The 107,218-nt window shown below is 42.7% G+C and overlaps 3 protein-coding genes and 1 long non-coding RNA gene across 9 annotated transcripts; 2 read left to right on the top strand and 2 right to left on the bottom strand.

Moving 5' to 3' along the window:
* Positions 1–11,915: 11,915 nt before the first annotated feature.
* Positions 11,916–21,172, bottom strand: LOC115175822 (uncharacterized). Its single transcript, XR_003872107.1, has 2 exons — positions 20,774–21,172; positions 11,916–14,065 (listed from the first exon to the last, which is right to left on the bottom strand). It is a non-coding gene; the product is annotated as an uncharacterized LOC115175822 (long non-coding RNA).
* A 32,366-nt stretch (positions 21,173–53,538) lies between these two features.
* On the top strand, positions 53,539–88,935 carry LOC115175821 (myocyte-specific enhancer factor 2D homolog). Of its 5 annotated transcripts, XM_029735352.1 has the most exons (13): positions 53,539–53,725; positions 71,169–71,529; positions 75,051–75,254; positions 75,876–76,019; positions 76,284–76,497; positions 77,245–77,301; positions 79,561–79,742; positions 80,783–80,812; positions 81,709–81,835; positions 83,249–83,411; positions 84,103–84,171; positions 84,761–84,808; positions 85,374–88,935. In XM_029735352.1, exons 2-13 carry the CDS (start codon positions 71,476–71,478, stop codon positions 85,816–85,818), a joined length of 1,737 nt encoding a protein of 578 aa, XP_029591212.1. In that variant the 5' UTR covers positions 53,539–53,725; positions 71,169–71,475; the 3' UTR covers positions 85,819–88,935. The 5 variants fall into 5 exon arrangements, with proteins under 5 accessions (XP_029591212.1, XP_029591213.1, XP_029591214.1 ...); XM_029735353.1 differs by lacking the exon at positions 80,783–80,812; XM_029735354.1 differs by lacking the exon at positions 84,761–84,808.
* A 569-nt stretch (positions 88,936–89,504) lies between these two features.
* Positions 89,505–94,038, bottom strand: LOC115175820 (transmembrane protein 79). 2 transcript variants are annotated; one of them, XM_029735349.1, is made up of 5 exons: positions 93,624–94,036; positions 92,344–93,231; positions 91,643–91,828; positions 91,166–91,394; positions 89,505–90,382 (listed from the first exon to the last, which is right to left on the bottom strand). In XM_029735349.1, exons 2-5 carry the CDS (start codon positions 93,074–93,076, stop codon positions 90,193–90,195), a joined length of 1,338 nt encoding a protein of 445 aa, XP_029591209.1. In that variant the 5' UTR covers positions 93,077–93,231; positions 93,624–94,036; the 3' UTR covers positions 89,505–90,192. The 2 variants fall into 2 exon arrangements, with proteins under 2 accessions (XP_029591209.1, XP_029591210.1); XM_029735350.1 differs by having other exon boundaries at positions 90,297–90,382; positions 91,155–91,394; positions 93,624–94,038.
* Positions 94,039–94,876: 838 nt separating this feature from the next.
* Positions 94,877–102,887, top strand: msto1 (misato mitochondrial distribution and morphology regulator 1). The gene is made up of 14 exons (XM_029735348.1): positions 94,877–95,114; positions 95,917–96,046; positions 96,384–96,453; positions 96,546–96,621; positions 97,735–97,792; positions 97,990–98,140; positions 98,644–98,758; positions 98,988–99,122; positions 99,504–99,656; positions 99,926–100,057; positions 100,689–100,873; positions 101,149–101,253; positions 101,483–101,595; positions 102,198–102,887. The coding sequence occupies exons 1-14, from the start codon at positions 95,031–95,033 to the stop codon at positions 102,455–102,457; spliced, it is 1,767 nt and encodes a 588-aa protein (XP_029591208.1). The 5' UTR covers positions 94,877–95,030; the 3' UTR covers positions 102,458–102,887.
* Positions 102,888–107,218: the final 4,331 nt, after the last annotated feature.

The raw sequence follows: 107,218 nt of genomic DNA, 5'->3' as shown, positions 1-107,218 counted from the left end.
AATGAGAACACTGAATGTGTTCATTTACATTGCTAATGTGTACAATGTCTCTGTGTGTGTGTGTGTGTGTGTGTGTGTGTGTGTGTGTGTGTGTGTGTGTGTGTGTGTGTGTGTGTGTGTGTGTGTGTGTGTGTGTGTTTGTGCAGTCTGCACAATAATAAAGTGCATGTTAATTTGATGCCCCTTTCGTGCCTGATAATGATATGCAGCATTAATGAGAGGTTCATTCAAAGCTGAAGAAATGAATTAAGAAGTTTTCCAAATTCAGTGCTCTTTGAACCTGAAGCTTTTGATCAGGTGATCAGCATATTGCTACATAGTGAGAGCTTGTGCCGCAAATGCACGTTTGTGCACGTATCCCAGAGTCCCCACAAGTGGTTGTGCAGTTGTCTGGCTCACACGATTTGTGGTCACAAAAGACCCTCACTGTCTGGAGCTGGTCTCATCAACACTATCCCACTATCAATGCCATAACCTCACAAAGAGTAGGTCTAGTCAGAGACGATCATACATACCACACACCCTCAGTTCAACACATAAAACAAACTGCTTAAAGGCGCAATATATAGAAATCGCTCCGCCATTGACTGGTTGCTAAAATTCTAAAATGTTTGCCAAATGTCAGTTTATGTGACAAAACAAGCAATGTAGCATATATTCTCTATCACGTGGAATAAAGTAATATGACCAGCTTGTCCGCTTCATCAGAATTCTATAAAAGATATTCAAACTTAGTGTCCCTATTGAATAAACCTCAGGTAAACTACCAAATGTTCCACTTTGGGGAGCTGGTGACATGAGGCTAGCACCGATACCCCATGATGCACATACTCTATACTGCTATACTAGTGCCCCCCATATTTCCACTCAACACTCCCGGCGTGTTGGGATTCCCTGAAGTCATTAGCATGTGAAAGATCCCAGTTCATGTGAAATTATTTGCCCTCTGAACCCTCCCCTTTATGCCTGGCAGACAACAAATAGATGTGCTGATGTTGGAAGGTCCCGCCTCTTGGATTCTCACCCCGCCCCTCTGTCCGGCTGCAGACTACACACCCAGGACCCTGGAGAAAAGAGGAGACCTAGACAGACTTGTCTACCCTGGACTGTTCCCAGGCTACCCCCTCCTTTCTATTAGTTTGTGATACAGTATGTACAATATTTATAGTCCCTGCCCACTCAGAAACGCCAACACATTTTAATTAGTTAATTGGATTCATCCAAGAGTCGTTCATCGATAGCGCTGAACACACACGCACACGCACACACACACACACACACACACACACACACACACACACACACACACACACACACACACACACACACACACACACACACACACACACACACACACACACACACCACACAGAGTCAGTCAGACACACTCCCACAGTCTGACACAGACAGACTGAAGGGCCTTATCTGCTCCGTCTGACCCAGTCTTTACATATGTGTAATTAAGTGCTCAAAAACCCTCCAAAGTGCCATGACACATTCATGGGTGATATTCTTGCCATGTCTTATGTACAATACCAGTCAAAAGTTTGGGCACACCTACTCATTCAAGGGTTTTTCTTTATCTTTACTATTTTCTACATTGTAGAATAATAGTAAAGACATCAAAACTATGAAATAACACATATGGAATCATGTAGTAAACAAAAAAGTGTTAAACAAATCAGAAAAGCTGCCTTGATGACAGCTGTGCACACTCTTGGAATTCTCTCAACCAGCTTCACCTGGAATGCTTTTCCAATTGTCTTGAAGGAATTCTCACATATGCTGAGCACTAGTTGGCTGCTTTTCCTTCACTTTGCGGGCTAACTCATCCCAAACCATCTCAATTGGGTTGAGGTAGGGTGATTGTGGAGGCCAGGTCATCTGATGCAGCACTCCATCACTCTCCTTCTTGGTCAAATAGCCCTTACACATCCTGGAGGTGAGTTTTGGATCATTGTCCTGTTGAAAAACAAATGATAGTCCCACTAAGCGCAAACCAGGTGGGATGGCATATCACTGCACAATGTTGTGGTAACCATGCTGGTTAGGTGTGTTTTGAATTCTAAATAAATCACAGACAGTGTCACCAGCAAAGCACCGTCACACCTCTTCCTCCATGCTTCACGATAGGAACCACACATGCGGTGCTCATCCGTTCACCTACTCTGCATCTCACAAAGACACGGCAGTTGGAACCAAAAATCTAAAATTTGGACTCATCAGACCAAAGGACAGATTTCCGCCAGTCCAATGTCCATCGTTTCTTGGCCCAAACAAGTCTCTTATTATTATTGGTGTCCTTTAGTAGTTGTTTCTTTGCAGCAATCATCACCAGCTTACAATTGGCTCATTCATCCCCCTCCTCTCACCTGTAACTATTCCCCAGGTTGTTTCTGTAAATGAGAATGTGTTCTCAGTCAACTTACCTGGTAAAATAAGGGTTAAATAAAATTAAAAATTAAAAATGAAGGCCTGATTCATGCAGTCTCCTCTGAACAGTTGATGTTGAGATGTGTCTGTTACATGAACTCTGCGAAGCATTTATTTGGACTGCAATCTGAGGTGTCATAATACAACTGATTGGCTCAAACGCATTAAGAAGGAATGAAATTCGGCAAATTAACTTTTAACAAGGCAGACCTGTTAATTGAAATGCATTGCAGGTGACTACCTCATGAAGCTGGTTGAGAGAATGCCAAGACTGTCATCAAGGCAAAGGGTGGCTACTTTGAAGAATCTCAAATGTAAAATATATTTTGATTTGTTTAACACTTTTTTGGTTACGACATGATTCCATATGTGTTATTTCATAGTTTTGACGTCTTCACTAATATGCTACAATGTAGAAAATAGTACAAATAAAGAAAAATCCTTGAGTGAGTAGGTGTGTCCAAACTGTTGACTGGTACTATATATGTGTCTGTGTCTTGAACGGTTTTATACCCCCCAATCAATGTGAAGTTTTTTTCTCATCTCCTTAGACCCCCTATTATTTGTTTATTCAAGTGATACTTCACTTAAGAAAATGTCCACAGCCCTAGACTGAATTTGTGGGAAACAAGGAAGCAAGTGAATGTGTCTGATTTGTAGACAGAAGAAGATAGCCGACAATACTCTTTTCTCAGCCAGTTGCTGGATATGGATGGATGCTCAAATGTGCTTTCAAGTGCATAATGCATTCCGTTTCTTTCAAGGGAAGTCATTGTTAGGGTCCTTAGGCTTTGTCAAGGTCTGACTACAACACAGTGAGTGAACACACACACACACACACACACTCACACACACACCCACACACACACACACACAAACATTGCCTAGGCAACTTCGTAAACCCACCACCATGAATGACTTGCTATATCTCTCTGTGTGTGTGTGTGTGTGTGTGTGTGTGTGTGTGTGTGTGTGTGTGTGTGTGTGTGTGTGTGTGTGTGTGTGTGTGTGTGTGTGTGTGTGTGTGTGTGTGTGTGTGTGTGTGCATGCGCACGTGCCTGTGAGTGTGTGCTGAGTGCCACTGATAGCTAGGATGTCCCCAACTTCCTTTTCTCTGACTGTCCCTGAGGGACTCCACTCTGACCCCTAACCCCTGCTTGACCTCTGAGTCTGCTCCGGCACGTGGGAGGTCAAAAGGTCAACCTCATCACCAGCCTTCAGGATCACTTAGACCGGAGGTCAAGAACCACTTCCTTTGGCCTTAACCCTCTCTGTCACATTGCAATAAACTGGGGATTAGTAATTTCCTAAACATTAGTGTAAAGGTTTAGCTCTACTTCTTGTCCAGTCAGTAGTGATGGGGAAAAAAATCGATACAGTTACACATCATTATTCTTGACGATATATCGTATCATTTTGACAATATCACAATATTATTTTTGCGCTAGTTTGCTGTACCTGCACCAAAACTCCTGTATTTTTTCTTTATAGAGTGTTCCTCGTCTTCTTTTTAAATAAGGGGCCAATTTTTATTTCTGTGACTGATCAACACTTATTTTCTCATGGCTCTCTCTTGTCCCTCTGCAGCAGACATATGGTGAGCATGGAACATCGAATCGCAATAAAATCACAGTATCGAATCACAATTCCCCTCTCTGATTCAGAGGGGTTGGATTAAATGTGGAAGACACATTTCGGTTGAATGCATTCAGTTATGCAACTGACTAGGTAACCCCCTTACCCCTTCCCCAATACACATAGAAACATGAGAATCGCAATCCATGTCATCTCGTCAGCTAAGTATCGTGATAATATTGTATTGTGAAGTCTCTGGCAATTGCCAGCCCTACCAGTCAGTGTGACATTTCCTCATAAAAGCACACGCAGTGAGTTAAATAACCATAATATTTACATTAAATAGACAAGACTCAGGTCTTTTTCTGCCCAATTGTATCGCTTACTTGGAAATCTGTCCTCCTATTTTGTACGTACATAGGACATTTTCCTAATGTGAAAAAGCAGTGAGCATCGCAAATACAGTGTTGCTGGAAAGGAATGATTGCAGCATATTTCTGCAATTACTTTTTTTGAGCTCTTTCAATCAATACACCCCTTGCCAGTCTCTTTCCCCGCCCATTTGCCCATGGCACTTACCTTTAAGACGAGGAGGGTGTATCTGTTGCGCTAAGCACTGAATAGGGCTAAAGGAGAGCACCACAGGTGTCTTTGTTGGGACATCCCCAGAGGCCTATCAGAACACAGGCCAGTCATCAAAAGGGGGTCAAGGGTCACATAACTTGTGGATTTAACAAACTGTCTAAGAAGGATATGTTGGTCACACACACACACACACACACACACACACACACACACACACACACACACACACACACACACACACACACACACACACACACACACACACACACACACACACACACACACACACACACACACACACACACACACACACACACACACACACACACACCATTGGCCCTGCAGGGGTCATGGACTGGAGAGGAAGTAAGCATTGTGTTTCTGAGTCTGCACCCTGTCTAATTTCTCAGTCTCTGTGGTGACTTGCTTCCTATGCCTTGCATGTTGTGCTTTAGTTCCAGGATAAGCATATGCCTAATCTCTTTTTACTAGTACCAAACAAATTAAGGTTCATTAGATCAGCACACCACATGCGATTTATTTCAACAATTCATCTAAGCCCCAAGTCAGATCAAAGAAAAAAGAATAATACTCTTTTACAAGTAACTGATAATTGGTACTGTGATATTCCTACAGATTTACAAAGACAAATGTGTCTGTTTAGATCCAATGTGTATGGACCAATCTCATTATCGTTTTGTGATTTATTTTATATATTTTTTAAATTCAGTTTAGTTTCAGTTAGTTGTATGTATGTGTCGTAGGTCTATAACATGGGCACTCCAGTATTGCTTGAGATGGTCCAGGTTACACACATTTCCTAGGTGGCAAAATTCCCAATGGATATTGTCATTTATCGGCATAGTAACAAACCCCCACCTCACAACCCAATGCGACCCTGTTCAAACTGTTCCACCCTTCTTGGCAGAGAGAAAAATGTGCAGTTTTAAAGCAAATTTTCTGCAATTCTTCAAATTTGCCACGTCTTATTTGTGTTCATATAATACCAGGAGTCGAATCCTGACTGAATTCCAAAAATAACATAATAACTGCCTCACCTTGTCTTTATCCTAAAATTCTTTGTGGGTGCTGTTCAGATTAACTTTGAGGATGGTTGGGTTTTTCCTTTTTATCTCTGTTCCACACAGCCTGCCATCTTCTGACACTATAGTATCTTTGCCTTTGTCCTTTCGAGCAATGTACTCAAAATAATCCCATACAGGGCTTTGCGACCGACCACTGCCGGTGTTGGGTTTGCTGAGCCATTGTTCACACCTATGGTTCATGCTCATGCTCTGTGCATAATTTATGATGTATTTTATTTTGTTTAGTTAGTTTTGCAGTCAAAGAATCGTTTCAGTATAGTTTTAGTAATCCATTTTTTTTCTAAATGATTATATTAACTAAATTGTTTTTCTAATTTTCGTTTTTTATTTATTTTTAGTTTACTATAATCACCTTGGTACTATGGACCCCTTGACAGGGTTTTGGTCTCAGACAAGTTTTGGCCAACTATGTGGACCTTTCCCACCACAGGACTTTGGGAACTTGGCACAGGTCGATAAAATGTAGATTGGGACGTACCCTTGAACTTGAACCCTGTCTCGGTCCCCTAGAGATCCATGTTTTCCTTAGCCTACCCTCAAGCCCCCCCCAATACTCGGCCTCCTTTTGTGGAGCTGTCTGCTCACCATCTCCCGTCTGCCCTTCTCTACACCCCCTCCATCTTTCGACCCACCCCTTCTTCAGTCCTGGGGGACTCTTGTAGTAGACAACCCACAGAGACATGCGTTTTGGAATGCTAATCGGGCCCTTGGGCGGCATTCCCACGACTTGGCTCCCAGACACGTCCTTTTGTTTTTTACTCTTTTCAAATGAGAGGGTTCGCCTAACTTTCTGCTCTCTCGAGATAAGGCTAAGTCCCCAAGACTGACTTCAGACGTACCTGTCATGTTATTATTTGGGTTATGTTTTCTCCAAAAAATGGTCCAGATGAGAATGGAATAAATCTGCAAAAATACTAACTGTTTAACTTTCATGCTGTCCACCATTTACACTGAACAAAAATATAAACGCAACATGTAAAGTGTTGGCCCCATGTTTCATGAGCTGAAATAAAAGATCCCAGAGATGTTACATATGCACAAAAGCTTATTTCTGTCATTTTTTGCATCCCTGTTAGTGAGCATTTCTCCTTTGCAAAATAATCCATCCACCTGACAGGTGAGGTATGTCAAGAAGCTGATTAAACAGCATGACAATAAAAGTCCACTCTAAAATGTGCAGTTTTGTCACACAACACAATGCCACAGATCTCACAAGTTTTGGGTGGAGAGTGCAATTGGCATGTTGACTGCAGGAATATCCACCAGTGCTGTGGCCAGATAATTGAACATTCATTTCTCTACCAAAAGCTGCCTCCAACATCGTTTAGAGAATTTGGCAGTATGTCCAACCGGCTTCACAACCACAGACCACGTGTAACCACGTCAGTGCAGGACCTCCACATCCTTCTTCACCTGCGGGATCGTCTGAGACCAGCAACCCGGACAGCTGAGGAATATTTCTGTCTGTAATAAAGCCCTTTTGTTGGGAAAAACAAATTCTGATTGGCAGGGCCTGGCTCCCAAGTGGGTGGACTTAAGCCCTCAAAATCAAAAGTCTAATCAAATCAAATGTTATTGGTCACATACACGTGTTTAGCAATGTTATTGCGGGTGTAGCGCAATGCTTGTGTTTCTAGCTCCAATAGCGTAGTAATATCTAACAAGTAATATCTAACAATTTCGCAACAATACACACAAATCTAAGTAAAGGAATGGAATTAAGAATATATAAATATTTGTACGAACAATGTCAGAGCGGCATAGACTAAGATACAGTAGAATAGAATACAGTATATACATATGAGATGAGTAATGCAAAATATGTAAACATTATTCAAGTGACTAGTGTTCCATTATTAAAGTGGCCAGTGATTTCAAATCTGTGTCTATAGAGCAGCAGCCTCTGATGTGCTAGTGATGGCTATTTAACAGTCGGATGGTCTTGAGATAAAATATGTTTTTCAGTCTCTCGGTCCCAGTTTTGATGCACCTGTACTGACCTCACCTTCTGGATGATAGCGGGGTGAGCAGGCAGTGGCACCACACTCCCAGGGCCCTCACCTCCTCCCTGTAGTCTGTCTCGTCATTGTTGGTAATCAGGCCTACTACTGTTGTGTCGTCTGCAAACTTGATGATTGAGTTGGAGGCGTGCATGGCCACACAGTCATGGGTGAACAGGGAGTACAGGAGGGGGCTGAGCACGCACCCTTGTGGGGCCCCAGTGCTGAGGATCAGCGAAATGGAGTTATTGTTTCCTACCTTCACCACCTGGGGGCGGCCCGTCAGGAAGTCCAGGACCCAGTTGCACAGGGCGGAGTTCAGACCCAGGGCCTCAAGCTTAATGATGAACTTGGAGGGTACTATGGTGTTGAATGCTGAGCTATAGTCAATGAACAGCATTCTTACATAGGTATTCCTCTTGTCCAAATGGGATAGGGCAGTGTGCAGTGCACTGGCGATTGCATCATCTGTGGATCTATTGGGGCGGCAAGCAAATTGAAGTGGGTCTAGGGTGTCACGTAAGGTAGAGGTGATATGATCCTTGACTAGTCTCTCAAAGCACTTCATGATGACAGAAGTGAGTGCTAAGGGGTGGTAGTCATTTAGTTCAGATACCTTAGCTTTCTTGGGTACAGGAACAATGGTGGCTATCTTGAAGCATGTGGGGACAGCAGACTAGGATAGGGAGAGATTGAATATGTCCGTAAACACTTCAGCCAGCTGGTCTGCGCATGTTCTGAGGATGCAGCTGGGGATTCTGTCTGGGCCGGCAGCTTTGCGAGGGTTAACACGCTTAAATGTCTTACTCACATCTGCCACGGAGAAGGAGAGCCCACAGTCCTTGGTAGTGGGCCGCGTCGGTGGCACGGTGTTATCCTCAAAGCGGGCGAAGAAGGTGCTTAGCTTGTCCGGAAGTAAGACGTCAGTGTCTGTGTCGTGGCTGGTTTTCCCTTTGTAGTCTGTGATTGTCTGTAGACCCTGCCACATACGTCTCATGTCTGAGCTGTTGAATTGCGACTCTACTTTGTCTCTATACTGACGTTTTGCCTGTTTGATTGCCTTGTGGAGGGAATAACTACACTGTTTGTATTCGGCCATATTCCCAGTCACCTTGCCATGATTAAATGTGGTGGTTAGCGCTTTCAGTTTTGCGCAAATCCTGCCATCTATCCACAGTTTCTGGTTAGGGTAGGTTTTAATGGTCACAGTGGGTACAACATTTCCTACACACTTCCTGATGAACTCAGTCAATGTATCAGTGTATTCGTCTATGTTATTCTCGGAGGCTACCCGGAACATATCCCAGTCCGCGTGATCAAAACAATCTTGAAGCATGGCTCCGATTAATCAGACTAGCGTTGAATAGTCCTTAGCACGGGTACTTCTTGTTTGAGTTTCTGCCTACAGGAAGGGAGGAGCAAAATGGAGTCATGATCAGATTTGCCTGAAGGGAGGGCGGGGAAGGGCCTTATAGGCATCCCGGAAGTTGGAGTAGCAGTGGTCGAGTGTTTTAGCAGCGCTAGTAGTACAGTGGATGTGTTGATCGAACTTCGGTAGCGTTTTCCTGAAATTTGCTTTGTTAAAATCCCCAGCTACAATAAATGCATCCTCAGGATATGTGATTTCCAGTTTGAGGTATTCTAGGTCGGGTGAACAAAAGGACTTGAGTTCCTGTATGTTATCACAATCACACCATGAGTAGTTAATCATAAAACGAACACCTCGCCTTTCTTCTTCCCTTAGATATATTAATTCCTGTCTGCGCGATGAACTGAGAACCCATCTGGCTGTACGGACTCAGACAGTATATCCCGAGAGAGCCATGTTTCAGTGAAACATCCCTGATGTCTCTCTGGAAGGAAATCCTTGCCCTGAGCTCGTCAACTTTATTATCCAGAGACTGAACATTAGCGAGTAATATACTTGGAAGCAGTGGGTGGTGTGCGCGCCTCCTGAGTCGGACTAGAAGTTCACTCCGAATCCCTCTTCTCCACCGTCTGTGTTTTGGATCAGCATCTGGAATCAGTTCAATTGCCCTGGGGGGTACGAACAAAGGATCCAATTCGGGAAAGTCGTATTCCTGGTCGTAACGCTGGTAATGCTGGTGAGTTACCGGCGCTCTGATATCCAAAAGTTCTTCCCGGCTGTATGTAATAACACAAAAAAAAATTCTGGGCTAACAATGTAAGAAATAACAAACCAAAAAATGAAATACTGCAAAGTTGCGTAGGAGCTAGAAGCACGGCTGCCCACCTATGGCTGCGCCCCTGCCCAGTCATGTGAAATCCATAGATTAGGACCTACTGAATTTATTTAAATAGATGGATTTCCTCATATGAACTGTAACTCAGTTAAAAAAATGTTTTTGCATTTCTATGTTTGTGCGGTATAGTATGTCTTGGCATAAAAACATGAAGACACAGAAGTGCATAAAGTTACAAACTTTCAAAAATATTGTTGGTGCTATTGGCAACATGACTGTAACACTTTCTATGATTGTGTTAGTGATAGAGGGAACTTTTAAAGCACTTGTAATGTATTGTCTTAAAGTCAGAGGACAGCTGAATCTGGTTAGGATCAAAACGGCAACCCTGTGCTCCTCAGGCGAGCACACTAATCGCAGTCCGCATTGAGTCAAGTTTTTTGGAAGTGGACAGTGGGAGAATCTAATTTCCTTGATGCCTCATGTCCTCACTCATCATTTTCTCAAAACCCATTGGATGAGGTCAGATTCAAGGAAATGCAATTGTGATTCTCCAATAGTATTGCTACACTATTTCCACTTCCTCCTCCGGGAAGCTCATCTCTGTGCTTCAATTTGCAAGTACCTCTGCATCTTAGATGTATATGCCTGTCAATGGATCCCACTTCTGACGTCCGTGTACCAATCAGGGTAGTTGACTTTGCCTAGGATCAAACCAGCAACCCTGTGCTCCAAAGGCAGGTGCACAAGCTGTAGTCCAGAACGCCGCAGCCCGTCTGGTGTTCAACCTTCCCAAGTTCTCTCACGTCACCCCGCTCCTCCGCTCTCTCCACTGGCTTCCAGTTGAAGCTCGCATCCGCTACAAGTCCATGGTGCTTGCCTACGGAGCTGTGAGGGGAACGGCACCTCCGTACCTTCAGGCTCTGATCAGGCCCTACACCCAAACAAGGGCACTGCGTTCATCCACCTCTGGCCTGCTCGCCTCCCTACCTCTGAGGAAGCACAGTTCCCGCTCAGCCCAGTCAAAACTGTTCGCTGCTCTGGCACCCCAATGGTGGAACAAGCTCCCTCACGACGCCAGGACAGCGGAGTCAATCACCACCTTCCGGAGACACCTGAAACCCCACCTCTTTAAGGAATACCTGGGATAGGATAAAGTAATCCTTCTAACCCCCCACCCCCCCCAAAAGATTTAGATGCACTATTGTAAAGTGGTTGTTCCACTGGATATCATAAGGTGAATGCACCGATTTGTAAGTCGCTCTGGATAAGAGCGTCTGCTAAATGACTTAAATGTAAATGTAAATGTAGTGTCAGTATCGTTACTTGGAAGTGGTGGTATATGCATAACAAAGGCAGGATTGCTGCATAATATATAGCAACACATTCCACAAAATCACCTGGTAAGACTGTATAAAGCTGTTAAATTGGTAGCCAACTATTGACACAAAAGAGCTGCCTGTAAAATGGCACTGCTTTTCTCAGTTCTGATGATAACAAGCAGCTGTTCCACTGGCCCGTGCTTCCTTACGGGCGGCCATGTCGCGGTGTCCCAAATATTGCCCAGATGCGGCCTGTGGTTACTCTAAAATTGCGCAACCGTGTAAACATTGATCATTTGTGTGTGTGCTTATGTTCCCGTCTGAACACATGGCTCCTTGGTTGACACTAAAAACTGTCCCTCAATATGACAGCAACCGTAGGCCTGCTGAAGAAACAAGTGTACTCTACTGTAGAAACCTGATTACAATAAGATCTTCAGGGAATTCTTTTATTTGGCTCTAAAGTACTATTTATTTTATACAGTATACGCTCCAGGCCCTGGATCTTGGAATTCTGTCATTCCAGGTAACTTTCTTACTGCGGCAAAACTCATGATCCCTTTGGTATTTCACTTTTTTCTCCACATTTATGAATTCTCAACGCAAACTTACACTGAGCTCGAATTGATTCGAAGATATGGGTTCAATGAAAAACAGACTGAATAGATTGAAATTCCAGATAGACATGTGTGTTTTTACTTTTTTAAATGTAAACATTTATTGTGTTGACTTAATCGTACAGAGTCCATGGTACAAGAACGAGTCAGTCCCCTACAGTCAGGATTCACAGGTCATTTGCAAACATGCCTAACAGTCTATGATCTTGTGGGCCATAGTGCACTCATGCAAACATCTCTTTAAAATCCAACATTGTCATTGAAACATTGCACTCTCCCTCAGCGTAGTGCATGCCTCCACACACATTGCACACATTCCATCTATTGTACTCTTGCTTTCTACATGATGCATCATTCTACACACACTTCACGCTGACTGTTTACAGTTTAAACTCCTCATGTAGTGCACACATGCACTCTGATTGCACATTCCTCACAACAAATTGCCCATAACCAACTACATATAGTGCGGTCTTGATAACGTACAGTATATTTACAGGCTATTACATACTATGCTCAAAGAGTACACATTTGTTGTTCATGTAGAGTACACATTGTTGTAAAACCGTACAGTACATCACACTATCAAACATATTTACTATACAGCCATTGCATAGTTTCTCAAATGAAGTCTTAAACAGTGAAAAAAATACGAATTGCAGTTGCTCTGAATGATAGTCATATTATGTATTACAAAAAGTTACAAAGTATAAAAGTTGCATAGAGTAAAAATGTTCACATGAAATCCCAAAATAATTGTTTGGAAAACTGTATATGCAACTTTCTAGTCAATCCGTTAATTTAAGACTCAGACAGTTAAGCAAATTAAACATTCCAATGTTTATATTTTGATATTGATACACTTATAAAAAATATATAAAAATCCAAATCAGTTGAGAAAAACGCTGTAAAATCCCGACACATTTTGCTGTCTGGACCAGGGCTCAGAAACGTTCCTGTATTGCACTTTCATTTCTAATCTCTCACATCACCCTACAGTATACAACAGATTGTCTGGGGAAAAATCTAAACCCTCTGAGAAATTGAATGATCGTCATTAGCAAATTCTAAAATATCTACTTTGTGGATTAATTTGCATAGGTTTCAAAAGATGCATAGAAATAATATACACAACAACAGAAAATACACACATTTTCACATTTTGAAAATAATTTGAGAAATTCTAACTAGTATTCATATCCATTATGTAAACTAAATAACACAAATTATCGTCCTACTCTGATTTCTATACTACAATTGTTTAAATCACTCAATTAGCACATTTCTATGTTTCTATTTTAATTAATTGTACGTGTTCTATCTATACATAAATTATCTGAATACTATGTGGGCTGTCCAATATAAGATACTTATTTACCAGTTGTAACCTCCCCTTGATAATAAAATCAGTGCTGCAGTGCAATTCTACTACTAAACCATACAACCTCCTCCAGCTGCAAATATTATTTTTGCCAGGTAGCATAAGCACATGATAAATCCTATGTCCGTTAACCATAAGGAGGTTAAAAGACATTTACTATGATTTGTGATGTGCGTGCGTGTGTTGCTTACAATCCCAGAACAGAACTTGCTCTGAGTGAGGGTGACTCAAAGTGTATGCGCTTAGACAAACAAGCACATACACACAAACAAGCACAGCACACATGAACAGATCAGCATGCTGACCCGTGTCGAATGTATTGCAGATGTGACAGACACAGCTGTGTGTAGAGCCGTCTCAGAGAAGACAGTGTACCATCACAACACAGAACACACACATCTCACACCCTCCATTTCTGTCCATGCATCCAGTCAGTTAGTTGTCGGAGGATAGAGACACACTAGTTCACAGTGGTCCATTTCAACTTCTCCTCTGATTGGTGTATCCAAAGACGGTCTGGGGATGAAGCCCACAGAGGCAGCTGTGGTTGGGTATCCACTGGTATCCATGACCCAACAGTACATTACCCCATTTTCAGTTTGTCAGGCATGTCCAGGCATGTGCCTAAAGTTCACCCCGACCAAAAGGGGATCGTTCAACGTCCACAAAGGGCTTCAGGTTTAAATATTGGGGCAGAGAAAAATGGAAGAGGAGCCAATCCGGTTCCATTTAGGTCAGGTGGGCACCACCACGTTCGGAAATGGACCTCACCATTGGTGAGGTGGGGTGGCCGGCGGAAGGTGGTGGACTGGCTGTGACATAACTTCAATGTGATGGGTCACCTAGGGGGATTGAAGAAGGGCAGAGGTTAAAAAGGGCTCATTTTCATGGGTATAACAGGCAAGCTTGCAGTAGTAGGGCGAAGCAGAGGGGGATTTTGGTTAGAATGGGATTCAATTTGAGTCAATAATTTGCTCCTTTTCATGGACCGCCTGTGTGTGAGTGGATCTACACTACAAGGATTGCAATGCATACTTGCACACTCATCTTCTGCACATCTATCACTTCAGTGTTTAATTGCTATATTGTAATTATTTTGCCACCATGGCCTATTTATTGCCTTACCTCCCTTATCCTACCTCATTTGCACACACTGTATATAGACTTTTTCTATTGTGTTATTGACTGTATGTTTGTTTATTCCATGTGTAACTCTGTGCTGTTGTTTGTGTCGCACTGCTTTGCTTTATCTTGGCCAGGTCGCAGTTGTAAATGAGAGCTTGTTCTCAACTAGCCTCCCTGGTTAAATAAAGGTGAAATAAAAAATAGATATATGGTGCCAACTCCACCTAGCCATCTGGTATAGCTTAGGTGGAGCGTCCGTCCATATTACATCACTTACGTAGGCCTACATGAACCCAGTCCTTTCAGGTCTCCTAAGACTCGTCAAGGGCCTAGAGAAGGGAGGATTGGTATTGGATTGGAATGGGGCCAGGGCTAAAGTTCTACCAACCTTAGAAATGGGTCATGTGAAGAGACTCAAACACCAGGAGGATTTGGAGATGACAAAAAAAAACTAAAATACATTACTCATCCCAAGCCCTGTGGTAATATTACATATAGATAGCTATAGGATTCTCTGAAGTGGTATACATCTCTATGCATGTGTCTTAACATGAAATATGTCATGTAGTACAGCTGCCATTTATGTTGAGATACATTTAATATTCTGACTTGATACACTTGTCCTCAGCTGGACACCCATCCTCACACACACAGACCTAGCTAGACAGGTCTGCAATATGCCTTTACCCCCCCCCCCCATTGAGACACACATGTCTAGTAACTACAGTCCAGACACAAGCTGCACCACCCCACCCCACCCCATCCCAACAGACACACACCCAGTTACTTCCCCCCCTCCACCTCCCTCCCATCCTCATCCATTCCCAACACATTCTCAGTCTCCATCGCCACACCACTGTCATTGTCTGAGACCCTTAGTGTTTTCCCACGCTTTATTTGTCTATGTCCTGTTTGCGGCTGGCGGGGGGCCCTGATGAGGTCGCCATGGCAACCAACATTTGCATGCCCCTGATTGGAGTACGCGGCGAGCTAATTATTCAGTGCATACGCTTTAAATAAACAATAAAGTAGGACGTATGGAAATGTGGACCCCAGTATTAGACAGTCTGTGATTAACACTAAGCTGAAACGCCAACAAAACATTTGAGGGAATACTGTTTCAGTTGGACGACCTAATTCTCCTACTTCCTCATCACAATATTTAAAAAGGATTTATAATGTAACATTAACGTTGTAACATATTAATACAATAAAAAGATCATTCTTATTACAAGTCCAACTTTAATTGTATTTCTTTGATTCTATCTTGTTTGCATTCAAACAAATCAGAATGTTGATATTTAGCATTATGAAGGGATAATGTGTGTGTGTGTGTGTGTGTGTGTGTGTGTGTGTGTGTGTGTGTCTAGTCTACTTGAAAGCCAACTTGACAGCAAGGGAAAACTCTGTTCCTCAACTTCAGTTCTTCAACTCCAGTTCCTAAACTAGAGATTCATGTGACGAGGAGAGGGTGAAGAACTGGCTACACAAGAGCACCATGTTAATCTATGGCTTCTAAGCACTCCTATGGCAAACAAAGGTGGTGGGGGGGAGGGGGTCCAGAGGAGGGGGGGTTACCATGACAATGGGCGGCATTGTTTGCCAATCCTCCCCTTCCATTAATCAGGGCGAGCCGGGTCTAATTGGCGTTTTGGTTAAGCCGGTCTCCAGACCCCTATCCCTCCACTGGCCTAAATAATGGCGTTATGCCACAAGTGCCGCCGCACCAACGGAGGACAATGCTCTGCTTGTTGGCTAGGCTGAACCGCCCCACCCCCCTCTCCCAAAATAAACCTCACACGGAAACACAAAGAAAGCCACTCACTATTGAGACTTCACTGTCTCCCCTCTCTCCTCATCGGTCTCCCCTTCCTTCCTCTTTCCTTCACTCTTTCCCTCTCTCTCTCCCCTCTCTCATTCACTCTGCTCTCTTACGGAGCCCCCTCTTGCTCATTTCTCTTTCTGTGTGCTCCACCTCTCTCCTCCCAAGTTGGCCCCTTGAGTTTCCATGGACTTGGACAGAGTGATCATCACTACTAGAAGTGTTAATTGTCTTACCAGACGTTGGAAAACATCTCGTCAGTGTGTGTGACTTTATTTCCCGCTTCGACCGGTTTCCTCTAAACTCACATAGTAGTTATTCTCGGGATTAAACCAATTCTGTCACCTGACAACATGAAAAGGGGTGTTACTGTACTTTTCCCAAATTTTTTTTTTCAATAGCACATTGATTGAAGTTCAGTTGAAATAAGAACTGGCCATGCATCAACTGTCAGTGGATCAAATGTCCAATAACTCTGTGTACAAAATATAGTTTTATGTATATTTCTGAGTGTATTAAGGCATGTGCTCAAGATTTTGGAGTTAATATTCTGTGTGAGGGTATTGTAGACAGTGTGTGTGTGTGTGTGTGTGTGTGTGTGTGTGTGTGTGTGTGTGTGTGTGTGTGTGTGTGTGTGTGTGTGTGTGTGTGTGTGTCTCTAGTGTCTACGCATGTATACACAGTGGTTTGTGTTGATAAAATGCTGTGTATACGTGTGTATAGCAGGTTATCATTCACATGATCTAACCATCCTCATCTACATGCTCCATGAATATAGAACGCTTGCATGCCCCATATGCAAATAGACCCACCGTGTTAAGTCATTAATATGCACTCCTAATTAAAACACCCTCAATTGATTGAATTAATGTCGCCGAAATAAGTCAGGTAAAATAAATTCCTCTTCGCAAGCGGTTCTGAATTCACAAAATGGCTGAACGGCGCCATTTGCAGCCTCATCGCAAAGAAGGGCACAACGAACACTGCATGAGAATGAGGAAGACCACAGCTGCCCCTCAGAATGCCAGCTTAAAAGACATTAAAAAAATCGAGTGGCTTCGTGATTAACTCAAATCACATCCCCTCCTCCCATGTCCCTCGGTGCGATCTATGCAATTAACACACTGCCAGTAATTAACGCCATCTCGAGGCAGCCAATGGCGCGGGAAGGCGAGGGGGGGGCCAAAGCGCGATGGGTGGAAGGCTCAGGGTTAGGAATAGGACGCTAAAATAACACTACCTATGTTATTTTTACTTACTGCCATTTTGTGCCAGTCCTAGTCCTATTCTAAGATGGTGGCAGCAGGGCTGTGACTCGTTGTGCAGGAGAAGGGGGCAAACTAGGGAGGGAGGGAGAGGAGGGAGAGAGTGAAGGATGCTGGGATAGAGAAGTGAATCTCTTTCATTTAGTCAGTGCATTACAGAATGGTTACCAGGACAGGAAGATAGGGGGATGGGAGGGATAGAGGAAGGGAGATGATTGTCAGGTCTACTGGCCAATGAGTGGGACATGCCTGCATGTCTTTTTCAGGTTCACGCACATGCACTCACACACACAAACATCCATACACTGACACATATCACGCATGCTTAAATAATTACTACAGTATTAATATTTGGAGGAGATGTATATGTCAAAACGTGCACAAAAAACTAGATAAACATTTGATATACACACTATGGATGAACAACAAGATGACCTGACTATTTTTGCTATATATTCCACACACGCGCACACACACACACACACACACACAAGCAGCCAACATACCCGTCCTCATGGTATAGTCTGCCCCTGAGCATGCAAATTACATTCATTATGCAAATACATGCAAATCAGAACCAACCATCTGAGAATCCAGGCTGGGAAAAAACGAGGAGAATGAAATGAAATGAATGACAGAGAGAGAGTGAGAAAGAAATCAGAAACGTGGGATAAAAATCCTCTTTCACTGCAGGCGGCAGTGTGGAAGGAAAAAGTACGGTGGCCCATACTAGAGCAAAAAGACTGCCGCAGATCTTTTGTCGAATCAACAAACAATCGCTATGGCTGATTGCTATTTCCATGTTAGAATCTCCGTCTTAAACCTACAGCTAGCTGTTCAATTGGGATTACAGTACAGAACAGTGGCAAGTATTTCAAAAAGCTCACCAAACATCAAGTCTAATGAATAGGGAAGCTCAATCAGCTAACAAATTCAATCTTTAATTGACACCAATGTATACAAAAAGGGAACAGAGATGCGAGACGGCTACAAGTACTGCAAAGACTGAGTGTACTAACAGGTCCAGTGACAGTCACTTTTTCTACAGATCATTTACACAATACCCCCATCTATGTGGACAATTTATGCTACAATACTTAGCAGTGTCCAGCTACGGCTAGCACTATAAATAATCAAATAACTGCAAATCAGTTGTGTTTTATCTACAAACTAAATACTTTGAAGCTTGATTAGCACAGCGTACAGTTTATCTGAGCAGAGCAGAGGGACGTTGTGGGTTGGGCTCTTGAGCAATACGCATTTGCTTTGTGCCTCTGACTCGTTGGGGCCACTTCAGTTTCGTAAAAGCTGGCCACACTTATAACGCAATGGCATTAAAGTCAACAAAACTACTAATTTATAATACATCACCCTCAGATTTGACCAGAATTAAAACGATATATTCTAACACTTTGAAACACCAGAGAAACAACTAAATGGAACTAGCCTCACCACACAAAATAATCAGACCAGTGAAAATAGAATGAACCTATATCGACTAATCAGCTAATAAAACTAACAAAAAGAATCACCGAACAAATAGACGGACACATTTTTTCCCCGAGTGAACGGCAAGTAAATCAGCAAACACTGTACACTTTGTACAGGAGGAAAAACCACAGGGCTGGAGGAGAAAAGCTAAGCTGCCTCACTGCCTCTGCTTAGAGCAAAACCGTGAGATAAGTTCTGGATTTTTAGTCAAAGCATGTAAGATGGACGCCTCTTTGTGAACAAGAGTGTGGTAGGTGAGAGACAGGGAAAGAGGAGCAGGGTAGAGTATGTTTTTAGAGAGGGGGTGCCGCATGGGTACCTGAATGGCGCCACTAATTGCCACTTGAGGTGGTACCTGCCGTCTAAGGGCCCTCGGCCCAAGCTTGAAAAGTACAGTATGCAAAACAAGCAGCCGTTCTGGAGACCCTGACATTAGTGACGCAGGCCGATATGAAGATGCTTGGATTATATGTGTACGGTATGCTTTCTGTGTGAATACCACAGAATGGGGGGTGTGTTTGCGTGGAAGTATGTCCGTATGTCCGCAGAAATCCATCTACACATGTACTGTATGTCTACCCATTCTACTGGATCCACTTCTTGCTTCCTAAATCTTTAAGCGGTGAGGGTGGCATACAGAGACAGAGAGGGGGAGACAGAGAGAGAGAGAGAGGAGGAGGCAGAAAGAAAGAGGGGGAGGCAGAGAGAGTAGCGAGGGAGAAAGAGCGAGAGCCAGAATCAGAGAGAGAAGAAAAAAATGTCTGTCAGGAGGCCAAGCTCTGGCTAAATGATTGTGCTGCAGGAGTGTGTGTGTGTGTGTGTGTGTGTGTGTGTGTGTGTGTGTGTGTGTGTGTGTGTGTGTGTGTGTGTGTGTGTGTGTGTGTGTGTGTGTGTGTGTGTGTGTGTGTGTGTGTGTGTGTGTGTGTGTTGTGTGTGTGTGCGCGTGTGCTGTGCATGGTTGAGAGGAGTCATTGGTGTATGGCAAAAATGCTTGTATTTTTTTTTTTAACTTGAATCGCTAACTTACTGGCTAGCTCGGCCAGTGAACGATAAGACATTTGGACCCTCTTTTGCTTGTAGATGGAGGAGAAAAGTCTGAGGGAGGTCATTGTGCAGGAGTGATGTATTTTACTCTATCACTGCAGTAGAGAAACAGCTAAGTATCTCGCGCGCTTTCTCTCTGTCTCGCTCTCCTTGCTTTATTTGTCAGTGTTGACAATACTGATGGTCATCCAATTATCACCGTTACTCGTACAGCTACACCTTTCATGAAGTTGCGCCATGAACTGCTTACCTATGTTTCATGCTGTATATCATACCATAATGGCTTGCCTCTTCGGCCACCTCGAAGCCTCATTAACTTAAATCCACAAGAATACACACCGGCAAAGGATATCAATGAGCCTAAAACAATCATCCCTAAACTAGTTGTGAAAGCAATACACCTAAACGCACCATGTAGAAAATAGAAAATGCATCCTATGCACAGTCCCCTTATTTGGGCCATATGTTTTTCAACAAAAAACGTGTTTTTTTTTTTGAAAGGGGTGAGTCTGCTGCTAACAGCTTACAGTAGCTTCCTCCACTGTCCAACTGCCCCATACTGGGCTTGAACCAGTGATTCTCTGCTTCGCAACACACGCGACCGCCCTCTTTGACGACATGCGAACCGATTAAGCAGTACAAGAGATCCCTCTTGGATGGCTCCGTCAGCGACATTTCAAGCTTGCTGTGGAGTGAGTTTACGGTACGCTCTTAACTCCGATACACACATGTCCCCCAAAATGTACGACACATGCTCATGTGAGCTTACCTTAGTGACAATTGAGTCTGACATTATACTGTACCTTTAAGTCTTCTGATTGGTCGGCTGGGCACAAACGACAGTTACTTCCTCGCGAGCGTCGCCCATTTCGTTTTTTTTGTTGGTTGGCACAAGAGACCGGCCTCGCAGGAGCGTAATGGGATTCTTGTTACTTTCGGTTATCTAGCTTTATGAAGAATGTACACCACTCATACAGCTAGATAACCAAAGATAACAGCCAACCCCTCGGGCCGTCCCGGACCCACTCAGCGAAGAGTAGAAGCTGCTAGGCTGGGATACACACACACCTGCAGACGAAGTATAAACAAATGATGCACTCATATTATGGCAAAGTATTGAATGTGAAGAGTGAGTGGACAAACATACAGTAGGTTTTGTAATGGAGGACAAAAGCTTTCAATATAAAAAAATACAAAAATATCACAGAATTATTATCTTAATAAACAATGTTACCAAATACAGTGCCACACAACCTTACAACCAGTAGTCTACAGATGTCCAGTCTGCCTCAATATATGCAGGACAAGCTTTTCTCCCTAGTATTTGTCTACTAATTGACTAATCATGGTGTTAATGTTGAGACTAATCATGGTGTTAATGTTGAGACTAATCATGGTGTTAATGTTGAGACTAATCATGGTGTTAATGTTGAGACTAATCATGTTACCAAGTGTGGGAATTCTATTTAAAGCAACTATTGTCAAAGGGGACAACAAGCCTCCTCTTGTAATGTGGCCGGAAGTATCTACTGTAGTAGGCCTGTATTATAACAAAATCAATACAGCTATTTTTGAATGATGAGATCAATTGAACATTGTAAGACTTTCATTTACTGGTCCTAAATAAGCTTCCAACCTGACATCCAATCCGCTATCAGAATGCGAGGTGTTCAATGACTCACGTAGAAAATCACTATCAAATAGCAAATTCTTAGTAAATATCATGGCACTGGCATAGAGGCCTATCAGTATGGCCTGTTATTAATCAGTACAATAGAAACCTACAGCCACTTCGTTAGACTGTTATTCACAACTGCTGGAACAATGTGGCGTAGGTTTGTTTTTGCTCGTGCCCCTTTGTTGTTCAAATCAATGGAGATCAACAGAGAACACACACATACAGAGCACCTCTCTTTGCCATCATCAGACTCAACAAAGAACATCATTGTTGCTTCATGTTCTTCTTCAGTCAAAGAAATGATGAGTGTTTCATGAGCATAAGCGTGAGAGAGCGTGTGAGAGAGAGGGATGACTCCAGAGAGAGGGAGGAAGCCAGAGAGAGGGATGACTCCAGAGAGAGGGAGGAAGCCAGAGAGAGGGAGGAAGCCAGAGAGAGGGAGGAAGCCAGAGAGAGGGATGACTCCAGAGAGAGGGAGGAAGCCAGAGAGAGGGATGACTCCAGAGAGAGGGAGGAAGCCAGAGAGAGGGAGGAAGCCAGAGAGAGGGAGGAAGCCAGAGAGAGGGATGACTCCAGAGAGTGGGAGGAAGCCAGAGAGAGGGATGACTCCAGAGAGAGGGAGGAAGCCAGAGAGAGGGAGGAAGCCAGAGAGAGGGAGGAAGCCAGAGAGAACCCTTTCAATCTGCAGCAAGGTGGGGCATCTCATCAAGATGACAGCAGCCAACAGAGGAGCACACAGTATAATACACACACACACACACACACACACACTCTGCAATTTGAAGCCTTTCATGTAATGATTAGGGATTCATTTCCAATGTATTCTCAGAAGACATTTACCCCAAACAATAAACAAATAGAAAAAGCTCTTGATGAATATAATATCTATATAACTATGTATGTTAACATAATGAAATATCTTAGGGTTATCACATGCTGTGTTCACGTTAGTCACTTTTTCATTTTGAACATCTCTTCTCTGTTTCATGTCTGGAATTGGTTTCAACATCATTCCACCTTACTTTGCAGATGCCTCATCATTTTTGTTGTTGTTGCAGGGTGTCTAATGTCATTGTTTTGGGGGGCATGGTGTCTTGTGTAGGGCTAATATAATTTGTTAAGCACACTTACCTGATCTGAATCTTTGGGATTAATGATATATTCTGAGGTTGGTAAAACAAAGTCTACCTAAAAGCTGAGAATACGTTGACGGAAATGCATTTCATAGATAACCTTTAGATTATTTCTTAAGGGTTATTGGAAGCACTATTCAGATAAATGGGGCGGCAGGTAGCCTAGTGGTTAGAGCGTTGGACTAGTAACCCAAAGGTTGCAAGATCAAATCCCCGAGCTGACAAGGTAAAAATCTGTCATTCTGCCCCTGAACAAGGTAGTCAACCCTAGGCCCTCATTGAAAATAAGAATTTGTTCTTAACTGACTTGCCTAGTTAAAGAAAGGTAAAATAAATAAAAATTACATTTTAAAAATAGGGATTTTGAGACCATAAACTTAGAAACATATTTTCTTCACAATAAGTTAGGCAAAGTGAAGGTCCTTTGAAATGTGTTATTATTATTTTTCATTCTTATAATGATTATTTAGGATATTCAATGATCGTAATTACACATATATTTAATTAAATAATAATAATAATAATAATAAGTGTTGAATAATTACATAATTTTTGTTTCGTTGTATTATAATGCATCTGAGACGCAGGGATTCCTGTCTGTAAATGTCTGTAAATGTATCACTGTTGGATTCAATACAAACTTTATTAAATTGAACGATGTTAAGAACGTTTTTCCATTGGAATGTGTAATGCAAAATCGGTGCATTGGCCGCAACGGTGCCTAATTTAAATTACATACGCTTCCATATATGTATCAATAATATATGTATCTATATTAATATCCAATCGAATATTTGACCCCATCTAGTTACATAATTCCAATATGAAGAGGAATTGGTGAATGAATTCAACCGTTAATATTAAACTAAATCCTGAGAAATGATTTTCAAATAAAATAATGTATTTATGTTGCATATGTCTACACTAATAAATTGATTGCGGAAAAGCTTCATTTCGAAGCCTGTTGTCACGATATTAAAATTGGTTGTATATATGGATTTTCTTTACAGAAATGAACACTGCACCATCATTGGCAGAACAGGTGAAGTGACATCTTTCACAGAGAAGACGCACAACTAAAACGCAATTTCCGATAAGTTTATAGGGGTATTTTCTGTAATAACGCAATGAATATTTAGTCCATATTCTTGAGTATTCGTGTTAATCGGGTCAAATTAGTATGCATTGCATAACACATCTGATAGATGATTATTATACTTTAAAACACACACCTTAGTCAAATTAAGATTATTTAATTGAAGGCTGACTATTTGGACCAAATTCTGTAACCTATGACAACTCAAACAACACAAACATCTGCGATTCTTGAAACAGTATACAGGCCTCAACCTGTTTTTAAAATGTCAGAACACCTTTGGTTTTAGAAATACAAGAGCATTTTGAAAGTTTGCACATTTAAATATCGGTGAAGATGTCCAGAAAGTTTTTCGACTGTGATCCATACAATTGAAAGGGTGGATTGGTGTTGCTGCTCAAGCGGATGGTTTTATTTATTTTGCGTTATCGACTATAAGAACAAATATCAACGAGGAAGCCAAAAAACCCTTGACGTCTGACTTTAAATTACTTTCCCGTTTGAATTATGATATTCGTAGGTCTACATATTAAACGTATAGGCCTATAATAATAAACTTGTACATGTTTTTATTATGGTGATACCTTGATATACACGTTGAGTGAAACACACACACACACATACAAATATATATGTGTGTGCGTATATATATATATATATATATATATGTTTGTGTGTGTGTGTGTGTGCGCGCGCGCGCGAGGAAGAGAGAGAGAAAGGCACGGACAGGAGACATACAAATCAAGTCTCAGTTTGCACTATGAAAATGTATCTGAAGAGCCCACACACTGAACACGTTGCATGCAGAACTATGGTCTCATGTAGATTTCTAATGATGCGCACAGCCCCATCTGAATTGTCCCCAAAGAGAAACAAATGTGATTTCGCTAGTTACACACCCTATTGCCCATGAGTCATGTGATGGCTGCTACACAGGTAGGCCTATCAAACGAATTATAAATTCTCGGAGGCGCATTTGGAATATCCTCTGTCTTTATAGCTTATTCCAGTGATTTTAAGAGGCCAAGGTGTACAAATTAATGATTCATTCAAGTTCATTTTTGGCTAACATGGGACAAATTGACTGGTTGTTCAAATCGCTTTTTATGGCATGATGGTCTAGGCCAACCCTATATCAACGGTCCTTATAACAATATGTTTACCTGTGCAACATCGTATGGTACTCCCTCATATATCGTGGGACGAAGTGCTGAAATGGAAGGAATAAGACGTTAGTGGGCGAAAATTGAACATAACAATAAGCAAGCTCATAATTCAGACGCAGCGATTAAATAACGCCATAAAATATATATTTATAGGACTGCTGATAACTATCGCTGTCCATTGGAAACGGAAAGGCATCGGAATAAACACAACTGCAGTAAGACGCACATGCTTCTGCGTGAGCCAAGTCCGTGTGTGTGTGTGTGCGTGCGTGTGTGAAAATACCTGACTCACGTGTCAGGTTCAATTCAAACAGTCTAAAGCATGGTCAATGACAATCCCGCAAATAACCAATACAAAACAAGTACTTTACACCTAAAGCAGCCTACAGGCAAGTGCTTCTAATCACGAATATACTTTTCTTATCCCACCCCCCATTGTTGACCATAATAGGCCACTATAAAGCAATAGTTCTTTATACCTTGCATCAGTCATGTCTCTGTCGTCCATGCGTTGTGTAACATCATCAATAACTAACTACCCTTATATTTTGGTTGAAACGGCATAATACAGGGCATGGCGACAATGCTACCATGTTAGTTAGTAACATGTACATTGTCAACATCAAATCATCTTCAGCTTAGCATAAACACAATGTCATGCAGAACAGAATAACACAGTAAGAAAAACAACAAGCCTAATAATAAGAATAATAACTAATAACTGGTAACGAATAACTAATAATAATAACGGACATATAATAGTTAATGGTAATGTTATTAACAGTTATGCATTTAATATTTCAATATAGATCAAAACTATATAGACTTTTTTATTTTATTTACATGTTTTATTTTAGTAAATTTCAGAGCGCAATACAATAACACAAAAACATAAGACATCATAGGACATGTTTTTTTTAAACTATATAGGCCTATGTCTTGCTCAGGCCATAAAACTACGTCACGTTAAAATACTAGGCTTACACCCAATACACAATCCCAAAGGCTTTTAATCAACCTCTTTCCAAATCAGAATTAAGGGAGTTAGTCCCAAAATACCACAATCCTAGTAATCATACATTTCACAAGGAAGTGGGGGGTGACGCGAGAAAATAATCGCCCGAGCACCACTTCACAGCTCACAAGCAGACATTTCAATTGACAAATGCGCAATTTATTTCCAATTACATGCCGGTTGTGAAAGCGAAGCAAAAATTGGACTAATAGCCATGAGAAAATGCTGACGCTTTGTTTGGGAAGTAAACCATTCATATAACAAGGTCGTCTGTTTCAGAAAACAGAAAGTGCACATTAGATGTTTGAAATCACCCTTTTTTCGTCCCCAAAAAGGTTAAGCACGATTTACGTAACAGGCCCCATAAAGGCTTTGCTCTATAATCCCCATGCTGCTCGAGCCAATGTGTCGTGTCCGTGCGCAGCTGGTTTCATGTAATCATGTAATCATCTCTGATTTTTACATGCTTTTTACTCTTGGCCATTTTATGCACTAACCTTCTAAAAGTCCATAGCAAATATATACAAATATTATTTTGGGATTGTCTGGGTAGCCTTGCTCAATTCTCCATAGCCACACGCGAAGACATAGGCCTATAGATTAAACAAGAATTCAGAAAAATAGTTGCATGATAGCCTATAGTGTGTTGAAGAAGTTGTCTTAGATTGAATTGATCCCTAGGCAGACAAGGCAAGTTTGAATGCAGGCCTATATCTGGTAGTCTAGGCCTATACAGTGATAGCTTATTCCGTCATATTGGGAGTATATGGAGTGTGTAATCATGGTATAGCCTAAGGCCTATACTATCGGTTTTCGTTTTGCCATTAGATCACCATATGGCGCAAACACTGCACAGACCACACAATAAGAAGGCATTTGTGAGAGGAACTCATGGTCGTTTATAGATTTCCCCACAAAGCCTCAAATAAGTCTGCAAATACCAGACACGAAAAGCATGCGAGTATAAATAAGTACTTCTCGTCATCTCCCAAATGAAGTGAGCCTATGTAGGCTATACCAGCCATACATTCGCAGAACACACCAGCAAAACGTCCAACTCCGTACCCAAGGCAAACTTACCCTGAATAGCATCATCCAACATTGCCCAATGAATCATGCGCGCTCGCTCACATAGGCTACTCTCATCATATCTGCATCTCCATGATAACAATAGGCTACAGAAGGCTTACATGTGCTGGGATACTTATTGTGTTGGTCACATTCTACCTTCCCATGAGAAAAGAGCCCATCTGTTTTGTGAATATTACAAAATGTACAAGTGTTATTTAACTATCGATTTAATCCACAAATCGTTGTTTCCCTTTCAATTATATAGTTCCCTATTGACTGCGACTATCCCTCTTGCCAAGCACCGAACCTACAATGCATTACTCATACACAGAATGTAGAACAAACAGTTACCATATGCATAAAGCCATTGCGCTGGCAACATCGGTCACAAATAGGCCTGTATGTTGTTATTTCATCCATAACGTTCGACTCTTACCCTCAGAAGACAAGGGTGGATCTAGTGGGGTTGTCACGTGCCTCTCACAACTGCCGACTTGTCTGCATGAGCAGAGCGATGTAAACGAAATGAGCACCTACAGAATAATATCAGCAGATTCTTGAGCTTCGAGGCGACGGTTGATGGTGACGTCGCCTGGGACCATCCATTCGTTTTAAATCAACCGGGTCCCACTGTTTCTTCACAGCTATCGTAGTAGCAATATTTCCCCACACAGGCAGCCCTGTCCTCCCCCTTGTAAAAGGCAGAGTTGGGGCTGTCCGTTTTCCTAGCCTTCCAACCTGACAATACGACCGTTTCCAAACTGGTTATGGTCTGGATCTCGTACGTCAGAAATCATATACCATTGCCAAGGCCCACCCCTTTGTGACAATGCGGTAACATCGTTGTCCCCACCCTCTGAAATTAACCAGACAAATCCGTGGAGTGACAATGTGGACCTGTCGCAACATTCCAACCCCCTCCCCACTCCCGCATCACATACATACACACACACACACACGCATTCTCTCTCTCTCTCACACACACACACACACACACACACACACACACACACACACACACACACACACACACACACGCACACACACACACACACACGCACACGTTTGGCCCTGGCCAATACACATCAATCATCACAAACAAACAAACGTGTAATAGTTTATAGGACTACATACTGAGGTCTATATTGGACCAAAAGTAACCAAAATAGCTTAGAACTACATTCATGTGAACGTTGTGAATTATAACTAAGATATAGGCTTGGATAAATAAAATTATTGATGGAGAAAAACACCAAAGGGAAATATATTGTTATGCATGAATGAATATATTGCATAATGGTCCACCAGAAACAATTCACGCATAGCAAACTAGAGCGTCCGTTCGGTCGTAGGGGTTGGACAGTGCGTTTAAACTGTCAGCCAAGTTCAGACTTCCAAGAATGCGAGTTTGTGGGAGGCAGTCTGGGCTGGCTGCATGATTATCATGATAATCACACATGGGGTTGGGGCTAAGAAACCCCTTTGAATAGCCTATTTGTTCAATAAGGGGCGAATCCACCAAACAGTCATTGTAGCTACTGGCTCACCCCTTATTGTTGATTTGAATAAATGAAAAAAAGATGTCCTTGTCTTCTCAATTTTTGGGTGTTTTCCTGGAAACCACCTTATAAATACAGCCACTGTTTCATGTTTTGCCTAAACCGCTCTCGACCACGGGGCTCCTTTTAAAAGTGCGGCTAATGGGCTATGGATAATACACAATGGCCCCGTTTTTCTCCCAGCAATGCATGGGAACCCGGATCCATCGCAGTTGACAAGAGACTTTCAGAATCGTGATGAGATGACTCAAGTTCATTATCAAACCGACCCGCCCCCTCCCTCCTCCCCAACCTCCAGTCCCACACACACACACACACAAACGCAGGCGCGCGACACACGTTGCCAAGATACCAGCGTGAGAAGCAGACACTTGGCAGGTCGTATGTCACAATCTCAGAACCTTGCAGACAGCAGCAAACCACATGCAATGTCACACTATTCTTTTCTCATCCGCGCTACCAGACGAGACCAGTACGTTTAGCCGTACACTGTGAGAAATACATGCAAAAGTATACAACAAAAGACTACTACGCATGCGCTATGAAATAGAGAACACTGTTTTAACAAGACTGACTGAGAAAACTAACGTGGATAGAATCATAAGAAGCACGAGCGAATCAATTAATTTTGAGGCAGAGGGCGAGTGTAGACCGCTTATGTTGCGTTTGGATGTTTAATTTATGCATCTTCAATAATACTTTCGGCGTATATAGTGATTTGAAATATTTCCCACAAGATTTTGTTCAATTTCTAAGATGGGGTTTCAAAACCTTTAAAGCCAGTAATGCAGTGGCCACCCGTCATTCAGGGCCGAGCCCCACCTGTTTTGAGCCAGAAATGTTTGCCTGTTTTGCATGATATTTTGTCATTAATATGTGTCACATATCAGTTTGCAAACAATGTTACAATGTAAATTATTATTATTATTTTTTAAATCATTGCGTTAATAAAGCCGCATACAAACATGGACTCTTTTTTGTTTTCTTGTGTAAGGCAGCTCCAAAATGCAGGTGTTTCAGCCTAGCTCAGTGCTTGCTGTGGTGGTGGGGCAGCCAGCAGAAAATACGGAGTGTAGCGGCTGGTAATGTTCTCTAGTTGCGCAGTGATCGGCTCATTGTTCTGTCACTCATGGGGTCACCGCCAAATCTAAGGGTAGAGCTCGAAAATTCAAGCCCCTTGGGTGCTGCCATAGAGTTACATTAGAAGTGTCCATCCAAGAAGGCTCAAGGTCATTGGCCATAGATAAAATGACATCAAATCACATTATATCAACAGTAGCTTTGATTGGACTGATCTTAGCTAGCAGTCATCATCATGAATCAAGTCAACAATCTACTGGCAAATCCTTTTTAATCCTTGTCATATGAAGAGAAATACTGAAGATAAATGATAGATAAAAATGTATCTGTGCTAACATAAACATTACACAACAAGTTGGAAATCGCAAATTCAACAATGAGTGGTTTGAAAGGAATCAGTGGCCAACTGCAGGCATTGCAAATAAATCACTAGCCTGCTATTCAGTGGAGTGGATGTGTGGTCCAAGTCTGGGTTTAAGGGTCTCTTTTCCAAGTTTAAAATGAGAAACATTCAACATTGGCCATGCTGTCAATCCAACAGGACTTCTGCCGCGCTCAAAACAACGGTTAACTCGGAACTGGGAAATCTTACTTCAGTGAGTTCAAGACAACTGGTAACACTGGGAAAAAGATATCCGACAGGGAAAATACGTTTTGAACGGTCATCCAACTCGGAATTGTAAGTCGGGAACTCGGCCTCTTTCTAGAGCTACGACCTGAAGATCACTGACGTCATCATGATTCAACCTTGTTTTTGTCAGACTTGCCAGTTGTCTTGAAAGCGCCATACATCCAGAGAATGGCAGACTTTGATGACAAAGTTTGATGACAAAATTTGCCCACGAAGGACCACCGCGCCACCTTCCTGTTCAAGTGAGCACAGCACAGCAAGGTGAGTCCAAAAATGTATTTTATGCTGCTGCATAAATGATGCAATATGCCAGGGAGATATGTGTAGCTAAGAAAGTAATACTGATTGTATGTTGTGTAGTAAGCGGTTAGTAGCCCATGTGCCTCACCCTAATAATTTGGTGTATCTTTCCCTTTTAATTTTGTCTACTGTTCTGACTTGGTGGTGCACATGTAGCCTATAACCTGTTTTAGAGAAATGTAATCATCAAATATTGTAAGAGCTTTCATTGTCTGCTTATATGCGCTCTTCATTTATCCTAAGGTTCTGACTTGGTGTACAGGGAGATCACTATAAGAATGGCCCATGTTCTGAATTCTGTCGCTGTACATTTCAAAAGTGCTGAACAAATAGCTGTATTGACTACGTCCGTCCTAGCTCACTCATTAATGTCTTAATCGAAATTACTGATTGCCTCTTATCCGCTTGTCGTCCCTTTATGCCATAGTTTGTAGATCTCAAATGTCAATAGAAACCACATTTGTTTAAGCAAGTTATAAATATCAGCTATGCTTTTTTAAAAGGCAGTAAATGAGGCTGAATTAACTGTTTCACTGCCAGACAAGGTTCCGCCGATAGCCACTGATAGCCAGGTGTAGCAGTGGTAAGGTGTTGGGACTGCTGTTGGGACTCTGCTGTTGGGACAGCTTTATGTAGGCCCTAACAGTTTGCGCAATTTATATATTGTTTAGTGTTGTGTTGTGTAGTGGCTTTGCTGGCATGTATCGCCAATTTTTATTTTTGCCCCACCAAGATTTACATGCTAAAATCGCCAGTGCATTGATGTAGCCCATGTTTGCAGTGCATCAGCAGAATTTCTATAAATTTAATTGAATTTTGAGGGTAAAAAACACTCTCATAAGGAAAAGGGCCAGGCAGGATGCTATACATACACACATTGCCACAAAGTTGGAAGCACAGAATCGTCTAGAATGTCATTGTGTGGTGTAGGATTAAGATTTCCCTTCACTGTAACTAAGGGGCCTAGCCTGAACCATGAAAAACAGCACCAGACAATTATTCTTCCTCCACCAAACTTTACAGTTGACACTATGCATTCGGGCAGGTGGCACTCTCCCGGCATCCGCCAAACCCAGATTAATCCGTCTGACTGCCAGATGATGAAGCGTGATTCATCACTCCAGAGAATGCATTTCGACTGCTCCAGAGTCCAATGACAGCGAGCTTTACATCACTCCAGCAGATGCTAGGCATTGCACATGGTGATTTTAGGCTTGTGTGCGGCAGCTTGGCCATGGAAACCAATTTCATGAAGCTCCCAATGAACAGTTTTTGTGCTGAAGTAGTGAGTGTCGGTAGTGAGTGTTGCAACTGAGGACAAACGACTTTTACACGCTAAGCGCTTCAGCACTCGGTGGTCCCGTTCTGTGAGCTTGTGTGGTCTACTACTTCCCGGCTGAGCTGTTGTTGCTCCTAGACATTTCCACTTCACAATAACAGCACTTACAGTTAACCGGGGCAGCTCTAGCAGGGCAGAAATTTGACAAACTGACTTCTTGGAACGGTGGCATCCTATGACGGTGCCACGTTGAATGTCACTGAACTCTTCAGTTATATATACCAGTTTGACTGGTATATACAGTACCAGTCAAAAGTTTGGACACACCTACTCATTCATGGGTTTTTCTTTATTAGTACTATTTTCTACATTGTAGAATAATAGTGAAGACATCAGAACTATGAAATAACACATATGGAATCATGAAGTAAGCAAAAAAGTTTTAAACAAATGAAAATATATTTTAGATTTTAAATTCTTCAAATTAGCCTCCCTTTTCCTTGATGACAGCTTTGCACACTCTTGGCATTCTCTCAACCTGCTTCATGAGGTAGTCACCTCAATGCTTTTCTAACAATCTTGACGGAGTTCCCACATATGCTGAGCACTTGTTGGCTGCTTTTCCTTCCCTCCACGGTCCAACTCATCCCAAACCATCTCAATTGGGTTGAGGTAGAGTGATTGTGGAGGCCAGTTCTTCTGATGCAACACTCCATCACTCTCCTTGGTCAAATACCCCTTACACAGCCTGGAGGTGTGTTTTGGGTCATTGTCCTGTTGAAAAACAAATGATAGTCCCACTAAGTACAAACCAGATGGGATGGCGTATCACTGCAGTATGCTGTGGTAGCCATGCTGGTTAAGTGTGCCTTGACTTTATTCAAAATAAATCACTGACAGTGTCACCAGCAAACCACCCCCACACCTCCTCTTCCATGCTTCACATTAGGAACCACACATGCAGAGATCATCTGTTCACCTACTCTGCATCTCACAAAGACACAGTGTTTGAACCCAAAATCTAAAATTTGGACTCATCAGACCAAAGGACAGATTTCCACCAGTCTGTTAATTTCTTTTGTTTCTTGGCCCAAGCAAGTCTCTTCTTATTATTGGTGTCCTTTAGTAGTTTTTCTTTGCAGCAATTTGACCATGAAGGCCTGATTCACGCAGTCTCCTCTGAACAGTTGATGTTGAGATGTGTCTGTTACTTGAACTCTGAAACATTTATCTGGGCTGCAATTTCTGAGGTGCAGCTAATTGCCAATTTATGAGGCTCGTTACTGTAATGAACTTATCCTCTGTAGCAGAGGTAACTCTGGGTCTTCCTTTCCTGTGGCGGTCCACATGAGAGCCAGTTTCATCATAGAGCTTGATGGTTTTTGTGACTGCACTTGAAGAAACTTTCAAAGTTCTTGAAATTTTCCGCATTGATTGACCTTCATGTCTTAAAGTAATGACGCTTCTCTTTGCGTATTGAGCTGTCCTTGCCATAATATGGACTTGGTCTTTTACCAAATAAGGCTATCTTCTGTATACCAATCCTACCTTGTCACAACATAACTGATTGGCTCAAACACATTAAGAAGGAAAGAAAGTCCACAAATTAACAAGGTACACCTGTTAATTGAAATGCATTCCAGGTGACTACCTCATGAAGCTGTTTGAGAGAATGCCAAGAGTGTGCAAAGTGGTCATCAAGGCAAAGGGTGGCTACTTTGAAGAATCTGAAATATAAAACATATTTTGATTTGTTTAAAAAAAAACATGATTACGACATGATTCCATACTTGTTATTTCATAGTTTTGACGTCTTCGCTATTTTACAATTTAGGCAATATTAAAAATAAAGAAAAACCCTTGAATGAGTAGGTGTGTTAAAACTTTTGACTGGTACTGTATATATATATATATATATATAGACACACACACTGCTCAAAAAAATAAAGGGAACACTAAAATAACACATTCTAGATCTGAATGAATGAAATAATCTTATTAAATACTTTTTTCTTTACATAGTTGAATGTGCTGACAACAAAATCACACAAAAATAATCAATGGAAATCCAATTTATCAACCCATGGAGGTCTGGATTTGGAGTCACACTCAAAATTAAAGTGGAAAACCACACTACAGGCTGATCCAACTTTGATGTAATGTCCTTAAAAAAAAGGCAAAATGAGGCTCAGTACTGTGTGTGGCCTCCACGTGCCTGTATGACCTCCCTACAATGCCTGGGCATGCTCCTGATGAGGTGGCGGATGGTCTCCTGAGGGATCTTCTCCCAGACCTGGACTAAAGCATCCGCCAACTCCTGGACAGTCTGTTGTGCAACGTGGCATTGGTGGATGGAGCGAGACATGATGTCCCAGATGCTCAATTGGATTCAGGTCTGGGGAACGGGCGGGCCAGTCCATAGCATCAATGCCTTCCTCTTGCAGGAACTGCTGACACACTCCAGCCACATGAGGTCTAGCCTTGTTTTGCATTAGGAGGAACCCAGGGCCAACCGCACCAGCATATGGTCTCACAAGGGGTCTGAGGATCTCATCTCGGTACCTAATGGCAGTCAGGCTACCTCTGGCGAGCACATGGAGGGCTGCGCGGCCCCCCAAAGAAATGCCACCCCACACCATGACTGACCCACTGCCAAACCGGTCATGCTGGAGGATGTTGCAGGCAGCAGAACGTTCTCCACGACGTCTCCAGACTCTGTCACGTCTGTCACATGTGCTCAGTGCGAACCTGCTTTCATCTGTGAAGAGCACAGGGCGCTAGTGGCGAATTTGCCAATCTTGGTGTTCTCTGGCAAATGCCAAACGTCCTGCACGGTGTTGGGCTGTAAGCACAACCACCACCTGTGGACGTCGGGCCCTCATACCACCCTCATGGAGTCTGTTTCTGACCGTTTGAGCAGACACATGCACATTTGTGGCGTGCTGGAGGTCATTTTGCAAGGCTCTGGCAGTGCTCCTCCTGCTCCTCCTTGCACAAAGGCGGAGGTAGCGGTCCTGCTGCTGGGTTGTTGCCCTCCTACGGCCTCCTCCACGTCTCCTGATGTACTGGCCTGTCTCCTGGTAGCGCCTCCATGCTCTGGACACTACGCTGACAGACACAGCAAACCTTCTTGCCACAGCTCGCATTGATGTGCCATCCTGGATGAGCTGCACTACCTGAGCCACTTGTGTGGTTTGTAGACTCCGTCTCATGCTACCACTAGAGTGAAAGCACCGCCAGCATTCAAAAGTGACCAAAACATCAGCCAGGAAGCATAGGAACTGAGAAGTGGTCTGTGGTCACCACCTGCAGAACCACTCCTTTATTGGGGGTGTCTTGCTAATTGCCTATAATCTCCACCTGTTGTCTATTCCCATTTGCACAACAGCATGTGAAATTTATTGTCAATCAGTGTTGCTTCCTAAGTGGACAGTTAGATTTCACAGAAGTGTGATTGACTTGGAGTTATGTTGTGTTGTTTAAGTGTTCCCTTTATTTTTTTGAGCAGTGTATATATATATATAACATCTTTTTGCAGTTATTTTGTGGGTCCCTGTTCTAAAAAGAATTAAACTTGCTGGCATCCTCTTACGCTCCCCTACTCCTGTCTCTAGTCTGAGATGGTTAGGGTAAAAAAGAAGAAGAAAAGAACACTAAAAAAACCCTGTCATGCCAATATTCGAATTTAGGGGCTGTGATTTGAATGAGAAGGAGAATGATGAAGGAGAATGATGAGTGATGTTAAGGAATACAACAAAGACATTTCAGGACTGTTTTCGACAATTATGCTTTAGCCTTCTGCTGCCCCAGTATCTGTGCTTTAGATATGTCGACGATGAGTATGTGTGTCTTCTCTAACGCCCAGGAAGCTCCGATTCCAACTCCCATTAGATAGATCTGCAAGCGTTATAATGTCAAAATACGTTCATTAACACATTGGAGGTACCGAATAGGTGTTTTTTTGTAGCTTTATTTAGAACTTTTTTGGAAGAATATACCGGCTGTAATGTGAATAAATGAAGATAGTTTTCTCTGCGATACTCCATATTTGGTGACTAATGAATGTATTTTGACATTATAATGCTTGCAGATCTATCTAATGGGAGTTGGAATCGGAGCTTCCTGGGCGTTAGAGAAGAGATTCGTCATACCTTACGCATATCTTACGCATGCAGAGGGCTTTAAAAAAATAGTTTGGGCTGTGGGTTTGTCTTTTGCACACATTTCAGAGGAAACAGAACAATAGTTGATGTTATACTGATGATAACATCAAGAAATGACTCTGTGTGTGTGTGTTTGTGAAAGAAAGAAAGAAAGAAAGAAAGAAAGAGAGAGAGAGAGATACTGTATGTGGGCCTATACTGTGGACCTGCTGCTGCCTCTTCACTTTACATTTTTTAAAATATATTTTACCTTTATTTAACTAGGCAAGTCAGTTAAGAACAAATTCTTATTTTCAATGGCAGCCTAGGAACAGTGGGTTAACTGCCTTGTTCAGTGGCAGAACAACAGATTTTTACCTTGTCAGCTCGGGGATTTGACTTTGCAACCTTGCGGTTACTAGTCCAATGCTCTAACCACTAGGCTACTTGCCACCCCTATGCAGGGGTGCTGCGCTAAAAGGACAGCTCCTAGGTGTGGATCTGCTGTCCAGTGATGTGTGGTGCTGAAGGGACAGCTCCTAGGTGTGGATCTGCTGTCCAGTGATGTGTGGTGCTGAAGGGACAGCTCCTAGGTGTGGATCTGCTGTCCAGGGACGTGTGTTGTTGAGGGTACAGCTCCTAGGTGTGGATCTGCTGTCCAGTGATGTGTGGTGCTGAAGGGACAGCTCCTAGGTGTGGATCTGCTGTCCAGGGACGTGTGTTGTTGAGGGTACAGCTCCTAGGTGTGGATCTGCTGTCCAGTGATGTGTGGTGCTGAAGGGACAGCTCCTAGGTGTGGATCTGCTGTCCAGGGACGTGTGTTGTTGAGGGTACAGCTCCTAGGTGTGGATCTGCTGTCCAGTGATGTGTGGTGCTGAAGGGACAGCTCCTAGGTGTGGATCTGCTGTCCAGGGACGTGTGTTGTTGAGGGTACAGCTCCTAGGTGTGGATCTGCTGTCCAGTGATGTGTGGTGCTGAAGGGACAGCTCCTACGTGTGGATCTGCTGTCCAGTGATGTGTGGTGCTGAAGGGACAGCTCCTAGGTGTGGATCTGCTGTCCAGGGACGTGTGTTGTTGAGGGTACTGCTCCTAGGTGTGGATCTGCCAGCACCACACATTGGAAAGGGAAAGGAAAGGGGATACCTAGTCAGTTGTACAACTGAATGCCTTCAACTGAAATTAGTCTTCCACATTTAACCCAACCCCTCTGGAATTGAATAGTGTGTTGCACTATAAATGGTTAGCTGTCTTGACTAAAAGTAGTGCTTAAATCTATGGTTCATTCAGGGGGCTTTAGGTTACAAGTGGGTCGTTCTTGAATTGGAGGGGCATTTGCGTCCCTCACCTTTGCAACCATGAAAAACACTTTAAAATGACAAATAGTTACGCATTATACGTTTTCTTTTTTTATGTGGAACCGTTTATCAACGATTAAACATAATGCAAGTTATTTATACTGCAACATTTTATGTTTATGCATTGTTTAAAGTAGCCTACTTAGGGTGAACAAATAGGTTTTTCCCAGTAGTTACCAAGTAGAGTTGTAGTGTTTTGGGGATTTAGAGATATTTATTATTTTGAATGCTAGAAAGTAAACAAAATTATTTATTAAATTGTATAGATCAATTAAAACAAAGAAGGCTATTAAAATACTTAAAAAATATATATATATAACACGTGTCCCTCAATTTTAAGTCACTGGTGTTACCGCCTTGAAAATCCCTCATTATGAATATATACAAGGACCTTGAGCATTCCGTCCAGTGGCAAACTGTTATCGGGGAAGGGTCTATATTACATTTATTAGATAAATTACATTTATGTCATAAATTTGAGGATTCTGTTGATAATTTGGTGTGTCTAAATCCAAAGTGTCTCATGATGTTACTCAAATGAAATGAAGGGAAAATATTAATCATATCACTTCAGTAAATTATTTCCCACAGGTTAATGACCTTAGATTTGAGAATATGTGGCCTCCATTTTAGAAACTCCCAATTTACCTAAATCGTATCATTGGTGTTGTCATCATTGGTGTTACTACTCCTACTGGTGGCACAATGTTATCATAATGGTAAAAATATATATTTAAATGTATTAAAGCTACCATATTAGTTGATTTAGAATGGGAAGATGTCCCAAAACACATTTAAATAAATAAAACATTTAGGAAAATTGTGTTTTTTCTAAAGTGCCATGCCGAAATGCCACCTCAATTCAAGAATGACCCAGGTGTATAGCTTCAAATCGTTTTTCCATCAAGGATTTTGTAAGGGCATTATAAGGATTTATACATGCTTATAACAAGTTTTTTTTTAAAGTAATAATGCACCTGTTGGTTTTGAGTTAGTTTTACAATTGTGAGTTGTTGCACCCCTGTCATATCATTCATCATGAAAACTAAATGACACAGTCGTGTGCATACAGCCATTTATTTACAAGGTAAACTTTAAAAAAAATACATGGGTCAGAATGATATAAGATTGATTAATGCTTATGTAACAAACTGAAGTTTCTATTTGCTGAGGCATAGTGAGCATGACCAACATCCTTTTTACCATGTTTTGTTCTTGTCATCATCCTCTTATTCTTGACAAATTCCACAAGATAGTGATGGAATGGAATATTGATATTGTATACATCTGGACAATTCTCCATTGATTGAGACTCAACTATCACTCGATCTTGAGTGGTGCAGTGGTCTAATGCACTGCATCTCAGTGCAAGAGGCTTCACTATAATCCCTGGTTCGAATCCAGGCTGTATCACATCCGGCAGTGACTGGGAGTCCCATAGAGCGGTGCACAATTGGCCCAGGTTTGGCCTGGGTAGGCCATCATTGTAAATAAGAATTTGTTCTTAACTGACTTGCCTAGTTAAATAAAGGTTCACTAAAAACTCATGTTAATATTGAGAGGGCATCATAGCTTGACCGAATAACTAGGCCTGCTCTCGCTCTCTCTCTCTCTCTCTCTCTCTCTCTCTCTCTCACACACACACACGGAGAGAGAGGCAGAGACACCTGCAAAGTAGCTCTGTTCTGTCATAGACAATTCTCCATCCAGATAATAAGGACACGAAAGAAAAGCCTGTTCAGCATTAGGACAAGATCCCCATAGCAATGTAAAGAATAGCCGTATAGGAAGGCTGAATTACAGGGTATAGGGCAGGCTATAGAGGTCAAAGAAACCGGTCTGATTGAGTTGCCAGCATGAGGCCTTCTTTATTAGGACCGTTTGAACAGGGGAAGAACGGTGTGGATGGAAGGTCGAGCTAATAAACTCAGGCTAGAGCGCAAGGACAAAGCACTCCTGACTGAGCTTAAAGGTTCCCAACCTTTGCCACGTTCAACTAGCGATCGGACAAATTTGAGAATCTGTTGCTTTGTTCTCCTGCCCAAATGGCGTCCCGCACTAGGAGATTAGAATTGTCATCGCTCACGTAAGAGACATGATTGAGAGGTGTAAACAGGCGCCCGTTGTCAGCATTATGATTTGAATTCGCTAACTTGAATGGTTATCTTTTTATTAGGCTAACTATAGATTTCGAATGCCTAATTACTATTATGAAATTGCCTAATAAATGACTTTTTATTTTACTTTATTTTAAAATGGCAATTTGAATACATTACATTGAAATCATAACAATAGCCTTAATAAAGCATTCATTATGTTTGCTTAATTGAACAGAATCAGCATGTTTTCATGTTTATAAGCACATATATTTCGAAGTAGGTTGCACAGTGCCTTGCATGGTGTTTCCAAGCCCGTGATATTACGCGATGGAAAAAAAGTTTCAAATCTGTAGTTGTTACAGAGTCCGAAACATAGAATATATCTCGGCTACACAATAACCCACTAAATTAACGCAGGTTTATTCAATATAGTCCATTTATAATTAATTCCGTTTCAAGAACATTTTTTTTTGTCAATGGTATTTTACAACCTCATAAGTTACCTGTTTGTATCCAGGCTAATAGGCTACTAACTTTTTTCTGTCAATGTTTCAAAACACAAATAAAATGAACTTACCCATGTTGAAACCCTTATAAGCCTTTGTATCACTGTAAGCCTGACATTACCAATTGTTTAACTTTCTGTCCATGTCCCAAGTTTCTTGGTACGCTTCTTTAATTCGATCCGTTTGATGTTAGCTCAATGCATTTGACTTGTGAAATCCCCCCCAAAATAAAAATGTAATTGATAGGTACCAAAGGGCTGTTATTGGTATTTAAAGATCTACGGTAGCCTATTTCACCGTCCACCCCCTTGAGAATAGACTTATGGTGGAAATTACGAAATTACCCTCATTCCATTTGAAAACGTAGAAACGGACTTATAGCCTATATTCTCCCCAAGAGACCTAGACTAGTTACCAGTCTTTTTAGAAAACATTCCACTCATTGTAGCCTACTCTGTGTCACATACAGTTCCAGTCAAAAGTTTGGACACACCTACTCATTCCAGGGTTTTTCATTATTTTCTACATTGTAGACTAATAGTGAAGACATCAAAACTATGAAATAACACATTTGGAATCATGTAGTAACCAAAAAGTGTTAAATCAAAATATATTTTATATTTGAGATTATTCAAAGAAGCCACCCTTTGCCTTTTTGTCAGCTTTGCCACACCAGGTGCTGGCGTATAAAATCGAGCACGCAGCCATGCAATCTCCATAGACAAACATTGGCAGTAGAATGGCCTTACTGAAGAGCTCAGTGACTAAAAGTGGCACCTTCATAAGCATTAATCAATCTTTTGATATCATTCTAACTAAATGACACAGTGGGGTTCATACAGTCATTATTTATAAAGGTACGTTTTAAAAAAACGACATGATTTATTTATTGAATCTCAAATGAGATCAGCTAAATGAAGTGTAATACATTTGGTGAAAGAGGTAACCTCAATTAGGTCAATTCCTCTGTGACTGTGACAACTGGTAGGCCACCACGACTGTCACTTCTAATTTTCTTGCACTAATGACTATTTGATGAAGGAACAATTGTGAAACGCCCCGATTGTATGCAATTATTACCTGTAGAAAGTGGCGACAGAACAGAGCTAATCGCCATTCTAAAGACGATGCTGCCGTCATGTGGTGTTTTTTGTGTATTTCATATCCCCATGCTTTTACTGACGCTGGGAGTTGACAAAGTATAGGATTCTGCTTCCCCCTGCTGTCTCTTAAGTTGCACTACACATATTTAGAGTTGAGTTGTTCTCTCTTTCAAAATCAAGAGTCAATGTTTATCTGTTGGTTTGGAAATTGTAATGTGTTGATCTGTAAAGGTATAATCTGAAATATTTACAGCATTTTCAATGGTAATGGCTTAAAAACTTAATCAGTCAATTGTGACTGGTGAGGCCAAATACAGTAAAATTACAATATACTGTATGTCATGGTAAAAAAAGAAAGAAGAGCAGCAGAGCTTCAATAACAGAGTTGCCAGTGCGTTACTGCAGTCCACATCACTAAGGATCGATCATGGTCCACACACGCCAACACAGTCGTGAAGAGGACACAACAACACCTCTTCCCCCTCAGGAGGCTGAAAAGATTTGGCCCTCAGATCCTCAAAAAGTTGCACCATTGAGAGTATCTTGACTGGCTGCATCACCACTTGGTATGGCAACTGCTTGGCATCCGACCACAAGACGCTACAGAGAGTAATGCGTAGGGCCCAGTCCATCACTGGGATCGAGCTCCATCCAGGACCTCTATTCCAGGCGGTGTCAGAGAAAGGCTCTAAACATTGTCAAAGACTCCAGCCACTCAAGTCCTAGACTGTTCTCCTTGCTACCGCACGGCAAATGGTAGCGAAGTCTGGAACCAACAGGACCCTGAACAGTTTCTACCCCCCAGCCATAAGACTGTTAAATAGTTAACCAAATAGCTACATGGACTATCTGCATTGACCCTTTTTGCACCAACTTTGACTCGTCACGTACACTGCTGCTACTGTTTATCTGTCACTTTATTCCTAGTTATATGTACATACAGTATCTACCTCAGTTACCTCGTGAACCCTGCACATCGACTCGGTACGAGTACCCCTTGTATATAGCAAAGTTATCGTTACTTATTATGTATCTATTATTACGTGTTTTACTTTTCTTTACTGCTCTATGTTCTTTCTCTCTGCATTGTTGGGAAGGGCCCGTAAGTAAGCATTTCACTGTTAGTCCACACCTGTTGTTTCTGAAAAATGTGACGGATAAAAAGGGATTGGAGTATTATCCCAAAACCTCCAGTCTACATCTTATAGTATCTTAACTACTGTATTACAATATTCTCTCATGTCATCTATGTAGTTAGCAGTGAAGCTGGTGGAAGGAGGTATAGGACAGGCTGGGATGGAATAAATTAACGTGATTTCCATATGTTTGTGTTTGATACCGTTACATTTATCCCATTCCAGCCATTACAATGAGCCAGTCCTCCTATAGCTCTTCCCACCAGCCTCCACTGGTAGTTAGTAGTACTATTGAAAATTACTTTGAGCCCTGTAATTTCTACGCCTGACTGATTTGTCTATATGCCTGTCTCTCTCACACACACACACACACACACACACACACACACACACACACGTTAGCTAGAGATTGAGCAGGTGTGCGGGTGGCCGCTTTGGTTGGTTTTGTCGCCATGGTGACGGCGTGTTGCCAGGCAGCAAGCGATGGCCCTCGGGAGCAGCGGGTCACTGCACACTAAGGGCTCTCCGCCCACATACACACCTCTCAGCTGTACTACACGCCTCTCAGCTGTACCACACACACACACACACACACCTCAGAGGAGAGTGGGAAAGAGGGAACAAGGCAGGAATGTTTTAAGAATAAACAGTGGACTATTTTGGAGTGAACAGCGATGAGTCCAGATCTGAATCCCGTCAAAAACCTGTCGAGACCTGAAAACAGCAGTTGGTGGAAGGCACCATTCAAACATTGAAAATTGGAGTAGTTTGCAGCTGAAGCTCCTGGGTGCCAGTAATTTGGGCCATTTGATTTAATGTTCTTAATTAACATTATAAATGTCATTTTTCATAAACAAAATTGGTTCTGCAATGTTGACAATCCAATACCAAGTGTGGAGACCAATTAGTTATTTCAAATTTAACTTATTTTTTGCAGAAATAGGGAATTATTTCAGAAGTTCAAGGGTGCAATATCTGTCCGCCACTGTATGTTTGGTAGATACAAATGCTGACTTTATGTGAAATGTAAAAGGTAAAGGAGCCAGTCGATGCATTTCAACACATTGAGAGATTTTTTCTCTAGCTTTTTCACAGATCAAATCACAGATTGTGTTTACATGATGATGTTCCCAGTCATAAAACCAATAAATATTACAGGGAATTTGAAACAAATAATCCATTCTAAATATTAGATATTGTTTATAAAAGCATTTAAGAAGGGAAATCCACCACCCCACCCTGCATTATCTGGGAATTTAGTTATTATTCCTTAAAACTCCATTACGCTAAAACAAGATAAGATTGGATATCATCACTAAAATCCATTGATTCATCAATTCAGTTATGGAGTTGAATTTTCTGGTCATCCAATACAGTCATGATATCATTTTCCTGTAATAAGTGTACCAAATGTCCATGTTTATTATGAATGTGTTAAGGGTGTGTACTGGAGGCGAAGTCAGGTACAGGAGAGCAGAGTGTAGTGAACAGGCACACTTTTTATTCCGGTCCAACGAAAGCACAGAAGTACATAAATGTGCCCAAACACGGAACATAGACAAAAGTATGGCACGTAACAATACCCACATAACATAAGTACAATTTCACACAAAGACATGGAGGGGAACAGAGGACTAAATACATGCAGTGTGATTAGGGAATGAAAACCAGGTGTGTATGGAACAAGACAAAACAAATGGAAATATGAAAAATGGAGCGGCGATGGCTAGAAAGCCGGTGACGTCGATCGCTGAACGCCGCCCGAACAAGGAGAGGAGCCGACTTCGGCGGAAGTCGTGACAGAATGTGTAAAGACCTCTATCCAATCTGGGGGTTACATGTTGACTGATGGGGACCAATCTGTTTGCAATGCATTTCCCCTGTAGCCTACCTAAGCTTCTTACATAAAACACATACAGCTATATTCTCCCCTCACCCCAGACTTTTTCTCTCTCCCCCTCTCCCTCACACACATGGTTCCATTGTATTTTCATGACAGGTTTTACTAGGTTATTGTTGATGATTAACAAAAGGCTATGCTCATAAACCAAGAAAGGTTTATGGTTCATAAAGATGGCAATTTGTCTTTCCAAGATCATCCACCCTGACAGAAGTTGATTTACAAATGCTTCATAAAACCTCAGCAAAATACACACACTGTCATGTGTTCTTAAAAACCTGGTTAAATACCAACAAACATTGTGGTCTATAAGTTACAGACCCAAAGGGGTTTAAATTGTGCAGTAGTTTTTGTGGATGGGTCCTTTTTCACTCTGAATTCACTACTTTTCCATCATACAAAAAATGGTTTTCTTCTACTGAATTATTTATGACCTTCCTAAGCCGTAGTCTGATTTAGAAGTATGGAAATTCTTGTGGCGTCTCAGTCAGACATTCAAGGTGCTTCTTCCCTTGACATCAATGGAAGTGTCGCAGATTGGGATCTGTGAAGTTCATGGCTAAAAGCCTGACATGTTACCCCTCACGCAGGCTTCTTCAGACAGGTACAGACGCTTCAGAAGGGTGGTCACGTGTTTGCGAGGCATGGGGATAATTTGAGTGGTAAGGCTAACCTAAAACATTATCCCAGTTTGATATGCTGCTTGTGTATTAATTCCCGAATCAGCTAAAAATAGAAAAACATCATGTTTTGGTCACGGAGACAAATGCACATGGCTAGCTGGCTGCAGCAGGTTCTACCATTTCACAATAGCCTGGAATCACCAGTTGTTACTTTTAAACAAAATACCTTTTTGGGTATACTGTTGTTGTTTGGTTTACTGTTTGAACAGTCGCTAAGATTATATTTGGTTATCAATGCAAAATAGGCTACTTTGATGAATAGCCTATAGATAAGACCAAGGAACCAAGCCACAACACTATCCCCACGGCTACCTCAATTTTCAGCTATTACAAAAGTATTTCTTCGATGAGGTTTAACGGCGGTTGGCATCCAATAAATGTTGCATTACCGCCACATACTAGGCTGAAGTATAACTCCTTTATACTTTCCTTAAATAAAAAAATACCCTACCATCTAACCCTACACTCACTAAAAACCCACCACTCTACTCCACCATTTAAATCAATCTAGTCCTACCTCAGGCCAACAGCCTGAAAGGAATGAACACCACCACTCAACACACCCTGTAACTCTTCTGACATCAAGTCTTGCACACCCAAATACCTTTCTGCAGCTACCACCACAACCTCTATTTTCTGCAACCTACGTTCCATCCCTGCAGTACAGCTGATAACCATTGCTATAAACGCTAAAAATCCAATCTTACTGAGGCATATATCACTTGTTGGCCTATCCCTATGTACTGGTACAGATCTAAACTCAGCAAAAAAAGAAATGTCCCTTTTTCTGACCCTGTCTTTTAAAGATAATTCGTGAAAATCCAAATAACTTCACAGATCTTCATTGTAAATGGTTTTAACACTGTTTTCCATGCTTGTTCAATTAACCATAAACAATAAATGAACATGTACCTGTGGAACGGTCGATAAGACACTAACAGCTTACAGACAGTAGACAATTAAGGTCACAGTTATGAAAACTTAGGACACTAAAGAGGCCTTTCTACTGACTCTGAAAAACACCAAAAGCAAGATGCCCAGGGTCCCTGCTCATCTGCGTGAACGTGCCTTAGGCATGCTGCAAGGAGGCACAAGGACTGCAGATGTGGACAGGGCAATACATTGCAATGTCCGTACTGTGAGACGCCTAAGACAGCGCTACAGGGAGACAGGATGAACAGCTGATTGTCCTCGCAGTGGCAGACCACGTGTAACAACACCTGCGCAGGATCGGTACATCCGAATATCACACCTGTGAGACAGGTACAGGATGGCAACAACAACTGCCCGAGTTACACCAGTAACTCACAATCCCTCCATCAGTGCTCAGACTGTCCCTAATAGGCTGAGAGAGGCTGGACTGAGGGCTTGTAGGCCTGTTGTAAGGCAGGTCCTCACCAGACATCCCCGGCAACAACGTCGCCTATGGGCACAAACCCACCGTCGCCGGACCAGACAGGACTGGCAAAAGGTGCTCTTCACTGACGAGTTGCGGTTTTGTCTCACCAGGGGTGATGGTCGGATTCACGTTTATCGTCGAAGGAATGAACTTTACACCGAGGCCTGTACTCTGGAGTGGGATTGATTTGGAGGTGGAAGGTCCGTCATGGTCTGGGGCGGTGTGTCACAGCATCATCGGACTGAGCTTGTTGTCATTGCAGGCAATCTCAATGATGTGTGTCACAGGGAAGACATCCTCCTCCCTCATGTGGTACCCTTCCTGCAGGATCATCCTGACATGACCCTCCAGCATGACAATGCCACTAGCCATACTGCTCATTCTGTGCGTGATTTCCTGTAAAACAGGAATGTCAGTGTCCTGCCATGGCCAGCGAAGAGCCCGGATCTCAATCCCATTGAGCATGTCTGGGACTGGTTGGATCGGAGGGTGAGGGCTAGGTCCATTTCCCCCAGAAATGTCTGGGAATTTGCAGGTGCCTTGGTGGAAGAGTGGGGTAACATCTCACAGCAAGAACTGGCAAATCTGGTGCAGTCCATGAGGAGGAGATGCACTGCAGTACTTAATGCAGCTGGTGGCCACACCAGATACTGACTGTTACTTTTGATTTTGACCCCCACATTGTTCAGGGACACATTATTCAATTTCTGTTAGTCACATGTCTGTGGAACTTGTTCAGTTTGTCTCAGTTGTTGTTCATACAAATATTTACACGTTAAGTTTGCTGAAAATAAACGCAGTTGACAGTGAGAAGACGTTTCATTTTTTGCTGAGTTTACTACTCACACCACTCCTCTCAGGATCCTGCCCCCTTCACCCATCTTCCTCTACGTTCTTCACTGCCTCAGCATATGACAACTTCTGCACTACTCTAACCCTGGAAACCTCAACCTGCCTCTCTCACATGGGACATTTCTGATTCCCAGCCCCATGGGCACCCCTACAATTAACACGTACTGCTTCTTTCCCAAGGCTACACATTCCTTTGTCCATGTCCTTCTGCACACTTCTCACACCTAGGAACCTCCCTCCTACACTCTGATGCCACATGCCCATAAGCTTGACACCTGTAACAACGTAATATATTCAGCCCAAAAGCTTGTACGGGATAACTTATATATCCCAATATCACTTTGTTGTGCAAAGACTCAACATCAAAACTCAAAAGAACAGACAACGAATCTTCTGTTTCACCACTGACGCCACACTGTCTACTTCGTAGCAAATGACGAGCATCACAAACACCGGGAATCTTCCCCTTCAGTTGGTCAACTTTCACATTTACCGCTACCCCAGTAATCACTCCTTTCAATGGTGCCCTTTTCTTGAGAGAAAAACAATTCACATCTCGTCTCCATTCATTTAACACTGAGCGCCTCTCCCTCTGACCAACAGAAACACAAACAATTATCACAAGACCACTTCTGGTTACCCTCACCGATTCCACAGCACCCAACTCTGTTATCACCCACCCGGAAACCACAAATGGATCAGCCAAAAGGCAAGGGTCCACTTTTTCAAAAATGTCACAGACTCATCTTTATCCTGACCATCGGTGCAAGCCTCGGGCTCTGAGACCTTCACCACACCTGCCCCCTCTGATAGTTCGCCCTCACACACTTCCATTTCTCCTCCTGTCTTCAGCTCATTCTGCTTACACTTTCTACCATTCTTCTTTAACAAACCATCTCCCTTTTTTCTGCCATTTTTAACCGATTCAAGGTCACCTTATTCCTCCCTCTCTCTCTTCGACCTCCTCTGCCTCTCATTTTCCCTGCATTCTAAGTATACATCTCCTTATGATAACACTGCAATTCTCCTGACATGCATCTTGTTCTTGCCCTCTCAAGGGACGCCATTTTTCCCAGCTACGGATCTTCGGTACGGCCGATGCTGACACTTCGACCACTCAAGCTCACCCAGTACAAAAGTACTTTGAATACTGGAGCGTATAACAAGGAGATCCGCCTTTTGTGATGAAAAATGACAGTGCAACATTGTGCTACACTCTGAATCTTGTATCTCTGTAGAGCTTGCAGTAATGTCAGAGAGGAAGAGAGAGACCCAACTCAGTGGAAAATCTGTCTCCCTCCAGCAAGTAGCGCTTTTCCCCCCTGTTTCACCCTCCAAGCAAGGAGTTTGTATGGAGATCAATGACTGAAGAATTTGGATTACAAAACAATGAATGGCTTATTTGTTACATGAGGTTAATTTAATCGAATAGAAGTTTTATAATGCTTAGCTAAGTAGTTACAAGTGTACTGATATAATTAGGAAACGTGACACCCAGACAACTTTGAGAAAAAACACTTTATATCGGAGTTGTCTCGAGATGGCAATGCATATTCATAGATTGAGGCTAGTAGCATAGCATCTCTCTCCATTGAATACAGGCGGTTGACATCAACAACCCTTATCGAATATTAAAAATAGGATTACAATAATAAGATGCATCCACAAATCCAATGAAAGCATAGGCGGGAGCTAGATAGCCTGCCGTATTGCATTGTGGACAATGACTACAATTGTTAGGGCGGAGAGACATGTATCTTGTCAGTATATCCATAATCTTTGTTGTAACACAAGTTAGAGGAGAGCCTGGCTGCAGTCCAAACACTTAAAAGACACACCCTCATCCACTTACCCATGCCTTATGCCCTTGGGGGAATCCCTGTCGCCATCTTGGAGGGTGGTCCAAATAATTAACCAAGCAAGGGAAGTTTGCAACTTAAGCCCCTCAGCCCTCGTTTTCAGTCGGCTTTGCGCGTGTACAATTATGTTCACTCCGGGGCCTGAAACACCCCATAACTCAATTTGCGATGATTGTACATCCGCTACGAAAAGTCCTTCAAAAACATAAAAACAACATCAATGGAGATGTCAACATACAAGTGTAGGTAAAAACGAATGCAAATATGTTCTAAATTTTGCTACTAGGTAAAAAGTAAATATGTTATTGTTTTGTTATCTTTTGGAAATTGTAGAAATAAAACATTTCACTTCAGAATTTCCAGCTAGGCAGGCTAACGTTAGTTAGCCAATTAATTTGCTAGCTATCATACAGTAGGCATGTATTAACAATGATATATTTAATATAAGTAGACATGCACTTATAATTGAATGTAGAGCATATAAAGCACCCACAAGCCACCGGTGGCTGAAAACACAATCATCGCGGGATGAACGAGTGACACATTATTTAAAAATTATGTATTTCTCCCTCGCCCTGCAAGTGTATACTCGTCAGACGTCATGATACGTCATCAGAAGTGTCCACTTAATTTGAGGGCTGATGGGGTGTGTCTAAAGTGTTTGGACCACAGCCCCGTCAGAGATGTTATTTATTTTGGGAGATTGCAAAATATGACCTTTTCATTCAAGACAGGATAAATATATTGTTTCAGGTGATAATAAAACATGTTTTGTTCCGTTACTTTTTCCTCAACTTGTTTCTCTAACTTTATAGGAAGTCAAGCTAGCTTGTACTGCAGAGCAAAGAGCTGGCTAGCTCAACCTAGTCTCAGAGCATTTTGTATTATTCTGTATGTAAATCCGAGAAACTCCTTTTCGTATGCTATGTTACAAATTACCATTTGTACAATTCAGGATGAGATTCGAACTCACAATTTGTTTGTGTTTTTGCCTTAAGTAACCAACCTTCTTATGTAACATATTGTTGTAATTGAGTGTACTGTTATATCTAGTCTATGAGACCAGGCTGGCTAGCTAGCTAAAGCTTGGCTAGGTTGAAGTTACCATTTTGGCTAGTCACCCCCACCTAATCATTTTCATAAAAACAAACGTTATTCCCATCACAATAAACTTAAACAGGAGGCAACAGTCATATAATATAATTTTCTTAATAACAGGCAATGTGTATTGTTAACATTACTATTGAAATTATTCTCACTTATAGGAATGGGTAATTGTTTACAAGTTGCTAGCTATCCCATAAGGACATCACTGAAAACCATACATTTTCAACTTCTTCTGTGGTTTGTTAACTTCCTGTTCTTTGATGGACTCTGGCTGGACTGAAGATGATGCAAAGTTTGAAAATTGTCAAAGTATGCGGTGTCTGTCTCGCAACAGAGTTTTCCACTGCAAGGGGGTGCTGCATTTCCATTCTGTTATGGACGTCCCCATTGAAATTCATGACATCCGGTGCAACATAACGGAGTGATTATGGTAATGTAAATGAATAAACAATGTGAAAGAGATTGATGCTTAAAGGCCAATTCCGCACATTTTCAACCTCATATTTATCCTCTCCAGCACTAAACCAGTGTCTACCAGAGGAGGCTGGTGGGAAGGGTATAAAAGGATGGGCTCATTGTAATGGCTGGAACAGCATCAGTGGTTTCCATATGTTTGACACCATTCCAGCCATCACAATGAGCCCATCCTCCTATAGCTCTTCCTACCAGCCGCCACTGGTGTCTACATATGTGAAAACAGAGTGTTTCTATGATCTGTGGTTAAAAATATAAGAAGAAAGCTTCTGTGTGACATCACAGGGTAGGATTAAAGTAAAAAACTGATTTTCAAAACCTGCAACAAGTTTCTAGCCCAAGGGAGGGTATTTTCTTGCTCCCCACATCACCGTGAAGCTCATATTGTTTGAAAATCACTGTTTTTAAAATGTTTTAACTTTTGATGTCAATTTTACCGTAATTTTTTATTCTACTAAACTTAGAAATGTGCCGTTTTCAGATATGTTGACACTGGAGATTTTGAAAATTATGTTGAAAAGTGGTGGTTTTGGCCTTTAAGCTTACTACAAGCGTCACTCCGTTGATCTTTGTGCATGTGAAGTGGGATTTTTGGAGCAGGGAACACCTTTTGGTAACACGATATGCTCACTGGGGGGGGCGATAGCAAAGTTTTTCATTTAATTTCGCCTTCTCTTGCTAGTATTAGTTAGCTGGCAGCCGAACCTTGCTGCTGGCTTTAACCTGGCTAAAAACATAGCAAACTAGCTAGCCTTTTTAGCTTCCCACATTTCCGTTTGAAATAATCATTCCTATATCAGCTAAAAATAGAATACCATCATGTTTTGGTCATGGAGAAAAAAAAGCACATAGCTAGTTGGCTACAGTAGGTTGTACCATTTCACAATTGCCTGGAATCACCAGCTATTACTTTTAAACAAAATACCTTTTTGGGTATATTCTTGTTGTTTGGTTTACTGTTTGAAAAGTCACTGAGATTATATTTGGTTGTTTATCAATGCAAAATAGGTTACTTTGATGAATAGCCTATAGATTAGGGAACCAAGCAACAACAGTACCAGTATTGCGCGTCTCCATTTTCAGGTTGTACAAAAGTATGTCGAATATTACAAGGAGCCGCCCCTTTTGTGACAGAAAACAACATTGCAACACTGCGCTATGCGCCGTACGGTCAGTCTACATAGTGTTTGAATTTACCTTTTAAGGAACAGACTGTAGTAGACGAAAGCCCATGAGTGAAGTCGGGGGAGGTGCGTCTGCGACAGCTGAAAGACGGACACAAATGTGTTTTTTCAACAGCAAGGCTCAGATCAACATGGCAGAGTTGCCATGTTTGTAAATGTTTTTCTTTATAATGCCGAAATAAACATCAACACTCATATCATACACGCACAATCTCTGAAATCATGTGTGTACATTGGAGCCTACAATCAATTGACAGAGTGAGAGAGACACGAATATCACACTTATTTGTAGGCTATATGTATATCCACGGTACACATACATCCAGGCAAATTAGTTCCTGTTTCAGTCATGTATTTGGCCACGTTTGCGTGGGTCAAACAAAAACACCCTAATGCAGACATTATACAACCGGTGGGTCTAATCCTGAATGCTGATTGGTAAAAGCGCATTCCAGCCTGTGTCTATTCCACAAATTACCACCAGCTAAATCTATGACGTTAAAATGCCTATTTACTTACTGCAGCTATCGCCTGCATTGTGGGAGACTCTATATAAGTGATATTGCCCGAGAAGCCGGTGTTTGGAGGATATATTGGCATGGGTGTTGTTAGGCCCAAGACAAATTTGAGACGGAGAAATGCAGGATTAAGGTTGTGAAGAGCAACTGCAGAAATTTTGGGAGAATCCCAATTGCAAACTCCTCATGACCTCTCTCCTCTCCTCCTTCTTAAAACCCATTGGAGGAGAAGGTCAGAGGGGCGGGACCTCTGGCTTTCTCATCCAATGGGTTTTAAGAAGGAGGCAAGGAGAGCGGTGCACGGATTATGCAACTGAGAATCTTCATGACCTTTGATCACATGGTTGTTGTAAAGTTCATGCAGTTGACATGTAGGCACAAGTCGGACAATTTTTATCCCCAGAATGCAACACATTTTGAAAGGTGGTGATGACTTGACAAAAGTGACCCGCTTGAACACACTCATACTGTAGGTCATGAGTTCAATAAGGGGGGAAGGTAGGCTACTCACTAAGCAATCAACCATTGTGACGTCCTTTACACAAGGTCTTTGGAAATTATGTTCTGGGCAATAACAATCGATTTAGGAGGTGAAAGCAATTGGTTAATCAAGATAATTAGAACACACTACCTGCTGCCTAAATAATAGGCCTATACATGCCTATACTGTTGAAGTGGCACCCTCTTCTGATCATGGAGGAGACTTCACAGAGGTTTTTTGTTTTTTCCAGTGTCCACATATCCACTTCTTTGCTGTCAACTCAAAGACTAGGGGAGAATCTCAATTGCATACTCCTTGAGTCCTCTCTCCTGCCTCCTTTTCAAAATTCATTGGAGGACAAGGTCAGAGGGGAGGGACCTCTGGCTTTCTCATCCAATGGGTTTTAAGAAGGAGAGAGGACGTGATGAGTATACAATTGAGATTCTCCCAACAATCTGTAGGTATACTAATGTCCTAACTGTAAACCACATAATTGTAAAACAGCTAACGGGTCTTCTACATGAACACGGGGAGGTAGGCCATTCGACTATACACACAGTGACATTTTACCCACATGCAAAATCATGCAAAAGGTAAATACAGAAGCGGAGGGATACAAACATCCTTGTAGAACATGGCCGTCATCCCGTCTCCTTCATGCCCTTCCTATTTACAGTAACTTATACTGTGATTGGCTTTGATGCTGGAGTGTCAGTTTTCTATTGGCTTCTTACAAGTCACTCATGAACTGTGTCAATGACGTAGGTTGTGCACTAGCTACATTGTATCGTTTGGCTGAACGGAATAGTTACATTTTACGGAGAAGGGGAGAGTGGATTTATCTAAATTGAGACGTCGATCATGATTATAGCGCATCGTCTTTTCATTATACCTCTATTTTAAACCATTCCTCTATCTTTTCACACGATTGTGGATGTAATATTTCAGGGTAAGTGGAATTCTACATTTGCTTCCTGCGTTTTCGTTTTTTCCCCTCGTAAGAACAAGAGTGCTTGTATTGTTTTAATCAAACCGTTCTAGACAGAGGATAGCCTAATAGGCAAATTTGTATTGACAACATTATTCGCCCCCTAAGTTGTTTTTTAAAATTATTATTATAATTGGTGTGCTCAGTAGTCGCAGTCATGGCACTTGATGGTTGGGTTGTATTTGTCGGAAGAGTTGAGGCTGGCAAGCAAGGTAGACTAATGGCTGTCGGTCGGCTTCGCCAGAGATTGTGAAATGGCCTAAAAGAGCACCTTCGCTAGACGACATATGAACCCTCCATTATGGTGTGAACGGTGAAAGCCCTCGGTTTATAACGGTTGAGGTGCGCGCATGTTGACAACAGGGCCACAACCAAAACAATAGAGCTAGAGCGAGCTGTCACAGCGGATTTGTTGTCTGACTGTCAGTCTCTTGCCACGTTCAAAATAACTTGGAACTCGGAAATCTCCGACTTCAGTGCTTTTATGAAAACGGGGAAAAACGAACTCCGACTGGGAAAATCGTTTTGAACGGTGGTCCAACTCGGAATTCCAAGTTGACAACTCGGGCATCTTTGTAGAACATGAACTTTCCGACCTGAAGATCACTGACGTCATGATTTGACCTCGCCCCCCCGGTGGTCCCAGTTGGCTTGAAAGCGCCATCAGAATGTCTGTCCGTCTTTGACTTGTCTGTCAGTCTGTGCCTACAGTAGGCTGGCTTGCTATTACAGTTTTTTTTTTTTGACAATTCTTTTTCATAGAAAATAATAGGCTACACTTCAGGCTGCACACTGTAGACCATATATTTCCCCTCGATTAACAGTCATACTTTCATCTTCAATGTAGCTGTTAGTGACGAAATACTCAGGTAGGCTAGCTATCAAAGGCAAAAACAGATGTCAGTGCACGCTGATAAAACTTTCAAACCTTTTTTTTAATATTTGCATTTTATAATCACTATACTTCAAATCTCTCTGCGTTTTAAAATCATTATACCTCTCAAATCTCTCTCATGTAATTATTGCACCTTGATGTACTGGCTTTGCATGTGATTATTAAAACAAACAACAAATCACTAATTTGTGATGCTGGGGTTTGGAGATCATATAATACTATGTGCATGCTGTACTGCACATAGGGGCCTACATATTTAGATTTGTATACCTTCACACAGCATACCTTTAATAAATCCTATTACATTTTGAAGGGAAACTTCTTGTATAAAGCTTCTTATGCAGAGATGGTCTTTCAAAGTATTTTGAAGGCCTTGACCACTGTTCAAATATAACAGATGTTATCTCATGTGGAAAATTTGCTCAGATCTCTGTAGCAAAGTGAGCAGTGCCATAGAACAGAGGGTATGGATTCCCTAGCTGTTAGTCCACCTAAATACTGTACTTACCCTTTAGCTTATGCATAACCTCTTGATGCATCAGCAGACATTAATATTAGATTCCGGGCCTTGAATTAGATTCGTAGTGGAACGTTAATCATTTTAATGTCATGTGACTTGGAAATTGGCGGCTATGTTGTGTGGAGGGTCCCAAGGGATCCGGTTCTTAGTCTGATTCTAATGCTGCTGCTCGGGTAGAAGTAGGCCAGACACAGCCTTGTGCTTTGGGGCCAGTCTGAAGGACACAATCATGTAGACTCCGATAGTCATTTTATCAATGCTTGAAAATATACTCGTATAACCCAAGTTATTGTAAGCCTTACTTACAGTATGACATAGTTTGTTACACAAAACATCACCCAGACTTATACCAACTTTTGATTTTGTTGAATTCATGGGAAATATATATATATATATATAAACAATGGCGTACACATTCAAGCTGTTACCAGAAACCAATGAACTTCCAACCTTCTGAACACATCATCACAAGCCATTCTAAGAGACAATTTATGTTTGATCAAAAAATATGGTCGGAGGCACGGGAAGGATGGTGTGACACAATTGCAGGTACCTCCGGAGGGACGCAGTGGCCAATTGGAGCTCCGTGCCGCACGCCTCTCAAATGTTTTAACAATTCTGAGGGCTCTGTATAGCTCTGCATTGACATTATTGGTTGAAGGTAGGTGAGGGCGGGAGGTCCTGTATAAACACCTACTTACTTACTTGACAACTTCCTTCACAGTTCTGCGCTGCTCAGCGATGCACAAGAAGTATGAATGCCCTGGCACCCCTACTGTACTTCTCTCACCCCAGGATTTACGGTATTACCGGCTTAGTACACAAAGGGGTGCCAAATAACCCGCAAAAAAAGCCTATTGGGCGTCTACCAGAATGCCCCCCCAAAAATTGCACAAGTAATAGAGAATTTCCATGGCGTATGCTAGCTAAATATGCTAATGAGCACAAAGGAAAATAAACAAATTGCAAAGACAGGTAATCCAGCTCATGAAGTTAAACAGGTTGGAACTTGTCACCTTATTAATTCAGCCACTTAGCAAATTAAGTTAGGGGTCTTCTTAACTAGGCTTGGGTGGTGTCCAGACTGGCATACCAAGATATTCAGTAATACTGTCACTGCACACAAGGGGCGCGGTTTTCAAACCCAACTGACCCTGCTTGGCTTTCGAGATCAGATGAGACTGCAGAGCATTTAGCACATTTTATACAATTAACTTAGGAGTTATAAGATATCTAGCTGGCAAACATTTAGTTGTGAATTCCATACATATATTATATCCATACATATATTAGATCACCTGGTGCATGCTTCACAACAGTGAGTGACTCACAAGGCTCCGGTCTCTCGTCGTTGTGTGCTTGTAAACAAACACTACGTGACTGGGGACTACCGGTAAGCTTGATAATGAAAAATTGTGACAGGTTGAAATGAAGAACGCAGAGTTCTTTATCTCCAACTTATTGCACAAGTTGACTGCAGGTATTTACTTATACAATTTGTTTTTGTAGTTACTTTTGAAAAATAGTTCAACGGTATTGAGAAACCATCCCATGGCTTTTTCCAAATACCCTGTTATATGGTATATACAGTGCATTTGGAAAGTATTCAGAACCCTGGACCTTTTCCACGTTTTGTTACATTACAGGATTATTCTAAAATTAATAATTTGTTTTTTTTCCCCCTCAGCAATCTACACACAATACACCATAATGACAAAGCAAAAATAGTTTTTTAGAAATTTTGGCAAATTTAGTAAAAACAAATCACATTTACATAATTATTCAGACCCTTTCCTCAGTTCTATGTTTAAGCACCTTTGGCAGCAATTACAGCCTTGAGTCTTCTTGGGTGTGACATTACAAGCTTGTCACATCCGTATTTGGTTAGTTTCTCGCATTCGTTTATGCAGATCCTCTCAAGCTCTGTCAGGTTGGATGGGAAACGTTGCTGTACAGTTATTTTCAGGTTTTTCCAGAGATGTTCGATCAGGTTTAAGTCTGGGCTCTAACTGGGCCACTCAAGGACATTCAGAGACTTGTCCCGAAGCCTCTCCTGCGTTGGTTGTGTGCTTAGGGTCATTGTCCTGTTGGAAGGTGAACCTTCGCCCAAGTCTGAGGTTCTGAGCGCTCTGGAGCAGGTTTTCATCAAGGATCTCTGTTCTTTTCTCCGTTCATCTTTCCCTCGATCCTGACTAGTCTCCCAGTCCCTGTCACTGAAAAACATCCCACAGCATGATGCTGTCACCACCATGCTTCATCGTAGGGATGGTGCCAGGTTTCTTCCAGACGTGACGCTTGGCATTCAGGCCAAAGAGTTCAATCTTGGTTTCACCAGACCAGAGAATATTTTTTTCTCATGGTCTGAGAGTCCTTTAGGTTTCTTTTGGCAAACTCCAAGCGGGCTGTTGTGCCTTTTACTGAGGAGTGGCTTCCGTCGAGCCATTCTACCATAAAGGCCTGATTTGGTTGAGTGCTGCAAAGATGGTTGTCCTTCTGGAAGGTTCTCCCATCTCCACAGAGGAACTCTGGAGCTCTGTCAGTGACCATCGGGTTCTGACCAAGGTCCTTCTTCCCCGATTGCTCAGTTTGGACGGGTGGCCAGCTTTAGGAAGAGTCTTGTTGGTTTCAAATGTCTTTATTTTAAGAATGATGGAGGCCACTGTATTTCTGGAGACCTTCAATGCTGCAGAAATGTTTTCGTAACCTTCCCCAGATATGTGCCTCGACACAATCCTGTCTCGGCGCTCTACGGACAATTCCTTCGACCTCATGGCTTGGTTTTTGCTCTGACATGCACTGTCAACTGTGGGATCTTATATGTGTGCCTCTCCAAATCATGTCCAATCAATTGAATTTACCACAGGTGGACTCCAATCAAGTTGTAGAAACATATCAAGGATGATCAATGGAAACGGGATGCACCTGAGCTCAATTTTGAGTATCATAGCAAAGGGTCTGAATACTTATGTAAATAAGGTATTTCTGTTTTTATTTTTAATACATTTACAAAATTGTATAACTTGTTTTCACTTGGTCATTATAGGGTATTGTGTGTGTGTGTGTGTAGATTGAATTTTTATATGTAATCCCTTTTTAGAATAAGACTAACAATGTAGAATAAGTCAAGGGGTCTGAATACTTTCCGAATGCACTGTATGGTATACCGCCCAAGCCCAGTGTCGATGCATAATTCTACATTTTTCACGCAGGAAAAAATTATTCTTGCTGTTTATTGTTAACGCAGATGTAAAATGCTTCTTATTGAAATTTCTGCTCGTTCAGCAGATACTACTCTGACAGATGGGTATCTATTTTTCTCTGGTATTTTTTTGTGTAAACAGACAACTGTTCTTGGTAAAAATTCAAGATGAACTCAAAGCAAAACATTAGGAAATGTAGTTGGCTACATTCTTTCTATGATAGGCCTAAACATTAGAAATATGTTGGACATGCATCGTTTTTGCCCAAAAAAATACCTTCCTTTTTCATTGAAAGCTCCCTTGTGTGGCTGCCAGCCAAATAGCGTTGGACTTCTGTCATCTGATGAAAATAAGCTATTTTCTGCCAAATGTGTTGCACTAATCTATTTTCTGTGCAGGAAAATTATAGTTGCACGTCCTTTATCACTCTATTGAAGCAAAAAATCACTGACTTTCAATATAAAACGCAACCCCTGTCAATGCACAGCTGGAATCACCTTCCGCTTTCTCCTGTTGTGCCAACCAAACACTTGACTGGCTCAACTGTTTTGGGGAACTAAGTAAACTCGTTAATGTAATATAATGTGACAGGTGAAATAAGAACGCAATCTGCTTTTTCTCCTAACGCATTGAACAAGTTGACTGCAGGTATTTATGCTTACTTAAAAAATAGATACATTTTAATATTTGTATCGGAAAACTTCAAAGAAGTAGTATTTATGATATTGTAAAACCATCCCTTGGTTATTTCCAAATACCCTGATGTAAGGTATACTGCCCAAGGCTATTAGAGAATGTGCTGTTACAGACGACCACTTCACGAGTCAAGTATACTTAACAAAAATATAAACGCAACATGTAAGGTCCCATGTTTCATGAGCTGAAAAACAAAAGAAGCTTATTTCTCTCAAATTTGTGCCCATGGTGGGGTTATGGTATGGGCAAGCATAAGCTATGGACAACTAACACAAAGGCATTTTATCAATGGCAATTTGAATGCACCAAGATACCGTGACGAGATCCTGAGGCCCATTATTGTGCCATTTATCCACCGCCTTCACCGCATGTTTCAGCATGATAATGCACGACCCGACGTTGCAAGGATCTGTAGACAATTCCTGGAACCTGAAAATGTTCCAATTCATTCATGGCCTGCATACTCACCAGACATGTCACCCATTGAGCATGTTTAGGATGCTCTGGATCAACGAGTATGATGCTGTGTTCCAGTTTCTGCCAATATCCAGCAACTTCTCACAGCCATTGAAGAGGAGTAGGACAAGATGCCACAATCAACAGCCTGATCAACTCTATGCAAAGGAGATGTCACGCTGCATGAGGCAAATGGTGGTCACACCAGATACTGACAGGTTTTCTGATCCACGCCCCTACCCTTTTTTTAAAACGGTATCTGTGACCAACAAATTAATCTCTTTATTCCCAGGCGTGTGAAATCCATAGATTAGAGCTGAATGAATTCATTTCAATCGCCTGATTTACCTTTTATATAAACTACTCAGTAACATTTTTGAAATTGTTGCATTTATATTTTTGTTCATTGTATTTTTACATCTGTTAAACACCTCCCCACCAACCTATATCAATTAGCTTTTTTGGCAATTTTTCTTTTAGCCATGTTGGTCAAAAAGTAAATTTTCCTCTGGAAACATTATTTCTCTTCACCACATATTCAACAGAAGCAGGAACAGTAGCTCCCACAAGTTACACTACTGATTTGAGATAAAGGCTGGCTGGCCTGGCTTGTTTGCATTTTAAAGTTGGCCACAGTAGTAAAACAGTTCCTCTACTTTAATTTGTCTGGTTGAACCGGAGGTACAGGAGCTCTGAGGATATTAGTCCTTATGCATCAGGAAGATGATGAGTATTTTGGGGAATGCTGCTGGGAACAACAGATGCTACACCTCTTTGTCCAACTTTGTTGGATCTTGTATCGTTAAGAAGGCAGATTGTACACATTTTTGCCATGCAGCTGAGAGAAAATGTTGCTGTTTTTAAAGCACTTCCTGTGATTCTACATATTCTGCCATGGAGCTGAGAGAACATTTTGCAGTTTAAAATATTTTCCTGCAATTCTATGTGTAGTAGGATGTCCCTTGGGGGTATCCGTACCTATGTATGACATGCGTGGGTTAGGTTAATAAACAGGCTGGAGCTAGAACCTCGTTGCTCTTCTGCGATCTGCTGCAGTTTGGTCTGAGATGCAGGTAGGCTGTCCCTCACCCTCTAGACGTTGCTCCTCCTCTGATAATGGACATTTAATTGGGGCCCTGGAGAGTGCGTCTGCTGTGATCAGTGCCTTCCCTGGCACATACACCATCTTGTAGGTGAACCTCAGTAATCTGAGGCGGAAGCGCAGAACTCTGGGAGGCAAGTCATCCAGTGCTTTTGTCCCTAACAGAGCCAACAGTGGTTTGTGGTCAGTCTCTGCTCTAAACTGCAGGCCAATAAGGTATTGGCTGAGCCTTTCACATGCCCATGTGATAGCCAACGCCTCCTTCTCCACTTCAGCATACCTTTGCTCTGTGTCGGATAAGCTTCGGGAGATGTATGCTATTGGACGCCACTCCATGTTGTCCTGCATCTGTGTGAGGACCGCCCCTAGCCCAAAGGATGATGCATCTGCTGATACTTTTGTTTTAGCGTGGGGACGGTACTGGGCCAGCACTCTCTGTGAGGCCAGGTCTCCTTTGATTTTGTCAAACGCTACCTGTTGCATGTGACCCCATGACCAGTCATTCTCTTTGGCTAGTAAGTCTCTGAGGTTTGGTTGTATCTGAGAACTGTGGGAGGAACTTACCCACATATGTGGCCATGCCTAAGAAGGTCCTGACTTCAGCCACGTTCTGGGGTCTGGGCATATCTGTGATGGCACTGATCTTCTCCGGGTCCGGCTCTATTCCAGCTGCACTGATTTTGTGTCCCAAGAACAAGACCTCTGACTGTGCAAAAGTGAATTTTTCGTTGAGTGTCAGGCCAGTCTTCTGGAGTCGGGTCAGAACGGCTGTGAGCCTTACATCATGTTCTGTTCTGTTCTGTCCCTTCCGCACACGAGCACATCGTCCGCGTGGACTATGACGCCACTCAGCCCATCTAACAGCTGGGACATGCGTCTTTGGAAATGCTCAGGACCGGAAGCGATTCCAAATGGCAAAACAGTAACGGCCAAACGGTGTTATAAACGTTGTGAGCGCCCTACTCTCTGATGACAGCGGTATCTGCCAGAAACCTGAGCGGGCATCCAGCTTTGTGAAGACTTGTGAGCCATCCAACTGAGCCAGTGACTGCTCCACTGATGGTAAGATGTGTCTCTCTCTGCAGAGTGCCTCATTCAAGTTAGTCATGTCCACACAGATCCTTATGTCCTCATTGGCTTTTGGGACCACTACCATCCCTGCACACCAGTCTGTGGGACTCTCTATTTTAGACACCGCCCCAATTTCTTCCATCCTCCCCAACTCTTCCTTTACTCTGGCCAATAAAGGGATAGGCACACGGCGGGGGGTGGTAAGGGCATAGGGGACAGCATCCTCTTTCAGGCGGATTTTGTAGTCCCCTTCTATCCTTCCTAGACCAGAAAACACTTTTGGGAATTTCTTTGTGAAAACCTCACCTGGGTCCTCCAGTTCGCGCACTCTCTCAATGAGTTGCAATGCTTCAATTGCTGGCAGCCCCAGCAACGGTTTGGCTAGAGAGTCAATGACGAAGACGGGCTGGATGGCACTTTTGTCTTTTACTCTCCAGTTTAATCACCAAGTGCCCTACCACTGGTAATATCTTATTACTGGGCCTGTACAGTTTTTTGTTTGTAGAGAGCAAAGGGCCATCTCTACTATAGCTATACAGCCTAGTTGGGATAGCTGTCACTGCTGCCCCAGTGTCTAGTTTAAATGACACAACCTCCCCATTGAGTTTAATGTCTGAATGCCAGCCAGCATTGTTTTCCTTTACTTCGCCCAGAAAGATGCTGTCCTGCTGTTTCAGGATGTGAAGTAGCATGTTGGAGAATAATACTGGTTTCCAAATTGCATTTCAGTTATGCTTCAGTGGTTATGCATGTTGAGTTGTTGTTCATGGGAGAGGGGAAGATGTAGTAGGATGTCCCTTAGGGGTATCCGTACCTATGTATGACATGCGTGGGTTAGGTTAATACACAGGCTGGAGCTAGAACCTCTTGGTCGCGCGTCCTTATTTTAGATCATACTACACTATGCATTTTGCCATGGCTTATTGTTGGTTCTTTTGCTGAAACATAACAGAACATACTGTTAAATACATTTAAAATGTTCCATGACTGTAGCTTTTATTTGGGTGATTTGCTAGTTCTCAAAGATTGTTCTAAAAAAAATATATATATATATATATATAGGGTCATTATCTTTTCTACTTACTTTATATCTGGTTTAGTCATTTACACTGAAGGTTTTCCATCCCGAAAAAGTTATCAAATGTTTTTTACACTGTTTGGACCCGCCCAAGGATTTCAATGTTAGACAAATCCCTGTGTAATACTGTTCACCATGTACTCTTATGGTCACTCGTTGACACACCAGGAACTCACTTTTTTGACACAATTTAGTTCACACCTGTCACGTTCTGCCATGCTATTGTGTTAGACCTGACTGCTCTTAGTAGCAGTAAACCTGGCTGCAACATGTCAGCTTGACAGGACCTGTGAATGCTCTTTCCTCGGCAACAGTTTGCAATATGAAGCCAATGTGACAGGACTCAAATGGTGATCCATTGTCATGTAGCCCTGGAGTGTGGGATTTCTGCCGCATGAGGAGATCATCTCCATCAATAGAAAAGGTCAAAGGAGAGGGAGGTGACAAGGGAAATTCCAGAGATTCGAGAGAGCCATAATGAAATGAATATGAGGAGAGGTTACAGTGGATAAAGCAACAGGCCTAGTTGGATAAGTGTGGGTGATCAAGAAGGGGTTAACTGTGTCTCAAAATAGTACCCATCAGGCCTCTACCTCTGAGCAGCTCTCTGCATGGAATCCAGCAAAGTCTTTGCAAACCATTGAACCTAGACTCAAGAAAAATGACCGAACTGAGATTTACTCAACCTATCCTCCGTTGTGAAACATTGAGGAATCCCTCCTCCATTAGCTGGAGTCAGATAACCAAGGAGTATTATAAGCTTCCCCCCACCTTCCTCCTTTTCAAGGCATGATGGCCCTGGCCTTCATTCTAGGACTTTGCCCACATTTCATTGACCAATGTGTAATCTGCTAAAAGGTCACTGCCACTAATTACTGTACACCACTCCAAAACTGACAGATGCCTAGCCTGGCTTGATTGCGCACTCTCTCTTAATCAGAGGACATTTTCACAGGGTGCGAAAGCACCCAGTTGACGTTTCAAGAAGACATCCAGGAAGGTCGATTGAACCAAGGTGACGGAAGGCCTGCCCTCGACAGATAATGAGGCGGTCTCTGTAAGGTCTCAGCAACCTGGAGCAGTCTATTTCAGACCAGCCTGCCTGAGCCTGTCCAAAGTGTCTGAGTCTGGGCTTTAGTTGAAAGCTACGTCTCTCCTTTAGCTCTTTGGGGTTCCTGTAATGTCACTGACTGAGTGAGCTGGTTCTGCTCTGGCTCGGTGTGAGTCGAGCGGCAGCCTCATTATCTTGGCATCTAATCAGTCGTCCAGCCAGCTCCTAATTGAGCCATCAGCGCCTTCGGGGGGAGGAAGAGGGAGGATGGACATGTCAATTACAGTAATGAGAGGGGGTAGCCATGCCGAGTGGCGCACGGGGAGAACAGGGCTGGCCACAACCCTTGTTGTAGTTCATTCTACGGCTAATCAAATATGTCAGCAAAGTCAAGAAATTGTTAGGTTTCCATTCACTGCGGGAGAGTCTGGGTGCTGACGGTCCTGCAAAAATGGTTGGGAATTTTTTTTTCTCACAGTTTTTGTGCACTGGGCCTTTACTAGTCCTGCATTAGTGGACAATTAAAAAATAAATTAAAAAATAGCAGTCCCATAGCTAGGGTTGCAAGGGGTCGAAAAGTTTCCGGTGAATTTCTGTGAATTTTCTATGGGAAGTTAAACCTGGGAAATGTGCTTAAATTCATCAAAACAGTCAGCTTATGACGGTGAACCTTTTTTTGTGGGATACACATAAGGCAATTCTAGGTCTTGTGGCATACTTTGGTTAAACTATCCACAATTGCAACCCTCTGCATGCACAGTACGCTCTTCCATCACATGCACAGTACGCTCTTCCATCACATGCACAGTACGCTCTTCCATCACATGCACAGTACGCACTTCCATCACATGCACAGTACGCACTTCCATCACATGCACCGTACGCTCTTCCATCACATGCACCGTACGCTCTTCCATCACATGCACCGTACGCTCTTCCATCACATGCACCGTACGCTCTTCCATCACATGCACAGTACGCTCTTCCATCACATGCACCGCTGATTCTCAAGATCTTGCACAGTAATGTGATGCTATTGAGCCCACACTACTACACTGTCTGAGCCAAGGACTACATGCTTTCTGGTAAGATTTGATTACAGTACTGGGTGGGGTGAATATATTTTATACGACATACATCATCTTTTGTTAACTAGTAAATAGTAGCCCACAGCAAAGTGTGTTAATCATTTCTAACTTGTTAACATTTCTGCTAGTTAGTTTTTGCTACCATGTGGGTTTTAGCTTGCTTGAGCCTAAGTGAGGAGTGTTAATTCACCTGTCTGCTTACATGTTTCATTTTAAAACATTTATCTTACGAAGGAGTTGTTTAATCTAACTGCTTAACTATTTATCTGTACATGGAATTGTATTCGGTTTTTATTTAACAATTTTCTGATCTTTACAGGAAAATGCCATGGGCACTATCTGATGTGTGGAGACATTTCACTGCAGCTAATGTAGAAGGAAAAGCTGTGTACATTTGCAAACATTGTGCCAAATCATATGTGAAGCATGCAACAGATGCAGAATAATCTGGCCAAGTGCATAAAGTTCCCTCAGCGCTCACAACAAGCAACCCCTGACAAAAGTCCCTCAACTTCTATTCGAGATCAGATGTTTTTTTTGACTCAATGGAGGAACGTAGTCAGAGAAATGCTGATTAATGTCTTGCACGAGCTGTGTATGCAACTGGTTCACCTCTGATGCTCACAGGCAATGTGTATTGGAAGAGATTTCTGAATGTTCTTCGCCTAGCATACACCCCTCCAACCAGATATGCTTTATCTACTCATTTGCTGGATGCAGAGTTCAAGTGAAGGTCAAGCAAATCATAGAGAAAGCAGACTGTATTGCAATCATCTCTGATGGGTGGTCGAATGTTCGTGGGCAAGGAATAATTACCTTAATCTCCATCCCTCAACCAATATTCTACAAGAACACAGCCACACCGGACTCTACATTGCAGATGAGCTGAAGGCAGTCATCAATGACCTTGGACCACAGAATGTATTTGCACTGGTGACAGATAATGCTGTGAACATGAAGGCTGCTTGGTCTAAAGTGGAGGAGTCCTACCCTCACATCACACCCATTGGCTGTGCTGCTCATGCATTGAATCTGCTCCTGAAGGACATCATGGCACTGAAAACAATGGATACGCTCTACAAGAGTGCCAAGGAAATGGTTAGGTATGTGAAGGGTCATCAAGTTATAGCCGCAATCTACCTTACCTAGCAAAGTGAGAAGAATAAGAGCACCACATTGAAGCTGCCCAGCAACACCCGTTGGGGGGGGGGGTCATCATGTATGACAGTCTCCTGGAAGGGAAGGAGGCTCCAAGAAATGGCCATATCACAGTCTGCCGATATGGACAGCCCCATCAAGAGGATCCTCCTGGATGATGTATTTTGGGAGAGAGTGGTAAGCAGCCTCAAACTCCTGAAACCTATAGCAGTAGCCATTGCACGGATTGAGGGAGACAATGCCATCCTGTCGGATGTTATGACTCTGCTTGCAGATGTAAGAGAAGAAATCCATACTGCCCTGCCCACTTCACTGTTGCTCCAAGCAGAGAAAACTGCAGTTCTGAAATGTATCAAAAAGCTTGAAGACGGCTGCCTGAAGCCCATACACTCCTCAGCGTACCTGTTGGACCCCAACTATGCTGGCAAGAGCATCCTGTCTGGTGCAGAGATCAAAAAGGCCTATGGTGTCATCACTACCGTCTCGCCACCTTGGCTTGGATGAGGGCAAGGTTCTTGGCAGTCTGGTGAAGTACACTTCCAAGCAAGGGCTTTGGGATGGAGATGCAATATTGCAGTCGTGCCAACATCTCATCAGCCACCTGGTGGAAGGGACTTTGTGGATCTGAGGCTCTTTCCCCTGTTGCCTCCATCATCCTCCAAATCCCACCAACATCAGCCGCCTCAGAGCGCAACTGGTCCTTGTTTGGGAACACACACCAAAGTACGCAACAGGCTGACCAATACAAGGGTTGAAAAATTGATGGCCATCCGGGCAAATTTGAGACTTTTTGAGCCTGACAACGAGCCATCCTCAACACGGTTGGAAAGTGACAGTAAAGATGACGCTTCAGAGTCTGATGTTCAAGAGGTGGATATTGAGGAGGTCCAGGGAGAAGACATGGAAGCCTGAGAGGAAGACAACCAAAGCTTTAGTCATTTTACAGATGTATGTTGAAAAAGTTTTGGGGAGATGTGATGGATCATTCAATATTCCTTTTCTTTTGTTGTTCAGTGAAATCATCCCAAATGAGTGAACTCATTTAATGTTAAATTCGTAACTACATTTTTTTTAATGTTTATTTCTATTGGAAGAATTTAATCTTTTGCAATTGTCTATTTATGATAAGGTAAAAGGTTTATGGTTCTGTCTCCATATGATATGGTAAATATATCCAATGCAAAAAACATCTATTTTAAATGATATTAATTTGCATTTATTCCCGTTAATTCCCATGGAAAGTTTCCACCTCTGAATATTCTCCAAAATGTGCAACCCTAGCTAAAGCGCAGGCAAATAATTTATTTTCTCTCAACCAGCTACAATTTGGCATGGTCTTGATTTTGGACAATTGGATGGAGAATATTTTTGTGTGGGGGAATTTGGGTTCCAAACTTTTGTAGGTGACTCTTCAAAATAAAAACTTTTTTATTTTTTTATTATTTGTATTTTCTCCTATGGTAGACTGTTGGTTTGGCACATCCACAATGTAATCACTGACCTCTCCAACTGCTGTTTACAATTGTTCTGTAGAGAAAGGGGCAAGTGCAAAGAGGCTAAATTCATCCATTTCTTTCCTGGAAGAAAATATTACAAATCTGGAATAGTGAGTGAAAAGACATTGGAATCAAGGAGTGATCTCATTTTCAGAAGGGGGTAGAAAGCGAGTCGAAATGTCCTGGATTACCATGAATATGGTGACAGTTTATGTACTATTTTCTTGCCAAATATAGACAGTAACTTGCATGCAGTATCCCTCGATGGAGTGTCACATTGTGCAATAGGGTTCTATACAGATGAAGCACTCTTGACGCATATATAATGGAAATGATCACAGGGAATGAACCCTTGGGTGGTCTTGGAGTTCATGTTTTTGTCATGGCCAGTGACGTCAGTCTGTTAACTACATTGGCAAAGCCCTGCTCTAACACGGTCTTAAATGGTACTTGCCATCATATAAACATACGATTTACGTTTTGTTTTCAGTCGTGATATTGGAATGGAGAGCTTTGTTGGCTTTGTCATTTCTGATATGCGGTTTGGGCGAATTAGGTGATGTTTAATTTACCGTTAATTTGTTGTGTTCACATGAATGTATTGTGCCTGCATTGCTTACGCATGGAACTTTTGCATGAACTCTTGAAATGGCAATTGTTTGCGAGCCCCAAAATAATTTTGGGGATCTCAGATTGTTCTGGCAATTCTAACATGGAAACTTCATTAGGAGGAAGAATGTTTCACATGCTTTTTATATTTGTATCACACTTTCAATTTTTTTTTTATCATGATGAAAGTGGCCATTTTAGGCTCTTTTTAGACCTATACATTACTCCTGTAAGACCCTGATCTAAGAACCGTACATGATGCAGACAACATCTTGGTGTCATCATACTCCTTTATAGTGTGCTCTGAAATATGGAGTACGTCTTGATTCTGAAATACACATGTTCACATTCATTTATTCAACATAAATATTAATATCTCAGAACTACCATTTTTTTCTTTAGTTAATTTTAAGACATTGTTTGGAACAAATACATTTCCAGAGTGGGCTCTCTGCTAATGTAGGGCTGGCAATTGCCAGGGACCTCACATTACGATATTATCACGATCATTTGGTGCCGAAATGCGATTTGATCTTCCAAACATATTTTGCTTACCATATGTCTGCTACAGAGGGACAAGAGCGAGCAATGAGAAACCAAGTTTTGGAAATAAAAGTGCTGAAAACAAATTTGCTCCCTATTTAAAGGAAGATGGCGAACACTGATTCAACCACAAAACCAGGGAGGTTTTCCAATGCCTTGCAAAGAAGGGCACCTATTGGTAGATGGGTAAAACAATTAAAAAGCAGACATTGAATAACCTTTTTGAGCGTGGTAAAGTTATTGAATTACTCTTTAGATGGTGTATCAATACACCCTGTCACAGGGATTTCACCATGAGGCCAATGGTGACATTAAATCAGTGATAGGAAAAAACTGAGGATGGATCAACATTGAGTTACTCCACAATACTAACCTAAATGACCGTGAAAAGAAGCAAAATATTCCAAAACATACATCCTGTTTGCAACAAGGCACAAAAGTAAAACTGCAAAGAAATTAACTTTATGTCCTGAATAGAAAGCGTTATGTTTGGGGCAAACACGTCTCTGAGTACCACTCTTCATATTTCCAAGATTGCTGGTGGCTGCATCATGTTATGGGCATGCTTGTCATCAGCAAGGACTATTGATTTTTTTGTATTTTTTTGGGATAAAACAACAAAAAAAACATTAGAGCTAAGGACAGGCAAAATCCTAGATGAAAACCTGGTTCAGTCTGAACAGAAAGTGCGCTAACAGCTGCTCCAGCATGTGAATATAAAGGTGAACGGCACAGACACATATGTACTAAAGGACACAGTTGGGTTCTGATTGAGGTGGGGGTTACTATGATCTGCATGAATTTACCTGGTTTCCTTTTTGTCGTTTTGTTATAGTGCAATTTAACTCCACATTGATCCTGGTGACCAATTGTGTATGCAGGATTTTCATCCAGCTGAGTATTAATTGTAATCAATGCACTTAGCATCTAGTGAAGCTGCAATACTGTACGACACATGGAATGAGATTGGAATAGTGATGCTTTCTCTTATGCTTCTGATCCCAGCTTAGGGAGGGCAGTAGGCTATAGCCTGGGTTTGTATAAAAAACACTCATGAATTCATGTAAGCCAAAACACCGAAAATGTGTGTTTGGTACAAACAAGTGCTAAATAACAAGAGGTTCTTGTTAATTGAACACAGTTTTACAAAGAGCTTTTAAGGCCCTCTTGAGATGTGGGACTACTTACACCATTGTCTCATTTCCAGGAGAGTCCTATGAGAGGAATATGAGGATATAATACATTTTTGTGGCCTCTTCATGCGTATTATGAAAATGTATCATGAACGGAAATGAAACCCTGCTGAATTAGTCAGCATATTGTGTGGACAATGGTGAAAAAATAGGACCAATGGCTTTGGCAGGAAGTGGCTGATGTTCGAGGGTATGGCTAATTCCGGGCATGTGTAAATTCACTTGGTGAATAAAGGCGCTTCTGATATCTATTAGTCATTCAGTCCCATGTACAGTATCCAACTCAGAAATCACTGCAGAATGTTATGGAACTGTGAATGTGTCCACTACCGCTGTGATTTTTGCTTCACACACCAATCTTTGGCCATAAGGAACAAGGTTTGAGTTGACTCCAAAGAAGGAAATTGCCCATGTTGCTTCTTATCTTGTCATCTAACTTTAGCCTATGAAACATCATGCTACACGCTAATATGCTACATGCTAGCCCTAGCCACATACTTCTCATCTAACACGCTCATCTTGAAGTACAAACAACACCCCCCCCAGGGGAGAAATGTGTCTTGTGTGAACACCGGTATTTTTAGATGCCTGTCGTAATCCTTCCGTCTCTCCCTCTGATGTCCTTGTGCATGGGAATTCCCCCTCCTGGGCAGCTAGCGCTTAGCACGCCACCCTGTTGTCATAGACTAGCTTCTATGAATAGGTGAGGGCTTTCGCTAATCAGTTGGAAGCACCAGTGGCGGTTAGTATGCCGTTCCACAGTGTGGGGTTGTGGGATCACATCTGACCAGGGAGGAATGACAATAGCAGGGTGAAGTCAGAGCCTTTCTGTTGTTGAGCTGCGTGTTTACACTGACTGACGGAGAAGCATAATAGCTGTTGGCACGGTGTGAAGGGGTGTGTGTACTCAGACAGGTCAGCTAGCATTACCTGGGCTATTGTCTTTGAGCCACACGTTTTGAACAACGACATGTTTTTCCCTCGCATAACTCTGTCCACAGTACTTACGGATATGTTCACATTAAAGTTGCAGTATTCCGAGCAAATCTTCTTTGCTGAATAAATCCAATTAATACATTAATAGCTTGTGGTTATTTTTTTTCCTCACAGTGTAGCGTAGACGACAGTTTCTGGTGCATTCTGGTCACAGAGACAACACTGCATCTCTTCTATGAAAACACATTGTAATGGCTGTGTGTACATGAGGAATGTAGACGTAACTCTCTCTCTCTCTCTCTCCCTCTCAAGGAGTGACATTGTCCTCACCACAGCAACGGTCGAGAAACTGGTGACCTTTGACCTGAGCGAGCAATGAACTGAGGGCAACTCTCTGCCAGCTCTACCAACGGCAGACCCTCTGCCCCGTCACCTCAGACCTGGGCAGAGGAGTGTGTGTGTGTGTGCGTGACTGCACGTAGTGTTTGTTTATGAGTCTGCCCATACTCTAGAAAGAGCTAATAGGCTACACTCCCCCGCTCCTCGTCTGAGAGGAGGCACCTCTGAATCTTGACCCTGATTGACTGACCCCAACCAACAGTCACCACCACCAGGAAGCATGGGGAGAAAAAAGATTCAGATCCAACGGATCACCGACGAGAGGAACAGACAGGTGAGACTGAGAGATGTGTGGCCGTGTTTTCATAGTCTGGACCAGGGTCTTATTCAAGGGCCTTGAATATAGTCGACTCCTTATAAGATGGGCGAGAAAGATGTGTGGCCTTGTCTCTCTTTTGAATACTGAAAAAAGGCATCCTTCCTTCCTCCCGATCCAGGCGGGCCGATGTACAGACGAAGTTGGAAGTTTACGTACACTTAGGTTGGAGTCATTAAAACTCGTTTTTCAACCACTCCACAAATGTATTGTTAACAAACTATCGTTTTGGCAAGTCAGTTAGGACATCTACTTTGTGCATGACACAAGTAATATTTCCAACAATTGTTTACAGACAGATTATTTCATTTATAATTCACTGTATCACAATTCCAGTGGGTCAGAAGTTTACATACACTAAGTTGAAATGTGCCTTTTTAAACAGCTTGGAAAATTCCAGAATATTATGTCATGGCTTTAGAAGCTTCTGATAGGCTAATTGACCTCATTTGAGTCAGTTGGAGGTGTACCTCTGGATGTATTTCAAGGCCTACCTTCAAATTCAGTGCCTCTTTGCGTGACATCATGGGAAAGTCAAAAGAAATCAGCCAAGACCTCAGATATGTTTTTTAGACCTCCACAAGTCTGGTTCATCCCTGGGAGCAATTTCCAAACGCCTGAAGATACCACGTTCTTCTGTACAAACAATAGTACGCAAGTATAAACAGCATGGGAACACGCAGCCGTCATACCGCTCAGGAAGGAGACTCGTTCTGTCTCGTAGAGATGAACGTACTTTGGTGCGAAAAGTGCAAATCAATCCCAGAACAACAGCAAAGGACCTTGTGAAGAGGCTGGAGGAAACTTGTACAAAAGTATCTATATCCACAGTAAAACGTGTCCTTATATCGGCATAACTTAAAAGGCCGCTCAGCAAGGAAGAATCCACCGCTTCAAAACCGCCATAAAAAAGCCAGACGACAGTTTGCAACTGCACATGGGGACAAAGATCGTACTTTTTGGAGAAAGGTCCTCTGGTCTGATGAAACAAAAATAGAACTGTTTGGCCATAATGACCATCATTATGTTTGGAGAAAAAGGGGGAGGCTTGCAAGACCAAGAACACCATCCCAACTGTGAAGCACGGGGGTGGCAGCATCATGTTGTGGGGATGCTTTGCTGCAAGAGGGACTGGTGCACTTCACAAAATAGATGGCATCATGAGGAGGGGAAAATTGTCTCAAGACATCAGTCAGGAAGTTGAAGCTTGGTTGCAAATTGGTCTTCCAAATGGACAATGACCCCAAGCATACTTCCAAAGTTGTGGCAAAATGGCTTAAGGCCAACAAAGTCAAGGTATTGGAGTGGCCATCACAAAGCCCTGACCTCAGTCCTATAGAACATTTCAGAACTGAAAAAGCGTTTGCGAGCATGGAGGCCTACAAACCTGACTCAGTTACACCAGCTCTGTCAGGAGGAATGGGCCAACATTCTTATTGTGGGAAGCTTGTGGAAGGCTACCCAAAACGTTTGACCCAAGTGAAACAATTTAAAGGCAATGCTACCAAATACTAATTGGGTGTATATAATCTTCTGACCCACTGGGAATGTGATGAAAGAAATAAAAGTTGAAATAAATCATTCTCTCTACTATTATTCTGACATTTCACATTCTTAAAATAAAGTGGTGATCCTAACTGACCTAAGACAGGGAATTTTTACTAGGAATAAATGTCAGGAATTGTGAAACTGAGTTTAAATGTATTTGGCTAAGGTTTATGTAAACTTCTGACTTCAACTGTGTGTGTTCGACCTCTAAGGCCCATTTGACACCATGGGCCAGATTCACTGAATGTTTGTACCGGTGCAAACTACACACCTGCTGAAATAAATGTACCAAAAAAGGTCAAACATAACTGTAAGCTCTTTTTCCTTCTCTTCAGCTAATGGTTTAAAGTTTTAGCTTTTTTTCCTCCTAAAAATAACAGGTGCAAATGTATATATTTCCCTGTGTTAATGTACTAGTGTTAGTGTCACTGCCCATTAATGAACATCGTATCAGTGTTGTAGTGTAATGTTACTGTTTTCTGGGTTTGTACAGTATGTGTGTGCAGAGTGTATATTTTTGACTTGAATGGAGCTCTCACGCACCCGTGGCCCTTTCTGAGAGTGCATAGTGTTTCAGGCCGAGTAGGCACAGAGTTCAAACCGACATGGAGCCAATCGGATCACACACAGCCCTGCGGACAGCTGCTCCATATAAATCAGTCTGTCCACAGCAGCTGCAGGCCAGTGGACACAGTCATATCAGGGACAGAAGTTACTGATCTGTGCGTGTGTGTGTTTTCAAAGGGTGAATGTGTGTGCGGTTAGGTGTGTGTTGAGGAAGGTGAGTGTTTGCGTACGTGTATGTTTGAAAGGGTAAAAGTGTGGGAGTGGGATTGTGACTGGGTGTGTCTGTGCTACGGTCTTGGGAAATCTGTTACTGTCCGCTTCTTGTTCACTCACCACCCTCCTATTTGACTGATTTTGCCATTTAGATTAATTTATTTGTCATGAATGGTTAAATATTAAAATGATCTTCCTGGTTGTACATTGCAAAATGTAGAAAGTACCCACAATACACAGAGGGTACATACAAAACATATTAGCATTGCACTTAAGGTACAATGCTATGGTCGGTTTATGATGTTGACTATTCAGTGACAATGTACCTCATTCACTATTCCTACTACAATAACAACTGTGATTGCCTCAGGTCATTCAGAAATGCACACACAACATACAGGAAACATTGAAATCAAATCCATAATTGCTGACCAAAGGTTACGTATCACTACAGTAGCATTTCGTAATAGCATATTACAAAACCATAACCCCAGTAGATGTTACACCCTTCCTTGTCCTCTATTGCTCTTCCGTGTGCGCACTTGCATGTGTGTTTTTGACGTAAAAGTGGGAAGATTCTCTATATCTGGGGGGGGGGGTGTATTCTGAAGGAAGGATATTGAAGTCCCTTATCAGTTCTCATCAAAGCATCTCATTTGCATGTTCAGGGATCTGAGCAACAGGGGGAAGGAGAGTTGGGAAAGAGAGGAGGGTAAAGAGATGGAGGCTGAAGAGAATGGGGTTAGTTGCATGTGGGTCATGTTCATTAGGCACAAAACTGAAGAAAACACTCTGAAATGGAAGGAGACGTTTTTCGTGGCCCAAAGTTTTGAAGCATTTTGCTACAGTGTGCCCTAATGAAAATGTCACTGAAGAACCAGACTGGCACCAATTCACTCCATTGCAGATAAAGGAAACCCACACTGCCAGTTCACTCAGATTTTTAACACTGTGTCGGCACTTGTTAATGACATAAATTGACACTTTCTACAGATGCCACACCTCAAACTCATTTTCACTTTCCTCAACCTCTGCGATCTCTTCCCACCTCCCTCCGTTATGTAAATCCCTTTGTGACAATGCTGATGGGGGGGGGGGGTGCTTGTATAAATAAATCGAATTGATTTATTCTCTATCCCCTCCCAATGCAGGTGACGTTCACCAAGAGAAAGTTTGGCCTGATGAAGAAGGCGTACGAGCTGAGTGTGCTGTGTGACTGTGAGATCGCCCTCATCATCTTCAACCACTCCAACAAACTGTTCCAGTACGCCAGCACCGACATGGACAAGGTGCTGCTCAAGTACACCGAGTACAACGAACCCCACGAGAGCCGGACCAACGCCGACATCATTGAGGTAAAGCAAACAGAAGGGGCTATCAGCCTCTGACCGTACCACTTTAGCTTGAGACGGCCTGGAATGCCAGGTCGGCAGGGTTTGCGCGTTTGTGACTTTTCGATTGGTTCCACTGCGCCAGCCAAGCTCAATCAGGCACAGTTAACTGTTTGAGCCCAGGTCTGCACAGAACAATGAACCGTATTGCAGCCAAAGTGTCATCGCTTCTTTGTAGCCTCCAGTGTTGTAGAACACAAATAGCAGCTAGAGAGGGAATGGAAATGTTGTCCCAGAACTGATCTGTGTGTTTTCTTGCCAAGTCCGGAGGTCTGAAACTCTCACCTGAACGGTGGGTATTTTTGAGGAAGTGCATCCATCGGATGCTTAGCATTGTCACAGATCGTTTTGTACTGTATACCCAACTCCTATTGTCATTTAGCAATGACCATATAAAGTTGGCTATACAGCACAAGCGATCTGGAACCAGGCTATTGCACAAATGTACCTTGAAATTGTCCTCCCTCAGACACATATTCAACTATACAGCTCGAGTGTACTTGTTCCTATTCAGCCAGCCAGACCTTCAGCTCCTGTCCTTTGTTCTCATCTCCCACCAGTCTTTTTTTCATCCTGTCTTCACAGACGTTGCGAAAGAAAGGCTTCAACGGTTGCGAAAGTCCCGAGCCGGACGGAGAGGACTCCATAGACCAGATCCCCCTGAGCGACGACAAATACCGCAAGACCACCGAAGACCTAGACATCCTCTTCAAGCGCTACGGTGTCAGTGTAAGCATCTCCCCTTTTCCTCACCATCTCCCCCAATGTAAAACACCTTGCCCTTAGCTAGCCACTATCCCCGAGTATGGGTGATAGCACTGGGATAGGTCAAATAAGTGCACTGAATGGTGGTACTCAGAGGTTTGAGAAACACTGAACTATATGGTGGAAGCTCCACTTCACCTAGAGCAGTTTGATGCTGCTATTCTTCAATTGTCTGCTTATCAAAAGTCAAGAGACCTGAGCCAATGTTAACTATCAACTTTCTTTCAGTCTGCGGTCCCACCCCCCACATTTTCCATGCCCGTCACCGTCCAGGCCTCTAATCAGAACACATTGCAATTCAGTAACCCTGGCAACGCCATGGTGACCACCTCCTACGTGACGTCGCCATCGCTCTCTGACAACCACCACCTGTCGCCCCAGCAACCGGCGCCCCAGAGAAACACAGTGTCTCCTGGGTTGCCACAGCGACCGGCCAGTGCAGGTGAGCGAAAGAGCGAGACAGCCTTCTGCTGTGGCATCTGTGGGAAATGTAATCTTTCCTCTCCACACAAACTCTGCTCTGCCATAACCATGTTCATTAGGACATACTATGGAAAACGTAAAAAATGTTTTGCAACAGAAAATGAATGAGCATTTCTTAAATCTAGGTAGTCCCTCCCTGTTTCAGTCCATTTGCTGCCAAATGAACAAGACCCTGGTTCCAATCAATGAGTTGTTACAATTCAATGAATTGGAAACCTGTTTCAAATCAATGTTGTTCTGAAGCAATGAATCCAGACCAGCTGGGATCAAACACACGTGTATTTGATTATTTCAATATTTACTTTCTGTGTATTTGAGTATTTTCTAATAGTGTGGCCAAAATCATCTACTTCTATTGGAATCATTTGAAAGTATTTTGAAGTGCTATAAATGGCCTATTATTTGAAAATATTTAAATACTTTTTTCCAAATATATTATTTTCAAACACTCCTAGGACCTGGGTTCAAATGCATTGGAATATTTATTTGTATTTGAAAATGTGTATTTTAGTATTTTCAAATACATGCCAATGCTTTCCAAGTGTATTTCCAAATACATTCCAATATTCTACTACTTGTATTTTCAAACAATATACATCTGAATACTTATAATGTATGTGAAAGTAATTGAAAAACATTTTAATTCAGTGTCCTGCTAGGAGTGTTCATATTTTCCTTGCTAAGCCAGTGTTTATAATTTCAACAGGTGCTATGCTCGGGGGCGACCTGAACAATTCAAATGGAGGATGCCCAAGTCCAGTCCGTGAGTAACCTTATGACGGACTACTCTACAATACCACTTCTACTGACAATACAATGCTCATTGACAGTCAATGTGTTAAGAAATGGATGTACTCATTGAAAAAGGGCAAATTTAATCCAATATCTTAGGTGCTAGACAGAAAAATGTCTGCACTACGATTTGCTCCCACAGAGATTTATTGAGATGCTCAAATGACAGAACTTTTCCAAATGTCTCAATAAATATCAGCATATTAGAGATGTGGACGTTGCTTTTTTCAAGAAAAGGGCCTGCTGAAAGAATGTGAAAGTAAGGGAAAGTGAAAAACACATTTTATGCTTGTCACATTGCCAAGAGCAATCATATACTCCATCCAGGGTCCAGTCCTTAGTAGTTCCTCTCCATCTCTTCCTCTATCTTCTCTGCCATTAGTGTCCCATTATTACTGAGACTGCCCCGGATCATCTTGGAATGTCTCCATTGACGTCAGCTGGTGTCCCTAGCACTTGCCTGGATAGACACCAGAGCAATGTGGGAGCCAGGCGGAGAGGGAGACCCAGAAGGTTCAGGTGTCAACCCTCCCTTGGGGCGAAATCAAATCTAGCCCCAGGCTTTTGGCGAGAGGGGAGGCCTGGTGTTAAGAAGGCTTGAAGCACGCAATCCAGGGATAGCTGAGATTATGGTGTAAAGACAATTTGTCATGTGTCATCGTGTGACACGACATGTTTTTCTGTGTACTCTGTGTACTTTTTGCCGTGGAATGTACACATTTTCTCACAGCTCACGAGCAATGCAAGATGACTACGGGCAGTTTTTTAAAATTTGTTTATTCAAAACATTGTCGTTGGGAGCACATCAGGGGTGTCTGTTGTCCCCCAACCAGTGGTGTAGTGCTATTTAAAAAAAAATAAAAAAAAATGTAGGTGTGGGAACAAAAAGTATGACGGCATAATTTCTCAAAGTTTGTACTGACAGATGTAGCCTATTGAATATCATTATAGAATATGCAGAAAATGCATACTCCAATTGCAATGTCTGCCTATGCCTATTGTCTGAAGATTTTTTTTGTTTGTTGTGTTTTACCCCATTTTCGATCTTGTCTCATCGCTGCAACTCCCAACAGACTCGGGAGGCGAAGGTTGAGTCATGAGTACTCTGAAACACGACCCGCCAAACCACTCTTCTTAACACCCAGCCGCATGAGCCAAGTAAAGCGCGATGTGCCACAATTGTGCGCCGCCCTGTGGGACTCCCGATCACGGCCGGTTGTGATACAGCCTGGATCGAAATGTTCTATTTTTAATACAAATAGGGAAATCATCACTGTCAATCATAAACGATAATTCTTCACGTTTTACCGGTGAAATGTCCAAACTGAATCTGCATGCCAATCATTTGATTTTAATCAGTTTCATGGGAATATGCATTTGATCTTCTTGAATGACTTTCGTGAGCGAATTGGAGTAGATGGTGTTAACAAACTATAAGCCTTTCTTGTATTTTGTTTCAATTAAAGCATAGACTATATCCTACCTAGTGGCGCACGCTGTTCAGTTTTTGGCGCATTATAATTTTTTGGGGGGCTATTCAGCTTCAGTGAGCTAACCATCCTAAAAGCTCATAAAATATGATTAAGAAAGTGTTTTTGGTGTAATGTAGGCTTACTATGCTATTATATTTGGTTTTACTATGTAAAATACTAATTAATCATTAGGCGTATGTGATCTTGCAAGACATACTCTTGGACAGTAGGGCGAGTTAGTTAATTGCGTCGTAGCCTACCTGAGCCCTAAGTCAACAAACCGTTTTGAGAACAGACAACTTTCCAAGGGGTTGCTAAAATTTCTGTCCTCTCTGGCAGCACTACAACCCTGCCTCTAACATTTTCCCTGTCATAGTGGAGGCATTTTTATAATTGTGGAAGAAAGAAATACATTTTCCCCTGGTGTTTTCTTGGTGTACTTCAACACTAAATCTTTTAAAATCCTGCATCGTTCCGATTATCGCATTGCACAAAAAAAAAGACCTGTCCCAAGAAGGCAGTCCCCCCCCTCATATAATTTCCTCTGTGACCACGTATAGTTGAAGGATAGATTAAAACATGGCTCTGTGCTGTATGTCATATGCTCCTTTCAGATCAGTGATGATGAAATAAAGGACTATTAGCCTCTCTGAGGTTTCATCTTCTAAATACACGAAGCAATTCCTGCTGTGCCTAAGTGTTGATTTACCTGCATGGGTTTTGTCATTTATTTCGCTTCCTTCCTTTTCCCCCTCCAGCTAACGGATACATCAGTGCCAGGGCCTCCCCAGGCCTCCTCTCTGTCTCCAATGGCAACAGCCTGGGGAAAGTAGTTCCGGCCAAGTCCCCGCCCCCGCCTCAGAGCCCACAGATGGTCAACAGCCGCAAGCCAGACCTCCGGGTAATCACCTCTCAGGGTGGGAAGAGCCTGATGCAGATGGTGAGCTCAACCAGGCTGAACCACTAACCAAGTTCAATCAGAACCAGGCCTAACTGGGGTCAACCAGGCTTTACCAGACTAAATGGGACATGTCTGTGTTTTGTTGACTTTAATAATAATTGATGCGGGTCGTGACTATTCCCCTTCCACAAACTCGTTGACACTTATTATGCACATGGTCATCTCAGTTTTGTAGCAAGAGTGAAATTTAGTATGGACTTTGGAGTTGTTGTTTTTTTCTAGTTAAAGATTTTTATTTTTGATTTGTGCCTCCAGCAAAACCACCAGATTGCCGAAACACAACCTGTGCAATCTAGAGTAAGCAAAGGTTATACAAAAATATCATCATACACTGTAATATACACTAATTGTACAAAACATTAGGGACACCTTCCTAATATTGAGTTGCACCACCTTCTGCCCTCAGAACAGCCTCAATTCACCGGGGCATGGACACTACAAGGTGTCGAAAGCGTTCCACAGGGATGCTGGCCCATGTTGACTTCAATGATTCCCACTGTTGAGTCAAGTTGGCTGGATGTCCTTTGGGTGGTGGACCATTCTTGATACACACGGGAAACTGTTAAGCGTGTGAACCCCAGCAGCGTTGCAGTTCTTGACACACTCAAACCGGTGTGCCTGCCACCCACTACCATACCCCGGCACTTAAATCTTTTGTCTTGCCCATTCACCCTCTGAATGGCACACATTACACGATCCATGTCTCAATTGTTTTAAAGCTTAAAAATCCTTCTTTAATCTGTCTCCTCCCCTTCATCTACACTGATTGAAGTGGATTTAACAGGTGACATAAGGGATCATAACTTTCACCTGGTCAGTCTGTCATGGAAAGAGCAGGTGTTCCTAATGTTTTGTACACTCAGTGTAGTATCGTTGACAAACAGGACCTTCTCCTCTCTGTTCATGGTCTTCTGTCCAGCATGACCTTTAGTCAACGGTCGGTCGAGACTAGAGATTCATGTGTTTGGGTTCAGAGAAAGGTCAGTGGCGTAATTATTTCCGCTCCCGCCCCTTTGCAGACAGATGATGAGCTGGAGATGGTGAACGAGGTGAATTTCTTTTTTTTTCTCCTGTCACTCGCATGTGTCGATGACTGTTGACCTTCCCCCTACATTCACATGGTCACAAGTGTGCAATGTAACGCTCATGAATGTGTCATTTTAAGGCCAAAGTATAGATAGTCTCTTTGGCTATGGTACAATGGCATGTGGTGGTATGGTCATGAGTTTATAGTCACCACCGGACTGCATGTGGTTTTAGAGTCGTAGTTGTGTGACTCCAGCATGACTGCATATAGTCCTACAACTATGATCAGTTGCTGTATTTAAGGTGAAAAATAAAGATTCTTTCAAGCTACGCAAGCATCTGTCAGTGGGAATGTTAGCAGCAACTTTGGGCGACGTTTGCCACACACTTCGCTTGGATCATCTTCATCGTTTGTCGGCCCATTTTCTTCCATCAACGCTGACACTGTTGGGCAGCATGATGGGTGTCATTTCACTTGGCAGTTTGTTGCCACCGCCAACTTGCAGCACATTCCCTGTCCATCTGGAAACTGCATGGAGTTACCCAAACAATGAATGGCTTGCATTTAAAGGGATAATTCACTTTTTGAAGTAAGCTTATTCATTTTAAAATGTGAACTATACCTTTAAGGCTCGCTCGCGTTCACCTGGCAATGCCACCACCACTATTGTGTGTGTGTGTGTGATGCATGATGTCACAAGATGTCTCCCGACAACACCTCTACCTAATACGAGATACATTTTGAAAGGCTTAACTTGTCATGAATCCAACCGTATCAACATTTGACATTCAATCATGTCAGAAGTTCCATTCATTGAATACACAGGTTTTAAACATGTAGCTCATTTCTGTCAAACACCAAGGTTTAAATTCTTTGTTTATTTGGTCTAACATTTTCCCTCATTTCCTTTCTTCCCAGAATGCCCAGCGTTTGGCCGGCGCACAAGTGGCCCAGGCGCTCACCACGCCGGTGGTCTCCGTGACAACGCCCAGCCTCCTGGCGCAGGGGCTGCCCTTCTCCGCCATGCCGACAGCTTACAACACAGGTTACCTGAAGCATGAGCAGATTGCTACAAATGCTTATACACTGAACAAAAATATAAAACGCAACATGTAAAGTGTTAGTCCCATGTTTCATGAGCTGAAATAAAAGATCCCAGAAATGTTTCATACGCACAAGAAGCTTAAAATGTTTTTTTACATCCCTGTTAGTGAGCATTTCTCCTTTGCCAAGATAATCCATCCACCTGACAGGTGTGGCATATCAAGAAGCTGATTAAACATGATCATTACACAGGTGCACCTTGTGCTGGGGGCAATAAAAGGCCATTCTAAAATGTGCAGTTTTGTCACACAGCACAATGCCACAGATGTCTCAAGTTTTGAGGGAGTGTGCATTTGGCATGCTGACTGCAGGAATGTCCACCAGAGCTGTTGCCAGATAATTCAATGTTAATTTCTTACCATAAGCTGCCTCAAGTTGTTTTAGAGAATTTGGCAGTATGTTCAACCAGCATACCATGCCATATGGTGTCGTGTGGGCGAGCGGTTTGCTGATGTCATCGTTGTGAACAGGGTGCCTCGTGGTGGGGCTATGGTACGGGCAGGCATCTGGACAATGAACACAATAGCATTTTATCGATGGCAATTTGAATGCACAGAGATACCGTGACGAGAACCTGAGGCCCATTGTTGTGCCATTCATCCGCCGCCATCACCTCATGTTTCAGCATGAAAATGCACATCCCCATGTCGGAAGGCTCTATACACAATTCCTGGAAGCTGAAAATGTCCCAGTTCTTCCATGGCCTGCATACTTACCAGACATGTCACCCATTGAGCATGTTTGGGATGCTCTGGATCAACGTGTACGACAGTGTGTTCGTCCAGCAACTTCGCACTGCCATTAAAGAATGGGACAATGTTCCACAGGCCACAATCTACAGCCTGATCAACTCTATGCAAAGAAGATGTCGTGCTGCATGAGGCAAATGGTGGTCACACCAAATACTGACTGGTTTTCTGATCCACGCCCCTACCTTTGACCAAATGATGCATATCTGTATTCCCAGTCATGTAAAATCCATATACTAGGGCCTAATAATTTATTTATATCGACTGATCCTTTATATGAACTGTAAAATCTCAAATTGTTGTATGTTGCGTTTCATATTCTTGTCCAATAGACATGCTTGCATTGTGTATATATTGCACAGACACAAGTTCATGATTGCACAACTCTGGCCTTTGAGTTCTGCAGTCCTTCTGGTTTTCATTTCTCCCTGACACCAAAATCAGTAGTTTCAGAGTGGCGGAGTAACAAACAGTGAGTAACAAACAGCTGCACTAGTGTGCACAGAGATCCTATATAGATTGATTGATTCATTTCAACATTACAGCACATGAAAGGAAATGATCGTGCATGAACCATTTTCCCTCTTGTCTTTCGCCTCCCTCAGAATACCAGCTGACGAGCGCTGACATCACCGCTCTCCACGCCCTGGCGTCACCAGGCGGCCTGCTGCAAGGCAACTTGTCGTGGCAACAGCAACCGTCTTTATCCCAGCAGCAACAGCAGCAGCAACAGCAACAACTTAGTCTGGCGTCGCTTAGCAACTTGGTGTAAGTCCATCCTTGCATTGCCACGTCACAAAGCAACCATGAAGCCCTCCTCCATTCTCTACAAACCAATTGATGACTGTCGACCTGTCCATCAAAACACTATGCGACTGGCCATTCCTGTCATGTAGCATAGTGTCCCCATGTCATTTGTAGCTGCAAGCAATTCACATCCTTTTAGATGGGGTCTGTGAATTGGTATCACCGACATATGCCACCCCAGATCCTTTTCTTCTTGAAGCACCATCATTTTTTTAGGGATGTGACTTAATACAGGATTTGTTTTAAAGTTTATATACTGATAAAATACCTAATTATCTTAGGTCAGATGCCGGGTATTATTTTCCTCACACAGGGCACCAATAAGGATGGTCGTATTATGCTGCGTTGAGGCTCCACACTCAGCTTTACAATGGCAGCACACAGGATAGCGTAGTTGCTTAGAACCTCCAAAGCTGCTAACAGGCGGGTCTTCAAGGCCTGAATGAGAAAAGTCACCGTTTTGTCCCAAACAGCAGAGGTCAAAGGTCAAAATGGATCCCACTGCTAGCACCAATACCCCCCCCCCCCCAGCCCAGCCAAATCCTCTGGTGGTCAATTGACCCAAATAGTAGAGGTCAAAATGGCTTCCATGCACACACACTCAGCCTCAGTAGCCTGTGTGACTGAGTGTGTTCTCTCCTCTTGTCCACAGCATGTGGGGCATGGACAAACAGAGCGGGGACCTGTCTAGCCAGATCTCCAGTCTGGCGGCCAATCTGAGGTGAATGTCTTTGCCGAGGTGTCACGTGTCCCTTCGGGTGGATGGGGACTGTTCTCTATCCCATTGTTTTCCTTCCTTAAGAACACAGACCCTTTTTCAGAACAATTGTATTTAGGACAATGTCAAATACATTTACAAACGCAAGCAAAGTATTTTATTATAAAGGGAGAGAGTTGTCTTTTCCAGATGGCGACATATTAGCATTAACCACAGGGGGGCACAAAGGCTTGCACTAACATTGAATCAGGCAACAGACTATCCAGAAGACCACTTATGAAAACCATGAAATATTATTTACCGCTCCTGAAAATGTGATGGTCACAGCTCTTATTTTTTAATGCTTCTTCTATATTGGAAGAAATGGGATTGGGCACAACTTCAATCTATTTATGATCTATCTATCCCTAACATATACATATTTCCATTAATGTATTATTATATCCATCTATTTTTGTTTGCATTGCTGTATAGATGGATCGGTAGATTGATGAATACTAATATTACCCCTTCATTTACACCTTTCACATACATAGCTACATACTCTGTAATTTTCTTTTGCAAGTGCTCCAATGTTTCTTTCTCCCCACAGCGCCTCGCAGTCCAACCTCCTCTTGGGTAGAGATGAGTGGTTGGGCCGGTACTGTATTTCTCCGTACTATGTAATGTCTGTGCGCTTTTGGCTGCCCCGGCATGTCAATTCTGTGGTGGTGATTTACACTTTACCAAAGTTCCCAGGTTTTTCAGAAATTCCGGAACCGGGAATCCTCCAACTGGGATTTTTGAAAAACCCAGTTTCTGGATTGTTTTTCCTTAGCCGCCATGATCTCTTGCCAAATCACCCCTTCATACACAGACAATTTCATGCTTTTCTAATGCTGTTGGCCTGTTTTGTGTGGATTTTGGGAGCTTGAGGGTTACTTTTACTTGTCAATTGCTTGGAATGGATTTGATCATCAATTCAAATGGTGTTGCTACTACTATGCCTTGTTGGTGCTCTGTCTTGTGATTAGGGGTTCCCTCTGAAACTTCACATCAGAAACCTGTCACTATGCTTGTATTGCAATATATTGTAATTGTCAAGTGAAACTCTCACCCATCCTGTTTTCCTTCTCTTTCTTTTCATTTCCATCTCTGTGCTTAATCTTTGTCCATCTTTCCCCTCCCCTCTCCTGCACTTATCTCTCCCTCTCTCTGACGCTCAGGCCGGTGGGGCACATACCTCAGGGCACCATGCTGACTGTCAACACCAACTCCAACATGAGCATCAAGTCTGAGCCCATCTCGCCTGGCCGAGACCGCCGCTCCCCGTGCCCCCCGCCGTCCTCCTCCGGGGGGGGCGTCCAGACGGCCGCGCCCCCGCCACAATACCCAGGTTCCCTGCTGTGCCTGGAGCCCCCAACCGGCCGCTCCCCCGCCGATAGCCTCAGCAGCAATGGCAGCTCCTACGAGGGCAACGACCGCGACGACCCTGCGGCAGGCGGCGGCGGAGGAGGCATCGGCGGAAGTGCAGCGGGCAACATGGGCAACCCTGGCCGTTCCCTGCCCCCCGAATTCAGCCCCTCGGTGGAGCTCCTGCGGGCCCAGAATGAGGCGGAGCAGGAGGGAGCCAACATAAAACGCATGAGACTCGACGCGTGGGTCACATAGAGGCCATGGCACCAACATCATCGACCCCTGAAACACCACAAACACAGAACAGCCCCCTGCCACCTCCCGCCATTTGCCACCCCCACACAACCCCCTCTTCCCTGCCTCCATCCAAAGAATTTACCTCCACCTACCCAGCTCCCCAGGACTCAAAGCAGAGACAAATGTTTGGGCTTGTGCTCCACCTGAGTGGAAGATGGTATAGTGTGCTGTTGGATTTTGTATTGGGCAGCGCATTGAATGTGGGGGCTCAAAGAATCTCGATGCTGTCCCGCTCAAATTGAGTTTGTGTGTTTTGTGGGAATTGACACTTGCCCTATCAGGATGATAAGAAGATAATGGATGGATTTAAAATAGAACATATTCTCCTAAATGTTTTGACTGCTCATTGCTGTTTATACCAGACGTAAAAGTGAATCTAGAGACGTTAGTCGACACGTCACGTATTTTAATTTGAGCACGACTGTATCGTTAACAGTACGACGGAAGGCTTTTGCCGTGTTTGCTTGACACAAGTGCTAGTTTTCCCCGTGGGACTTTCTGCCCTGTTGACTCTTCTGTTCTGTTGTTAGATATGATTAGCACTGTCTGCTTCAGAAAGCACCCCTTCAAAATGCACTTTGGGAATGACTGTTTTGACAAGCGCTGCACGCAAAGATTGCTGGCTCAGCTTCATCAGTGGCACTGAGCGAAGAGACCCCAGATGGGCAAACAGGATGTCCGGTCGGTCAGGGATATACAGGAATGGATCCCACCGCTGCCACCGATTTCCAACACCCCCAGCCAAAGCCTCAGGTGGCACTCTGTGGTCAACTGGCACTGTCAGCCAAGGCCAAATCGAGCATCTTGCCAGAGTGCCGATATCAACCTCTTTTCCTAAATGCCAAATGCCTCGGACGCAGTACAGGGACACTGAAGAATATTGTTCAGTTATTATGACTGACCACCTCCATGAAACAGTAAAAAAACACTCAGACTTTGATTCTGCTCTCAATATCTCTATGCTCAGATGTATTTTGTGTCGTCACCTGTGTTTCCTTTCTGATTTTGAAGGAATTGTTGCAATTTTTGTTGCACCAGAATTTAGTCTAGATGCTGATATACATGTCACAGGACTTCTAAAGGCTCATTCTACTAGTAGAAGACCCCAATGCATATTTAAAGTTTGTTTTTGGACTTCTGGTTGCTCTCTTTTAAGGAAGTATTTGGTCTTGGCATTTTGGACACATTCATAAAGGTTAGAACTGTAGTTTTGGGGAATTAAGAGTAAGACTTTGTATACAATCGCCCATTATACAAAAGCGTTTTGATGTTCCCTTAGCTTTCTGCAGCTCTTTGCAATGTTTCAAAAGAGCTGTTTCAGCAGAATGGAAAAATACATATTCTATATTTCTATAGCTTCAGTTGGCAGCAAAGCAGTAGGCTTTTCAATACAGATGTGTGTACATATGAATATATTTGCATAGACTTCGCTAGGTATCCCTAAAACAAGCAATGTGTTCATTCTCAGTGGATCTGTTTGCATATGAGTGTGATTGTGATATGTTTCGAGCTACGATGCAGGAGTCCTGCCGCAGTAGCCGAGAAGTTTGTCTCAGTAACCTATATAATGCTAGTGTTGATGGTGTGCACTTTCTGTCTCACTCTTGAGGCCTGTTTGGCTGTGGCGTCAACATGTCCTTTGGCCTCACGCTCTGAACCCAATCCTCAATAATCAAAGTCAAGTGAAAGACCACTATAACAAATTATAGAAATAAAATGGATTGTACTATTAAACTAGTACAATTGCATTGAATCATGGTATTTTGTCTTAAAAGGATCAGATTTCGTAAACTACAGTATACACTGTCAGGCTGAGCGAAAACTAATGCTACTTTATTTAAAGTCATTTGCCGATTTTTGAAATCCCATTTTAATAATTCATATGAAATCATGGTTTCATATGCTTCACACTCTGCCGTGAGCTACGTCTAATGGACTTGTCCTATTTAACACAATGTAAGAAGGCGGTGTTGATTTCTATAAATGTATCTACTGTACATTATGCAACACAGATTTGGTTTCAGTGCCTGCTCAGTGTATCCCAGGGTTCAGTGCGTATGGCTGGCACCAGTGACCTTTCTAGTGGGGTGCAACGTTGCAGATAGAAATGTAATGTCTAGAACGGACACCCATGCCCGATTTCTTTATGACAAAGGGTTTTCTTTTCTACACGCTACATTTCTATCTGAACTTTTGTGTAGTCACGCCCACCTCAGTCTGAGGGAGAGGTCCCTCTGGTTTGAGACCACACTGATTTGGTTTTAACACCCTGACACTTGCAGGCCACTCATGTACAAAAGGTTCTCTGTCCAATCTAGCAATGTAGTCTGAAGACAATCTATAATGTTAAATGAAAAACCTGCACCCTTTTTTTTTCTTGTGTAAAACGTTTTCTAGATCTTACTATTTTTCAAGTGTTTATTTGTGCTGGTGACAGTTCCATTGTCTTTTATTATTAATATTCTATTATTATGGAGCTTATATTTTTCTGGTATTTTGTGTAGGATATTCAACCTTTTATTTAATCGACCTTATATACATTATGTGAAACTGGCTTCCTTTCTTGAAACTTGCTAAAATTGCACGATCAGTTATTGTGACATAGCAAATGCATTGAAGGAAAATACCAGTTAAATGCTGCAATATTGATTAAGATATGAACATTTTATGTGGGGGGAAACTGAAATTAGCAATTAACCGAATTTGAAAATGTAAATGCGTGGGATTATTCAAAATAAATAAATGCTCATGTTACATACATTTAAAAAAAAATCACAATGCATCACAAATGAGTAAGAAAACCTCATAAATGTAGCATAAGAAAAACAAATGATAGCTAATATATTGTGCTCGGTTAGTCTGCTTTGGGTTTTCGTTGTAAAGGTTATTTTTGTTTGAGAACGATATACATTTTGTGTATATTTTCATATACAATGTATGCACTGATGTTATTCAAATTCTATACCGCTTTTACAAAAGTGTTTGTTGTACCAAAGTATCCAAGTCCCTTAACCTTATCCTTTTTGCGTATGTTTTACCGTATTTTATATATTAAATAGACAAATTGAGTGAAAAGGGGATCTTGTCTTCTTTTGAGCTGGTTGTCAACCCCCATCTCATCCCTTGGCTTCATGATGTCATGACACAACTCAGGAATATTAGGTTCTTTATGAGAAACATTCCATTAAGACAGTGTCCAAAAGGAACACAACAATTATCAGCTGGCTGCCATATACAATGTACTGATTGTTCACTGCTTTTATGGTACTGTACAGACATAAGGCACATATTGCATGTAGGCATTCAATTATACTCTTCATTCCCATCCTTTGGGAGTATTAAATGCTGTACAAATTTGGAAATGAAATGTAAACATTGCACAGTTGAAACAATTATATCCGCTGTGACGACCCTCCCACTCTGTCTGCCGTATTCTTTCTCGTTTTCCTTATTAGGATGTCGGTGGGCGAAGCGGGGAGGGTCGTCAGCGAAATGGGACACACCTGGGCCCGGGATAAATACACCTCGTCCCCATTCATTGAGGAGACTCTCCATGCAGACACACTGTTGGATTTTGGTTGTGGCATTTTTGTGGCCATTTTGTTTGCTTTGGCACCATTCAACACCCCTCATTATCACATCTATGCACGCAACCACTCACACCATTGTTTATTGTATTTGGTTACTTCAGTTAAATATAATTTGTTATTCCTTGTCGTTATGGGCTTCCAGCCTGTTTGACATTGAATTTTTTTTATTTCTTCAAAAAGTGTCAACTCTGCACTAGGTTTATACCTCAGCAAAGTTGCACTCGAGTCTTCATAAATGTCAATAACTTGGGGAAGACCCCGTGATTGGGAGTCCCATAGGGCATATGACACACAATCCTTCAATTACAAGCAACTTCTATGGGGTTGCTAGCCTCAAGTCATTGTATTTCACCATCAACCACTGCAAATGCAATCCAATGTTTCAGATGAAGGTGAAATCCAAGCTGATGAACTTGATTGATTCTTCCCCCCTCTCTCCTTCCAAATCAACACCATGACAGTTGTGTAGAGCTGAATGGGTACCAACATTTCAAACAAAACCTCAGTAGGGCAAAACATTGGGGAATGTGTGTTATATTGTGAACACACTTGCATCTCTGACATATAGAGTAAGGAATACATTTCTATCTGCAAGGTTGCACAATGTTTGCCTACTGAGCATGCCCCTGGTCTATCAGAAAGCAAAGTAATTTATCCTTATATCTTTCAGATCTACACAAGTGTCTAGGGACTGGGGGTCCATCTAGGCTTCAGGATTGGGCGTATCTACTCCTCTTCCTCCTTAGCCCCACCAACTCTGCCGGGGAGGTGGGGCAGTGGTGGGCGGGGCCACAAAGACAGCACCTTCACTGAGTGACGAGCACACAAAGTAGAGGTTGGCGCCCAGCATGACCAGTATGGGCAGGAAGGAGAGGCCGAAGCCCAACCCCCTCACACTGCTGCCTAGGGACACACACACCCAGTAGATCAGCCTATAGGGTGAGAGATCACAACAAGATCAGCCAATTGGGTCACACAAACCCAGTAGTTCAGCCTATAGAAGAGACATGGGGCAAGTTCATTTTGCATGGCCCGGGTGGGTGGAAACTTCACTTAAGGACCAATGGAATGGTCTAAAACTCTGCCCACCGGCCATGTTAAAACGAACTCGCCTATATTCAGTGAATATTAGTAAACGCTGTCATATTGCCCCAGTCTAAAACTTAAGGTAGACTACATAGTAATTTGAAGATACTTCCTGCTAACAGAAAACATCAAAATTCCAGTCTGCCAAGACTAATTCAAATCTCCAAAAGGCGACGCAGAACAACAAAACGAATACCAGATAACTCTATAGGTCACAGAACATGGAGATAATATACAGGGAACATATCAAGTGTTTACAAACATGATATAAAAAAAGGTTAGAAAATATAAGGATAACAATGTTGATTGAAAGTATGGATCAGTGGTAAGGGAATGCTACTACCCATCTGCACAACACAACCCATTCTGCATCCACGAAGCAGTATTACCTATCCCTCCACAAAAGCCATGGCCCTTGTTGAGAAAGGGGAACAATGGCCACGTTTTAGGCTGACTACACTGCAGACGTATGCCCGATCTCAAAAACGGCTGATTATCTAGTGATGCCACGTAGGCTACATCTCTGCTACCTGCAGAGTGAATGCACATAATCAGTCACACAAATAAACATACAGTGTAGAATGCGCTGTCACCACTGAGGCAGAGTAGTGTACATACATTTCACACACCTGCCGAAGGCAAAGACGATGGTGAGCAGGGGCACCATCTTGAGCAGGTCCTGGCTGATGTAGGTGGCCATGACGGCCAGTTGCAGGAAGTAGAGCAGGAAGAGGGAGAGCGAGTCAACCACATAGTGCCGGTGCACCGCGATCTCCCGGCTCTCCTCCCCCACCTTGCCCTCGTAGAGGGGCGTTAAGGCGCCGTAGTGCAGCCGCGCCACCCCCTGCACCAGCACACCTGGGAGAGGAGGGAAGGGGGACAGTGCAAGGGATGGGGATAGAGGTAGGGGGAGAGGACGATTGTGTCCCCTCCCAGAGGTTGAATAAGACAAAAAGTGAGGAACAGCAAAGCAATGCATACATGCGAGTTCAATTTTCTTTATTAAAACATTAGCATTGCCAAGAGCAACACACATTATAAGTCTATTAAATGGCTGATAGGCAACAACGTCATATCGCAGCCCAACCCTAATAGTCCAGTCTTACCTAGAATGATGGGTATGACAGCAAAGAAGGAGCAGCGTAGTGTGTACACCAGCCTGAGAGGGGCGCTGTCCAGTAGCGGGGCATCAAAGGGCAAGAGGGCATAGCCGCCCCACACGAGTAGAGGGAATAGAACAGCTGCAGCACCAATGCCCAGGCCAAGTTTCAGAACGTCACCACAACACATATCTAAATAACAGAGGAATCTGGGTTCAATTAAAACTACAGACAAATATGGGAAAATTGTTTAAATAGAAACAAAAAAGTTGTATTATAATAAAAACAAATGAAGACTTAAAAGAAGAAAAAAAGGGTTGCGCTGTGGGATTATTTTAAACACTGAGGTAGGGTTTCAGATGTTTTCAGAAGATGGGCAGGGAACAGGGAATCTGCTGTCCTAGCTTCAGGGGGAACAGATCAGATAAAAAAATAAAACATGTAACAAATTATTTGTATTTTTTTAAATCAACATAATGACAAATATTTGGTTTCATAGTAATGCACTTCAATCCCTGAATTGACGTGCTTCTACACCTGCATTGCTTGCTGTTTGGGGTTTTAGGCTGGGTTTCTGTACAGCACTTTGAGATATCAGCTGATGTAAGAAGGGCATTATAAATAAATTTGATTTTGATTTGAATTAAAATTGAAATGGAACTGACCCCAATTGACATAAATGGTTTTGGTCCGGCAGTGGTACATACGTGTGTAGTTGTCCCGCTCCTCTGTCCATTGTGGGTAGTAGTATACTGGTGGGGCTGTATGTGTCTGGGGCTCTAAGAAAGAACTCTTCTCAGTGTCCATTTCCTCATAGTAGTTATTTTCGGGTGGGAACTCCTCCCATTTGCTAGATGGACGCACTATCACTGTCGGAGTGAAGACCTGCATAGCCTTTTCTGGCATCCAATTGACTGGGCCTTCCTCCTCATCTTCATCATCTGCAAGCGAACCATCCCTTTCCTCATCTTGGCCTCCCTCCACCTCCTCATCCGTCCATCTCTCTCCCTCCGGCATGCTTTCTCTCCATTTTGCCTTTCGCTCACTCTCTGGCTGTCTCTCCTGTCCCTCCAGAAGCTCTTGGCTCCCTATCTCCCTCTCCTCCTCCTCCTCCCCTTCAGTTCCCTCGCTCTCAGACGCTACACTTCCTTTCTCTCCCTCTCGCGCCATCTCTTTGTCTCCCGGCCATGGCAAAGTGCTAGGCTCAAAGGCAGCTGAGCTGGTTGCCTCCTCCTCCTTCTCATCCTCTTCCCCCTTTTCTTCTTCCATCCTCCTGTGCTCTAGGCCCTGTTGTTCCGATCCAGGTGTTTGAGGTCCTGCAGCAGTAGACCTACTGGTTGTAGAAGGCCCTCCAGCTCGGTCTTCGTCTGGCTCTGGGTTTAAAGTCAGGTGCTCTGACATCACTGTTTCTCTACCTGTCTCAGTCTGTATGATATTCATGTCTAGGGGCTATGTGTTGTGAGTGCAATTATTGGCCTGTCTCTCTGTCTGTCTGCAAAGTGACTATTTACCATTGTGTTTCAACATTTTAAATGACATTCCATAAAACAAGTTGGTACAAAACATTCTCATAAGGGCAAGTCCCACTGATTCACCTGAAAGGCAAGAGCAATAAAACTGTTTATATATTGCTGTGTGACTACAAATCAATCTATTTGATAAGCTAATGAGCTGTGAGTCAGTGAGTATTGAACTTTAATCCTTTAAATGGAAGGAAGTGAACTTTTCCTGTGCAAAATGGGAATTAGCAACATTCTTATGCTCATTGCACGCAGAAAGAGCGAGATTGTTTTATATTCTAAGATACAGTTGGTAAAAGTAAAGAAAGAAGTATTAGTCTACTTTATATCAATGTGTAATGTGGATGTTGTCGTAAAAACTTGCTTTGCGAGTCTGGTCTAACGATACCGGACCAAATCCATAGTGAAAACATCAAGATATACGGAACTTTGAACCCTATATCCTAATTGTAGTTAGACTGACTTACCTGATGTTTAGGCTACTGCTGTTCCATGAGATTCCAATATGATGTTTTAATCAAGTAAATACGTTAACTTGTCCCAGTGTTTGTCAAACTAGGTCGTAAAGTGAAACTTAAGTTGGGGTGGGTTGTTTCACAGGTGTGTCAAGGTAAAGCACTGCGGGACATTTTTGTAGTTGCAAACACAGTATCATGTGACAACTCTGTCCACGATTAGGTTTTCTACAATGCCATAGAGAAAAAATAGTAATGGCGTTTTTTTGTAGGCACTAACTCCGCCATGGTTTAACATGGTAACGCTTATGGGGAAATTAATGGCGTTTTGGTAAGGTTTTGGGATAAACACCGAAAATAGGGTGGGTGTTAAACACAGGGTTAGGGGTTTCTATACGTTTTGTTCCATGAGATAATCTTTATCAGATAAAGTCACGTTTTATGAATTTTGAGGCATTTATATATTTTTTTAAAAACATATAAAGGTTTCATAATTATTAATGGTCATGTTAACTGGCTGATATTATATCATAGACCAAAACGTATACGATCTCCTAAGCCTGTGTTAACCTTTCTACACGTTTTGCTCCATGAGATCATCTTTATCAGATAAAGTCACGTTTTGTGAATTTTGAGGCATTTATATATTTAAAAAAAACATATAAAGGTTTCATAATTATTAATGGTCATGTTAACTGGCTGATATTATATCATAGAACAAAACGTATACGATCTCCTAAGCCTGTGTTAACATTATTTTCGACGTTTATCCCAAAACCCGATTGCTTTCCCATAGGTTTGGCTGAACCAACCAGAAGTAATTTATTTCCGGGTTTTAGGACTACAATCTGGCGAGCTCAACACCACAGATATAACATTGAGATAGAGAGGGTTTGTTAAACAAACTTTTGTCTATATACCATGTTAAACCCATCTGGTAATCTTTCGAAATTATTTTCTTCATTTTAATCGGTGAAGATGCATCCTCTCGTCGTAAATATAGGCTACCCATAATATTTTATTTTCATAAATCGCAGTCTACTGAACAGGGTCTTTGTCTACAATCAACAGGCCAATAAAGAGGCTGCTTACTCACCGCGCTCCTATCAGAGCGCTGTGCACTGCACGTGCGCCTCCTCGGCGCAGTGAAACCGAACCCTATCCACTTTTTGAAAAACGTTATAAAAAGCCAATCATATTCGTTCGTGTACTTCTTATTAACCAATAGTAGACGCTAAAGCCTTCATAAGGGTGGGCTCCCTCTGAGCGATGCACACACGGTTAGAGTGATCCATAACTCTGTTGTCATGTTTTCCTGCCGTGATGGAGCGTCATATTTCTTATTCTAAAAGAATATTCTGAAATTAACAGATTTATGCATTTGTGATAATTTTTTTGTATTAATTTATAGACGTCACGATGGGTAGCCTGTGTAGAGAAGTCGTCACTCTTCAACTCGGGCACTATTCAAACTTCGTTGGCACACATTGGTGGAATTTACAGGTTGATACGCGCTAAAGTTAGCGGTTTCTGCATATAACATATGCATGTGTTCTAAAAGTTGTAGTGTGCAAGCTAGCTATCTAACTACTATTTTAGTTAGCCACGTACTGCACCAGTTGTTAAGTTAGCTGGTTAGCTAGCCACTACTATTCTGAAATAACTAGCTACTGTGTTACTGTAGTTAGTTAGCATGACCCTAGTTATCGTACATTCAAACTGAAATGGCCAGGCTGACAATGCGGAGAAGAGTGGTGTTTTGGTGCACAGAGGGTGAGAGGTGCAGCAAAGGGGAGCGAGGCGAGGGTGTGGCCCACATTTTACTGCAACAACCATCGACAGAAATGGCACAGCCATCTAACGTTATACCGCTAGAGCAAAAGTAACTAGATAAAATAATGTACTGTAGCTAGCTAGGTAACAACGAGGAAAAAACCCAGGAGTCAATTATAAATCTCAGAAAAAAATACATGCTTTAAAGTTAGATAGCTAGCCTGCTAACTATGTCTTTGCTGTGAGGGTGTAGGCAGAGATGGTTTATTTATGGTGTAGGGACCTTTTGTTGTAGTGTGGTCTGTTTATTGTCTGTCTTCATAAACATTGTCAATTGGTGCACAGTGCACCTCCTTTTGCAGCATGGAAGGTGATACATTGAATTACCATTTGTCTTTGAGTTGACACAGTATACATAGCAAATATTTTAAGGCAAATCATGTTACGTATGTAAATCTTGACCGCATCTTATGCCACTATTAAGATACATTTTCTTCTCTCCCTCCCTCTCCTTCTGTTTGTATTGCATCAGGATGCCTCGCTGACCTATGACCCAGATGCACCCCCAGGTGAGCTCCAGAATGATGTTCTCTTCAGAGAGGGGCAAACCTTTGGGGGTCATATTACCTACACCCCCCGCCTGATCGCCATGGACCTCAAAGGTAACCAACCCTTGGTAACCTGCAGTGCATCATTCATAAGGGCACCATGTTGCCGAAATGTTCTGAAGCACTTAACCGCTTCCTTGAAATTTCACACAGATGGTTTGCTGAATGTCACTTAGAGGTCACAGATTGAGTAAACGTCATGTTGAAGGTTTTACAAGGTTTGCCACAATTACAGTGTACATCTTTAGGGTTGACGGTGACAAATGAACAATGCATGTCATTGGAGTAAGGATTGCTACTGTGGCTACAGGGGTAGATATAGATTGAACAACAAGGTTGGCCACATTTAAATACTGAATCAACATCCTCTGTGTCCATTGCCATTATATAGGTAGCCTTCAGACACTGAGACAGGAGGGGAGCCTCTATGAGACTGGGAAGGATCCCACTGCTATCACATGGTAAGTGTGTGTGTGTGTGCATTTGTCTGTCTGTGTGTGTGTTTCCCTCAAACCTTGTTTATGTGTATGAAGTAAATTACTTCTCTTTGCAGGAAGGGCAATGTAATGGTGCACAAAGAGAGCCTGCCAACAAAGAACTCCTTTCTCCTAGACCTGGACAAGCTAGACGTGAGTATGACACAAACACCAAGTATACTACTTATTTCCCTTTAAACCCAAAGAATGAAGGCTTTTTAAATAGGATAGTCCAAAAACAACTCCTAGCCTTTAAACCTTTAAGCCGGGTGTACACTAATCGATTTTGGCCCCGATTTGGCTGTCCCCTACAAGTTTTTGAGATCGGAGACAAAATCCCCATGTTGCCTATTTGGAGTGCACGGCCATCACCGACGCTCATTTAATGTGAGCGTGTCAGAGACGTTACCAATCCCGTCTGTGAGCAGTCCCAGACGTGATATTTTCAAAAGTTAAATTTTATCAGCACAAAATCTGGAATGCTCTTGTAATGTAAGATGTGCAACGTCAAGTTTTGAGAAAGGTGAGCAGCGATAGCCAATGAGAGCTCGCCAGTGAGATGGCAACGTTATTTTGCATAACCCAGAATGTGTAGACTCACGCAGGAGCAATGAGTACTACTAGTATGCCTTTGTACTTGGCTTTAACCAAAGCAAAAGTGCCAAATCGTTACAGCTCTGAAGTTCACAAGCAATGTTTTTCAATTCAACATGTTGGCTAGAAATGTCAACTCTGTATGGCAAGCGTGAATATCTGACTGAAAACGTTTGAGGCTGCTTTGAGACACAGCTCGTTCTAGCTACACAATCTAATAACATCATTGTTTTTTCGCAAGACAGCATGGTGGTATGGAGAATACTCATGACCAAGTGAATAATCTTGTTGTGTGTGACACCCCATCTGTGCCAGATCGTTGAGTGTGCGCACCACTACGTTGGCAAGACAAAAACATACAGGAAATACGGTAATTTAATGTGAGAGGCTCAGCGACGTTAGGATTTAAGGTTGTGTAGTGTACACCCGGCATTAGCCCGATTGCATGTCTGAAGGAACCAGATAGGTGTAAGCAATATTGCTGAAGCCTGTTGAAAGGCTAGGTGAGCCGTCACCATATTACTTACACCTGCCCAATACTTGCAGTTATTCAAACACCGACGGTCTGGGCCCAGGGGAAGGAAATTGGAGTTGTTCTTGGACCAGGCATAACTCGTGTTCGGAAAGGCTCTCATTCAAGTGTCTTGTTATGACAGTTCTTTTTATGTCCAGAAGGGGGAGATATTGGCTGAAGTTGATTTTGACCCAACTCCAGTGCCTCACTGTTCAGGTAAGGTCTTCCTTTTAAAGTATAATTTCCAAGATGACATTTTAATCAATATTTAACATGATTTATAAGTTAGCAAACTATTGTATGTTTGAACCTGTATGACCAGAAATGGGCTAAAAGACGATCAGACCGAGAAACAAGCCGCTCTCTGTCACTCACACACACTTCCTTTTCATCGATCCGTGTTTCCTGAGTAGGGGCTTTAGCCATGGAGACGGTGAACAGCCGCTTGGAGCGCGCTCAGAAGGGCTATCGACTGGAGGGCAGTGTGAGGGTATGGTCGGACTTCTTGAGGATCCACCTGCACCCCCGCACAATCTCTGTCATCCACGAGTACAACCATGACGGGTGAGAGCATCACCATAGGCACATAGAGTCAAATAGTAACAGCCAAAGATGCAGTTCTCCGTATCTCATTCCCAACCCAAAAAATGAAACCTTTACCCGGGTTCGTATCCTATATCCAACCCCACCCCCCTCTTTATTTTACTGTCTTTTTTATTCTTTACATATTTTAAACCAAATAGTTTGTTTTAATAAAAGTCAAGTTGAAGACGACAAGAAAAGGTTAACTATGATGCACCCTTGCCCAACCCAAAACCTCAACTGGAAACTGAAAAGCGGGGTAAAAGAGGGCATGAAGCCCTGAGCTGTCCCTACCAGTTCCAAAGTTTGGTTGACGAGTTGTTGAACAGATATGAACCTGAAAAATGATTGTCACACGCTACAGTACATTACTCGCAGTGCCTTTCTTATGTGGCTAGGTCGACTCGTGCGTTTCTCATACGCTACAGCAGAACTATCTTGGATTTCTCAGGAAAATGACTTGGTTTTGGCATTGTGTTCTACAGGGAGGCCCACCGCCTGGAAACGTTTGGCCAGGGGGAGGCTCTGCTTCAGGGCTCAGTGCTGGAGGATCTGGAGGACAGACTACACTTCTTCATAGAGGAATGTGACTACCTACAGGTAACTGACTGGTGATCCTCTACCATGACTCTCCAATAGGGTTTATCACAAACCCTGGTCCTGGAAAACTACATGTCTCGAATACCAAAAATATCCATCCAAACATGCTTTGTTCATTCTAAAGGCCCCATTCGGTACAATCACTCCTCGAATGGCTGATTTAATCTGTTTTGTCATCTCTCCTTTCTCTTTCTCCCGCTCTTCCTTCTGCCATCCCTCTCCCTCCCAGGGGTTCCAGGTGCTCTGTGACCTGGCTGATGGCTTCTCTGGCCTGGGTTCAAAGGTCACCGAGATGCTGCAGGACTCCTATGGGGGACGGGGCATCCTTACCTGGGGGCTCGCACCTGTTAGTCACCCAGACACAGTGAGTGACAAGAGGGAGGTTTTTGGCAGTGTGTTTTCAGGCAGTTCATCAGTAAGCACTGTTTTCTTCAAGTGTCATGTTCATTAGGGCACACAATGGACAATTAGCATTTCTTATTGGCCAAGTCCAGGTAGTCCCTCCCTGTTTGTCAGTTTTCTTCCGTTTGGTGCCTAATGAACATTACCCAGGTGTTCTTTGTCATGTAATGCCATGGGTTTTATTCGCTGTAAAATTGTAGATAGAAATGTAATTCATAGAGTTCAGCTGAGATCTGTGATTTTGACTAATCTGGTTTTTATCCGTATCATAGTAATTGTGTTTCATGCACAACTATTGTGTTGTGAATAAAGTCCTACATTGTTCTTCTGTTGCTTTCCTCAGACCCCGATGAAGGAGCTCTACCACCTGTTGAACTACTCCTTAGGCATGGTCCACATGGCCAATAACAGCTCCTTTTTCTGCCCTTTGACCCTGAAGGGCGGGCTGGGCAGACGGCCCGCCCAACCCCCCTCCTTCCCCCACCTCAACTACGACGTGAGTCAGACAGACGCCACCCTCTTTTCCCATCTATCATCTGTCTATTCCCACATTTTGGTAGTCATTTATTCATTCTGTCGCTGAAAATATATAGACTTGATTGAGCTGTAGTGTAAATGATTGACATCGCTCTCCCCCACCGTTGCTTGAGAGGATGCTAACAGTTGTTTTTAGCACGCCAACCCTAAGATGTCCTACAACCCCAGAAATGTGTGTGTGTTTCTCTGTCTATTCCCATCACTCACTGTCTTTTCGGTCTCCTCCAGCCCTCACTGTGGTACCACTCCAGCTCTGTGCTGGCTCTGGCCCTGGACTCCCTTACTGTCCCTTACAGGCTGAGGCACAACAGCACCCCCATGTGGGAGTTTGCAGACGCACTGGCAGTGTCCGGGAGAAAGGTGAGAGCTGGGTGCTTTCTTTGAATCCATTACTGCTGAGTTTAAAATCAAGCCATTTACATTGCTAACCCTACTGCTATCTTTCGTCAGATTTTTTATTTTCTTCTTCCCAATGAGACTAACCTGGTTAAATAACCTGTGAAAGGTTTAGACAGGTATGACTAAAATAACAGCTCAAGCTAGACTGCAGCTCTGGTTGGCTTCAGTTATCCCCCTCAAATAACATTTAGAAGGGAATGTCCAGGGCACAAGATAATCATTGTCTTCCCCACAGCCTACTATACATTTAACAGATTTACAGTGTGTGAGAGACCAGGGTCATATTGATTTAGTGGGCACACAACAAAAACATTTAAACATTTCTTGTTGGCCAAGTCCGTGTATTTCCTCCCTGTTTATCTGTTTTCTTCCGTTTGGTGTCTAATGACGGGCCGCCCAATTATTATTATTATTATTTATTTTTTTACTTTAGTCTATTTGGTAAGTATTTTCTTAACTCTTCTTGAACTGCACTGTTGGTTAGGGGCTTGTAAGTAAGCATTTCACGGTAAGGTCTACACTTGCTGTATTTGGCGCATGTGACAAATAAAGTTTGATTGAATGAACATGGCCGAGATGTGTTTTTCCTCAGGTGGTGGCTGCGTACGGAGCCCTCCCCTTTCCGATGACACAGGGCAGCTCTCTCCCCGACGCCCTGGGTGACTGCGCGGATGTGTTGCCGTGGAAACCCCTATCGGCTTGCCCCGAGCTGGGCGATGGCCACTGCTTCGGCCAATCAGTGACCCTCAAGGGTTTAGAGGGGCAGAGTCTGGTCAGGTGAGACAAAACATGGCTGTTATGTTACTGTTACGTTAGTCTGTCAACTGCAAGTGTATTTCTGGGGCATGTAGGCCTATGTGTACATCTGGGTATTCCAACTCATAGGGTTTTAGATGCAAAACTCCCAATATCACTCCGCATGTATATCAGATAAGTTATCTTGTCAGCGTTAGTCAAAGGTTGAGTTGATGTTTTTAATGGTTCTGAAGGTGTGTGGAAACGTTGCTCTGGTGTTAATGTGCATTGCTGTAACGTTGTGGTCCCATCTGCAGCCAGCTGAGACCAGGGATGCAGCCGCCCACCCAGCTGCATAGTCTTGACTGTGGGGAAGAGGTGCTAGCCTCCTACATCAATGCTCACTACCCCGCTACGCCTTTGTGAGTGTCATTCTTGCATACACAATAGCACCCGTTTTTCACACACTCACACACTCATGCACTGACAATGTCAAACACTCACATAGGCAGGCTTCGAGACATGGCCACATACACTTGGACGGATTCAACACACACACGACTGTAGTAGTTTGATTGACCACACCAAACCAATCCTGCTGTTTAAACCATGAAAATCACAATTCACCATTTCCTCATTCTCTCTGTGTAGTTCGGTCCAGCTTGTATCCAGCCCCAGTAGGCTGACCCCACCCTTCCCACAGATATTCAGCCAATCCTTGGGTCCACAGGGCTTTCTGCAGAGTCAAGCCCCTCCCCCCAACAGTGAGTAAATCTAATCCTAATGTTTCTCTGACATTTCTGGTCCATTTATCTAACTGCGCTTTCTTTCTCACTCAAGTTATTTTCAAAGTTTGTCTGTTTGTCACTCTCTGACTCGGTCTATGTTTCTGTTATCAAGTTTTATTAGTCGAATGTTCAGGATACACGTGGTATACACCATCCAATTAAATGCTTACTTGCAGGTTCGTTCTCGGCAATGCAACAACAATAATAAAATATAACAATACGAACATAAAGTAAATGGCTCAGTAGAATATACGTTTTGCAGAAGTATAATATAGGAAGGCATGATTTTTAGTGCAATATTTACACATGTATCTGGGAAGGGGGGGATTAAGGGGCAAGTATTAATAAATAATAATAAAAGCCATTTTATCTTGCTACACAAGTGATTGTATATGCATATTCTACCCTTCCTCGCTCACTCCATGTCAGTCACTTTTTTTCAGATCTCTGCCTCACAATCCCTAAATAAGTCTATTCTATTTTCATGCCTCACTATGCTTGTATCCAACAGTCTCTCTCATTATTGTCAGGTCTATACCGCTAACCTTATCTCCCTCTTCCTATCCTCTCTTCCACAGAGCGGTCCTGTGTGGTCTCCTCCGTCCCCGTGCTCACCTCCCTGCAGTCTTCTCCGGCCCTGGGCCCGTGGCTGTCAGAGCTGCACCGCGGTGTCAGCACCCTGGACCCCCGCCGCATCGCCCCCAGCTTCCTCTCCCAGGGGCCTGAGCTGACCGACTTCCAGGAGTCCCTGGAGCAACTCCGCCTCCTGGCCCGCTGTTACCGCAACGACAGCGGAGGTGTGATGCGCTCCTCCTCGGAAGAGGACGACGATGATTGATTGATTGACAACCGCTGAACCGCAAGAGTCATTTTCTGTTTTCCGCATTGTTAGCCCGGAATGATTCTGCGCACTCCATACCATCTGAATAGATGGGTCTCAATCGACATTGACTAGTATTGACAGACCCACCCATCCACATTGTATATTCTTGTCTGTGGATCTGATCGCATTCATAAAGACTCAGTGAGACTTGATAAGGATTGTGAATTCTGGTTGGAAAGAATGGACTGGCTGTTTTAATTTTTTTTATTTCACCTTTTATTTAACCAGGTAGGCCAGTTGAGAACAAGTTCTCATTTATAACTGAGATGGTGACAGAGAACGGTTATGGTAAAAGATTGCGGTTTTAACTGACAAAAGAGATTTGGACTGTGAAACTCAGTCATTAAATAAAGGAGAGACAAAATAAGAGGATAGGAGAGGTCAATGAAGGGAGAATGTTGGTAGGCTATATATTGCAACTGATAGTGAAGTTAATTCGCCACGTGCACAGGATACAAACGCTGTAAAACACAACTCTCTAATTCTTACTTTGCGAGCTATTTGACAACAATGCAGTGATATAGAATCCATTTTTTTAAAAACACAAGAACTACGATGTGAGTTAAAGAAAAGCGAGAATGCAAGTACTGTATATATGTGTATCTGCAAATAAATGTGCTTTATACAACTGTCCAGTTATTGTCAATAGTCTCCCAAATTAAGATAATATAAGTCATTGTAGATTCCTGCTAGAATCTGTGGCACGGAGGAAATTAAAGGTGCAGTAATCTTTTATATAGTTTTTCTGTCCTTGCCACTAGATGGCAACATTGAAGCTATGGCAAAAAAAATTGCGGAACGCTAAGAAAAAGCTGTTTATCAAGCCCTTGCAACAAGGAGATGGATTACATTACGCATCCATTTCTTTCAAAAGTTAAAATCATTTAAACTTTTACACAAGTTAAAATTACTGAAAAATTATAAAATATACAGAAATTGCATGGCTGGCCCCTAGGCACATATATGGTAGATGCTTTGCCTATAGCTTGAAACTAACTATCTTCTCAGTGTAGTGTGTCTATTTATGAGAATCAGGTTGGCTGTAGCCTTTGACAAATACAGAATTATGCCAACATCTCCCGCACACACACACAGCTCATTAAGAGGAAGTTGACCAGAGGCAGTTAACCCACATCATGTTCCCTATCTGACAAAAAGTCAAAAGAAGATTACAAACTTGAGGTTTTCAGAAACAAAGAATTTGATGTCTGAAGTCTGCCTTCTTCCAGATAGGTCTTAGATATCTTATTCTTTCATGGACCATGGAGAACCTGACCTCCTCCAGCACCTCTAGCTTGGACTCCACCTCCCCGAATTCGGGTCGCCTGATTTCGAGCACCGTCCTGGGGCTGTGCTGTGCGCTGGGCCTCCCTGGTAACATAGCTGTCCTGGTGGTCATCCTGCGCCGCTCGTCCCGACGCCCCAACTTCACCCTGTGCCTCATGCTGAACCTGGTGTCCTCTGACATCCTGTGCCTGGCCACGGTGCCCATGTGGCTCTATACTCTCCTGCACGGCTGGACTCTGGGCCGTGCTGCATGCAAGTTAGCCACCTTCCTGCTCTACCTCAGCCTGTATGCTAACGTGCTAACGGTCACTCTACTCGGTGTCCAGCGCTACCTCCAGGTGCTCTACCCGCAGATGTGGAGCAGGCTGGGGCGCAAGGGGGAGGCGGTGCTGCTCCTGGCCCTGTGGGGGCTCGCCAGTGCCCTGTCTGCCCCTACCGTTGCCACTCGCGATGTGGGCGATGGCGAGCTCAAGTGTGTTGGGTGGTCCATTGCATGGGGTGGTGTAAGTTGGGGCGGCAGGTTGCCTAGTGGTTAGAGCGTTGGGCCAGTAACCAAAAGGTTGCTAGATCGAATCCCAGAGTCCCTGAGCTGACAAGGTAAAAGTCTGTCATTCTGCCCCTGAACAAGGCAGTTAACCCACTGTTCCTAGGACGTCATTGAAAATAAGTATTTGTTCTTAACTGACTTGCCTACTTAAATAAAGGTTAAATATAAAAACGTTTAACAATCAATCAGTCTTCCAGATAGATGACACAGGAACCTTGATATAAAACTTCACATACAGAATACCTCAGCAGTCTATAGTAAAGATCTGTGTGGCGAAACAGGAGACCACACTATATACAACCTACCGTCAACCATACCTTAACATTGTTGCATTGGATTAGATACAAAGTATCTAAGATGATAAAAACATGTCTAGACTGGTTTCTCACTCTACTATCTCAGCCTTGAGCCTGAGTGACTATCAGCAGGTGCAGACAATTCTCAGCCTGAGAACTAGAACAGTACATCTCCATTTACCCAGTACTTTTCCATCATTGTGCATTGCAAGCATACAAAGGTTATCACATATATACAGTAATCATGGCATTAGTGTAGCCCCACACCTGACCCCCAGGGTATACCCCAACATTACCACCTTTGAGACTACCTAGTCTCATATAACCATGTATAGATATCGACGTTAGACATCTGGAACTTTTAACCATTCACATATAGGTAGTATAGTAATCATCCTCTGGGTCAGTTGGGCAGGCAAGAGGGTCATAGTTGGGGTCAACACCAGTGGCATCATAGGAGGCAGGTAAAGCCAATAACATTAAACCAGGCATGGTCTTCTTTACTGCCCATTTACCAAGACAACAAAAAATCAAAACACAGCCAAAGCCTATCAACACAGGAACTACGAACGATAACATACCCATTAAAATCTGGCCCATAACAGTTCCAAATTTCCCAGTGAACCATTTACTCATCCTTTTCAGAACGTCATCGTCACAAGGGCTGAGAGTATTACAGATCTTAGACATATCAAGCAGGATTTTGGTCATGTTATCGGAGGAGTCAGGAAGTAACATTACGCATTCGTCATCGAGGTCCAGTCCCAGGGCCTTTCACTCGCCTCCCTGTGCTGCCAGTGTAACCAGTGTGAAATGGCTGACTAGTTAGCGGCTTTTGTGGAGCGAAAGGTAACGATGCTTCGAGGGTGTCAGTTGTCGATGTGTGCAGAGGGTCCCTGGTTCAAGCCCAGGTAGGGGCGAGGAGAGGGATGGAAGCTAAACTGTTACACCAGCAGGTAATCCAAAGCCGAACTGCCTAGCTGTAACTGCCTTAAGATTCTGGACATCCAGAGAGCTGGCTAAAACCCTTGTAGGTCAAATTAATATGAGCTTGTAGTGAGTAAGTCAAATTATTCATCCATTTACCTAAAATGGATACACCAATGTTAGGAATAATGGAGATACCGAATATCTCAGCTGGTTTAAGGACATGGCCATACGCCTCATTGTTAATTGGAATCAACCTTTTTATATGTGTGGAAATGGGATCAGTGGAACGGTTAGTTAGTATAGCAGAGGCGGGGACTGAGAGCATTGGTAAAATAGTTTCACAGAGGAAACAACACCCGCGCCAGTTATTTGGAATTACCAGATAACCTCTACCGCCGCAAATCCACATAAACCCCCAGGGTGATCCCATACCATCGTTTAGAGCAAGATAGGTCACTCTAGTAATTAAATATGAGACATGCACTAAATGCCACCCATAGGGTGTACTAAAATGCTGCCTGCGCTCTTCTTCTTCAGAGAGGTAGCCTGCATAAGATCTACAATGCACTGTTACACCCACAGCCAAAGAGCCATTGTTACAGATACATAATGGCGGAACACGTTCTTACTTCAGATTCTCTAAAATTGGTTCAACCACAGTGGTCCCCATGTTTTCACTCCAACCACACATCGTTGGGAGGTACACATAAGCCTTTTCCTAACAATCTTCCAATTATCATCATCCCGGGGATTATGCCGTGGCCAAAACCCACGAGTTACAGTCCCTATTTTATCCTCTGCTTCTGGATTCCCATTTGTCAAACACCCTCCCCAGATCTCCAGTTCCTTTCGATACGTTCTTATTACCCTGATCAATTAGCTCATGTCCATAAAAGAGTCCTAGGGTACAATTATGCTGGCTCTGCTTGTCTTTTGCCCTCCTCATAAAATACATTCCACAGACCTGTTCTGTCTCTGCCATTGATCTACTCATTGAACCAAACAACTCCCTCATGGATTTGGGTTTAGACAAAATTAACACTGCAGTTTGGAGACACTTTTCTACCTAAGTCTCGAGCAAACTTTACCCACGTGTTGATAGGGCCGGCTTCACCCACACAAACAAGTAGTGTGGATAGAGCCAACACAGTCAACCACCAATGACCACATGCTGTCATCTTCCCTCTCTTATACCCCCTAATAAGGCTGGAACGAATTGCAAAAATCACTGAAGTTGGAGACTTATATCTCCCTCACTAACTTTAAGCGTCAGCTGTCAGAGCAGCTGACCGATCGCTGCAGCAGGTACACAGCCCATCTGTAAATAGCCCATCCAACTACTTACCTCATCCCCATATTTGTTTTTGTTTTTCTGCTCTTTTGCACACCAGTATTCCTACTAGCACATCCTCATCTGCACATCTGTCACTCCATGTTAATTGCTAAATTGTAATTACTTCACCACTATTGGCCTATTTATTGCCTTACCTCCTTACTTCATTTGCACACACTGTATACATATTTTTCTATTGTGTTATTGACTGTACATTCGTTTATCCCATGTGTAACTGTGTTGTTGTTTTTGTCGCACTGCTTTGCTTTATCTTGGCCAGGTCGCAATTGTAAATGAGAACTTGTTCTCTACTGGCCTACCTG

The sequence above is a fragment of the Salmo trutta genome, chromosome 36, assembly GCF_901001165.1.
Source record: "Salmo trutta chromosome 36, fSalTru1.1, whole genome shotgun sequence".
Taxonomy (NCBI): Eukaryota; Metazoa; Chordata; class Actinopteri; order Salmoniformes; family Salmonidae; genus Salmo; species Salmo trutta.
Note: the sequence above shows the minus strand (reverse complement) of the source record. Positions and strands in the feature narration are given on the sequence as shown.

What these genes read in the sequence shown, in the direction of transcription:
- LOC115175821 (XM_029735352.1), top strand. Translation starts at nt 71,476, where the DNA reads ATGGGGAGAAAAAAGATTCAGATCCAACGGATCACCGACGAGAGGAAC. An exon ending in CCGACGAGAGGAACAGACAG is followed by an intron (nt 71,530 to 75,050) that starts GTGAGACTGAGA and finishes CTCCCAATGCAG; the next exon opens with GTGACGTTCACCAAGAGAAA. An exon ending in AGAGATGAGTGGTTGGGCCG is followed by an intron (nt 84,809 to 85,373) that starts GTACTGTATTTC and finishes TCTGACGCTCAG; the next exon opens with GCCGGTGGGGCACATACCTC.
- LOC115175820 (XM_029735349.1), bottom strand. Translation starts at nt 93,076, where the DNA reads ATGAATATCATACAGACTGAGACAGGTAGAGAAACAGTGATGTCAGAG. An exon ending in GGAGCGGGACAACTACACAC is followed by an intron (nt 91,829 to 92,343) that starts GTATGTACCACT and finishes TCTGTTATTTAG; the next exon opens with ATATGTGTTGTGGTGACGTT. An exon ending in TGTCATACCCATCATTCTAG is followed by an intron (nt 91,395 to 91,642) that starts GTAAGACTGGAC and finishes CTCCTCTCCCAG; the next exon opens with GTGTGCTGGTGCAGGGGGTG.
- msto1 (XM_029735348.1), top strand. Translation starts at nt 95,031, where the DNA reads ATGGGTAGCCTGTGTAGAGAAGTCGTCACTCTTCAACTCGGGCACTAT. An exon ending in GATCGCCATGGACCTCAAAG is followed by an intron (nt 96,047 to 96,383) that starts GTAACCAACCCT and finishes GCCATTATATAG; the next exon opens with GTAGCCTTCAGACACTGAGA. An exon ending in GATCCCACTGCTATCACATG is followed by an intron (nt 96,454 to 96,545) that starts GTAAGTGTGTGT and finishes TTCTCTTTGCAG; the next exon opens with GAAGGGCAATGTAATGGTGC.